Here is a 144,179-nt window from a genome sequence, read left to right on the forward strand (position 1 = left end):
TTGGTTCTTATTGCATTTTCCAATTAAAGGTTAAAAATAAAATGTCACATCACGCCATAAATGGCAGTGGATATGTCCCTGCAGCTTGAGCTGCCAGTAAAATTTGCAATCTAATCAGCACATAAAATTTTCAGACAGAAGCATTTTAGTCAATGGGTCCTTCACTACTGCATCCCGTTTTTTTGTTGTTGTTTGGGAAGCTGTGCAGAGGATATGCATGTAGACGGCAAACTTACAAAGGTGGAATTTAGGTTATTTAAAGAAGAAAACATGCACAACACAGCATCATACATAGATCACAAAAGAAAAGTAAAAATATTATAGTATAATTGTCATCATATCTCATTAAAAATACTACAAGACGTTTAAAAGAAATAACTGACAAACACTGAATCTTCGTGCAAGATTCTGAAATATCAATTTTGGGGGGAAAGGTCACAAATAATAATATTCTAATACTTTGCTAAGCCAAAACACACTTTAAGTGACAAAAGCTGGGATTTACACAAGAAGTAAGCGCACAAAGCAGCAGAGAAATGTGTGTTAAGTATTTAACCAGCATCAAACCAATATTAAACAATACATAAACCAAATCAGTTTAGCAAAAAGGAGAAAACCTAAATAAGAGAAATGACAAAAAATGATCAAAAACAGAATTAAGGAACCTGAGTTCAAAAGTCAAAAGGGCAAAGAAACATATTGTTAACTTGTAAATATTATGTTTAAAATAGCCACTGATGGATCCGCAGAACTGTCCACCTGCACCCTTGGTTAAATTGACAGCCTTGTATCATGCTATGTTGTTATTAAATTAATAAACCTTTTTTTTTTGTAAAGTACCAAGAAACAGCAAAGTGTCAGTGGTTGTAGTTCACAGGGGCCAAAGTGTAATTTCAGTTCAAATATGATGTGGGTTGTGGAGAGGTCAGATTAATCTAGTATGTTCCTTTGGCTAGGAGTTTTACCTTCTGTAAAAGTAGTTTATGCAAGACCAGGTCCTCTACCATAGCACAATGTCATTTATGAGATACTCTCATTACGGTTTCCGAGGTCCCACTGAAGCTTGGAGTCTTAAAGCCCAAAGCTACAAGTAGGACAAACTTGGAAAAAAGTAGCTGGTGAGGTCTTTTCCTCACTGAGATCCCCTTGCCTCTTTTTCCTGCTCTCTTATTTTACCTACTGACTTTTTGGGAGCTCAGAATTCTTCAGGAGGGCTAGACAAGATTCTGTGAACAAGAAGGGGTCCAGAACGATGGATACTTGTCCTCAATGGTCCTGCTTAAACCTTTAACCTCCTGGCAAAACACTTAGCCCCTCTTTAGGACTTTGGTGGACAGAAACGCACGTCCGCTGAAGCTGTGCAGTCAGAAAACCGCCAGTGCGGTGATCTGACCGCGAGGGCTATTAGGAGTTTCCTGCTGGGTCGCACCAGCCCAGCAGGAAACAGCCCACAACATTGACGCCAGCTCATAACAGATCTGCCGTCAATGTTGCGGTGCATTGGGTGCAGGAGGACCCGTTGCGCTTTTCACTGTCTGCTAAGCAGACCATGAAAAGCGTGACGGGGCTGGCCATGGGGGCCCCTCCACTGCCTATGCCAAGTGCAGGCCCCCGGCGCCCATCTCCGCTTACTTTTAGATGGCAGTGCTACCACCATGTAAAATCCAGTGGCACTGCCCTGGGGGATTGAGACTGGCAGCACCACCAGGCCAGCGAACGTGTGGTGGTGCCGGCAGTCCAACCGTGGTGCTTTTGTCACAGTCATAATGTGGAGGCCGGACTGCTGAATTGGTGGCGATTGGACCACCACCACGAGCCTGGAAGTCCTAGGACCACCAGACTCGTAATGAGGAGCTCAGAGTGGAATAAACCAGAATGCCTTGGCCACCAATGTTGTGGTGTCTTTGGGAAGCCTTGGCAAAAAGTCCAGATCCTTCAAAGGTTGTAAAGATGGCTACGTCCCCACTTTTGTAGATACAGGAAAACTTCTTGGTCACTTCTACAACCCTCTAAACAGCTGTGATATGCTCAGGCCAAAGTACAGCAGTTGACGTTGAGCTCATCCATTCAGTGCAGCAAGATTTCAAGTAAACCTCAGTCCAATCCCAACTGTTCAGCTAGATCCTCCACAGAGGAGCTCCTGTCTTGCCATATACACCCTCCTAGACAACTAGACAGAAGATCAAATACTTGAAAATCACATCCAGTTCCAAACTTCAAGGGACAGCAGATCCATGATCTCTCTTATTTCAGATAAATCCACAAGCAATGTTGTCCCCTTCGTTTCCTTCCAAGTTCAGTTGTGCTCTGAGGAGCTGGTGGTGGGAAACTTTTCGAATAGGGGTTTCTAGCCAGTGATTGGTGATAATTTCTAATGTAATTCCAAGAAAGATCTGTTAGTCCACCTAGCCCTCTTTAGCTGCACTTCCTCTCAACCTATTACAAATCTAGAAGGTTTCCCCAGCGTGATAGGAAGTCATGAACAGGACATAGAGTGTGCACAAAAGATGCAGTTTTGCATGAACAATCATCCGGCACAAATCCCTTCCAGTCTGTTAGGGCTCGCTCGTCCTGCACTTGTGTGGTGCATGAGCCATAGACATATGTCTATGTGAAGAGGCGTTGTTCTGGTGAATGAGCCCCTAGGCCTCCCACCGCTCCCTGGTATATGTGGTTTGTTTTTTTGGCCCTACCCCATATCTTTTTGGGTAGGATTCGGCCCCTTTCACGCCCAGTTTCTCCTGATGGATGCCAAGATCACGAGCAAGACCTTACAAGAGTACGTACTCACGTGTGATCTGGCAGCCATCTTGGACTCGTCACTGTCCAAATGCTGTGTCCTAGCCTGAAACCATGTTTGGCTTCAAGTCCAGTACCAGAAGTATTCGCTCCAGGCTATCTGTTTCCATTCCCAGCCCTCATTGCCCCACTCCTCCCATCCAGAGTCATACTTACCACAAGCTCAACCTTGGAGTTCCTTTCCTTCCTGACCGCTCTCTAATCGGCCCCACCTCCCTCTCTATCCATTGTCTGGACCTGTTTTTTTCTCCTGCATTGCATCTCCTACGTCAAACAGCACCCACAAGGAAACAACAAATTGCGGCTCCATCAAATAATACATTACTTTGTCTACAAAAAACGACACAAAACAGACACTATAAACAGGACTACCGAATGTTATGGATGTAATAACGAACTGTTGATGCAGCCTCTAAACCAAAACAACAAACTACGGACAAACAACCTTGTCATCTCTGGATTGCAATTTACTCGGAAATAACAGAATCATTTATTTCACCATAGTCCAGTGTTTCTACCGGAAGGGTGATGACTTCTGTGTTATACTCTTTTATTTCCATTGGTGAGTGATTGCTGAAAGGGGAAATCTGGTCCTAAGTTAAATGCATTATCTCCTGTTGCACAGACCCCTGATTGTGTTTCTGTATTTTATTTTAATAGGATGCTCCAGTCAGGGGAAGATCAGGTCTTCAGCCTAAGGTGCCCACCTGCTGTAGTGTCAGGTCTGAGTACAGTCTTCTCTTTCTCACCACCCTTTCAGTTTCCCAAACCCCTGTTTCCCTCGGGCACAACCTGGATATTTTATATATATATATATATATATATATATATATATATATATATAGAGAGAGAGAGAGAGAGAGAGAGAGAGAGAGAGAGAGAGAGAGAGAGAGAGAGAGAGAGAGAGAGAGAGAGAGAGAGAGAGAGAGAGAAATAGATATATATATACATACACTGGGTGTTGAGGATTGTTCCTAAGAAGTATTGGGAGGACTATCTTTGTTCATGCAGATCCTGGGTTTCAGGTGAGTGGGGTCTTGACACAGGCAATAAAATATTGCAATTGACCTCAGACTTAGATCAGATTTAATGTGTTCAGCTTTCTTGCACTGTACTGTTTCACAAGTCTTCCTGAAAGGTAGGATCCTTTTGTCTGTATACAAAGTGATGAATCTTCACATAGGGGGCAGAATCCTACATGGAAAAATAAATAAAGATGAGTTTAAAGTATAAATAGGGAGGGCTTCTGAAAGAAATAATTGAATAAGAAAATTGACATCAATGAAGAAAGGAATTTGCACTATCCAAAAAAAGGAAAACAACAGTGACCACAGTTTGTTTGTCAGATTTTCCTGCATGAAGTGCCAAAATAAAGCATGTGATTTTTTTTAAATGGTAATTTTTCCAAATAGAGACAGAATTTAAAGGAATAGTCCAAAAATATTTGTGTTGAGCTCTGATCATCATCCAGGAGGCAAGTGCTGAATACCCTCTCAGCTCCTTCCCTTCACAGTGACAGGGAAGATAGGCACCACGAGGACTGAGGCTCTGTACTGCCACCTGTGATGTGTTCGGGGGTAAAGACTTACAAGTACAATGTGAAACAACAGGTCATAATGAGGTATCAGAAGCATAGATTAGAAGCTGGGAACAGATGGAGAAAAACATGATTCTAACCCAACACCAGTTAGTTCTCCATCACACTTTGTAGTGAACACTGTGACAGTTCCAGCGTTTCTGTTTACTGGCACTAGATACTTTCAGACTGTTCTATCTCCTTTATAGAAAGAGTGAGGTTTTAAATACATATGTAGAACTATGTGCATTGTGTCGGTCTACTGTCTAAGATTACATGTATTATTGTTTATGATACTGGTTACTTATTATCATTATGATAATCGAGATGACAAATCTATCACCATGAGTTTTTGTCTTTTTTATGCTTTAGTGTCTGTGAGTGCTACGCTAGTTTTCATAATATATATAAGATATAATTGACAATCAGATACTATAGAAACTCAGGTATCTTACCATAAACACAGAGGGACTATCACACTGGAGGTCGTGTCAGTTTGCAGCACCAACCAGGCTCAGTCGGAAGTGACATCGTGTACAGCTTGAAGACGTCGCTGTTCATTTTCCAGCCCTGGGCATGCTGTGAAAGAAAATAGCTGAATTGCTGTTTCATAACGAAAACACAGATATGCTCTGTGATTCATCTTGAGGAACTCGAACAAAGATTGCTATTTACTGTTGTTGCTAGAATTAGCGTAGCGCTTAGAAATAGCTTGAAGAAGTTAGGATGTTAGGAATTCAGTAACCATGTTGGAAATGTTCCTGCTGTTCGTTCTGGTCATAACATGTGAAGTGCCATTTGATTTTACATTTTTTATGGTTACCATTCATCTTTTGAGCGCTTGGTTAGGATTTAAAAATAAACATGTTAAAATACTTACCTGATTTCTTCGTGCTATTTTGAGCATGTTGCTCATTTACTCAGGAGAGCTTGGTGTTCCAGTGTCTCTGAATTCATCTTGCGGGAGTCGTCAGTACGAGTAAACACTTCCTGCACGGTATTGTTCGGCGGGTTGTGGCGTCATGTTGACAGTATGCCTAGCAATGTCAGGGGTTTGGAAATGGTTGACGGTATCTGCGGTCGTGTGTTCACATGGGAATTCCAACTCTCAAAAGATCTGCAGTGAGAACACACATGGGTGGCTCTTTTGGGTGCAACTGAAGCATGACTTAGTATTTACGTCCTGCCCACCCATTGCTGTATGTCAGTTCTTGAGAGCCTCCAATGGGAGAAAATCCAGCCAGTTTTCCAACTTGAGCACTAGCTGCTCCTCTGACTATTAATCGCTCCTCATCTACTCTTATGACAGCTGAACCTCTATGTGTTCCTGTGTAGAATGTGCCAAAAAATACTTAATAAAGGTCACCACAGGAAGTGAGGACTGCAAAGACACTATCGGTGAATGTCAGGGTTGGGCTGGTGAACTGGGCAGTCTGGCATGGCCAGATGGGCCAGTCTGACAGATCAGTGTGTGAGAGAGTTTTGTGGCTCTGTGAGGGCTAGTTTGGAGTGTGGTGAGCCGCTTTTGTGAATATTTATACATATAACGACAAGGATGCTATAGCAGGAAGTTGTTTGTCAAAATATCCCATGAACAAATGTCATCTGATATAAATATTGTGTCATAAACCTGGTTTACAAAAATATGGTTCTGTTGCGTGTACATTTTTGTAATCAATGTTGAAGCCACAATATTTATGGCAGATGATACTCTGGCAAGAATACACTGTCCTCCCTAGCAAATTAATACCCAATCTTCAAATAATCTGGAACCTCCTGCTGATCTTCTGTTGTGCATGAGTTATGACCACATCATGCCTGCAATGAAAGCAATGCACTGACTCCTAAATGAAAAAGGAAATTCTAATGCAACTGTCTCATCTACAAAGATTTACAGGGCCAATCTCTAAATTATCTCTTAGTCGCAGATCCTCCCTCTAAACATTTCATCTCTTTCAATTTTACCTAACAGTCAATTCCTCATACTTGTTACACAAAATTCAGAGTAATGATCTTCGTTGTACAAGCTTCATTCAAGAGGAGCTCACTAGCCTGTCTCTAAACATGGAAGCTGAATTTCTCTAATTCAAGTAGATTGTCAATACCTCTTTTCTGCAAGCACGCTACTGCTGCGCCCCGCCCCAGTCTGTCTGTGTTCTTCTTCTTTCCAAAGGTCTGTTGGTGAGATACCTAAAACTGTTTTCCATCCTGCAGAATCTTCACCAATGCTGTATTCCATTCTACCAGTTAATGTGGTTGATCATTTCCTTCTGTTGATAATACTACTCCAAGAGAAGATAAGTTATTATCATCCAATCATTTTCAATCTTCTGGTTATGTGATTCATGGCACTCTGAAGCTACCCTGAGGTTTTTTGCATTGCTTTACAAAAAAAAAGAAAATGAATCAGGAGGTAAACTTAAATAGCATTCTAACACTGATGCCAATCAAATGAAGTAGGCAGTCAATGAGCCGCTTGTGGCTGACGGTGTTGCAATGCGTCTGAAATGTCTACTAAAGTCAAGATGCGGAGTGTGCTTTGGTGCCAGGTATATATTGAGTAGTTCTACCCTAACATTTATCAATGGTGACTCTATGCTTCCTGGGGAGGTCTGAATCCAGAGTGAAAGTCATTCAGAAGGTCATTTTATAACAGGTGTGATGAACGTTGATGGCTGACTAGTTTTGAATGCTTTGGAACACAGGACAACCCTGAGATGTCATAGGTATGTAGTTTTAAAGTTTGTCTTGGGTCACCAAAAGGTATTTCCAGTAGGGGTGATAATTCATGCTTGAGGTCTTGAATGAAAGGGACTATTGATTGGTCTGGTGGTGAAAGACAACAGCGCAGTGTAACCCAGTCTAATCACTTTTGCATTACAAATATCCATGAGAGGGAGGGCATATTTTGAAGAACATCAGGATTTCAGGAGTTGCCTGGTTCCTGTAGATTTTGGGTGCCACACTGGAGTGGGCCTTTCACCTGTTTTATTGGTTTTATGAGTTATAATCATTCTCACCTTTGTTTTAACTAAATGTAATTTACTAGTATCTTTGCCATCCGTCGGAGAGCCTGCGGGTGTCGAGACGGGGCCACTCACCTGAAAAGCAGGATGTCTGCAGGGGCGATGGTATGCCCCCCCCCCGACCTCCTGGATCACCTCTCGGCACTTCCTGGTTGACACAGAAACCCCTGCGGGTGTCCCAAAAGGAAAGGGGGAGTGGAAGAGAAAGAGACAAAACACTGCCACATCTTGCCGGTCCAGCCAGGCACCCTGTATCTTCGGGGGGCAGGTCTTTGTTGACAGAGCGATAGTGAGCTCAACTTCTTTGAAACTGAATCTCTCTTTCTGATATGGGCACGGGAGTGGTAGATGAACACCGGGATGCTCCAGCACTTTTCTTGGTTAATAATAACTGTTGGCACAATTACTAACACTGCATTACCAAAAACCCAAACTGAGTACCATAACAATAAGTACTGCGACACTAGGGCTGGCTTCACAGAGATTCACTGTTGCACACTACAATTGTAACTGTGGTTGCACTTATCAATCAATCAATCATTGGATTTATAAAGCGCACTACGTACCCGTGAGGGTTTCAAGGCGCTGGGGGTTGGGAGCTGTTGTTACTGGTCGAAGAGCCAGGTCTTGAGTAGTCTTCTGAAGGTGAGTAGGTCTTGAGTCTGTCGCAGGTTGGTGGGGAGGGTGTTCCGGGTTTTGGCGGCGAGGTATGAGAAGGATCTGCCGCTGAAGGTCTTTCTTCGGATGCGGGGGACGACGGCGAGGGCGAGGTTAGTGGAGCGGAGCTGACGGGTGGGGGTGTAGAAGCTGAGTCTGTTGTTTAGGTAGGCTGTTCCGGTGTCATGGAGCGCTTTGGGAGCATGGGTAAGAAGCTTGAAAGTGATCCTTTTGTCCATGGGGAGCCAGTGAAGGTTTCTCAGGTAGTGGGAGATGTGGCTGTGGCGGGGTACGTTGAGTATCAGCCGGGCGGAGGCGTTTTGGATGCGTTGGAGGTGTAGTAGGTCTTTTGCTGGGATGCCTGTGTAGAGTGCGTTGCCGTAGTCCAGCCTGCTGCTGACGAGGGCCTGTGTCATTGTTCTTCTTGTTTCTGTCGGGATCCACTTGTAGATTCTGCGGAGCATGCAGAGTGTGTTGTAGCAGGAGGAGGAGACTGCGTTGACCTGTTTAGACAAGGTGAGGGAGGAGTCGAGAATGAAGCCCAGGTTGCGAGCGTGGTCGGACGGTGTCGGTGGGGTTCCTAGAGCAGTGGGCCACCAGGAGTCGTCCCAGGCGGAGGGGGTGGGTCCGAGGATGAGGACCTCCGTCTTGTCCGAGTTCAGTTTCAGACGGCTGTTTCTCATCCATTCGGCGATGTATTTCATTCCCTCATGGAGGTTGGTTTTGGCGGTGCGCGGGTCTTTGGTGACTGAGAGGATGAGCTGGGTGTCATCGGCGTAGGTGAAAATGTTGAGGTTGTGTTGTCGGGCCACTTGTGCGAGGGGGGCCATGTAGATGTTGAACAGCGTCGGGCTGAGGGATGAGCCTTGGGGGATGCCGCAGATGATGTCAGTGGCTTCGGAGCGGGAGGGGGGGAGGCGGACTCTCTGGGTTCTACCAGAGAGGAATGAGACGATCCAGTCGAGGGCTTTTCCTTGAATTCCGGTTTCGTGGAGGCGTGATTTCAGAGTGCGGTGGCAGACTGTGTCGAAGGCGGCAGATAGGTCCAGGAGGATGAGGGCTGATGTTTCGCCATTGTCCATTTGGCGTCTGATGTCGTCTGTGGCGGTGAGAAGGGCAGTTTCGGTGCTGTGGTTTTGTCTGAAGCCGGACTGGGAGGGGTCTAGTATGCCGTTGTCTTCGAGGTGGCTGGTTAGTTGTGTGTTGACGATTTTTTCAATCACCTTTGCTGGGAAAGGGAGCAGGGAGATGGGTCGGAAGTTCTAGAAGTTGTTAGGGTCTGATTTGGGCTTCTTGAGGAGGGCGCGGATTTTGGCACGTTTCCATTTTTCAAGGAATGTCGCTGTTTCGAAGGAGATGTTGATGACCTTCCGTAGTAGGGGGGCGATGGTGGAGTCGGCTTTGTTGTATACGTGGTGGGGGCAAGGGTCTGACGGAGATCCTGAGTGGATGGAGTTCATGATCTTGCGTGTCTCTGTGTTGTTCACGTTGGTCCAAGAGGTCAGGTGGTTTGCACAGGTGGAGTGTTCAGGGGTGGGGTCTGGCGTGGGAGTGGCGTCGAAGCTGTCGTGGATGTCGGTGATCTTCCGGTGGAAGAAGGTGGACAGTGCGTTGCAGAGTTCTTGGGATGGAGGGATGTCGTTGACGTTGGCGCTGGGGTTGGAGAGTTCTTTCACGATGCTGAAGAACTCTTTGCTGTCATGTGCGTTGTTGTCCAGGCGGTCTTTGAAGTGGGATCGTTTGGCTTGTCTGATGAGTTGGTGGTGCTTGCGGGTGGCGTCCTTGTGGGCTGTGAGACTGTCAGGTGTGTGTTTGAGGAGCCATTCCTTTTTTAGCTTCCGGCAGTCGCGTTTGGAGTTTAGGAGCTCGTCAGTGAACCAGGTGGCTTTTCTTCTGGCTTGGTTGTCGGTGGGTTTTTTGAGTGGCACGAGGGTGTTGGCGCAGTCGTTGATCCACAGGGTGAGGTTGTGGGCGGCGGTGTCTGGGTCGGTGGAGTCGGGGGTGGGTTCTGGGCGAGGGTGTTGGTAAGCTGGTCTTCCGTAACTTTGCTCCAGCATCGGCGGGGTGGTTGTTGGGTGCGATGGTGCTCGGTATGTTTCTTGTAGGTGAAGTGGATGCAGTGGTGGTCGGTCCAGTGGAGTACGGTGGTATGGTTGAAGGTGACGTGGGCGCTTGAGGAGAAGATGGGATCAAGCGTGTGGCCGGCGATGTGGGTTAGTGTGTTGACGAGTTGTCTGAGGCCGTGGTTGGTGAGGTTGTCGATCAGAGTAGTGGAGTTGGTGTCGTTGTTGTTCTCCAGGTGGAAATGTAGGTCCCCGAGGAGGTTGTAATCCGTTGAGGTGAGTGCGTGGGGGCTGGTGAGGTCGGCGAGGGATTCGCTGAATGGTGCTCGTGGTCCGGGGGGCTGTAGATGAGCGTTCTTCTGAGAGTGGTGTTGGGATCGGTGTGGATGTGGAAGTGTATGTGTTTTTGCGGTCTTGAGGGAGTCGTCAGTGTCGGTGTCGACCTTGAGGGATGATTTGTGGGCGATGGCTATGCCTCCTCCGATTCTGTTGTTGCGGTCCCTATGGATGATCTTGTAGCAGTCCGGGATGGCTATTGCGATGTCGGGCGCCGAGGAGTCGTTCCACCAGGTTTTGGTCAGGAAGGCTACGTATGGGGCGGTGGAGTCGAGCAGGTCCCAGAGCTCGATGGCGTGCTTGCGTGCCGAGCGGGTGTTGAGGAGTATGCAGTGGAGGTGGTTAGTTTCGGTCTTTGTTGGTTTCGTTGTTCTGTCGCAGGTGAATTTGCAGGTGCGGCATGCGAAGGGTCCGTGGGTGTTCCGTGGTGAGGGCTGGTAGCATGCTGTGATGCGGCCGGGATTGAGGGCGTTGAGTTGGTCGGGCGTGTAGCGGCGTCTGGAGGTGCTGGGGTCTCGCGCCCCGGGGGTGGCGCTGGGTGCGGTCCAGGCGCGGACGGGCGCGGACGGGCGCAGACAGGCTTGCCTTAGCCCTAGCGGTGCAGCCGCACCGCAGCTGCCATAAGAGAAGGGCAGGGTGGGAGTGGCAGCAGGGAGGCGGAAGGGCTTGTCCTATGAGAGGTCTGGGGGTAGGGCCGCAGGGGACGCAGCGGCGGGAAAGGGAACGAGGAAAACAGTGAGAGAAGGAGGGGGAGGCGTGAGGGGCCGCAAGGGATGCAGCGGCGGAAAGGGAGCGAGAAAAACGGTGAGAGAAGGAGGGGGAGGTGGGAGGGGCCGCAAGGGACGCAGCAGCGGGAAGGGAGCGAGAAAAACGGTGAGAGAAGGATGGGGGAGGTGGGAGGGGCCGCAAGGGACGCAGCGACGGGAAGGGAGCGAGGAAAACGGTGAGAGAAGGAGGGGGGAGGCGGGAGGGTCCTCAAGGGACGCAGCTGCGGGAAGGGCATGAAAAAACGGTGAGAGAAGGAGGGGGGAGGTGGTAGGGGCCGCAAGGGACGCAGCGGCGGGAAGGGAGCGAGAAAAATGGTGAGAGAAGGAGGGGGGAGGTGGGAGGGGCCGCAAGGGATGCAGCGGTGCAAAGGGAGCGAGAAAAGCGGTGAGAGAAGGAGGGCGGAGGCGGGAGGGGCCGCAAGGGACGCAGTGGCGGGAAGGGAGTGAGAAAACGACGCAGTGGCGGGAAGGGAGCGAGAAAAACGGTGAGAGAAGGAGGGGGGAGGGGCCGCAAGGGATGCAGCGGTGGGGAAAAAAGCAGAGGGGGAATGTGCAAGGAGGTGGCGCGGAAGGTGGAGTGGAGAGCGACCTACTTGCAAGCAGGGTCAAAGGTTGCTCTTATCATGCACAAGAAAGACAAACTAGGGCATTAATTATATCACATATAACTTTCCTAGATGCATAGGGTTAAACTAAAAGGAACAAAAACAATCCAAGAAATACAAATGTCAAACAGTTAGGGTGGCACAGTTTGGTTTGGTTTCACTCTGTGTGTGAAAAACCCTTCAAAAAGCAAATTCCTCAAACCTGAAACACACGCATGAATGACACAATTTAAATCCAAGAGTTATGCTATTAGAGAAAGAAAAGTCACGCAAATGCTCTTTTAAAATTATACTGTCACTTTTTGTAGTACTTGAGTTTTCCTGAAGCACATTTAGGCAAGTAACTACAATAATAATGTAGAATGTTCAGAAATGCATTTGTCTCTTCAAGATAAGCCAAAATACGAGGTCTGAAATACATTAGCTGTTCTAGGAAAGCGACAGAACAAACTCCCTGAAGAATACTAGTCACTTAGCTGCAGTCTTTTCCGGTGTGCTGGAGGAATGCCTGGTGTCAGGTGGTACAGGAACGAAGAAAAGAATTGCCTCAAAAGTCCTGAATACAAGGATGACAGCAGGGGCTGGACTGCCAAGTCAGATGCTGAGATCAGGAAGCAAAACAAAGCCAAGCAGGGAGGCATGCTTGACTCTGCTATTTATAGCCAATCAGGAAAGCAGTTGAGATGAGTTACCAAGCCCAATTATAAGCACATGTCTACACCTGCTTACATTAGCAAACAAGCATTGGTAAAAACAAGCATTGATAAAACCAATTGTGAAACACAGCACATTATGTTTACTTAGAAACATGAAGTTTTAACCAAGAACAGAGATATGATTTAACCCTAATCCCTGGGGATGCTGACAGATAACTCAGGAGGCATCTTGGGGATTCCTGACAGTCCTCCCCACCAAGGACCCTCTCAAAGGGCGGGGCTTGGAAGGGTGCAGGAGATGGAATTTTTTAGTAAGACGTGGAGCATGAACTGTGGACGCGGGTTCCCAGGAATTGTCTGCAGACCCATAGCCTTTCCAAGCCAATAAATAGTGTAGAACACCACGGATGCACCTGGAGTCAAGAATTCTGGCCAGTTCCCATTGCCAGTGTACTTTTACCAGGGAAGGTGGTACCCTGAAATCATCTGGCAATGTCAGTACTACTACCACAGGATTGATGATTTTGGCAATGGTAAAGGGGCTTAGAAATCGGGGTTTAACTTTCTGGATCCTGCAAGATGGAGATTTTTTGATGAGAGCCACACCTGCTCTCCTATCTGATAAGAGGGAGCAGGTCTCCTTCTTTTGTCTGCTTGTTTTTTTACTTGAGCTTGGTAGAGTTTTAAATGGTGTTGGGCTTATTTTTTGAATCTCCTATAACTCTTTATGGTGTGTCTGTACTGATGGAACCCAGTTATAGGTAGCATTCTTGGGTGCAGACCAAACAAACAGTAAAATGGACATGTGGACACTGTTGTTATATACAAATTCAACAAGAGGTAAAGCCTTATCCCACTCAGTAGACCATGTGTCAATGTAACATATCAGTATTTGCTCCAGGGAGTGGTTGGCACGTTCCATCTGCCCATCCGTTTGTGGATGATATGCAGAGGACAAGCGGACGTCCATACCGACAAAGTAACAGAAGCTATGCCAAAACCGTGGTATAATTTGGGGGCCACGATCGGAAACAATTGTGGTGGGAAACCCAAGATGCCGAACAATGTGTTGGACAAACAAATCAGAGAGCTTAGAAGCCGTAGGGAGGCATTTTAATGGAACAAAATGAGCCATTTTAGTTAGGTCATCTACAACCACCCATTTGACAGTGTGTCCATTGGAATCTGGGAGATCAGAAATAAAATCCATACTTATGGTATGCCATGGGGCCATCGGAATTGGCATGGGAAGTAACAATCCTGTGGCTGGAGTATGTGGGGTTTAAGCCCGAACACAGGTGGAACAAGTCTGGACGTAGCTTCTGACATCCTTCACAAGTGTGGGCCACCAAAACCATCTTTGACAGAGATCTAACATTCTTTTCTCACCCGGGTGACCTGCGAGGACAGAATCATGTCCCCAATGTAACACTGTATCCCGTAATTCTTTGGTAGGTACGTACAACTGATCAGCATGGTATAGTAAACCCTCTTTTTCATGCACATCAGAGGAGAAACCCATCCTAAACAAAGTGTCTGCCTTTTGTTGTGTAGTACCAGGCCTATAGGTGATTACGAAGTCAAACTCATTAAAGAATAGAAGCCAGCGTAATTGACGAGGTGTCAGAGCCTTGGTCACTTCAAAAAACTGTAAATTACGGTGATCTGTGTAAATAGTTATGGTGTGTCTAGCTCCTAGTAGTTGATGACGCCGTTCCTGGAAGGCAAGCTTGATGGCCAGAAGTTCCCTCTCTGCCACTGTGTAATTTTGGCCTGCAGGTAGCGATTTCTTTGAGAAGTAAGCTTCTGGATGGAAATGCCCAGACTCAGGATCTCGTTGGGACAAGACACCACCCACTGCCATTTGGGAAGTGTCTGCTTCCACGAAAAATGGCTGAGCCGGGTCAGGATGATAGAGAATGGGTGCTTCAGTGGATGTGTTTTTAAGATGTTGGAAGGCTTTCTCAGCTTCTGCATCCCAGAGGAACTTAACCCCCTTTCATAGGAGCCGAGTTATGGAAGATACCACTGTAGAAAAGTGGGGTATAAATTTCCAATAAAAATTTGCGAAGCCCAAAAACTGTTGCACTTCCTTGATGGATCTTGGGGCTACCCAATCCAGGATGGCCGGTACCTTGGACCTATCCATGGAAATTCCATTGGGAGTGATCACATATCCCAGGAATTCTACAGTTGTAGCATGAAAAACACATTTTTCCAGCTTGGCAAAGAGATGATGCTCACGAACCCGATGTAAAACCGCTCTTACATGCCGTATATGTTCCGCAGTGGAAGGCAAATAGATCAAAATGTCGTCTATGGATACCATAACACAGATATCCAGAAACTCCTGAAGCACTTCATTGATTAAAAATTAAAATGCTGCAGGAGCGTTACACAACCCGAAGGGCATCACTGTGTATTCGAAGAGTCCGAATTTAGTTCAGAACGCCGTCTTCCACTCATCCCCCTCCATCCCTCGGATCAAGTGGTAGGCGCCCTGGAGGTCGAGTTTAGTATAAATGGTCAACTGGCGTACCTGATCTAAAAGTACTGGGATCAACAGAAGAGGATACTGATTTTTTATGGTCATTTTGTCACTGCGCGATAATCTATACAAGCGCACAGCTCGCAATTCTTCTTGGGCATGAAGAACAAAGACGACAATACTGGTGGCGCTGAATGACGAATGTAACCCTTAGCCAATCGATCATCCAGGTAGTCTCACAGGTATCAATTCTCAGACTCAGAAAGAGCATACACCCTACTACATGGTAGCGTTGCCCCTGGAATCAAGTCTATACGACAATCGTATGACCTATGTGGCAGCAGCTGGGTGGCCTTCTGTTCACTAAAGACATCATGGAAGTCTTTATATGGTGCAGGAATGGCCAGTGTGTTGTCTGGTTTGATAGCCATACTATGTATGGACCCACAATGCAAGTGTGTCACTAGTAATGGTTTGTCTTGGTAAGAGGAGTGCCAGCAATGTTTAGAGTCTAATGTCACTGTCCTTGCTGCCCAGTCAATTTTGGGATTGTGTAACTGAAGCCAGGGTATCCCCAAACTGGCTCCAAATACTGGGGTATGTATAAGGTCAAACTGAATTTGTTTTGTATGGTTGTTTGCACAACCATACAGAACAAGGGTGTTGTTTGATAAACGATAAGCCCGGAGGACAATTCTGAGCCATCCACAGTTCTGACTGGTTAAGGTACGTCTTTTCTGACAGTCGTAATATTTAGGGTTTTAGCCAAAACCAAGTCTAAAAAGTTCTGGTAGCCCCAGAGTCAAGCAATATGGGAATGACCTTAAGAACCTGAAGGGACAACACTAATGTCACAATAAGAGTTAGATGTTGAGGTACTGAACTGGTGGTATTAGCCAGAAGATGTGAGACCATATTGAAAGAAGCGCTTGATAAAATGATCTCAGAAGTTATCGAGCCAGTTCGTTTTCCGCCTGGTTAGGAAGAGAGAATTCATGCCCTGTTACCGCTCTGATAGCTTTCTTTGGAGCACTAAGCTTGTTAGGACATTCCCAAGCAAAATGCCCTGCCTTACCGTGGTATAATCACAGTTTAAATGTTTTCCTATGTTCTTTCTCTTCCCTAGATAGTGGGCCCGCACACTGCCAATTTGCATGGGCTCAGGTGTATCATGAGTGGGAATGGTGGACTCCTTTTTCTCAGTTTTGAGCACCACTAAGCGTGTGCCACCCTGGGAGTCAGAAGTTCAGTTGGACCCCCCTTACTTTTTCTCTTACTTTCCATTATTAATAATGGAGCATTTGACTAAGCTCCTCTTATTAGCTAATTCAGGGTCCCCCAGGGACCCTTGCCCTGCAATGGTGATTCACAAGAGAGCAATATCACAAAATAAAATGATAGACAGAGTGTTGAAACTTTTCACTCACCCCCAGTCACAGATGTGGGTTTAATCCATTGTTATTTTGCTTACCACGTCACCCTGGTTCAGGCCCAGCTATATGCAAATCAGTCTTGACCCTTCTCCCCATCGGAGCACTCCAGTCCAAACTGCCAAGCCAGGGCCTTCCTGGACAGGATTAAAGCATCCTGGGACCAGTTTCAGGGGATCACCCTTCATCAGCCAGACTAGCTTGAATCCAATGGCACAGCAAGCAATGGATCACGTCTGGGCATACCCTAGCCACTTAGGGCGCACATGACAATATCACAAAATAAAATGATGGAAGGAGTGTTGAAACTTTCACAAACACTCACCTGTCACATATCTGGGTTTAATCCATCATCATTTTGCTTGCCACATCACCCCAGTTCAAACACAGCTATATGCAAATCAGTACTGACCCTGCTCCCAACAGGAGCAATCCAGCCCAAACTATCAAGCCAGGTCCTCCCTGGACAAGATTCAAGCATCCTGGACCGGTTTCAGGGTATCACTCTTCAACAGCCAGACTAGCTTGAATCCAATGTCACAGCAAGCAAGGGACCACGTCTGGGCATGCCCTAACCACTTAGGGCGCAGAAGGCAATATCACAAAATAAAATGATGGACGGAGTGTTGAAACTTTTCAAGCACTCACCTCCAGTCATAGATCTGGATTTGATCCATTTTTATTTTGCTTGCCACTTCACCCCTGTTCGGACTCAGCTATATGCAAATCAGTCTTAGTCCCAGGATGCTTGTTTCCAGTCCAGGGAGGACCTGGCCTGCCAGTTCAGGCTGGACTGTTCCCATGAGGAATAGGGTCAACACTGATTTGCATATGGCTGGGTCCAAACTGGGATGGCATGGTGAGCAAAAGAACGATGGATTAAACCCAGTTCTGTGACTGGGGGTGAGTGTTTGCAGTGCTCAGCACTCAGTCCATCATCCGTTTGTGTTGCTCAAGTTGCTCTCAGAGGGAAAGATATGGGTCCCAGACGTGGGTCCCATGGGACCCAGACGTGGGTCCCATGCTCACTGTGCCACTGGATTTAAAGTAGCATGGCTGATAAAGGGTGAGATCCTGAAACAGGTCCCAGGATGCTTGTTTTTGGTCCAGGGAGGATCTGGCCTGGTAGTTTGGGCTGGACTGTTTCCATGAGGAACAGGGTCAAGACTGGTTTGCATATGGTTGTGTCTAAACAGGGGTGGCGTGGTGAGCAAAAGAATGATGGATTAAACCCAGATCTGTGACTGGGGGTGAGTTTTTGCAGTGTTCAGGACTCCGTCCATTATCCTTTTGTGTTGCTAAAGTTGCCCTAAGTGGGAAGGGTGTGCCCAGACGTGGGTCCCGTGCTCACTGTGCCACTGGATTCAAGCTAGCCTAGCTGATGAAGGGTGATACCCTGAAACAGGTCCCAGGGTGCTTGTTTTCGGGCCAGGAAAGACCTGGCCTGGCAATTCAGGGTGGACTGTTCCCATGAGGAACAGGGTCAAGACTAATTTTCATATGGCTGGGTCCAAACTGGGGTGGCATGATGAGCAAAAGAACGATGGATTGCAGATTTGTGACTCAGGTGAGTGTTTGCAGTGTTCAGCACTCCATCCATCATCCTTTTGTGTTGCTACAATAGATTCATAAGAGAGTCCATATCATTGACCCCTCACTAATGCCCAGATTTATACCCTGTTTGCGCCAAATTTGTATAATTTTTTTATCCAAATTCAGCACAAACCTAACTCCATACTTAAACTTTGGCGATAGACCCGTCTAGCGCCAAAATTATGGAGTTAAAGTCATTTTTGCTTGCAGGAAACTACCTTGCATCAATGAGATGCAAGGTAGGCATTCCCGTGCAAAACATGACCTTATGGCCTAAGCAGCATATTTATCCCCCATGCTAAAATCAAGCATGGGGGCCTTAAATAATGGCGCTAAGCCTGCTTAGCGCCATTATTTAATGCCTGGGTCACAGCAGGTGTTAGGGGACCTGTGGGCCTATTTCCATGGTTAGAGACCATGGAATGGCACCACAGGTACCCTTCCCTAGCCCCATGGACACCCCCACCCACACCAGAGGGACGCCAGAGGATAGGGGGACCCCATCCCAGGTAAGTATGGTAAGTACAGGTGAGTATTTACATTTATTTTTAAAGTGCCATGGGGGGGCCTAACTTGGGCCCCTCTACATGGCACTGGGTCCAGTGGCCCTGCTCAGGGGACATATGTCTCCTGGGCAGGGCCATTGAGGTCATGGGCATGACTCCTGTCTTTACTAAGGCAGGAGTCATGTCCATGGGGGTTGTGCGACATAGGATGATGCTAGTCTGGTTAGAGGCATCTTTATGCGTTAGCGCAGTTTTGCGTGAAAAAGTATAAATCAGGGCCTAACTCTCTTGTTTTATAATATCTTGAGAAATTACATTTTCCCTTTGAGTGAAAACGAGCTTGCATCCTCCCTCTACTAAAGAAATCTACCTTAGACCCTCAGGAAGACAAGCACTGCCAACCTAATTCTCAGCTCCCGCTGCTAGTCAAAGTTCTGGAGAGGCATTTAAACATTTCTCTCTCAGAATATTTGGACCAGAATGAAATTTTGAATGCCACACAATTCAGTTGCCTTAAGGTCCACAGCATGGAGACAGCCCTGCTGGCAGTCACTAAGTAGGTTGGGGACATTCCTGATAAGGAAGAAAAGGGTGCTGTGTTCCTTTTGGACCTGTCCGCGGCCATGTGATACTAAAACACTAGCTAGAAGAGATTGGTATCCGAGGCGGTGCTTTGGACTTACTCTGCTCATTTCTGGATTAAAGGGTACAATCAGTTGCTACGGATTACTTTACTTCCAAGACCTTCTCACTTCCCTGCGGTGTTCCGCAGGGATCTTCATTAAGCCCTACATTGTTTAATATATACATGACACCTCTGCTGAACTTGATAAGACCTTTTGGCTTTCAAACAGTTTCTTATGCAGATGATACCCAAATTGTGGTACCCATATTTAATTAAATAGAAGAGGTGACTGATCAGTTTAAGAGATGCTTGTCTGCTATAGTCACCTGGATGAGTTCATATTTTCTGAAGCTTAACTCTGAAAAGACTGAAGTACTGCTTTTTGGTCTGGGTATCTCTTTTAGGACCACCACATATTCCTGTGCCTATGGTGAGGAATCTATTTTATTTGACAATAATCTTGCCTTTTCTGAACAGTTGAATCACCTGGCGTCATCTTGCTTTTTTATCATTAATACAATAAAAGAGTCCTTCCCTTCACAACTATAGAGATGCAAAAAACAGTAGTGCATCTCTGGTGCACTCTAAGCTAGACTACTGTAATGTTTTATATGCTGGAGCCCAGGTAGGTGTCCTAAACAAACTTCAAAGACTTGCGCATTTGTGCGCTTTATAAATACCAAAATCAAATCAAATCAAATGTATTCCTGAGGAATGAAAGGTTAAGGTTGCAGCAACAAAAATTGAACCTATCACCCCAGGGTTGACCTCAGTTAAACACAATGGGAAAATTCACCACCAGGGAATCTTACCACCTAAGCGTATCTACTGGTAAATTGGCTTAGGGGGTAAGGCACCTGCTGAGGGGATTAAGGTACCTGGTGATCTATGTGCATCCAGTACCTACTGATATAATGCTTTCAATATGTTACTCAAGTTGTTAATGCACTTGCTAAAGAGATCTGTGCAATACAGGTTCGGACTAACACAAAAATAGCCTAGGCACCAAAATAAAAGTGCCCCCATTAGTGAGTGAGATAGCTAAAAAAAAGTGGCCTACATTTGAAAACTTGGGCAGTTTTTAACTTTCGAAGACATGTGTAAATGTTTTGCAAGGTATGGAAAACTGTATGAATTTGAGCTTGCTGCAGGCGATGTTTATTTTAATATCCGGGAAACTAACATTGATAAAAAACTGGCCTACGGTACCACAGGCAGGCCCACAAACAAACACAAAACCAGTCCACATATAACTTGCCAGTCCAGCCTGTCGGACACTGCCTGATTGCCCTTTAGGACAGTCCAACCCTGGTGCCATAGTCTATGGCCCGCAAGTTTGAATAATCATAAAACATCTTGGGGGAGGGTCACTCTGCTTACTGCAAAACACTGTGTGTAACTAGTCAAACAGTTTCAAACCCTGAAAATGATTGGGCAGTCACCTAAAGCACTGAGGAGGACAGTGAAAGTGAAACAGAGAGTCCAAGAGGAAAGAAAGGAGGGGACAAGATTGAGGGAAAGAGAAAGGTGCATTCTTGATGCTACTGTCTCATTGAAGGTAGTGTTAATGGACCAATAGCACTCTGTGGGTAAAATAGCAGGGATGTGCTAATGTTTTTATCTTTTTGATAGTGGACGTATATATATTGTCTACAACAACCAAAAGTGTATTTAGTTTCCGACTCCTTGGAAACGACCTAGACAGCTGGTCTTAAAAGTTTCAGATCTTCTTGATTTATAAATGTAGGCCAATTTTTTGCTACCTAGTTCACAAATGGGGCCACTTTTATTTTGTTGCCCAGGACTATTTTCTACCCCAGTTCTACCCTGGTGAATTTGCTTGAGTAGTGTTAATCGACAGCCAGATAGATGGCCATTTCACAGCATGCAAACACACAGTGGCCGCAGAGCCTAACTATGTATTGGATGGTGTGACAGCTGACGCACACAGGTATGAAGGGGGCATGTGTATAAGCGAGTGTAATCAGTCATCATAGTTCCTAGTCTTACCTTGTTTTCACCCTCCATGAAGTGCACAGTGGAGCTCACAACTAACTTGCCCTGGATCTGTCTTTTGCATCAGAACCCCATTTCCTATATCATTTGCTATCTGGCTCTGAGCACTTTTCTCAGTTTATGTTATCAAAGGGGGTGTTGTGTTGTTCCCGTAAAGGCCAAGAAAACATTTAGGTTAGTATATATTTGTGTGTTTCACTATTGGAATGATTTAAAGTTTAATGAAGCGGGTGAATCACCCTAAGTTGGCATTTTACCTGCTTCATCAAACTTACAGTTTTCCCCTCTCTATTTAGAGGTAAGGAACAGAGGGGCCACATGTACAAATGTGAGGTTTTGCGACTCACAATTTGCGAGTCACAATACCTGACTTACAACAGTGTCTCAGACACTGTTAGCGATTCCCAAATGGATCCAAGGGAACCTGATTCATTAAAATTCATGAAGCAGGTTGCAATTTGCGACCCATTGGGAATGGCCGGCACTCACAGGAATGGTGGCCTGCTGGGGTCAGCAGGCAGCCACGCCTGTGACAGATTTTTAACTAAAGCAGTTTTTTTAATGCATCCTGTTTTCCTTAAAGGAAAACAAGATGCATTTCAAAAATAAAAATGAAAAGTTTCCTTTTCATTTTTTCTGAAAAAATGTCGGTGCCCCCATTCACAAAGGGGATGGGATTCTGTGGGGACCCCTTTCCGAATGGCTTACCAAAGGGATGCTCAGAACACACCCCTTCCTAATACCAAATCGCAAAACCCAAATTGCGATTCGATAACAAGTTACTGAATTGCAAACTGCGAATCGGCCCGTTTACGTCTAAGAAAATGCTTTGTACATGTGGCCCCATGTGATTACCACTGGCAGAGCCTCAGCTAGCCCCATCAATAGGAATCATTGTCTTGGCAACCAATCTGCCATAGGACTACCAAGCAACAGTGACATTCGCACTGCCCTATTTAGAGTGTGGCCACCATCATTCATGCTGCATGCCTGTGATTGCATTGAGATGTATGTCAGTGCTGGGCATGGAAATCAATGAATGCCCCCAAAGCACAGGGAGAGAACCCAAAGTGCATCAGGGCCATTGTTTCTTTGTGTATTTTTAAACAAACTCCTGCTTTAAGAGTTTGTTTTTGAAGCACAAACAGAAGTGCTGAGCATGCCCTGAACAACTCACTACCTGCTTTGTATTTCCCTCAGCCTACAGTGGAGGACCATCACAATAGCTTCACTGTAGGCTTACAGATCGCCACTGATAACGCGTCCCTCTATGTCAATTTATACACATTAGGACTCGTTTTAGGCCGATGAATCTTTTGACCCAGTGGTGAGACACCGTAGAACGAGATAACTGATCAATATGTCAAGCAATATATCAATAATATTATCAACATATATCACCACAATATATTTTACTTTAGACATTGATTAAACTGCCGGCACAACCATGACCTTTCAGTCATGAATAACCACACCCTTATTGAGGTTTGTGAATTTTATTCCCTATTGATTACAATCTAGTAGCAATCTCAAAACCAAGAAGTAGAAGAACATAGTCACAATATGTCAATTGAAGTAAGATTTTGACAGTGCAAAGATGATGAACAATAAAACACCAATATAAGATATACACAGATCAGAGTACATAGAATATCATATGCGTCTCAGTTCAGCATAACATAATGTCAGTCAAGTCCGTTTGCGTCAGTCAAGTGATCGCCTAGTCTACCCACTAATTAGCATTAGCATGTTGGGCTTCATGCAAAACAATTTTGGAACACCAATTTGGAAACATCTAACTAAGGTCTCTATTTAAAAATACAGCAGTTGGTACCTAGAAAGGAAAAGCATGTAGACACATTACAGAAGCAATTGTCATAATTACCCTCCTCGGAATGAGTCAGCGTACAGGATCAGTCTTCGTCTTCAGGACATCAGTTAGATCGCCGTCAATCTATTTTGTCTTAAGAACAGGGGACACTTCCCTCATAAGGAGGAAAAGTGTAATGGGGCAGTCTATGGATGAGGATGGTTTTAAGTCACCAAACAGAGTGACAGAGTTTGTGGATGCAATTGAAATCATTCTCTACCTAGCTCCCCGAGTCTCCTGTGTCATGGGTTTTTATCCCTTTTTCACAATACATTCCCCCAAAATTCTATTGGATAGTCGCTACACCCCACCATCTTTAGCCTATCAAATTATACATTAAGTAATGCACTTGTCACCCCATGATAATTTATAACACTTTGATTGGTCTTCATAATTGACGTCTTCGTAGGTGGCACATCCGGGGTTACTTCATTTTCTGGCACGTTCTTCGGGTCAAAAGTTCTCTTTTCCATGGTCGAATGTCCTTGAATGTTTCGAATATTGTTGCAAAAACTTATAAAACTTATACTAAAACAACTAGCATGCGAGTGAGAAAGATCTTCACTTTCAACATGAAACAAAGAAAAGAACACATGCTGGGTCATGGCCTTTTGTGAATCAGCACACTGGAGAAACAGAAAAATATTCTTTAATATGAGAGCTACACAGCTAAGTTTTCAGCTCACGCTAACTTAAGGCTTATGGATTCTAATAAATGCAATCTTCATAGGTGTTAACATATGCAATTAATCATAATGCAAGCAGTTATTTCTTATAGTTCACATTAGTATATGTGTATAATAATAACTTCACTCTTATAAGTATGTTTAGAATACATTCAATCAAATAATACTTTATATTTTGTTATTGCAGCATTGGTAAATATAAGCATTTCACATCTAATATGTAATATTTAAACTACGCTCTCTCACCACCAAACAGAGATCTTCAAATAAGGTTGGTGGTCCTTTACCAAGAGAGCAAAGGTCATAGCCTCTACTGACCTAATTAAAGCCTCACTTTTTCTACGTTTTATTACACGACAGATCTCTAGCTCAACCCTAGGATCTTCTCAGACGAGTTGGTTATTGTTTAGGCCAACATTATGTCCATGTTGTAAACAGCTGGGCAATGCTGAATGCGCACACGCATCACACACCTGCTACGCTGAGCATAACCTATTGGATAAGCATAGGGAATGTCTTCGACAACATAAGGGGCTGGGTCCAGCACACTTGGAAGTCTTGTTCTATGCTCCTTGCAGCTATGCACAGATTATCCCTGGAGTACTTGCCACCCTGCCTCCTCATTTTCGGCAACACAGCCACACAACTTGCCTCGCAACACACCATGCTTTTGCACATTGTACAGTGAAGGTCTAGCTCAACTGTACTTAATACCAGGGTTTCACGTAAGCAGGACACACTTAATGTTGAAAACTAATTGACACCTGTGGCACATGAATAGCTCTTCCTTCTGCGAGATGAACATCTTGACTTGTGTTACAAGTCATATTCAATAGTTGATCCTTTCATGCCAACTTTGATTATCTCTTTAGACCACTCACCCTTATTCTCGATTTTTTTCCACGTCTGTTCTCCTTACCACATGTGCACCGTTATTTATTTAGCCTCTCTGTCTGTTTTTCCAGGTTCCATAGCAACGGTCTACTGAATACTATCTGATCTCTTCCAGGGTGGTACTTATTGTGCACTCATAGATCAAAGACATGCAGCAACCAATTTTATTTAAGTAGAAGGCCGTGCAACACCGAACGCAGATCCGGCTGCAAACCTTACCACATGGCTGTCCACAAAGGACAAGGGTCTGCTTTTTTTCTGCAAACCTTCATAGGGCGAAAGCCGGTTTTGTTTGGGTAGTAGTTAGAGTGGGTGGAAGGAAGCATTTGGTCCATCCAGCTATATTTAACATGGAGTTTCCCAAAACTCGTGGTACTTATCTAGATCAGAGGAAGATACATGCAGGAATTCTCCTACATGTAGCAAACGCGGGTAAACGGTGGACGAGCGAAACTCGGAAATGGCACGCGCATGGGAAACTAGTGGGTATCCATGACCTCAGCTACCTAACAGCAGCTTGCACTAAGCACATTAACATTTACTGTGACTGTTACCTCGTAACTTCTTCTTCTACATAGAATCAGGCCTCTCCCACGCCAGGAGAGCAGAGCAACAAGTGTCCTGTGTGTTTTTTTGTTTCTGCTCGATGTTCTGCATCTAGCTACATGTTTACCAATGGTCCTTTTTGCATGTCTTAGGCAGTCTCGAGTGAGAAATTGTCTTGGAAAATGACCTGCGCAGTCCCCTGGGCCTACCAGGTTGTGATTAACAGACACCTAGAATGGATGCCACAGGCCTCTCAGTGTATATGAGCAACTCTGGGGCACTTATTAGATTTGATGAGTGGTTTGGCCTTCAGATAAGTTGCCTGTGCCTCATTACACAGGATGCCCCACCACAACAGATGGCGACCCCCTCCCCATTGCCGAATGTGTTTAGAGGTTTTCCAGCTAGTACAGTTCTCAGCCCATTCTCAAAAGTAAAAGGGTGCTTGGAGGTCACATGACTTCTTGTGCTGGGAGTTTCTCCATTATGTGGTGGTACTGCTAATCAGATCTTTCACTATGGAATTCCGATTTATTGTGCATTGATTTCCAAAATAAAGAATAGCAGCTTGCCCAAAACACCCTGATTAAATTTCATTTTGGAAAAAAAATAAAACTACAAGATACATTTTCCACATATATATGTGTCTTTGTAAAACTTAAATGTGTGTTCTAAAGGCGACCATGATAAAAAGATAAGAAAGGAAAAGGAGTGGGTTCACAGAAGGGGGCAGAATGAATGGCGACGGGTGAGTAGCAAGGGTTTGATAAAGGGGCTAAAGTAGACTAGGGGGTACGGGACATGAAAAAAGAGAGCGAAGGGGGGTGGGGAATAAATGGTTCGAAAAAAAAAGTAAAAAGTAAAGTGGGAGATGGAGCAAGGGATTTGAAAAGGGGAGTAAAGCGGGAGGGTAAATAAGGGGCTGGTGACACAAAATTGAAGTAAGGAGTTCGAAAAAGGGTAGCAAAACAGGAATGGTATCAAGGGATGTATTCCAAAAGTAAGTAAAGCAGGGGAAAGTAAGGGGTTTGTTAAAAAAAAGCGAGTCAAAGCTGTTGTGGGGGTAAGAGGTTTATAAAAATGGGAGTAAAGCGCAAGAGGGAGTAAAGGGTTTACAAAAGGAGGAAAGTGAGAGTAAGGGGGTCTGTAAAAATAAGGACAAAGACGCAATGGAAGTAAGGGGTTTGTACAAAAACAGAGTAAATCTGAAGGTAAGTAGTGGGTTTATAAAAAATCGAGTAAAGTAAAAGTGAGAGTATGGGGTTTAAAGAAATGAAGAAAAGCGGGTGGGCAAGACAGCTTTGTAAAAAAAGAAGGAGCAGAGCTGGAGGGTGTGTCAGTGGTTCGGAAAAGTAATAAAGTGGCAGTAATACACTGTATGCTTCCTTCCAGCACTCAAGACATGTAGCAGGCCTGGAGTTTATAAAGCAAGGCCCCTGCTGCAATTGTCAAATATTAAAACACACTTTGATTAGGGGTGGGTGGAACTCACAGTTTCACTCCACGGAATTCCGAGAAGTTACAGAAGTTACAGAAAAACACAGCGAGATTCTGTGAAGTTCTGAAGAAAATCTACTCAGAGGACAGCAAATCCACTCATGAAACAACTACCTGACTGTGACCGCTCGTGACTGCACATGTGACTGCACAATAGGGGATGCCAAATCTTGCTCACACTCGCCAGCTCGTATTCCTGGACCCTCACAGGAAAAAAAGTCCACCACATGCCATTTGTCGCAATTTGGCCAGAAATCTGCATTGCAAAAGTAACACAGAGTCCATAAATTCTGCCAATCCTCTGGGCGGAATGAAGCATTCCATCCCCCCTAACTTTGATACACTCCTGAAAAGTGAGCATACAAAAATTAGTCCAGCGTTCAGCTGACGTCATTGTACATTGTTCCTTATACAAGACAATAAACATGACTGAAAACACTATGGCAAATGTTCAAATTATATGTCACTTACTTTAATCTACCCCATCTCACTCTTTACTTCTGAAGCCTCTGACAATGTCAGATTCCTAATATCTTGGATTTGACTTCTAATTAGATGTTTCTGAAAGTTAAAGTCTCCCAGGTCCTCAAAGTGAGGGGAAAAACATTTTTGAAGATGATTGCCCAGTCGCAAATTAAAGTCAATTTTAGGAAAGAGGGGCACAAATTGGGCCACAGATAAAAGTGCTGGGGTCATGTACATATATGGTTTTGTTAATTTAAAAGAATAATTTTAACTGACATTTGACATTTTCACCTAAGTATAACTGAGTTTTAATATAAAGTAAGATATTGTTACAATTCCTAACTATAACATCACTTTAACTGTTGTTTTTTCCAGTAGATTTCTATTTTTTTAGTGTAAAGTAAAATTTCCATCACTGTGTATGGTGCTGAGTTGGGCGCAGGGCCTGCACCCAACCTCCCCTGGGCACCCACCCTTCCCACAGAGGCCCATCCCCTTGGGCACTCATACTCTATGGGAACTTAATACCTGTGGGCTCCCATCCCCTGTTGCACACAACCATCTGCATGCATGTCATTGGGTTGGGTGCAGGGCCCAGTGAAGCCTGTTGCTATGCATGGCTGACCTTCCCATGTAACATTATGAAGGGAATCATTTTAACTAAGGCAGACCTACTGAATTTGTCAAAGAACCAGAACATGAAAATATAAAAAGCAGGCCTATTGGCTTTATAAAGGAGAAAGCACATCAACATATACAAAGCAAATCCGTTTCCTTTGTATGAAAGTCAGGGATAACTATAAACAAATGCATACTTTACAAATTCACACATTGCAACGTTTAAGAAAAGTGACTGTCACAAGTTATGGTTGACAATGCTTTTAAAAAAAAAAAAAGTCTTCGAGTGCTTTCTAAACCTTTTTTAATGTCACAAAATGTAGCCGTGGAACCAACCACAATGGATCCCACTCCAAATGAAGAGCGTTCAGCTCCACCTCAGAGTGCTTAAAAAATTACGAAAAGCACTATTGAGGTTATGAATTCAACAATACAGGAGATTTACTGCAATCTATTTTAAATGTTGTTAAGGGGCAGCTGTGCTCCCTGCAGCCTCCTCCAGCATTTTATAAAAAGCTGGCCTGCGCCCCTGTCCCTTCTAGGGGTACTGCCAGCAGCAAAAATATTTTTTAGAAACCTTTGCAAGACATTATGGGCACTACCCAGTTGGAACAGTGAATGTGAAATGAGTAGCTACTCCCCTCATTTCACATTCACTGCTTGATATTTTGTATGTATATATTTATTAGGGGAGGGAGTCCTATCACTTTTCAAATGGGAGGGGCATGCAGACCTCCTACCCGAGTGTTGTCAAGGCCCCAGGGAACCCATACACCATGGCTGATATCTTTTTGATAACAAGGTGGTGTGTGACCTCCGTCCCTGATTCTTCTAAAGGGCCCTTGGCAACCCATCCCCCAGGGGTGTATATTTTATTTTGGAGAGGCTGCACAAGACCACCCTCTTTGGGTCTTGGCCAAAGATTGTTTTTTAGGTGGGAGGTCTTGGACATGGAAGGGCCCCAGAGACACTATCTCCTGGGGTTTAAATATTTTTTGATGGGGAGGGGTGTATTGGTCCTCTTTCCTGAGCTATCCATTAGCCTCTCAGACCCCATCCTTTGGTGCCCAATAGCAGCAGTGTCCTGGGAATCTCATTCTCTGGGACTCTGCTGTTCACTTCCCATAAGAGCTAAGGTACATCTTCAACTCCCTGCCCCTCTGCGACTTCCACCCACATAACGCCTAGGGAGCAGGGTATATGTGTGTTCTTTATATTTTTTAAAGGCTAGGGGTCTGGGTTCCAGAGTCCTAAAGTGACTGCCAGATTTTTGTTTATGTGGTGGCAGCCAGTAAGATATTTTGATTTGTTGTGTCTGTGGGATCTGCAGACACCTAAATTTTAACCTTAAATTCTCAAAACCTACCGGACACCAACTAGCATTTGCAATGCAATAGGTATCGCTTTTCCTTGAGTTAGCGCTATTAGTATTGTAAATTAAGAACTGGACTTTTCTTGCCACAAAAATTGGTCAACTCTAACTCATAACTTTGTCTTTTCCTGCCATGTTTTGGTGGTCACTGGCGACCACTGACATCAGAAGTCACAAGCCCTTGAGGAGAGACAAGAAGATTACTGCACTACCTTGTGTTGTGTAAAAGCCGGAAATTAAGGCTGGAAAAGTATTTTATTTTTATTTTTTGTCATTTTAACAAAATAAAAATTCATGCAAGCATTCTTGCCTCACATTTCAATGAGCAGGGCTGCCTGAGAAGATTTATGGCCCCAATAAAGGAGATAAGCAATGCCCTGCGTGCGATGTTGTGAGTGCTGGGAGGGAAGGACCCTAGACAGAGAGACTCGAGATGTGATGCAATGCGAGGCTAAGCAAGTTTTACATCATTGCTTCTAGGTTTGGCTACATTCTACCAGAAAGGGCATATTGTGGCTTTTGTGAGTGAGCTAAACGACCGGGTGTTTCTTTTGTAAAATAAGCTTATTTTAGGAGCCAGAGGTAGACAAAGACAGCACTGGAATAAAGCCAAAACAAGTGTCAGTGACATGGGAGGAGATGGCAGGAACACAATGCTGCAATAAAACACAGGCAGCTGCCAGCCTCAAATACCCACAGCTAAAGGGGAGCACCAAAGAAATAACAAAAATAGTATGTCACAGCAGCAGATAAAGAAACCAAAGTGGAATAATACAGTAGTTGGTCACTGCTCTGAAACAGAAAAAGGAGGGAGAAAAAGGCAGAGCTGACCACTAGCAAGCAAAACTTTTTAAAGTACACTGCAACCAACAAATAAAATTGCTTAGCCATAAGAAGTATACTAAATGTATACACGAGGTTGAACGCTTACTCTCGACCTAAAAAGCACATTTTGTGGAACAAGATATAGCTTTCTGCTAAATTAGAATTACCTTAGGGCACGAGCTATAGTTACTTGAGGTAACTATAACTATAACTGGTAAATTTCTATGGTTTTCTACGTTTAAAATGTGACCCTAACTATAACTCCCCCCTAACTGCTGTTTTTTAAGTGAATATATATATATATATATATATATATATATATATATATATATATATATATATATGATCCCTGGGGCAGTGGGAGGGGGTTGGGTGCCCCCCGCACTTAAGTAATGCTCCCGGGACTTGGCCCACCTGGGGGCTTCAAAATGACAAAGCGTAGGAACCAGCGCTTTTTTTTTTTGCAGATTCATGACCCCTGTTGCGATTCTGCAGCAAAAAAAGTTTTTAAAATGTTTTTTAAGCCCAGGGGGCAGGCAGTTCCCCCTGGGACCCTACCACCAGAGCTAACGGGTCACGGTGTCCCTACCATGGCCCTTTTTTTTATTTTTTATAATTTTTGTGGGGCTCTGCTAAAGCTGAGTCCCAACATGGTTGACAACACTTCCTTGTTGAAGTGTTGTGAGCCAATCAGATCGCAGCACGAGATCAGGAGGGGGCATGGATCCTTTGCATCCCTATTTATACAAATTTGGATTTCCTTTAATTTCTCGAACACTACTGAATGGATTTACACCAAATAACACAAAGGGCTCTTTCTGGACCACAGGCTACCTTTCTGCCAAATTTGGTGTAATTCTGTCCAGTGGTTTTGGTGCTATCACTGTTCAAAATCCTTAGGGAAAATGAAGGGGGAAAATGTGTTTCGGGCCCCCCTGTTTCTTAAATCCCGCTTGACAGATCACCCCAAAACTTGCCAGACAGCAGCTGAAGTAAGCGTTGTATTTTCTTAGAACTTTTTGTGAAGATTCATCAAACAGCGCCAAAGTTATTAGCAAAAAAAAACACTCTTTCTATAGAAACTTAGTCCTAACTATAACTACCTAGTGGCGACCGCCACGAGGTTAAAAAAAAATGTATATATATATATATATATATATATATGTGTATGTATCCATATAGGTGTGTATTTGTTTGTATATTTATTTATATATATGTCTATGCTTTACATATGTGTGAATAAATATCTTTATATGTATATATTGATTTATGTACATACATATAAAAGTTATAATTAAACATTTTGAGCTAAACAACACTGATTTACAATGAAAGATATGTAGACAAATTAATGTGTGTTACAAGGTGCAGTTTCTGTTTTTCTGTGCCACCTCCGGGCACACAGAACAGCTGCTGTAATGGGGCCAACGGGGGGAGGGGCAGAAGAAATAGAGCTAGGTCCCCTCTATAGATGTCACTGTAGTTGTCTAAATTATGTGCTCAAATTGCAGCTGCATTGGACACCATTGATGAATACTGCTTTATTAGCGTTCTTTTTATTGTATTCAGTGACCTATCTTTTATAGGTGTAGGCTGGGCATATTGAATCCTGAATGTCGACAGGACACAAGATAGATAGATAGGTAGATAGATAGATAGATAGATAGATAGATAGATAGATCTGTATATATGTGTGTGTGTATGTGTGTGTGAAACAGTTTTGACTTAAGAGGCAGCACTCGACAATTTATTGCGGGCGGCAGCAAAAACAAAGGTGAACGCATTTCGCCAGATGCCTCTAGATCAGTGGTTCCCAACCTGTGGTCTGGGGACTCCTGGGGGTCCGTGAAGCCTTCTCAGGGTTCCGCGACTGCTTAGAAAATTAAATAATCCTAACAGATTAGGTCCCCAGCTTTAAGTAATGACTCAGTGGGGGATCCCTGGATTCTAATAATGAGTCAGTGGGGGTCCCCAGGTTCCAGTAATGATAATTTTGGGGTCCACAGAAGTCAAAAGGTTGGGAACCACTGTTCTAGATTATTTTACACATCAAGGGCCAGATGTAGCAATTTCCGATTTAGCGAATCGGAAATTGCGATTCGATGCGACTCGCAATTTCCGATTCGCAAAATCGGATGCAGTACGGTGTCTCAGACACCGACTGCGAGTCGCTATGGGGTCGCAAAGACCCACCTCATTAATATTAATGAAGTGGGTCGCATTTTGCGACTCCATAGCGAGTCCCTGCACTCACAGGGATGGTGGCCTGCTGAAGTCAGCAGACGTCCATGTCTGTGACTGCTTTTTAAATAAAGCAGTTTTTTATTTTTTATTTTGCAGCCCGTTTTCCTTAAAGGAAAACGAGTTGCAAAATAAAAAAAATAACGAAACCTTTTGGTTTAGGTTTTTCTGAGTTTTCTCTGAAAAACCCTTATTGGCAACATTCACAAAGGGGGAGGGGTCCCATGGGGACCCCTTCCCTTTTGCGAATGGGTTACCACCAGTGTGACACTGGTGGTAACTGCGAATTGCTTTACGACCGCATTCGCGGTCACAAAGCAATTTAGCATAGCGATGCGAGTCGCAAATAGGAAGGGAACACCCCTTCCTATTTGCGAGTTGCATTCACAATTTGCGAGTCGGTAACGACTCGCAAATTGTGAATGTGCATCCCAAAAGGCATTTTGCATGGCGCAAACTGCAATTTTCGCAGTTTGCACCATGCAAAATGCTTTCTACATCTGGCCCTAAATTACTATATAATGCAAAGTCAGGAAAAAATAGTTAAAATAGTTCGAGGCTTCAACCCCTTCTTAAATGGGATGATGAACAGTGAAGAAGATTAAACTCAAGCCACTGCCACACCTGGCATTGCAGGCTAGAGGACAGCAAGAGCCAGTTTCTGCCTTATTTCACAAAGAAATATGAATGTGAATTGTCCACCAAGATTAAAGCCGTCATATACTTTTCTAAAGAGATAAGAGGTGTCCCGATATTAAACATCCAAGAAATATCATGTATGAAATATGAGAATCAATACATCTTTAAAAAATGCTAGGCACACAAACATTTCGCACTAATTTTGCTTAATGTGTTTCTGTCTCCAAGGACCACGAAACAGGAAAGTGAGGTCATCGTGAAATTACAAACAGAACACACATTATGACAAACCCAGGGGAGATAAGAATGTTATTAGCTAATTACTTCAGCAAGAAAATAAGAGCAAAGGTGAAACTTAGTGAAGGTTCAAACGCTGAGGATGAAATGTGGGGCTTTCAGGGCCATAACACGTTAAACATCAGAAATGACCCAGAAGGCACACATTTGAATCATCCACTGAATAATAATAACCTTTGCCACAGAGCACATGCTGGCTCAAACTCAAACCGAAATTTCCAAAATAAGTTAAAAGAGCAGTCATTTAATTAAAAGAAAATAATTTCCCACACTGTCACCCCGTGTAACTGCAGGAACAAAATGGTGCGTTTTCTCTGATTTGAGACTCAAGAACCAATACAGAGACTGGAAACCCAGCATACCCTCTGGCAGTAACGCATGCACAACGAACACAAAATGGAGTCTGGCCTCTTGAAGAGATATTTCATCGCACTGGTAAAATGGGCAATTGTGCAGGGCCCCCACAATTAAAGGAGCCCCTCCGCAAAGTGAGCTTTCTCGCTATTAAATCTCTATTTTATTTCCCCCCTCTAAGCCCCTCTCTCTCGCTGACTACATGTACATCTTACGCTCTCTCTCTCGACCCAGGGTCATTTTAAGGATTTTTGGAATGTCAGCCAAGACATATTTCAACTGTTTTTGCGACCCTGTAACGGTTTATATATAATTCAGTACGGGCACTGTGCGGGCTTGATTTACCAGGGAATAGGGAATTAACTTCAAATGTGTTTCGTGCAGGGGCTCCCAAAATGTGTCTTAACAGGGCCCTCAACATCTTTAGCATGACACTGGCCTCCCAGGGTGTCCTGCCAAGCTGAGTGTGGGCCACAAATAAGAGACTCGGGCCTTATGTACTTATAGGCAGTTCACAAATAATGGGTCTAAATTGCACGCCTCCTTTTTGTACTCTGCCTGTAATTTTGTGATGCAACCTTTGTACTAAAATATTGCCTGTAAACGCAAGGATGCAGGCTTGCAAAGGAGAGCAGACCTGTTCCTGCATTCGCGTTCCCTAATGGGGAGCATTCTTTTTTTAAGTAGCACATGTTCTTTAAAAGCACATGTGATGTTTTTTTAAAAGAAAGGTTTCCCATTACTGGAATCATGGGAGAGAGCAAGTAGTAGTCCTCTACCTGATCCATCCCCAGGCTGCAGACATGATTCCCTAAAGGGGAAGCTGTATTCCTGGGGGACAACTTCCCCTTTATGAATAATTACGACCCCCCAACTCAGGGATCAATAACTAAACAATGATGATGAGACAATGGTGACCACATACAACTGATACATACCTTTCTCAATAGCAAGTAGGAGCCAGTGCAAGCGTTCGCACTTTCTCCAATTTGGGATTTTGTAAAGGCTTGGAAAAAACATTTGATGAGTTGGAAACAATTTTTGACTCATAAAACAGCTTTTGTACATTTAAAAAAAAGTATTTTGTGGCTTGAAACCTTGTGGTGTGCCAATGCTTAATTTGTGCCGCTGTTTTCCGGTGCTCTACACTGGCAATTATTTGTAAACACTGGCACTAAGCTCACAGGTGGATTACTTAACTGTATAACATAGCTTAAAAAACATGATAAAACTAAAATTTAAACCTGAAGTTTAAAATTACATGTAGGTTGAGATAGCTGCAGTATACCCGTGTGAAATAAAATGGGCCCTGGCACTTACATGTTTTACAAATTAAGCACTGGGTTTTGCAAATCTCAGGATATGTGACGGAAAAGGGGCTTGGACATCAGGCTATAAAAGCACAATCAAAATCGGGCCGCTAAAGTCAGCTGCAAAATATATAACTGTGAATTTTAAACTGTGCAGGCTTCAGGGTTTGCATGCCTGCAATTTGCACTAAATGTCACGAGAAGGGGGGAGAACATGCAGCTATAGTTTATTACTTCTCATTTTTGCATGTGCAAAGGTGCATTCTCTCTATTTGCTTTTGAATAAGGTTGCCAGAGCTGTAAATCATGGGAGCAAATTCCCACGATTTGCCCACTTATATAAATAATACCGTGCTTGATTAAAACGGGAGGTTACACTTTAGTGGTATTCATGGCCTGATTATGGTCAGGTCATAAGGCGTGAATTACAACCTTAATTCGTAGTTGTTTTTCAGGTGTAAAGCTGCAAACTCGCAAGTCAGGCAGATATTTGTCCATGCAGTAATTTGCACATATTGTGCCTTCCCATTTGAAATCTGCCTACAAATCCTGGTGAAACACTTGTTGGCAAATAGGGTGAAATTCCATTTGCACTCCCTGAGACGAGCGTGGTAGTTCCAAGGTGCAAACTGGTACATCTGTACGCGTTCCAGGGTGCGAAAATTGGAATTTTGCACTATGCCAAAATAACTCTAGCCAAATGTTACCTGATGAAAACCGTGGGCAAATACCCAGAGATATGGAGTTTACACATGGGCAAACTGGACACCTACAATTAGCCCCCGGGCGAATGCTGGCCAAATTGGGATTTAGTAGCTGAAACAAAATTAGCACCATGGTTTTAATTAGGACCGAAAAATAACTTTAGCAAATAAAGGGGAAACATAATAAATACGTTCCAAACCTGCAAAGCAGTGTACAAATACAAGTGAGGGTGCAGTGATGCAACACATATATAGCTTATGGGGTTCTCTTTTTCTGGCAGGGGTTGAAGATTTTGGATCTGAAAACCAGACAATGGTCATGTGTATGGACCGAGGTATAGAAAGGAATGCCAGACATTGGGCACGAGTGCAGCTTTAGGTGCAAGAATCAGCTACGGTCTTCAGGGCTTAGAAGCCAGTCTTTTACTCAGCCTTCATTGACCCTTCTGCACTATATGTTCTTTAGGAGTGGTGTGTCCAGGAGGGCAGTGGAAATGGCCGCTGGCAGGCTACTGAAATATGACAACAGTGAGAGATGGGAAAGATGGGGGCGTGTAGACTGATGACCACTGTTCAATAGTCAGCGTTCAGCCCAAGATAAAAGGTTAATATTTGTCAATGAATCTGGGTAATCACGAGTGAGACAGGTATTATGTAGTCAGAGCATCTTCTTGCAATTGCCTGTAGGGAAAAACTTGATCTTAGAAACCGTCTGGGAAAGATCATGGGATTTATAGCAAGAGGAAATCCAACCTGAGAACTTATCTGGGTCTGCTGGTCACTATGTTGGACCTATAGATGAGGTGCCCAGCATGTCCTGCATGCCTCAGACAGCCATCACCAGGCTCCTAAAGGACAGTGTCACACTTGTTGAGGGAGACATGGATCTGTGTATGTATGGAGTAAATGTGCTGCATAACAAGCCGTGCAGAACAGGCATAACCTCAACTCAATTTTTTGTTTCAATTGCGAGTTTGAGTACTTCGAATGGAAAGCAAAAGGGAGAGTGCATTCTCGTCAAAGATATGGTTTGGGAGAATGAGTGGAAGGAGGTGATTGCAACCCTCTAACATGGAGTGGCAGCCTTCTACTCACCTACTAACCGTGCCAGCTAGTCTCGGCCACACGTGCACTTTCTATCCTGCCCACAGTGCTTCCCTTGGATTCCCATTTACCACACTTAAGTGATCTCACCAATCTAGGATTGGGAGCACTAACCCAGTGACCTCCTCTTCCACCTCGTGCTGGCTCTGAGCCGACCCAGGATACTTCTTTTTGCCGGCATGCTGCAGCATTTCCACTGGCACTCCCTGGCCGTGGGCTGCCGGCACGCTGCATACTGTGGGGATCCCTCTCTTACCTCAGCAGGTGTAAGCTGATGTCTGCTGCTCTGCGGTGCGGTCGTGCTTCAAGGTATGCAAGGGTGCCACTTAGCAATGGTTCCTGGGGAGCTAGTTGCACTGTTGAGAAACTCCTCCCACACTTCTGTCCTGCCTCCTCTTTGCAAGATCTGTGCACTAGGGGACTTTACTGCTTTGTTTGTTGAAATGCTTAGGTTGTGTACTCGCCTGTATCACTATGAATGAAATATAGGGAAAAAGGGATGGATTCTAAAATGTAGGTTCATGCATTAGTGACATTTTGTGGAAGGACATATTCTTTGATGACCATGTTGCCTGAGGTGAGGGTGACAGGGCCCCTCCTAACCCATTAACAAGCAGAGCAGGAGATTTTGTATGCAGTAGTGAGTATGGCTATAGCAAGGTCTACATGTGTACATTGTTGCTTGCATTTTGGAACAGTGGCTTAACATATGCTGACTGGACATATTTTTATTTATCTATTTTTTCATTCGCTGCAAAATAAATTATCGTACAAAACGTATAGATCTATCAGTATAATAATATAGTCATCTTGCGTCACTTTTTCCATGTTGATCCCCCTCTCTGTGTCAAGAAAAATGACAAAAAAACAACATTGTAAGCCTTTACCCCTTTAGTGCATTTCCCTACTTAGCTTCCGCCATAACATGTAAACAATTTCCCCATAATTTCTCCATTTTGATTAGGAGTCATTCCTTTTGTGGAATCATATCTTAACCAAAGCAGTTCCCATACTTCCCCTGCACCATTCATGATTGGTGGGATGTTTCTGCATTTCTTGAGCCCCTGGAAACCCCAGAAGTATTACAGAGTCTACCTATGCTCATATGGGTTGATATAGTGCAGGCAAGCTCAATAACAAGTTTTAGTTGTTTAACAGTATCTCACAACAACCTACTTTAGCCAGATAATGAGAAAAACGTTGCGACTTAATCCCAACGTAGGGCAATCTACTGTAATAACTTCCCAAGTCGCCACACTCCCTCTGCGGTGCCAGCAGGTCTCTTTAGATTTGGTGAACCGTTGATCTATTTTGTCTGGCATCATTTGGAGCCTAAAGTTTGTGAAATAAATAAAACATTTTAGATTGGAATCTCCCTTTAGCATATATTTGCATAAACTCTCATTCTGGTATGCCCATATAGCACCATTTCTAATGCCATCCCTCAAGTATCTCCCTGAATTTTTTAAAGAATGTTATATACCTGTGCCAGCATATCTTCTTTTGGTATTATATTTACAAAATCACCCAAAATCTGTCTATTTCATCCCTATTAGCACAGACCCAAGCTCACCGCTAGAGATACGAAAATAAACCTTTCAGGCCAAAAGAGAAAATAAATAACATCTTGAGGTGGAGGGGGGAATCTAGGGACAGCAATCCATACTAAAGTAGACTGGTGGGCATTGGAGATCAATCAAGCAGGGGCATGCAAGGGGAAGTCTATGTTCCATGCTTGTTTCAGAGTTCTTCACCCAATCATGGATGTAGCCATGTCAAGAAACAGCACCTTAGCGTAGATGGTGTGCCATGCCATTGGTTACCCAAGAAAGGGTAGAAGTGTTTTGATTCTCCCTACTTGTGAACCTGTTTTATTAGTTTTAGGTGGAACTTTCCTGAAGAGAGAAACTTGAGGAAGTCAGTCTGTCTGCTGCTATTCTCTGGCATAGGTGTAGGGCCCTGTCGTAGAAGCCGCAGATAGAATGCTGCCTGAAAATGAGAGCTGCATGCATGTTTGCATTTCCAAAACTCAGGTTATACAATATGGCTTTTAAAATGAAATAGATGTTTCAGTGGGATACGCATGTGATTTTCTTTCTAATGGGTGCATGCACCCCAATACCCTTTCTACTAGTCTGTCTTCACTAAAATGGATCTGCACAATTATGTCTGGGAAATGTTACAAGCTAAACCCAGGGCTTCTCTTGGTTGTCGATCCAAAAAAAAGTTGCATAGATGTTCTGCAAAGGTCCTGGACCGTTGCAGCAGAGTAGTAATAATGTTACAGTGGGTGGGTGGGAACAGAATGAAGACAGGCAGCACTACGCATTTTGTGAATTAAACAGGTCAACTTCTAGTTATGTGTATTTGCCCTTGAGCCTTGCAATCTGTGCTGTTATGTACTTTCTTCCATTTGTGATTTATTGTAGCCTAGAGAAGGACATTCATTCTCAACTGGCAGAAGCTTTCACATACTTCTGGTTAATTAATAACATTCACATACTATGCTGTCTCTGATGGGATCTTGTTTATGCAGCACAAAGAGTAGACATGTTCAAGAACTGATGCAAATCACTAGGTGGGGACATGTTCGGTGCCACAGCCTTGTTGACCTACGTATCTCCTTTGTAGGACCTAAGCTTAGATTCTGTCCTCTAGGTATACCCCAGTTTTCAAAAATGTTTGTTGTACAATTGAACCACAAATACATAGTGGTTTAAAAAAAATGTTGTTTGATTTTCCATATCTTGAATATCTAGGCTATTAGTTTAGGTGTTATTAGCTTTAATTCGATTCAAGACTGGGGATGCAGAGGGCACCAACTCTTGTTCCATTTCTTGACTGTAAGCCTACTGCCGAACTGCCATCCCCCCCCCCCCCAAATGAACTATATTAATTTTTTCTGGATCCTGTTTTGTGCACATGGAGAGGTGCCCTAAACTTCATATCATCCTGGGGAGATTATATTTCTCCTGGTAGAGGAGGGGGACTTCGGTGGAATCTCCATAACCTTATTAGCAGCACCCAATTCTCAAAGACATGCAGGGTGTTCCCACATAAGACTGGTAGGCCTCTGGTGTCAGCCACCAGATGGAGTTTGTATGAAGTCTCTGAGGGAACAAACCAGACCTGACAATTTTGGTTGTACTGTTCCTATTGGAATAAGACGAAGACTGCCTTGCATATGGCAGATCTCTGCCTAGAGAACCACAGTGGGTGAAAAAACAGATCGAAATTCACCCCCAAGCGTTTGCCAATATTTGAGATTAATAAAAGCATTGCACCCATCTCTTGTTGTTTGTTGCACGTGATTTCCTAAGTGCAAAGGGTATGCCTAAACGTGAGTCCATGCTCACTGTGCATAAGGATTCAAGCTCAAATTCACTGAGGAGGCCTAAGTATTCCGAAACCGGTCTAGGGTTGCATGTGTTTCCATCTCAAGGAGACCTGTCCTTGTAGCTCAGCCTGGACTGTTCTTCTCAGAGCAGGACCAAGACTGGTTTGCATATTGCAGGTCTCTGTGTAAAATGGCATGGTGGAAGAAAAACGATGGACGTGAATGCAACTTAAACTTTATTCAAGCATTCAATTCATCCGTTTGTTATATGCTGTAGTTTTGGAGGTAGACAAAATCTTTATTTCTTCCCAGAATGCTTGCAAGGGGGTGGACAGACAGTGGGCTCATCCCTTGAAGTGATAGACAGGTAGGAAGGTATGGTGTGAGATCAATGGGCTGTGTAGGCAACTCCCAGATTCTAAAACTCTCAACTTCCATTTTAAACGCCTGTAAAGGGAAGAAGGTTTGAGAAGAAAAGGTGCAAGACAGGATGAACCAGCATGTCCTAAAAAACCCTGTCTTGAGTCTGGGAACCCCATTCTGGACTTTTATTCCTGGACTTTTATGGACTCTTTCTCCAGGGAAGTTGGCACTAGCACTCTGACTCCCTCTCATGACCAGTAGAAAGCAGACTTTTGGAAGTCCTTAAGGAAGGAGGTCCCTTTGCACTTCTCTGGACCGATCCTGTTTTCTGGGTACCCCATAAATGAGTACCACAGGCTCCTGTTGGACACACAGACACCATGCAGGTATTTTAGGGCCTGGTTGCTTGGGGAGTACAGGCAGGTAGAGTGGTCTGCCATGGAGGAACTTGGAGTACTGCTGCTAGAAAGTCTGCATGTGAGGAGACCACTGGGGCTTGACAGGGAAGCAGGCCAAGTCTCCAACATCCAGTTGCTGGTAAAGAGGAGGAAGAAGAAATGTTAGAGGCTTGAATCCTATGCAACCATCAAAGGTCAGTCTTATTTAAAAGCACCCTTTGGAGAGCGAGCGATCCAGAGCATTCTGCAGGTGCACCTCTTAACCCTACCTGTCTGGGATTAATGACGCCAGTAGAAGATGGCACAGGGGCAGTCGCAGGAATGCACTCTGTGTAAATATCATACTGAATCTATAACACACCTTGTATGCTGCTGCCCATGTTTGGCTTCAGAAAGACGGCAACTTTTAAAACCCCTGTTCTTGAAACACGGGGTGAGAACATGTAATGAAGCCTTAAGACTTATATTCACTGCAGTGGTCCGCATGGAACTTGCCTGCTTTGGGATTTTTTTTTACAAACTGAGTCTCGCCCTATGTCACGCATGGGGCCAAATTAGTGTGGGTATTCACAGAAGGGGGAGGCCTACAAAGAAATGGCTTTGACGAAGTGGCTCCTGCCACCCAAGTTATCCCACATTTCAGTTTAATGGCTCTGGGTGCTAGAATGATGTGCTGTGAGAGGTTACCCACTCATAGCAGCTTCGGGCTCATGGTCGCTGGCATCTGGACTCCTTCAGTACGAACCTACGCGGCCTAGTGAAGTCATCACTGTTTTCTATATTAGCTTGATATAGCTCATCGACCTGAGACTTTAGTAGCTCTATGGCAAGCTCTACTGAGTCTGGCAAGGCTCTGTGGTATGTACGTTGGGCTCACGGAATTTATTATTTTGTACTCCTATCCCTAAGAGATGAGTCAACCAGCAGGCCTTGGGGAACATTGGTTACGGTACTGGGTGAATGATTGAATAATCAGTAAGTGCTCGTCCAGGGAGGGACAATGGGTGCTTACTTTGTGCGACAGTTTGAATTTTAGGCGATTGCATGATTGGATTATTTTATTTTTATTTTATTGTATTCAGTCAGGAGGATACATGATTTATGCACCCTCGTAGGATCTATATGGGATTATGTTGGTTAAGAGCTTTGGTATATTAAGGGTGCTCTTTTCCTTTATTGAAATTTGCTGCAACAATTTTAATTAATCATAAAGATTTTCAATAGAGGCTTCAAGGATGCATCAGCAAATACTCACACAAACTATGGGGAGTCTGGAAGCCCCGCAAGAGAACTCTTAGTAACTGAAATGCACCACCTGTACAATAATGCAAAAAAACTCAATTGAATTTGGTCAGTCCGGGACAGTGATAATAACAAGAGAAGAAGCTCTTCCTGTGTGGCATTTATCATGCTGCAGCACTTGCACTGAAAGGATGGCCACCCGCCATGGTTGCAAAATCTGCAACTGGGTCAAGCGAATCACTCCAGGAGAGCCCATGCGGAGTTGGGCCCTGAGGAACCTTGGGCACAGTGCATATTCAAAATAATCATCCTCTTTTGTAGAGGTGGGTGTCTGCCAGCATCATCTCTGCCACAGCAGCCCCCAGCTCCATGGCTTCATGAGCGCATTTACACTTGCTTTCCCTGCCCAGAGGCTCCTGAGCAGGCAAGAAGGAGATCTCAGGCATTTAGCTACCCTGCCTTGCATGAAGAGGAGCAGTGGTACTTGTAGGTGCACTTTAGAAGGTGTCTGGTTGCCCTGGAGTGGCCTGCCCTAGAATGCCCTGGGACATGTGAGCGTGCTCCGTAAAGTGTAGTGAGCACATCAAAACAACATGAAACACCTAAGTGTCTTTCTTATAAAAGGAAAAATAAATATTCCACAGCCTGCTAGCCGCCTGTTTGAAATTGACAATGCCTCAGGTATACATGTTTCCCATTCCCACACCCAGACCCTTTGGTCGGGTATGCAAAGGATTATTTTTTAGCCTTTACCTAATAAACTGTTTTATAGGTTCTTCTGACAGAATCAATATACCCTTAATATTATATATACCCATATTCTGAAGATTACGGGGTGTAGGACGTATATTTATACCCGATCCACAAAATGTAGCATTGCTAATGTAAAAAGAGCACATGCATGGTAAAACTTGATTTTGCTTTAGGCTCCAAACAATCATTTACCCAGAATCGTGTTTCCCGTCATTGTAAGGCAATTTTTGTTATTGTATGTTTGAGCAATTCCTCGGCCTCTCGGGAGCCTCGCGAGTGGGATGTGAACTATTTTCTGCGTGTTGTTGGTTTGCCAATTAAGAGTGTTGCATGGGGTGCTAATGAAATTGTCCATGTGTCTATCTGTTATCAGTCTATCTCAGAGGTCTTCAAACTGGGGGGCGGGCCCCCATAGGAGGGCCTCAAGTGATCGGGGAGGGGGCGGGGGCGTCAAACTCTGGCCAAAAGAAATATTATACAGATAAAATGCCTTTGTTTTAAGCAGAAGCATGTTGTTGCAGTTTTAAAAAGGTACAGTACTTAACTGCAATGTTTAAATAATTTTAGACATATTTAAACATTGCCATCTTTCTGAAAGAATTGAGAAAAATTCTGAGGGGGGGGGCAATGATTTTTATTTTTCAACTGGAAGGCACGGCATTAAAAAGTTTGAAGACCGCTGGTCTATCTGTACTGACAGCGAGTAGCCCCAGTGATTACACTGCAAACTGGGGGAAATGGGTCGTGCGGTTTCCTTTGAACCCTTGTGGGTGATCAGAAAGTCTGTGGGTAGAGGGTGGCCCAATAGAGGGCCCCCTAAAGGGGAAAATGTGTTTATCCGTCATTCTGAAGACAAATATGAGTAAGCCCGGATGCGATCCACTTACAACTAGCAGAAGAAAATAACTGAGCTCCATGGAGTAGTGAACTACCCGTCCATAAAGTGCTTCAAGGCCTCGTCAGAAGCAGTTAACTCTGTATAAATCGACAACAGAACAGCTTCTTCAACAATCTCAGTAGGTAGCAAGGATGCAAAGGACAAGAAAAGTGGCTGCCATCCCACGATTTAGTAGTGAAAAACAGTTACGATAGTGTCCCCTAGCCACGGTACCACAGCACATTGTGCGGAACTGGAAATCCTCCATCAAGAGAAGGCTTGACAATGGCCCCTCGTCTTCTTTCTCACAATCTCACAAACCAGCCTGCCCCCAGAAGATGTGCCCATTTCCTCTGCCCTCCTGTGTCACAGCCCTGACACGGCTATGGCCTGATTTAAATTAAAAATGGCAAAACACGGACACTGAAAGTAACTAAGACGGGGAGGTTGGGAAGAAGGCAGCGCAGACAGAGGCGCTTTTGTACCCCGAGCCTCTCATGGGGTGCCGTGAGTCGGCGGTCGGTCTCTTGAAATTAAACCGGGTCACGGGGAGCAGCCGGGTCACAGGAAGCAAAAGCGGGACTTTCAGTAGCCGCTTTTGTACAACTGTTGGGTTTAATCTTGAAAAAAATCCGAGCTAATGTGCCAAAGAATTCGGCCTCTTTTTTGCCTCCATTGTTCCGAGGGGATAAAATCGATGTTGCACTCGGCGCTCGCTCCTCGGTTTGTGTGACAGGGGCAGGGTGGGGGTTGGGCAGCGGGGAGGGGCTCGCCCGGGCCGGCCCCAGTGGCGGGGACTTATGCAAACGAGGCCGGGGAGCCGCGGCCGCGGGGCGGACCCTGAGCTCAGACAGGAGGCGGGCGTGTTGTGTGCAGGGTCCCTTGCTGGACGGGTAGCAGTGCAGACGGCCAGGATTTGGTTGAGACGCTCGGAGGCTGATCGCCGCCCGGACTCCATGTGCAGCAACGGGGTGTAGCTTCTCCTCAGGCAGCCACCTCCACCCGAGCCCTTCATGATGAAGTATAAGGTGAGCAATGGCGCCGCTTCCTGGGAGGTACCTCGTATGCGGCGCTGCCTACGTGGGCCTTCAGTGTAGGACGAGGAAGAGCTCCGGGGGACTGGAACGGCTTCTCAAGAAGAAGCGCCTTGATGCAGTCTGGATTCTTAGGTGGCCTGCGTAGGGTGACGAAGAGCGCTGAATGGTTTGAATCCCCTGGTGTGCCTATCCCTTCTTTCAAGAAGAAGCGCCTTGAGGCGGTTTGAATTCATGGGTTGGCTCGGTAGGTGACGAAGGGCGCTGGATGGTCTGAAACCCAAGTGTGCATATCCCCCCTGTCAAGAAGCGCCTTGAGGCAGTTCGGATCTCAGTGCTACACTGTTCGGACCTACTGGTTTATTCGATACCACGGGGCCGTGATTGACTTTCTTGTGAGAGAAAAGGTGTCTTCTTTGGTGACTAAAAGATCATTGCCCAGTGTTTGTCGTGTTTTTTTGCGTTCCCTGGCAGCGTTCGGTTGCCCTACTGTCTGATTCTCTCAATTCTCCTGCAATGGAATGTGTGCCCGCGAGACAGACACATCTCAGCTAAACACTGCATTCCTATGTAGTGTGTCTTCCTAGTCGCAGCCGCTGCTGCCAGGAAGACTACAGTGACGTGTAGAGTGCAGTTTCGTCTTTTTTTCCTAAAGCTATGTTAACTATTCTTAAATACTCTGCGTGCGTGTTAAAATTGTTTTGAAATGCCCTGCAAGCAATGCTTTCCAAGCCTATTACTGTGTCCTCGTCCTGCACACTGGTATGTCGCTGTAGAACCGTTAAGAGGTACTTGCCACAAGATCCACTTTTTCCATTTCTTATACTCTCCCTGACTGGTGTCCTCTGTTGCTGCTGATTTTGTAACCGTAAATCCGACTGTAATAGCCATTATATAACGTATGTCCAAAAATGAACCTTGAAAAGCCACCACTAACTCCCGGAAATTGGTTAAAAAACGCACGAATGTATTGGGCGTCTAGAATACGTAGTTGGTAACAAGTCTGTACTATTCTAAATTCAGATTCCTTACCGCGGGTGGCTGTGACAGAATAATTCTGGGTGAAGGCAAAGCGATGTATGTGTAGGTTTGTGGAGGCTGCACAGCTGCTCCTTGATGCACCAGTAGGGCGCGGGTGCTCATGGGTTAACCTGCATTTCCGTGTTGTTGAATTACATTCTTCTGAGTCGAAGTGGGTCTTAGAAGCTCGGCTGCTGGAGATGGGGGAGGGTGGGGAACAGTGTACATTAGTGCCCCGTACAGAAGACAGAATAAAAGCCCAGAGGCAGGCCAGTATCTCCCAGTTAATGCTGGAAGTATCGCGGCAGGTTTTATTGTCTGTTCTTGCTACGGAATTGAATTAAATGTTTTTTTGCAGTTGAGTACATCATGTAATCAGATCTAAAAATAAAAATTTTATTTAAGTTTGACGCAGGGCTGCTGCCGATTGGGTGGTCGTCCAGTCTGTGTGAACAATCACGAATGTGGAATGTTTTACCCCTTGCCACCCCACCCTCCCACTAATAATTGATTGCACGTTTCCCCCTTGCCTTCTCTACGCTGGGATGTCCTCATTTTGCATGTTATTAGGGAGGGAGGGAGTGGTGGGTGGTAGTGGGCTGAGAAAGGTCTGTTTCAAAAGATACATGAAGGGCCCGGTCGATTCTTTCCGATCTAGTTTGGTAAATAGTTTAACAGCAGCACTGGTGTTTGGACGCATTATTTCTCAAACTAGTTGACTTTTCTAGGAAAACAGTAAGCGTCGAGGCCCGGCTGTCCACTTTCACATCGTCCTGAAACACAACTTGACACTATTTGATCTTCTGGAAAAGCTGCCGTGACATGTGTGGTCCCTCCTGTCTGCCCGGCCCCTTTTCCGAAGACTGTCTACCATTCATGACCATTTTAGTTTTTGTTCAAGGGCTGTGCACTTTCGGATACATAAAAGAGATGTAGAGCTTTTTTTTGCATAAACCGAAGATCACCAATCCTGGAAGAAAAAAAGTTTATTTCGGAAGTTTTTTTCCAGACGTCTTTTTAATAAATACGCTATTTGTATAGGTAGATGGGTTAAATGTAGAGATAGACCCTTAGCTAAACATATGTATGCATTCAGTTATTTCTTTAATGCAGACTAATGCGTACACTAATCTGTTAAATGGTCTCGGCCACGGGGCACTGTACAAGAACATGCTCTGAGACACCAAGTTCGTAGCTCGGTGTCTGCCCAGAGCTCTGACATCCCCGAGCAGTGCTATACTTGTAAAGCCATCTCCAGTAAGCTCCCTCTCCCATCCCCACGCCATGGAATTCCTCGCTCAGGGTGCCTCGAGCCGCAGGGGGAGTCCTGGGGGAATTTGCAACCTCCACGGTCACTTCCCGCAGCCATGCCTGATTGGAATGTCACTGAGACAAAAAAAGCCAGGGGGACAGTTGGCACTTTCCTTCCCCGAGAGACTGGCATAACTTTTAAAACTGTCGCTACCCGAGTCATGCTAGACGTGTTTCACCCTCTTTGTCTGTTTGCTTCACGTGCCAGGGCCGTTTCCGAGGAGTGCAAAGTACACGTTCTTAATTTTAATATATGTAATCACTTTAGTTCCTGTATACCCAGACTTTGTGCTTCTCACAGCGCCGAACATGGAGCAAAGTCTTTGTGTTACACAACTCAGTCGGGTTCATTCTGTCGACCTTTCAAGGATGAATTGCTAGTCGTGCATTTGAAGCAGTATCTTACAACCGACGCACATACCCCCCGACCAGGTCCCAACTCCGCTCCACTACCTAACTCACGGATTTGGATTGAGTGGATGACTGCAATGAAAACACACTGTCTGCCCTTGGAAGTAGAGTCGTTCCTAACTGTACCAGCAGAGCAGTTCTTTAAACAGTGGCAGGAAGATGAATTCACGCGTTTAGAGGGGGGTTTGGATAGGCTGACCTGGGCGACGCCAATGCTAAGTCTGGAAATAGTGAGTAACATATGGGGCTCGTTTGCCAACCTGCAGAAGCCACGATGTTATCCAACTACAACAGATTCTTAAGCTGCTGCCTGGTGAGCACCCGGTACAGTGTTACCACAGTCAGTGGCCAGGCGCAGCACAGTGTTACTTCAGTGTTAGTGGCCAGCGTTAATACACTGTTACCACAGTGTTAGTGGACAGGGCCAGTGCAGTGTTACTTCAGTGTTAGTGGCCAGGGCCAGTACAGTGTTACCACAGTTAGTGGCCAGGCCCAGTATAGTGTTACCACAGTGCTAGGGGCTTGGCCCAGTACAGTGTTACCACAGTGCTAGGGGCTTGGCCCAGTACAGTGTTACCACAGTGCCAGGGGTTTGGTCCAGTATAGTGTTACCACAGTGCTAGGGGCTTGGCCCAGTATAGTGTTACCACAGTGCTAGGGGCTTGGCCCAGTACAGTGTTACCACAGTGCCAGGGGATTAGTCCAGTACAGTGTTACCACAGTGCTAGGGGCTTGGCCCAGTACAGTGTTACCACAGTGCCAGGGGATTGGTCCAGTATAGTGTTACCACAGTGCTAGGGGCTTGGCCCAGTACAGTGTTACCACAGTGCCAGGGGATTGGTCCAGTACAGTGTTATTGGACAGGTCCAGTGTTGCCACCGTTTGAATTAATTATAATAATAGCCGCATTGGTGTAACGTTGTTACTGTCCTCGTTTCAAGGCGCTGTAGGAAGTGAGCAGCAGCTGTTATCCAACTTACTTGGTACCTATTTGTCAACTTTTGGCACAGTTATATGAACCTGTGGCCTGCATCCACCGCACGTACTGAACACACTGTGCTATGTAGCAGTGCCAAGCTACGAATCTCAGTCATGGGTGTAGAGGTAACCCACATTTAAAGGAAAGCACCAGCCCTCTCCTCGGTACTGGAACAGGTACCTGAAGAGGATACATCTTGCGACTGTGAAGTCGTGCTTCCCGTTCAACGGTCACGCTTGGATTTTTCTCAAATTGCATAAAGTTGGGAATTCGTTTGAGACCCACGAATCTGTTTCTGAGGCATCGTAATCGTCAGCTCTTGAGGTGTAAGTATTAGATGTCCGCCTATTGCAGGCAGGGTGTGTTACATGCCGGAGAGCGCCATGTTTCCCGCGGGGCCTATGATTGGTTACTTATTTTCATGATGCCTTTTTGCTGCTTTCCACACCACGTGCAGCGTCTTTCTGATAGCTGCAGGAATGGGCAAGTGCATGTGTTTTTTTTAGCAGTGGTGCCATTATAGGGTAGGTCACGACAGCCCACACCTCACTCTTCCAGTGTACAAATCTTAAATGTTACATTTTGAAACACGCTTCACACCGTTGTTCGGAGTATTTCTATATTTTACACTTGCATTTTTTGCCTCGTCAATAAAATATATCTATATACTAATAATATATGTTCTTCGTGTTTTGGCAAAAGTGACAATTGAGTGAGGCTCAGGGAGACACATTTCCTTATACATTAGGCAATACTGTACCTTCTAGCCCTATCTGGTGCCACCTGAGTCAGACAGGAAGATGTCTGTAAACAGCAAGAAAGTGTCTGTGGGCTCTTGGGGCATGATACAAGGCACACGAGCCTACCTTGGAGAGGGCATGCTCAGATAGGTGAAATATTTAAGGTGATCTGAGTTGCATTATGTGCACTCCCCCGATGCCACGTTTGGCTCCATGCAGCGCTAGCGCTGTGCCTCTGAGTTAGCGCACAAGTGTCAGTTCACTGAGAGTTTTAGCTGTTTCACTGTACGTTTTATTTACTTTCCTCCGTTGGCACATATAGGTTGTAAATATGGCGGTGCACGTGTACTTTCACAGTTGGCCACAGTTAAAAGGGTCACGAGGCTGTGGCGTAGCGCTGTGCAACATCGTTGACGTGTGAGTGGCGGCTCTGGTTTGCGGGCGCATGTTTTATAACCACACATATAGATTTGACTCGATGGTGAACCCGTAACGTATGTACGCCTCTGGGTGCGCACAGTGGTGGCGGCATCATTGTCAGCATCTTGTGGGCGGTGTTCCTGTGAGTAGAGGTGCTAGTTGGTGGGCGTGTTTTAATAAGAGGATGCTTACTCAGTTTTTGTTAGTGGCTGTGTAGAGTTTTGTGATTCAGGCTTGTTCTCTTTGTTGCCCAACCCTCGTTTTCTCATTACAACTTAAGAAGGTCTGTCTACTTTGTGTGTGTGTGGTGCCTCAAGATGATGCTGGATCTTGGCTGATGCCCAAGGGCGTTTCTAGGCAACGGATGTCAATGAGTGACGGGAGGGGAGTATCCCCGAAGCCCTTGGTTTTTTGAAGGGCACATAGAGTAAAAGGAGTGATTTATTTGGTGGCGGCTAGGAACCGTGAAATTGGTTGAAGGATAAGATGTGGATCAACCGGTTCTTGGTCCTTGCCTAACACTTTTTTGTAAAGAAAGGAAGTGATACGCTGTTTATTTGAAGGAAGGGAACTTTGGGTGTATTGGGTGGGGAGTTTTTGTGTTTTTTAAAGATGTATTCGTCATGTGAATTGAGGACAAACAATGAAAATGGATTGCTGGTGCTTTGAATTTAGGTTTTGCATACATGTGGTTATGCCCTAACAGGACAAGTCAACAAATAACGGAAAACTAGAACACATAGCACACAGTATATAATGGTATGGTAGGTTCTTCAGGATTCAGGGTTGACTTAATTTGAAATGACATTTTCATTTACTGAAGTTAGTGTCTTCCCTTCATGTCTAAGCGGCGTGTATGTTGCTGGGATTAACAGTTAAAGGGTCAGGAGCTGGTTCAGTTGTGTGTATGCTCCATGTTGTCAGTCAGTGGCATGCTTATTTGTGAGTGTGTTCATAGCATGCTTTTCAAGATGTGAAGTTTTGTAGTTGTTGAATAGTGCAGAGTACTCTTTCGCTGTGGTTGTACGAGGGCTGGATCTGGAAGACAATGTGCAGCTTTGGCCTACCCTGAATAGTTGTGAGTCTCAGTGTAGACATTCACATGTTAATGTTTGGTGGCAGGAGTCTGCACATATCAGCGTAATGTTCCGCTTGTCTGGTGATAAAGACCATTGACGGATGATTGACAGGTTCATCCTAGGTGCGGCAAAGGGCCATGGGTTGAGTTGTGCCTTGTTTCCTGGGTCTGAGAAGGATGCCTTTGATATTATTTGGAGAAAATTGTATTTTTCCCGTGTTTGGTCGTTGTTTTGTAGGTGTGGCTTCTGTGCGTTTACTTTTATGAAGGGAGATGTGTATGTCCTGTAATGTGCACTATTCTGTTATGTGTGGTTGTTGTATCAGTGGATCGCCATGCACAGAGTAGAATAATGTACTATGGAGAGTGTTCCACAGGTGAGACCTAGAATACCTGTGCTCCTAGTACGTGGGCCAGAGTCTTTCTACTTAAGCGCCTGACAAGAGTAACTGTAGCAAATATTTTATATATTCATGTTGGTTGAGCCATCATTATGCTATGCATCATGAGAAAACAGTGTTTTTTCTTTTCTCTACCACAGAAGGAAGAAAGACTGAGCAAATAAAGTCGGCCCATGCCTACCGATTATAAGAGCTGTGCCATAACAGTTGTACACAATGGATGCTCAACCTAGCTTTGGCATCTACCTATCTCCCATCCCGAAAAGCGTCCAGACAACCCCGGGGTCATAGAGACCGGCCCTTCATGGGAACAGCAAAGCTGAAAAGGCACCCCCCTATTGTTCTAGGAAGGAGGCAGGGGTGACCTCATGTCCTCTTATATTTCAGCCAATTACTCTGAGGTAAAAGTGAACACAAAACTGGGTTTGTGGTCTGGGGCGGGGGTCTATTTATAGATCTTAAGCGAGCTTGAAAGAAGTCTAAACAAACAGACATAAAAAAAAACACGATTTGTACCGTGTCCGTGCACATTAAAGCCTAGGTTTGATGACGAGGCCTGCAGTCCTGGCAGTGAGTGCCGCCAAGGCAAGGCCTGCCTCTAAACCGACGGTCTGGAGAAAAGCTGCTTCTTACTAGGCAGTGCCAGGGCCGGAGCACGAAATAGGACTAACTGTACCCGGCAGACCAAAATCCTCCGCTTGACGTGCTTACAGCTCACATTCCTGGCTCTATCCTGCGGCAGCCTAGGTGAAAAAACTGCAGTCTCAAGAGTGCGGTAAAGGTTGACCTCAAATCACGTCACAGGCCCAAACTCCAGCCCTGTGGTAAGGACTCACAGGACGGGATTATACCTTAACGTGCCAGAGACAGGGTGTGTTTTTCAGCTAAACAGGCAATTTTGCTCCCCAAGGCCACATCTGTATGAGTCAGGTTCGCTCACCTACCCCAACGCTCCTTCCCCCCCCCCCCCCCGACTAGGCTTTTGACGAAATGCGTCATTAACCGAGATATGTGTAACAATGTAGAGGTAATGCAAGAATTATGACTAGAAAATATATAAAACTTCCGAAGCTGGGTTTCATGAGCTAAGAGTATACCTGGTAGGACCGGCAAAGATCAGGGTGTTTTGTCTCAAAGCTTTTTGACTCGTTTTCCTGAGCCACATGGGGCAGTGCAGACAGTGGGTGACCTGGCACTGTACAGGTGAGTTCACTGCCAGAATGTCACAGGAATGTCATCTCTTCTTCAAGAGAGGAACAGTATGAGCCTCCTTTAGTTGTTTAGCAAAATACAGTGTAACGAAATATGATTCCTTAAAAGACACACTAACAGCAGTTATTGTTATCCAAGGGATATGCAGACATTTCTAGTTATTTGTTGTCAGAGAAGAAATGGAGAAGCTACACAATTCTGATTTATAGCTAATACCTTTCCATTGAACTACATTTACAGTGTGGCAATGCTTAGCATAGCTCCATTCTTTTGTCCCTGTCAAACCCAGGTTTTCTTTCTAGGTTTAGCCTGCAATTGGACAAGTATGAAAGTGCCTGCTGTGAAATAATTTCTACCTCAGACACCTGCAGAGTTCAAAATACATGGTGTTCAGAGGATTGCTGCACGATCTTCTCTGTTAGTTCATTTAGACAAAGCCGTCTGACATTAATGCACCACTCGCTCTGAGAATTGAGTGCCATGGTTTTTGTCTTCTCCAACGTCCCTCTGAAACTGGTAGGCTGATGCTCATAAGCGGTTTCTTACTGCACCTCCCCAAGACACTTTGTAAAACTGGCTCTCTATGCACTTTGTTGGATTCCAGTGCGCAGGCGTACCACAGTACTCTTTAAACACATGCCTAAGGAGACACAAGACAAATGATGGTATAAGGGCCATCAAACATGTCTGGCTGTAACTATGAAAATAATAAACATTGCTGTTGCCTATTTATTGTTCATCTGTCACTGTGGACTAACCTCCAGTTGCTTGGCCATGAAGTCTCCTAGATGAAAAATTATGGAGGCTCCCATTGTTCTAGTGTTTTCCTTAAAGGAATTGGCGCCCTAAACTTAACAAAAAAATATTCAGTGACCTGCAATCTGAGGAAGCACAGGTCTAGGAGCTATGGACTCTTTGTTTATTAAGTAGGATGGACTGTCGTAATCTCCAGAATGCTTTCTTTTGTGTTACACCTAGATAATTGTCAAATGACATGGAGATTTATTAGATGTATTTTTAATAACAAAACATGTACACGTTTCTTTAAAGGTGCAATAGTGCATGACAAATTTGAAAAATACACAAAGGTATGCTGAGCTGGATGGCTCTTGAGTTTTTTTTTTTATAGGAATTGCTAAATGGCCAAAGACAGGAGTTTTGGATGCTGGCACTTTGAGACCCATGTGAACTTGGGTTGGGGGGTTAAAATGAAAGAGTAATCAAGGAGCTTTTCTCGTCAATTCTCAATCAGAGTTGGAAATTGACATGTCCATGGTTCTGAATGGTCTGGATTGTGTATCCACGTGACATTTGGCTCTACCTTTAATAATACAAGCTTATTGCACAAAAGCTATCCTTTGGAGTGTGAGGTCGATAATATGTTCTTCAGTGATACAGTTCAGAGAAAAGCATTTTAGCCGTATTATTTGCGTCCTAATCTTTGCAGCCAGAGTGGTGTAGTTGTTGACTGGCTTCGTGTCATACCGGAGGCTTTTAGCCGTTCCTCATTTTATTCCTAGCCAACAACAATAAGCATGCTGGGATTTGTAGGGTCATAATTATCATGGGAAAAATGAATCCAGCAGCGTTAGTTCAGTTGGCTGGAGGGTCATGGTGTGGTTGTGGTCATCATTTTTAAAAGGGGACATTGGACAGCAGTTCACGCAGCGCTTTGCCAGTGCGCAGTTGGCTAGAGGCAGGGACTGACTGTAAAATTGGAAGGAGGTAGTGACTCAGTGGCAGCAATGTTAGCCAGACAAAGAAAACAAGAACGTGGACTTGTGTGTGTGAAGCATGTAGAAGACAATTACATGTTACATTGCCTAGAGGAACGGTGTTGTCTCAAAGAATTCTGTGTTCAAGGCCTTGTTGGGAGTGCAGAGGCAATGTGTAAACAAAGCAGACCCGGCGCTAACAGGCCATACTCAAAAATGCTTTTTTGGAAAGAAGTATGTTGGCAGAGAAAAGTTACAGTTTGCTTGTGAAGTGAATAAAAGATTCTATCTGTACCTCTCAGTATACAGCCGTTAGCAATTACCCCCCCCCCCCCCACTCCCAACCCCCGAGTGAAATGATGTTCACCAGCCTACAAACGAAAATCCAATTAGACTCCACCGACCTCACCTTCAGCATCTCCAGGTCATTCCGGTTAAAATGGGTTCCCTCCATTGACTTCAAACAGGTCACACTTCAAAAAGGTTTGGGTATATGGGTCGTGGTCACTTGAGATCATAGCCCAGAACTCGCAGATGCCTTCCTTATCCTCACATTGTTAAGAATTGTAAGACGTTTTCCTATTTTCCAGAAGAGTGCCAGAAAATGAGCCCGCAGTTGGAAGAGTATTCGGACGGAAACAACATGGGAAACGTGACTTTAAACCTCAGCATTGTGTTCTCCTTGTTAACTCCCACCTTCAAAAGACAACCAAGCCCTAGTGCATAGTACCAAGTGTTTGGGACATGTTTGCTAGAAATTGCTTTCCCGGCTGGAGGGTGTCGCCTGAAGTCAGAAATTTGCCTAAATCGAAAATAAGATTGGGCTAAGTTAGTAACCATGCTGGCTCCTGCGCCTCTTGGTCACTTGTTGATCCTTCACGTAAATGTAATTGGGAAGAGGATTACATAAGTCTTTGATGGCAAGTGGCTTGGGGTCAAGATGGAGGTGTGATGCACTCTGTGAGGTGCGAAGGCTGGAGCCGGGCAGGTAGAGCATCTGGTCAAAGGCAGAAAGTCCTTGTTGATACGTCTTCCTCTTTGTCCACCTCAAATAGCGTGACAAACTATGACCTTTCCTCGCAAATTATTGAATTATCCACAAGTAACAGGAATGTGAGCTATTACCCTTAAGGGACCTTCAGAGATTGTTGTTGACCAAGCACCTGTCCTTGAATCCTGTAAGCAGACTAATATAAGGTGTGTTTACCTCCAGTACACATTTAACATACAATATGCACGAAAGGTAACGTCTGTGCTCGAGAGCCGGGGGATCCTCATAGGCCTTTTTATTTTAATTTGAGTTCCCTAGATTGAGGTCGGTCCACGGAGGAGGGTGGGTGGGGGAGAATTGGATGAGGACCCTAGTGCCAGATGTATCAAAGGGTTTTACCCATTCTGTGTCTATGGGAAAATGCGTTGGTACATATGGCCCCTAGTTCCTAATCCGAGAAGGCCTTAGAAAGCACTTCACTGCCTCACCCAGGTGCCCACGATTGTGACTTGGTAAATGTGCAGTTTCAGCACTCACTTTATTTTTGTAAATCTGTCAATAGTTTATTAGTATTCTCGCCTTCTCATCCTGACATGCCTCTGGCCGTGCCCCGATTTACAGGGTGACACCACTGTAGTACTCCACGCACTCTCTCAGCAAGGAAAGGGTGTGTATCCATGGACCTGCAAAAACACATCAGACCGTTTTAAGCATGCCTGCACCCGCCCTCCTAAAATGGATGTCCCGAATGTAGTTTATTTGGATCACCCGAAGATGTGCACTTCCTGTTGGGTGCTGCACTTCCTGGTGGGTGCTGCACCGTCTGCAGGGCTCTCCCACCTTGCCCATTGCTCCACTCACACAGATAACGAGACCTTCAGTGTGGCTGAAAAGAGGTCTATCTATTTGGTGTGAACGTGCCAGACAGATAGGAAATAGAGTGCTGTCCCCTGCAGCAGGGGGCATCCCTCTGGCAGATGGGACTGTCACCGAGCACAGTCACTTGAAATAGCTGCGAAGGTGCCCTTGGGATCAGTCGTGCGCCCTGCCCGCCAGGGTTGGGCTAAGATTAAAAAAGGGCCAGGCCGCTATTCAGACGCCTCGATTGATATCCACGGCAGGTGAGACACACCTGGTTGCCACGTCAATTCTAGCGCACACTTGGCTGGCTCAGTGTTTGCCTTGCTTCTCTGATCACAGTTGGCAATAATATCGATAAATCACTTTGCATCTAGCCGAAGTTAGTTGCAAATCATTTTTATATGTAATTTGCAACGTACCCCCTAGAACAGCTCCGCCGAATTTTCTAAAGAGGATTTTTATTGTTTAATTATATATTTTTCAGAATCACTTTTTCGTTGTTTGCTTTTATTTGCGTTGATCCCTCTGTCTGCCAGGAAACTGACAGATCACACAAGACTGTAGCCTGATAAACACCGGGGCGTGGTCTTAGATGTCGCCAAAATGTCATTGCCCACAATTGCTTCCCTCCCTTGGTATGGAGCCAACCTTTTGGCCTGTTTTACTTGGTACTGTTCATTGAGAGCCCTTCACTGTCCGGGCCGTGTCTGAAAAGGGCTGTGGGAGGAGGTGGGGTGAAAAGAATGAGTTAGTGGCATGAATGCAATCTGCACATCAGAGCCCCCTTCAAAATATGTGCCCATTTCAGAGGAAGGAGGTGGGGGCGAGGGGGGGCTGGGGCCTGGCATGCCAGCGCTGGCAGTTCTGACAATCGCCCATAGACAATGAGCGGTCCTGGAGGATGCTAACGTGCCTTGAGAATAAATCTCTGTTCGAAACCACTGACATTTTTCTGGGAAGGATGGGGGGATGGGAGTGTAGGCAATGCATCCTAGGATCCTCATTGTTTCCAAACTCAGAGTTTAAAATAAGGACCAGCTAGGGCCAGGGGCACAGAAGTGGCATTTAAATCGTGTAAGCGATTTCACAACATGAAGTTTCATACCTCGAGAATATACAACTCCTGTTCTTTGGAACATGGGTTAAAACATGAAAATGTTTTTTACAAACATATTAAAATTACGTTTCCCGCGACTGAAGCTGAAAAAAAAGTCGCTGGAATCATTGCTACTCACTTGCTAAGAGGCAGATATATTATATATGTGTGTGTGTATATATAAATATATAATATTCACTGAAAAACCGAAGGTCAAAGAGACGTTAAAGTTAGGAAATAAAATGTAAAAAACCTTCAAAAGTCAATGTTACAGGGATGTTATAGTTAGGTTCAGATTGTACACACACAAAACAGAGAAACTCAGCAGTTTTAGTTATAGTTGTCTCAATTAACTATAGCGCGTGCAGTAACATAACTCGCTCGCCCGCCACGCACAGTTTTTATGTCAATAATTTCCCTCCAAATGCTGCAGTGATATTATCAAAGATGTCATAGAATATGTCATAAGTGATGTAATATGTGGGGCAATTAGCAGTACATGGCAAGGGTGCAAGTTATGGTTACCTTAGGGCATGAGTTTTAGTTACTTGAGGTGGCTTTAGCCATTCCTATTGACTTTCTATGATTTTGTGTGTGTCAAATCTAAACCGAATTATAACGTCCCTGTAACCTTTGTTTTTTTCCAGTTAATTTGTAAGGTTTTTAAAATGTTATTTCCTAATGTCCGTCACTTTTGTTTTTTTTCCAATGAATTTCTCTGTTTCTTTAATGGCGTTTCTTAACTATAATGTCCCTGTAACCTCGGTGGGTGTGTGTGTGGTTGTGTGGGTGTGTTGTGGGTGTAGGACTGGCTGTGTGGGTCTGTGAGTGGATGTGGGAGAGGCTGTATGTATGTGTGAGTAACTATGTGAGTGGTTGTGTGGGTGTGTAAGTGAATATGTGAGTTGGTGTGTGGGTCTGTGAGTGCATGTGTTTTTTGTTTCTTTTTAATTGGGGTCTGGATCCACGGATCCATCTGAATCCATCTGGTGGATTTACGGATGCTCATAAGCTAAAAAAAAATGTATTGGAAATTTCTTGCCCAGGAGGGGTCCCTCACAAACCCCTCATCGATCCCAAAGGGCCAGGGTACCTTATCACTTTGAAATTTGGAGCCAAGTCCTGATGAATAAAATGGTGGGTACAACTTTTCTCTCAGTTTGCGCTCAGCCGATTACGGCATTGCTGTTGGCGCTTGGATCCACAGAGGATCTGCGGCGGATCAGCATCTCTAGATATACATAAATCTTTTTTCTTTAATAACTCCAAAACTACTAAACAGATTTACATCAAATTAGGAAAAGAGATCTTTCAGGACCATTCTGCCACATTTGGTGTCATTCCATCCCAGCAGTTCAGGCTTTAGTCGTTTCTAAAATTGCTATGGGAAAGTGCATGGGGAAAACACATTTTAGGACCCACCCATTTATCTCAGCCCCCGCTTGACGAATCACCCCAAAACTTTCCAGACAGCAGCTGAAGTGAGTGGCAAACTAGTTTTGAATATTTTGTGATAAACAGAGCCAAAGTTATTAGCAAACCAAAAAATACTTTTCCCATGGACACTACATCCTAACTATACCTAATAGGATTCATAGTGCTTTTGTTTTGCCATTGATGATCAGAGACTGTCCAGTTATAATATGAATCTGTGTTACCTGCAGGGAGACTCCTTGCTCCGCTGCCACAGAAAGTGCTCCTCTCAGCAGTGTTGCCAAGAGTATGTCTCAGTCCTCTCTTTAGGGTGCGACAGAATGTTTTGAATGCAAATGTTCATGTGGTCCGTGAATACCTGCAGCCACCAAATGAATCCCCCCACCCCTGTTGAAAACCTTCCTCCAAGAATAGAATGATGGTTGCTTAACTACACTGATTAACTTTTGCATAATGATAACATTTCCAGGATTGTTGTGCAAAATCTGTGTCCTTTCATCCATAAAGTGGCCATACTTGGCTTCTGCCAATACTAAGCAGTTGATGCACATAAGCCAATTACTATACAATTCATTTAAGTCACACATTCATCTTTATGTTGAAGAGAAAGAAGGGGAGTCACACTGTCAACACAAGGGAGTTTAGTGAATTGGACATATTAAATTTTTTGCCCACAATCAAGCCAATCTGCTTTTGGGTGAATAAGCATAACGGCTCCATATGTCTTTGACATTTGTGCTAGCACAGCTGTCAGCATAAAAACTATATTAAGAAATTCAAAAACGAAGCTAAAAAAATAATCTGTGAGCACCTCCGGTCGTCTTATAATGGTGAGTCTGTCAATGAACTCCTCAGACTTCGGTTTTATTGCATGTACGCTTATGCAGCTGAAGCTGGGCTGACAATGTCTCATTGCAATTATCCCATGCCAACTGGAGCCTCTTGGTCATGTGCAGAGCTACAGAATTGTGGGCACTGATTGCCACATTTCCAGTCCATCTACCATGTTCTTTAAGGTTATGTGATGAGCTGTGGGTATAGGTATCACTTGATGCTCCTCAGCAGCTGGGCCCATTGGTGGTGGCAGAGGTATTAGCCAAAAGGATAACACAAGATACCTTCGGCTGGACGAAACTGCTGCCCTGCCACATTTTTGGCTCAAGAATACCTCATTGTATTTCAGCACTGACTCATTGCAGGAGCAACGATGCACTTCTTTGCTTGCATTTTCAGTTTACCCAAATGAGAAAATAAATTAACCATTATGGTTACAGCCCAGTCAAACACTTGCTAAGTAATTTTTTTAACCACATGGAACTTTCTCCTTCCTCGGAAGGCCTTTAGGCATGTACAAACTCTCTTCAAAATTTCCGTGAGTAATTTAAGCTTGATTTGTCTATTGGTACAGGTCACTCTTTTCACTTATCAAGAGTGAGTATGTGTGTCAGTACCAACCCTCCCCAATTCGGTCCTACTCATCGTTCACTGATACTGGAGTATGATAGCTGACCCGCTATAAAACGGACAGCCATATTTAAGGACACTGAAGGGACTAAATGTAAGTCCGTGATTGAATACATTAAACAAATGAAGTATTTCCCGCCTACGTTTTTGGCGCTCTGAAACAAGCGCTCCGTCATTGGTTCCTGCAAGAAACAGCGGCATTGAAAGTGACTGAATTCACAGCAACTGATCAGCAACATTGCAGTGCGTTTGCAACATGTAAGAAAAAAACCAACAGCAACATGACCCCGTTAGTAATATACTTTGAGTGTAGAAGAGGAGAAACATCTCGTCCCCAAAAAACACAGTAAACACTCCCGTCCTCAATTTGATGAAAACCTGACATGCCACCACCTTAATGTGCCTCAAGTCAAGCCTATTTTCCACAGTCGACCCGCAGGGCTGGGTTTGTAATTAAGTGCTTAGTGGATGGAGACTTGATGTTTGTTGCTAAAGGCTATCCAAAGAAAAACATGATGGGCAAGTGCTGGCAGGTTCTGAGTAAAGGAAAAGGGCGGCAGGGCTGCAGTAATTTCCAAACAAGCATGGGCAGCGCCAAAAGGTCTGACGTTGGCTGCCATCCTTTTAGCTTTGTCTTTTTTTTTTTTTTGGTAGAACGTTATTGTTGGGGAGCTGCCATGCCCTTGCCAATATGTGTTCTTGTGTAAGAGCAGAATACTGTCTCCGTGAAAATAGCCAATAGGTACAGTGGCAGACCCCTCTCCCTATTCTGTAGCAGGCAGAAGAGAAGTGTGATAAAACAGACCAATGCAGAAAGGGGACTGCCTGAAAGCCTCTATAACTACGGTTATATGCATATTTATATGTTTTAGTAAAAGACTCATGCCAAACATAAGATTGCGCTTTTAGCAGGGCTGTTATACATTAACATGAACAATTACGTAATCACTCGATGGGCCTGCTGTTCTTTAATGGGACGTTACTAGTCTCAGCAGGAAGCACTAACTCCGGGTACACCTTCTTCCTAGTTCAAACACTTGAGGGCAGAAAGAAAGAGCTGATTTTTAGGAGACCAAAGGGTTTTCTGGGGCTGTAAGGCAACTCTTTGCGTGAAAGATGTGGTCGCAGGTGTTTTCAAATATAGTCTTGCCTTCTGGGCATTCATTCTTCAGGCATGTAATTAAGAACTGAGGCTTTGCCTACTGTCTTTATGATTAATAGCCATTCCTCTCTCCTCCCGCTTAAAAAAAACATGCTTTAGTTCCGGCCTTGTAGTGTTAAAGGTGGAGGCCGAAGCTTATTTCTATGTGCTGCCTCACCTCCTTGTACATTGAAAAGATATCCCATCACACAGACTTTATGGATGTTAGCTGTTACAATTATAATGGGGTTACTAGAAGTTTGGAAGGATGTGTTTGCAGGATATAGGGTCTACTTTCACGAAGGAAACGTTTACGTCTTCCTAGTATATTCCTGTATCATTCATTTAGGAGCGGTTATAACCCTTTCTTTCCATGTCACCCTTCCACCCTCTATAATATTTACTTCTTCTCGGATTTAGCTTGACTTTATCTGCTATGTCACCTGTGCTATATGTGCTGCAGTCTCTGAATAGCTGCTATGAACATTTATAACTTCATAGAATAATGCACTCCCAACTCTTTTTGGTTGGGATGAAAAATATACAGAGGCAATCCATAACTTTATGAGAAGGGAGATCACAAGCTTTGTAAGACATACACAAAATTCTCGATTGTTAATCGTAAATCTGTAAATTTCAGCCTGCCTTCCATTTTGTTCCACAAAACATAATTTCATTTTCTAGTGTCGGTATTCTCTGGATCACCCACATTTCCTCCACTCACTCAAGTAAATTGCTGCATTTTTTGTTTTGGTGTAGCTATTTGTGTTTGGTATGAGATGATTATTCGGAAATGTACAATGAGATGGGTAATCTACATTAAATAGCATGTCTTCGTGTGTATGTTACAGTTTTCTGGTGTGCGAAAGAGTACATCAGGTATCCTGCACACCCATTTGTTTCTATGAAATCTCTTTGTGGTTGACAAATCGAAGGGTAATGTGAATATAGAGGTTCTTCAGGTATGATTGTGTCTGCTTGCACACTGCTTGTCTGCAAGGCTTCCACTTTTTGTGTAGGTTAGACAACAGTGCCACAGATGGATAAAAGGTGATGCTGTCCAGGATTACAAAGACCTTCCTTCTTCACAAATCTTTTCTAAGGAAAAGGTGCGACTTGCACCTGATTTGGATGCAACTGGCTTGTGAACTTCCAATGTAAAGTACACTTCTGCATGTGGGCAAATGAGTCCCTGACAACGTCCATAATATTTTTCAATTCTAGAGGCCGGGATTCAGGTCTCCAAGTTCCAACGTCAGCAGCGTGGCCCGGGATCTTTAGGTTAAAAAATTGGACTGTACATGGCCTTTATCTTGTCCAGTGATGACTGCCTTTCGACATCGCTGTTCATAAAATCGAAATAACCTGTCATAGATTGACAGATATACACCACTCTGCCCAGTCCGAAAAAAAGAGTTGCGATTCTGCATGTGTGGACTTTAGTACTTTCTAACATTGGTAAAGGGGTGGGGGCCTATTTCCTGCTCCAAGCTGCTAGTTAAACATTAGAGAACGTCATTGTTTAGGCCTTTTGAAGTGTATGACTCGCTCATAGGGACGAAAGGTTACACCCTACTGTGCTCGGAAACAAGCGTCGTTTCCTTAGCCCGACCGCCGTTGTAAACTCGCGTGTAGGCGGCGAGGCCCGGCCACACAGAGTCCACACTGAGTACGTGTGTGATCGCAGGCCTCTGCTCTCTCAGGGCGCGCGGGGGACGCTGCTGGGGCTCAGCGCGAACTCCGCCAGTCGCGCGGCAAACTCTGCCAATGGGCGGTGCGGCTCGCGCCTGAGGTGCCCGGCTTGGCTCGTGACGCAAACCCGTCACCTGCGTCACTGCCCCTGTTTATCCCACAGACGGCTGAGCCTCAGCTCCCGTCAGACGCGGGCAGTGACGCCAGCAGCAGCCGCCAGCCAAGGAAAACAGGTCACTGGAAGCTGCTTCTCCCTGCTCCCGGACCTAGGCGGGCTTCGTGGCCTTTTAATAATGTTGGATAATATATTGTCTACAATCCTGGCTGCGTGACTAATCTGAATGCGTGCCGTTTGCCCCGTTGCACACCAGTACCTGGGTATAAACCGTAATCAGCTGGAGAACAAACGTCCTTAAAAGAATTAAACAGTCTGTCCTGTGGCATCTTTCTTACTCATGCATTCCAATGTGCTTTGCAAACGGAAAGAACAGGGGGGTGTATATCATTCTTAAGACCTTGAGCTCACGATTGAAAGAGGTTCCAGAAGGTTCGAGCAGTGTTTAGGCTGTCACAGATTAAAGCTGGGACGATAAACTTTTCCAAATATAACTCCATTATATATGTTCACCTTCTCTTCAGCCTTCCTGCTGGACGGGCATAAGTCAGAAGCACAGTCTGTTCTTTTCACTATTCTTCAGGAAAGAGTGCATAGGAGTGCAGTATTTGAGGGTTCGGAAGAAAACGTTATTCTTGCAGAGATGTTAGACGCTATTGTAAAGTCAATGAGGTCATTAGGGCGGCCAAGAATTGCAAAAGTGTTTCTCCGTGTGAAAGGCAGACCCCAGCGGCTATACTTAATGGGTTGCGAATATTTAAGTAAAACAATCCTGTTTTCGAGACCCCTATTAAGGCATCACTCTCTTTTTTAAATTAAAAAAAATCAGTTTCATGACATGATCTCTCAATCAAGTAAAATATATCAATTATTTTGAAAGGAAAGTTGAAGTTGAACTAGAATTCCGTAATTTACAACTTTGACATAATAGGAGCCACGAGGTCTGTTGCTTTGTCCCACATTTTGCAAGCCAGTCCACAACTATCAGCGTGTCTTGTGTTGTGCCAGAAAAGTGACACAATTTGCATATTTCTGATGAAGCAGGACCCCGCGCAGCAGGGCCCAGACATTCTTCATCTGTCAATCAAAAGTAGATGGCCCATCGAGAGGATGCTTGGGACATTCTAGTCCTTATCGGTATTCACAGCCGGTGTTTGTTTCAAAAGTGCCATCACATAACAGAGAGCAAATGCCCATTACTTGAACGCACATGCTTCTTTGGGCAGGTGTGCACCAAGATGGTGTGGTTATATTTTACATGACCATTTTCAGAAATATCGTTTGAAATAAATATTGTGTCCCAAGTAACGTTTGTAGATGTTCTTCTCTTGTTTGTAGATGTTCTCTTGTTAACTCCCGTAGGGTGATCATTAAGCTGACTCTAGCTAGGACATGATATTTATGTCAGACGAAATTCTGACAGTGAAATTCTGGTTCCATAGTACCTGTGGTTCTAGACACTAACTCTTGGGCGCATTCTTAGTTATGTACTCTATTTACGTAGGAATATAGCTGTTGTGCAATTGGGACCTGAACACCATACTTGTATGCCATTTCATGAGGCTGCTTTCTGGAGCAGCCAAGGATACCAGCTGCTGTGGTATAAATCGAGGGCAGAGGCCTGGATATTTATACCCAGAGGCAGCGCTTGTGGCAGACCCAGAAACACATTAACATGCATACATCCAGGTGGTTAGAAGGTCACTGGGGACTGAGATAATAGGACGCGTACGAATTGCTTTCACATGAGAAGTTTTATCTACTCTTGGGCCAGCCCAGTTTGGCGCTTTGTTCTTTTCCCGCAGACTGTTGTAAGGAAGAGATCTCTTTCAAGAGGCTGCCTGCTATCATTTTCTTTGTAGATGTTTGTTTACTGACCTGCCCTAGAGTCTCTGATTATACTGCGGCCCCATACGGTATCAGTAATGACGAATTAAAGCCTTCGGGAGAGATGATTGCCCCCAGAATAGGACAGAAAGGCGCTCAGAATTGCTATCAGCTGCCGAGCAGACCCCTCTATTTTTGTTTCTTTTATAATTTTCTACAACTTACATATTGTGCCTGTGCCAGTAGCTGTTAAAGCGGCTTACAGAGAACAGTTAAAGAGAAATATAGTTCCATTTAAACAGGAGGGGAGGATAAGAGAAGCATAAACGGACAAGGACCGCATAATAGGGAAGAAGGGTCAGTGTAAACCCCCCACGTCATTCCACCTCACCCCCCCCCCACCCGAATAGTTTAGCAGTTGTCTGAAGACGTGTGTTTCGATTTATCTTCTGAAGGCGGTAAGGGTAGTGTTTTAGTTCAGGCGACGAGACTTGCTCAAAGTGGCTTACCTTGAGAGAGATTGTTTTTGGGGAGAGGAAGGTCTAAGTTTTGGAACTTCCAGTTACTGTGAGTTACTGCCTCTAAGTCCTCTTGACCCTCCAGGGATGTTGAGTGTGTCTGCAGTGTTTGGCGGGCTGCTGCTGTGTAGAGCTTGGTGAACTAGAGAGCAGGTTTTAAATGTATCTTACTCATACATCTGAGAATTAATTAATTATCCGTGTTGAATTGTGTCGCAGAAGGTTTGAGTTGGTCTCCTTGACTTACCAAACGGTAAAACCCAGTCAGGATTTCATACTCGGATGTATGAAAATAAGCTCAGCTGAAATTGAATACTTATGAATGTTCTTCATAGGTATTCGTTTTAGACAACTTGAAAATCTGGGTGAATTGTACTGCTCAGGTCGGACTTGACTGGTGTACAATTTAGCCATACTTAAGTAAAATGCAAAACATTCCATCAAAGGGACTCAACTGTGAAATACTTCATGTATATGCCAATATGCCCTTGTAACGAAGAAACTATTGAATGAGGTAGCAACAGTTTTTTTTACACAATTGGGCATGGTTATGCCATGCCATAATAATTGCAAGGTACATTTTGAACCATAAAAACGAATGCCCAGTTGAGGGAATTGTTATGTTTAGTATTAATGTATGAATTAAGCAGTTTTGGCTTGAGCCTGTGTGCTAGGGGAGAAAAACACACACACACACACACTTGGATGAATCCTCATTGGGGATACACACAGTATTTTTCTGTGTTTCACTGTTTATCTATCACCTTTCTGTTTCCATACCAACATAGATTACATTTTGTTGCCTTTCAATTATCCTGGAAGTGGAAAAGGCACCACGGTCCAGATCACTAACACCTCTCTTGACCTGATAGGTATGTTTTGGTATTTCTAAAGCATGAACATAGCTAGCAATGGAGAGCGATGTACAGGAGTAAAACCCAGAGGGATAGGCGGGTGCCGGGGAGGGGACAGAGGGTGAAGAAGAGCTAGTGAAAGGAGTGAAGTCAGCATATCTATGTGCATGGCCCCAGTTAATGGAAAGTAACCTCCTTTTGCCACCCTACCCCCCCCCCCACAACTGTATGCCGAATTCTTCTTTCTAATTATAGGTCTACACTGTAATGTACCTGTCCCCTTGCTGTATAGTGATAAGTATAGATGTTTTGTTGTTTACTTGCAATTAAATATATGAGCTCTTTAATTCATATAGCATTGTAATTGAACCCGGTCAAATACATTTCTTAAGTTTATGTTCTGACTTGTGCATGGTTTTACAACTGTACATATTGTTTGCATGGAGAAGTACTATCACACCTACATGTTATTCAAAGTTCTAGCTGAGTAAAAAAACCTTTATTGTACAATCAAAATAATTGTTCCGTCTACAACATATGTTAATATTGTTGTAATAATCTGTTATATGCTAATAGTATAAGAATAGGTCATTCTGTGATAACTCTAATAAAGAGATTTAAAAAAAGAGAACTCGGCATATCCGAGGTAGTTTCTTTAAGAGGTGAGCATTCTTTCTTCATGAATTGTAGGAAGGCTGGTGCTGTTCTGATGTCGAAGGGATTGTTGTTCCAGATCTGGGGGCGTCGACAGAGAAGGCTTAGCTTTCCTTTCCTGGAGTGCTTAGTTTCTAATCCGGCAATGTCGAACTTCATTGTTTGGCGATGTTGGAGCTCCTCGTCTGATAGAAAACAATTGCTTGCTTCATCTACCAAACTGCCACTGACTCAGCAAGTCAAAGTTTGTCCCAAATGAATACTAGAGCAGTGAAATAAAATGACACCACATATAAAATCAAAATGTAAACAAGAATGTCAGTTTATCTCTAACTCTCATCTTTATTCCTTGTTTAGAATCTCATGGCCAGGGCCCTCTACGATAATGTACCAGAGAGTGCAGAGGAACTGGCCTTCCGGAAAGGAGACATTTTAACTGTGATTGAACAAAATACTGAAGGCTTAGAAGGATGGTGGCTCTGCTCCTTGCACGGTCGGCAAGGCATTGCTCCTGGCAACCGTTTGAAACTTCTGATTGGACCAGTGGATACATCGCCGAGCCACGAGGTGTCCAATGCAAGCTCAACGCCTACTGCGTTCCAGCAGCAGCAGGTCTACCAAGTGCCAAGCTCCCATCCTTCTTACCTTGATGGAGTTTACCAGGTTCCACTTGCCCAGCAGAACCATGGAATTTACCAGGTACCCAGAGGTCTGGTTCTACAGGGACAAGATACACTTCAGGGGCCAACCGTGGTGCCATCAAGTGCACGTGTTTTGGATGGCTCTCTCCTAAAATGCAAGGTGAGTGCTCAGCCTGAAGATTTTCTTAGTTTTTTCTATTTTTTGAATGGTGCTTTTTTTCATGGATTGTATCAAACCTATGAAAATAAAAGGATTGCGCAGAACTTAAGAAGCACCTTGAAAATGATTTGTACTGGGGTAAAGAGTTTCCTATTTTTATTTATAGTAAGGGTCGAAATTACGGAAAGCCTAAAGGATGTTAGTACAGAACTATATTTTAAATTCTTAATTCATTTTGCTGAATTTTAACGAGTCTCTGGAGAAGCTGACCTTGACTAGAATTTGTAATTGGCATCACGGCTTTCATTTTCTTAATTGGGAAATCTCTTGAGAGAACTTGCACCATTCTCGTCTGCCTTCCCTGGGATAGTTTGTTTCAGTTTTTGGTTCTGGGGAGAGGGCTAACAAAGTCCAAATTAAAAGCTAACACTGGATAGTGAGCTTCCATATTTGCCATTTAGAGGACCTCATGGATCCAGAGTGACATCTTTACAGGTAAGGTGGGGTGCCTGAATCAGTAATGAACCAAGTATACGCTGGATCAGATTAACTATAGAGAAGAGAAGCTTTCCCCAGTCAAGCTGTGCTAGGTTTTATTGATAAAACATCCATGTTACTGAAGCAAACACAATCGCAAACCATATCTTCAAATATTTGACTAGGATGTCCAATTCAGAGATGATGAGTTCACTGTGATTGCGGACAGACAAGATAATACTATTGGAAAGTGGTACATTTTCCAAATAATGGAAATATATTCCTCAAGCCTTTAAGCATTCATCTAAGAAACATAATATTCACATGCAGTGTTTTCATGCAAATCTTAACATTTTTGTTATAGGAATATTGACATTTACAGAGATCCCTGGATTATATACATCTTCCTAAAGAACCAGCTCTATTTTGTTCCTGTGGATTCCAAACAGCCCACCCTCTAAGATATAGCTGATTTGATGTGGCAAGCAAACTCAGACTTCAAAATGAAGACATCAAGTCGATGTATGGCTACTTGTAGAAATGGCAGAGTGTTAATGAGTTGTTCTCAAATACCAGGAGCCTATTTAATAGTCCAGCTATTTGCACCATGAAATGCATTTTTCATGTATGGTTTAACCAGTTTTGCGTACAACTTTATTGGACAGCTCACATTCTCTATCTTGAAATGTGATTTAATAGATGGCCTGGTTTGTACATGTTTAAAAGAAAGCCCTCATCCTTACATTTAAACTGATGTCTATTACTTCTTCCATTCATTTAGTGGCTTTGCCTTTCACCTTTTCTAATTAACTGCTGTACTCTTTAGGAATGGTCTGCAATTTTGCTGTAGCTGTCTCACCAGACTGCTGTAAAAAAATCTTACATAATATTAATCTATAGAGGAGCTTTTAGTCAGCAGGTTTCATCAGGTGGTCCATTAAATTGCCATTCACGCTTTGTTTCCTCCCACCACAATACACGTCATGGGGAAGGGGCTCAACCCACTTTACTCCCACCTCCCCCGTTCACTCTGAGTGACTGCACAAAGTGTGTGCACATTGTTCAAATCCAATTACAACCAGCCCATTTTAATTCGATGACAAATGTTTTAAAAGTGTGGCTTTTTAATAATGTTTTTATGTTACCTTTTAACAAGGGCTACTTCCCTTGCCTCCATCTCAGGTGCCCAGTTACTTACTATCTTCTTTTTAAAATTGTTTTTTAAAGTGCTTACGTGACATTGCATTGTTGTAGCTGCCTGAGTTTGAGTGCTTGGCCAGTTGATGATTACTTCTTATTGCTGTCACAAAAAAATAATAGAAAAAGGCACGGCAAAATTCATGTTTTTTCATTTGGTTGGGGACTCGTGCAGGAGAGGGGTGTAAATACTAATTAAAATAAAAAGAATAAAAACAAAAACACTTACCTCCTCCGTCGCCTACCACTCCTCTGTCCCTCATTGCTCATGCTGTAGGCACAGGCTCCCAGCCGGCCCTGTGGCCAATTCTGGGAGCGCCCAGCCACGACGGTCCCAGGCAGACTGAGAGTCTGTGCAGGCTCTCTCCAGCCCGGCAACTGTGTTGCTGGGCTTGAGAGAGTCTACTGCGCATGTGTGTTTGGCCGGCTCCAGACCAAACATGGCCAAACATACATGCGCAGTGAGGGGGAGTGCAGAGCACTACACATGGCTTTGTAGAGTGGTAGAACACCTCCTTGGGGGATTTATTTCCCTGATCCTTTAAATGCAGTATAAAGAGCTCTGACCATAACATGCTTTCACGTTCATCTTGTTACCTATGTGAGCTACCACATGTTCTTCCTGCTGTGAAGTAGCACACAGTGTAATGTTGTAACCCCAGTATATTATCAGGCTGAGAACCATTCCAGACTCTGCTCCTCTGCCCACGTTTCAAGGAATACTGTTATTTCAGTATGTCCTGGTGTGTACACACTAAACTGCTCTGAGCTGCTTCCTCAACAAGAGTTAAAATTGTGCCTCCCCACATTAGCAAGCGAATGTTAATGCATTTGACCCAATTCTTAATATTGTAGAGCTCAACCTCGAGTCTCCTGGCTCAGAGGCTGTGCCAGGTCTCCCACCCGTAGATCCGTTTTGATTACTTTTGAAATATATTTGTTCTGTAACTTAGTTCACCTCAATTTAAAATATCTTATTTCTTTCCTAGATTATTTTTTTTTGTTTAACTTGGCTAGTCAAGTAAACAGGTTTGTTTTTGTTTTAAGACCTATTATTTATGAACCGATGCTCATTGATGTTAATTAGCCTTTGCTTGCTCAGCTAATCAGCAGTATATTCCCCAATTTCCTTAATAGTGTATTAAATGATACATTCTAAAAAAAAGAGACTTTCTGATTTACAGTTGGCAGATTTTGACTTTTCTCACACTCTGATTAGTGTCTCATCTGCAAGCCACTATCCACCCGTTGGCACAACATCTCTGTTTGGCCAGAGCAGTTGGTCAACAAATAGGACATTTACTTTTAGGGGTAACTGGCATGCCTGTCTTGCCTGTTCGCTAACAAACCTTTAAGTATATCATTAAGTGATGAATTCCTACCTTTCACGGGAGCATTCGCTCTGGTGGAGATCTGCCATTAAAGCAGGCCTCACTGGGCTGGAGACTTGCCTTGCCGAGGCCGTAGATGGGTGACACACACAAAATTATGGTGGCAGAAGAAGAAAACGGCAGGTGCTCTTCACCTTTACCTTCCCTGGCCCAACCTTTGTTTTCTTCAAGGAAGCAAATCACCAAACAAATGTTGGTGCAATGTTTGAATGAGGCTCTTGAAGTGCTAACCAATGATTCACTGTGGCACCAGATAAAAAAGCCAGTGGTCATGCTAGAAAAGTGATCCTCCACACAAGACGTGGCGCACTCAGCCCAGGCTCGCCTAATGGCAGGCTACATGACGAACATTGTAGCAAGTCGACCGTATGTATGACTGGGTCTGGGATCCACACCCAATAAGGCCTGCAAAGACGATCACTTCATCATGATCATCGCTATGAACAAACTTTGACAGGCCGCCTCAGTGGAAAATAATTAATTTGTTGAATAAACCGCAACTTTGTTCCCTAATGAGTGTTGTCAGTCTTTTGAATGGTGTGTTATCTGCTTATGTGAACAAAACATGAGTTTGGCTCAAGAGCGTGGGTTGCACCACGGCGCACTCAAATTCTGTTGTCAAATGTAAGCATGCAAATAGTGGTGGGCAATAAATTCTGCTCTGCTGGGGGAGATGGCAGAATTTTGGCCACTACTTTATGCTTATAATACAGAGTTCTGGCCAAATTCTGCCAGTTGCCGTGGCAGAGGTGTTTTTTCTTGTGCATGGTTCGCCAATGGTGAGTTGCAGAGAATGAGCGAGATTTGGAGCCCCATAGCACGATTTTCAGTCTCCAGGAGAGCAGCCGGTGATATTTTTGCAGTGCAGGCAGTCTCAACCATTCGTGGTCAAAAAGCTGCCACTGGTGTAGAAAATCTACTTGAGCAGCATCAAAACCATCTCAAGAAGCAAAGCTCTCAGTTGTGCCATGTAGTGCTGTTCTCATTGATTTTTCAGCACAGAATGAGCTACTAGCACTTATAATCAGCACGAGCAGCACAACATATTTATTTCCGCTCGTTCGCGGAATATCATGAACTTTTCATGTAACTCCGGGGACTTCCGAGGAGGGAAACTCTACAAGTTCTGCCCACCCCTACTCACAATTGGGATATTTTTGCAGTGCATTGAGGCACATGGTTTCTTTTAGTGTTTTAACCATGCTGTAGTTTGTATTGAGAATGGAGTTTGCAACCAAAACATCTAAGGAGTCTTCAGGGTTTGCTGCCGACTAATGATAGTGTTTCCATTAAAAAGTCACATCTTATTTCTCTATGAAAACCACCAGGGAGCGTTTCTTTCACGTTTGATTTAAATTACAGACGTGTTTCTCTTTCTGTCCTTGATGTTAGGGATGGATTCAAAGCTGCTTTCAGTGAAGACTTTAGCATCTTAGATATTTTGCTTTTTTCCTCATATTTTAAAGTGAGATTAGACATTGATTTTGGGCAGCAACCTCCCTGGACCCACCGTTTAAACGCAGGCTTGGTCTTGGTATTTATTTGCTCTTTTATGGGTCGGCAGTGCAGCATTAATTAACCGAGCAGAGGAGTGGAGCTCAGGAATGCGCCTCTCAGCATGGAAAAGTGCTGAGCGCTTCACCCGATGTGCATCAGCTGAAAAGTGCAGATAGAACGAGCCCTTTGGACCGCTCTTGCTGCATTCCTTGGGTTCATTGCTCTCCGACAGTGACTTTCCACAGGAGGGCTTGTGAGGGCAGAGGCTGGGAGGAGTCCGCATCAGAAAGGCCTGAGCAGGGGCTGAAGACTCACTTGCAACGTTCCTCCCAAGAAAGATCAAATTATAGACTCTTTAGCGTACCTTTTTCATACCTATCGTTCATCCGCTGCCATTGGACATTGAGTCACCAAATTACCATGGGTGGAGGAAGTGACATCGGACACATTTTGAGATCCTATAACATCCCAGATTTTGGATCATATCCCACCACTAGCTTCTCAAAAGAGCTCCTATGTTCTGCTGAGGGTTTGGGGGACAGCAAGGGTGAGTGGAAAAGTGCTATTTTCTCCTGCTGTTGCCTCCAGTACCGTGTGATAAGAGAGATCAAGTCAGTTTGTAGTAATTTACCTTGGGCACAGATAAGCCACTAATCCTCGAAGGTGGAAGGCTACATAAAGGGGTAAGGTGTGAACAAGGAACAATCAACGCATTTGCAGTTTATATAATGCCCATATGTCATTGCAATATACAAGGAACGTTCTACTTTCAGATATGAAACACTCTTTCGGTGTTTCAAACGTATGTAAAATATTTTCTGTAAAAGAATGCATCTGTTCTCTTCATCTGTTTTTCCACTTAAGTCTTGTACACACTATTTAGAAAATTGCATCACTTAAGAGGACTGCCTTGTTTTTCAGTGTTGGCCTTGTTCATGGAATTTACCGAGTCTGGATATTCAGAAGGGCAGCCTATACGTCTTTTGCCTTATTGGCCTTTTTGGCCCAAATCTTTTTCAAAACTGTTGATGAATTTGTTTCATAAAAATACGACTGACATGAATAGCCTGGTAATAGACATAATAAACAGAATATAATCACAAACTGCTACCAAGTGGTCACGCTTGTGGCAAAGGGCACTATTCTCCTAGGGCACGTGTCTAAGGCATAGTAGGGGTGTTATTTAGATGAGATCCAAATGATTGACTGTGTAGGGACAAAAGTCATTAGATTGGACTAACCAGGTACTACAAGGTTATTCACCTTGATATGGTCATGTCAGTCTTCTAGGCTAATGGTAGATGGTAGGTAGTAAGTCAGGACTCCGTGCCGAGTCCGAGACTATAATGTGGCTATAATGTCCGAGACTATAATGTGGCATACCTCTGGGCTCAGTATGCTTAATCCATGTAATTAGAGGCACTGCGGTCTGGGTTGGTGGGCTCATGTTAGCTAAGCAAGTGGACCAGAAGCACTTCACCAGAACAGAACGCTCCTGAATTCGTTACCTATAAAGCACCTAACCACAACATTTTCAGCAGAAATGTTTAACCAAAGGGCGGTAACGGTTCGTATCTGGCGGTTGACTTTTCCAAAGTGAGTGAGTGATGTAAGGCACACAGGTGCTGTTAAGAGACAGCTTGTCACCAAAACAGTAAATCCTAACGATAAAGAAAGATAAAATGCACATATTTACAACATGCCTACATAAGGCTGAAGTCTATTACATACAGCTGAGAGGGGATAAGGGACGATATGTTGACCTGGATATAGGAAGAACAAGGGGAAAAGTAAGAATGCCAGTCAGATGAAAAGTCTGTGCCATTTGTGCTGGTGCACAGTGCTGATGGATGGGCTTTCTCATATTTGCTCTGTCCAACTTTTTCCATCCTATTTGTCACTTAACCCCTAGGTTCTGTGCTTCACTCCCAGCGACAGGAGTTAGTAGTGTCCAACACATTACAAGTTCTCTGGATGGCTCTGGAATTTCTGAATATCATCTCTCAAAGTTATCCACACAATTGCCAGGAACCATTTGATCAGATTTGTCACACACTGGTGTTCATCACTTAAAAGGAATAACATTGCTGAATCTGGGCTTATTGTCTTTTCTTGTTTCAGCGGGTGATGATGTCCTTTGTCCTCATCAATTTGTTGTGTGGTCAAAACAGTAGAAAAGTGTGGCGTATTTCCATGTGATTGTGTTGGCAGTGTCATCGATACTCGTTAGACTTCCTGCATTTCTGCTTTCCTGCTGTTTTTTTGGTTTAAGGAATGGCATCGCAATAGGCCATAATTCTGCTTTTTTGAGGACCTGAGCACAAGTGTTGTCCTGGGAAAAGAAATAGCCAGGCGGTAGCTACTCTGGAAGTGCTTTTAGATGCCTCTGCAATGTGTCGACTTCAGTCACCTAGGCTTTTCAACCAATAGCACTCAGAATGAAAAGGCAAAGCTTCACGCCCGATGCCTAAGAATGGGCGTAGAAGTCCAAGTACTCAAAAGCTCTTGGCTAAAAAGCGAGAAGTACCTCGAAGTGTCGTAAATATCAAGGTTCCATTTGGCGGCTGCAAATGTGACAGACTAGACCAAATGGCTAAAATCCAGATGTGGATACTTATTTTGTGCTGGTGGTTGCAGGTGGTATATACAGGGATTCATTTTTGGGGAACAGAACTTATTTTTCATAATGTCTTCGACCTAATGCTAAAGAGAGAAATTCAGACAAGGGAGAAAGAGGAAGCGAAACATTGAAAATCAGTAACAACGGGAGACAGCAAGAAACAGGAAGGACTGGTGATGCGATGAAGAGGCATGAGCTGAAGGGAAGCCTAACAGCCTTGGAATTGTTCAACCCCAACATACGACAGACCAGGTGATGAGCGCTAAGAAGAGCTTAGGACCTGACACCTTTTATAAATGGATCACTTGTTGAGTAGTGAGTTGTGGGAAACTGTGCAAAGTCCAGCAACTGGGTGTGTGGGGGTGGGGAGAGGAGGGTCACAGAATGAAAGTAGCTGGTTGCATTTGTAAAACTACAGTAAGAATGGCAGGGCTGTTGCCAGCAACAAATCGACCCAACCTCCCTTTGAGAATTGGAGACACGATGTGGTGGGGGAATGTCCCTGGAACATATGGTTATTGGCCCCCGGTTCCTGGAAAACAATCCCTGGTCTGTTGAACAAGGAACTGCAGGGCCTGTGGTCTTTACTTGCCCTTGCAAAGGAATGCACCTACTGACCTGGGCATGTGTTTGTCATCATCACTCATCCTTGGCAGCTTGGGAAGAGGGAACAGATCACAATTTAGAGGTTCTTCCAATCCGGGCGAGAGAACAGGAATACTAATAAAAGGCACACTTAGCTTAATGCCATGCATGTTGAGCTCTATATACAACACTAAATACAGTAAAAAGGACGATTAGTCCATGTGTACGAGATAACCTCTTCGGGCGAAAGTAAAAAGTCATTTCTGTGGAAGTGCAGCCTCCAGGTCATTTTAGCACTCTGCAAACCAATCTCTTTTCCTGCCATGGGGGCGGCGGGTGTTATTGTGAAAGATATCCTTTTTACTTCACAGTATCGGACTGATTGCCCTCTTGTTTGTGCAACACAAAACGCTGAAATAGGTTGGTATTTATTTTCTCTGCGCTTCAATATTTTCTTTGCATGCCCAAGATTCATTCTCTCTCTGTCTCTCTCTCTCTCTCCCCCTCCTCCCCCCTCCCCTCCTCCTCGTTGGTGTTTGGTCTACAGTTACAACTAAATATTCACTTATAGATTTTGACAGTATTTTGAGCTTTTGCTCCGGGTCAGAAGCTAAAAAAGTGGGCGTTTTTTATTTCGATTTTAGCCACAAATAGGAGACTAGAAACATCAATTTCTCATTTCACAGCTGACTCCATAAGTAAATTCTTTAAACAGCTACCTACAAAGCAAATGTAGATTACTTTTTGAGAAAAGCGATCAATCAACACCTGCTGTTCTAATGTGGGGATGGCAAAACGAAAATACGTGTGAAGGGATGCATATAAGTAATAAAACAAATATTGATGGTGAAGATAAGGATGGTCATGAAAGAATGATCAATATTTGGAATTACGGGCATGTAATAGCACTGTGTGGGGATTCAGCTCCGGCTACATCTTCAAGAAGTAGGATTGATGGGGCGGATGTGTATTCCTAAATGGACAGAAAAAAATTGCACAGGAGTCCCATCTCACTATTGCAGAGTTACTGTTGCCACACTAGAGTTTAATAAGTAGGAAACAATTTGACTTACAATCATACGTATTCATTTAGGCTCGGGAGGCCTTGTTCACCTAAAATAGGTAAGAATTTTTCCTGTGTACTGTTCCCTAACCCTGTTTCTTGTTCACCTAGGGAGGTGGAAGACTTGTGTCTATAAGCCAGACCCATCCTACTTGCCTATGGTGCAATATCATTTTCAGGGAAGCACCTGGGGTAAACTTAATTTGGGGATTTGGAACACCCAATAGAACATTTTGAGTGGAAATAGGGACAGAGTTCCATAACACCCCTCAACCATGTGGATATGTCTTTTCAGTATTTTTAGCTATCGCTTACAAGACAACACAAGCTGTGTGGTTGTGAAAGGCCTATTGTAAACTTACAGTGCACTTACAGCTCGCCCTTTGAGTACTGTTGTTTGACTTTACTTGCTTCTTATTAGCTGGATTTTCTTCTTGTGTTTGTTCCTTCCCTACAGCATAGCCTTTTTAAGATCCTTTTGATTGGCTGGCTTGTATCTTTTATCTTTTATCTTTCCCATTGAGCGCTGCATGAGAGAGCATGTTTTAAAGATCTCTACCTCGTCTGCTGCTTCTCCCCTCAAATACCCATCTTTCGCTGTGTTGTGTCCCCTCCACACCATCCCCTCAACTGATCTGTAAATGCAAAGCAACTGGGTTACATTTACTGGAGTATGACTAGGAGCAGGCTTTAAAGGGTGTTTTTATGTCCTGCATTCCATGTATTTCATGAAAGCACAAACTTTTGCACACTAAGGCATCTATGGTGCTGGGAAAAGGGCCATTTGCTTCACCCACTTATCCAGAGACAGAAGGTGAACTTAGCATGGCAATTCTACTGGAAATTCATGAATCTGCTCCCTGGGCTACTCCAGAGGACCACATCTCTAAATTCTGTGGAAAGTAAATTAGGCCCTGGTAAGAATGCCCCTTTACATCGCATCCTGACATGCCCTTATTCTTTTTAAATTCTGAAAAGTGAAAACGATTTGAAAAATAAGCAATACAATTTATAAAGATTGAAACCATTGAATTAAATGTACAGTTTTGCCAAACCATAAAAAGTGTTTTCTTTTCCTCCAATATTTTGAAATGTTTTTTCTTTTAATTAAAAAACACCATACAGACAAACATTGGCAAAGCCAGCAGCTCTACGGTCATATTATAAAGGTGAGACCTGTTCGCTTTGCCAATGTTTGTTGTTCTAAGTAGAGCATTCGGCAGATGTTGTTGCAGGTGCACTTTGGCCAGTACAGCCTCAGTCATTGATCAGAGGGGATAGGTGGCCACTGGCTGGAAATCTTGTGTAGTAGTCTATGATTGCGGTCTGCGTTCTTTTAGAGTTGGGAGTATTTGAGGAACTGTCAACATTCAGTCATCCAGGATCTAAAACTGTTCCAGTCTTTACTTCTGTCTAATAGTTAAGATTCGTCTTTGTGGGGTTGAGCGTGCACAAGTGCTGTGGCCATGTTGTAATCTCTTTGTGGGCTTTTAAACACACCCACTGCACGGCCATGAGTTTGATTGGCTTGTGGGCTTGCCTTTTCAAATTAGCTTGATTTAATTAGTGGAAGGCATGCATTCGTCATGCCTTTTACGGTGTTTAGCCCTCCTCGACAGCACCGGTAAATTACTGAAAACATATTGGGCTCCATGTTTTCCGTATGGTTTCTGGACTACTTTTTTCTATTTATTTCCCAGGCAGTGGGATCTCTCTGGGCAGTAGTTGAGCACTTTGCATGACATCGACTGAGTTATATGGATAATTGCATTTTTGCCAATACGTTTGACTGTGAGCGAACTTCTGTTTTGATTTTTATTTTCAATTTATGTGGCAAGAAAAAAAACAGCTCTTACTCAAGCAAACGCAATTCCCATTGCATTGCAAATGCTTGTTTTAAGTGGGGGGGGGTGCCAATGGAAGCCTTCAACATTTGCCTTCATTCTAGATGAAATCCCACTCAGAGGGGAGGGGCTAAGTGGCATGTAGATAAGAACAAAATACTTACCAGTGACAAACACTCAGAGTAGGAAGCTAGCGATACCTTTTGAAGTGCCTTCACACCACCAGTGACTATTGCTAGTCCTGTAAGATCAGCCGATTCCCACAGTCCACTAAAGCCTGTTTCCTCTTGACACTAGGGAGAGCTGTACCAGATAGCCCTTCAACACTGAGTTCCATGCACATCAGGTTTAGCTAAGGACCGGTTTTTCCATGTTGAGAAATGTTCTTTATTTAAAAAAAAAAAAATGTAAGTGGGTTTATTATGGATAAATTGTGCTTTTCTCTGCTCCAGTTTCTCATTAATGTTGAGCTTGAAGACAGACCCCTGCACGGTTTTGGTCTTAGCCCAGGCCACACGACTGGTGTTTGGGGACCTCCTGTTGAAAGCACACTGACACACAAGCCACATTATCTGCTTTCTGTCAAAACGCAGCAGCCATTTTGCTGAGGTAGCGTGTTGGCCCACTAAAATTACATAGCCGAGTAGGAAGGCTCGCTTAAGCGGCCTGCAGGTAATTGTGGCCAAAGCAGTCATTCCTGAGCTGCGAGGACATTGCTGTGTCGGCTTTTCTTCCCATTACAAAATACCAGTTTAGGGGAGGAATTGGGTTTAAGTTGCTTTCAACCATTTCACAGCTGAGTGAAAATAGCATTACCAGGTTATGGGACGTGGAGTTTGGCGTGAGGGATATTGAGCAAAAGCCATCCATCCTGAGAGCAGCAGCCACTCAGTCTGCTTGTATAAAGCCTGCAAACTTTGAGCAGTTCCATAACTGCATCTTCTGACGTAGGTTTCATGAGCTTTGCCACATGTTGCATGTCCTGCTGTAGTACAGGTCATCCATTTTGTAGCAGTTTTCTGCTCGCAACAAAGCAGCAAACATTTTCTGTTTTTAGGCGTCTTCTATAAGTGGCATCAATGCAGATGAAACAAGAACTGGCAAAGCCAAAAGGTCTGGCCTTAGGCAGTTGGTGCACTTTATATTTTATTAATTGTTTTTGTGGGAAGTACGTGTCCAAGAAATTAAAAGAAAAAAATGCTGTCACTATAATGTGGCTGCCATATATTTGCAATAAAAATTTGAAATGGAAGCAATGATTCTCTGATGTGGCCGTTTGACTAGTGATGTTTTTACAATGGCAAGTCTTTCAGTTGTGTGCTGCATATTATTATTATTATTATTTATGATGGAGACAAGAATAAAGACCTAACCACGCACTCAATTCCCGGGCACCTACAATGTTATAGTGTCACTTGCACATTTTATAATTGCACCTTTAAAAAGGAGATGGAAAATAATTTGCCATATAACTGAGCACCCAAGGTGCAGGCAAACTATATAGCAGGTTTTTAAATATTAAACAAGTGCATTTTCATCCATCTGTGTTACTGAGGAGAAATGAACTATTTTATGGAAGCTGTGAATAATGTGCACAGGCTTTGTGCAGTCACTGAAAATAAAGAGAGCTAATGGGTAAAATGGGTTGACTCATTGCTCCATGCTGTAGGCTGTGGTGGGTGGAAGCAAAATGTGAATGACAATTTAACTGACCAATAGATAAATCCAGCTGACCCAAAGCTCCTGTAGGCACCCATATATGTTATTGGAACATTAATAATGTGGCGAGAGTCTTGAGGGCCAGACCTAAAGAGGCGCAGCATTCTACTTTATACCCACCTAGTCCTCACTTGAATCACTCAGTATCAAAGACCTTTGACTTTCGTTTGCTGCTGTCCCTTCCCTCTGCAAAAAATCTGAAGTCAGGCTCTCTACCAGTAAGCTCTGCTTACGTTTTGGGAGTAGAGTGGTAATTATTTATTTTTAATGGTTAATGGTGCATACAAGTCCGAAGAGCATCGAATCACTTTACATAGCTATGAGCAGTAACAATACTAAACAGTAAAAGTAAATAAGTGAACTAGAGCAGTATATTCCACATGTGCTGCGCATTGTGGTCAGGAAGCAAGCAGTGGCTGGGTACCCTCAAAATCTCTGTGTGAATGTAGTAGCCTGGTTTCATGAGATAGAAGTAACTATCTCCCGGTGCAATATGTTTCATGGCATCATAAAATCCCTGTGCACTGACCGAGCCATAGTTTGTAACCAAGCCGGTTTCAGGCATAGGTGAGGGTCAATAGAAACCTGGAAGATGAGGTGTGTCTATAGTGTGCACGACAACAAGGATAAGTTGAGAAGTGTTTTGATTTCTCTTTAATAGTGGTCAGAGAGAAGGTAGTGCAGTTCGTTGGAGGGAGTGAATGCCAAAACCTTGAGCACACATTTAGAGAAGGTTTGATTTAAGGTATATTTTCTAAAGCCAGTAATTCCAGTGTTGGAGAATCAGAGCTGAGGAGATGACAGGAACCACCAGAGATGTTCATTTCTCTGTCAGATAAGGAGAGTTGCTGACATAGCTGCGTTTGTGAACAATACGTACAGTCTTAAGTTGCAGGTTGTGGGAAGCAGAGATCCATCGGGCTTGGTGTAGGACTTATTCAGTTGACTGGACAAGAGGGGGTTTGAAATGCACAATTCCTGCTGTTCCTTTGATACTGAGCTCATGTTAAAAAACACTTGTGCCATGATTGGTGAATTATCCAGTAAGGGGTTGGTGTATCTTAGTTGATAGCAAAGATTGCTACTAAAGTACAGTGGATCTATTTACCTTTTATTTGTATGACCTTTGTAGATATTTCTCGATTACCCTGACGATCCAAAATTATTGTGAATATTCAGGAACTGAATTCCACCATCTATAATGAGCTCTTCTCCCTTAGTGGCACGTTATTTATTGGCTTAGAAGTACACAAATGGAATATATGGGTTCTGCCTACTTCCATTTAATTGAATTTGATGGGCAAGCGGGGATAATCATTGACTGCCATACAGCCAGCACGTCATTGAGGAAGTCTGGATTAGTGATTATCGAGCGAATGACAGTCACAGATAAGTTCTATTTCTGAATTTCCATTTAAAATGTGCAGATATGCTAGGAGATGGAAGAGGTGATTTACCTCAGCTAACCTTAAAAATCATGTTCACCCCTTTTGAAACAGTCCATCAGATAACGTTTAATTTCTCTATCCATCTAAATCAGGAACTTTGCATTTGTGTTCTTCAAGACGTGCCCTTGCGGTCTCGCTATCGGAGATCAATTTTTTTCCCGGTCTGGTAGCATCACTAGCCTAACATACTTGGCCCAGACTCTAGCATCATGCGCCAGCTGAGTCGAGTCACAACACCTTCCCATCTCTCCCTTTCAAACCACAATACTTCCCTGTGCAAAATAATTTGGATGACTTTCAGTCCCAAATACCCCTGCTTATTTGTCACTGTTGGCTTTAAGGAAAATGTCGTAATAGCTTGGCCTCTGGTGGTAATAATTAAATGTGGCGTGGAATGCTTTGATACCGCAGACTGAGGTCTTTACTAGGCCTGTGATTTGAGGTAAGTTGAAGCACATCATGACGGCTCAATAGGAGCGAGACAGCTCAGTTAAATCTGTGTTTTCTATTGCCCTTATCACAACGGTTCCAGGTTACAAACCCACTCCAGCACCATTTTATTTTTGCCCGGAGCTTCCTCCACTACCAACCTCTATGGGGTCTTTCATTTTTTTGTTCAACTTCCGGGATGGAGTGTGGGTTCTTAAGTGATCAGTTGCGTTGGTAAATTTGTAGGGCTTAGGAGGTTGTAATACTAAAAGAGCTACAATATTTGAATGCTATTCTTTTTGCACTAAGTGAAACTTGCTGTCTTCTGCTACACTTAGTAAAAAAGAAGTACTCCTATTCCTGAAGGGTTTTAATGGGCCAAGCCAACCCAGCACCTGTTCAGACCCCGATAGATTTGCACACACGTTAGTCAGGTGTATTTGTGTAGTTGGCTAGACTAGAGTACTGGGTCAAGCTATGTGGTACCACATGAGTGTAACAATGGGAAAATCTGTGTTTGAGATGGATTTGTGCATCCATAAACTGGTTATTGTCTCTTATCAACACTTACTGGAGTGCAGCTGTGATAAAAACCTGCAGCAGTGCTCCAGTCAGGGCGCTCCTCCATTAGGCCGGAGGGGCGTCGTCCCCCTGTCAGCAGCGGCAGCAGCAAACCTTTTACTAAAAAAAAAAAAAGCCAAACATACATGCGCACAGGGCTCTCTCCAGCCCAGCAATACAGTTTCCATGCTCGAGAGAGCCTGCTCAGGCTCCCAGTCAATCCTGCCGCTGCTCAGAGCCACTTAGTGTGCCGCGAGCCACCACTGGCTCCAGTAAATGCAGTTTAGTGGCCTGTAGCATAAAATATTTAAAAGACTGTCACTGTTGAGGGTTGGCAGCTCCACCTGCATGAGTCCTACACACCCAGTTAACTGACACTGCCTGTTCTTCAAAACCAGGCTGACGCTCCCTGGTTTTGTTGTGCTAAAGGAATGCAAGACTTATTTGTTTATCACTCTCTGCTCCATTTGATTGGCACTCCATCCATAAAATGATCCCCTACTACTTTCATATCGTCCCAAAAGTTGGCTTGATTTAAAGTCCTTTTGAATAAAACGTCTGGATTTGCCGAAATTCTATGCAGTAAGTTGTTGAAAGAACTGAGGTGTCTCCTGGGTGAGGGTGTGGGTGTGTGGGTTTATGTGTGTGTGATCTGCTCATGCATTTTTTCATCAGTAGTATTAGTTGTTGGAAATGTGCCTGAATTTAGGCTGTATTACTGGATTCTGTGTTAGTAGCCTTCACTGTGCTGTATTGCAGCAATTGTGAAAAGATCCGATTTCACAATATTTCATTTTTTCTGCCCTGTGTTGGCCCTCAAAACCGATCGAGAATAGAATTTCTATTAAACGAACCTCGCCCTATTAGGATTCCTGGAGGCAAAAAAGAAATCCCCCGACATTTTAGGTGGAAAAGCATGATTATTCCCATTTGGAACGTCCTCTCGAGTTTAGAATTCCAGGGAATTCAATAAAATGGTCATACGAGATAGAAAGTGTTGTGCCTAAACCTAGTCAGAAATCAATGAATTCAAGTATAATGTCTCCTTGTAGTAGCTGTTCGCTTGTGAGGAAAGATAGATATTGTAAAGTCTGAGATACCTGGTAATAAAAACCAGAAGCTGAATAGTTTCCTATGTTGGAGTATGGATGTACATGTAAAAATCAAGCAATTGCCACATTTTCGATCTGCAAGCATGGGTACCAAAGACCTATCAAAAGACTCCCAGCAAAGGGAGGAGCAAGTGAAGGGGAGAACAGCATTTCAGCTCAAGTGGCATGATTGTGCCCCTACACAAAGATATTGACCCCAGAGCTGGTTTAGAACTTATTTAAGAAGCTATTATTTTTGCTCCATCATTCCAGGAACTCCACAGCAGATGTAGGATCTCTATTAGAGTGAAGACCAAACAACCATCTAGGCCCTGAACAGATAGGGATTTGAGGAGTTGACTTATCGCGGGAATGTATCCAGACATTCACTGCACAATTAAGACAGTCATATATAAGGAGAACAACATGATGTTTACAAATATTTGACCCACACTTATTTAACGGAATAGTGGGTGGAGTGGTAGCGATAAAAAATTAGTTGAGTTCCAGTTGCCACAAAGAGGTGGACCATCGTGCTAACCCTTGCCACTAGGGAATGTAGAAGTAACACTTATTTTGTTCACAGAGAGAGTAAGTGAGTGTGGGTGTGTTTGTGTGTGCCTTACTCTGTATCTTTCGTTGTCGTGTAAGGAGCACCCAAATATAGGAAGTGCATCAAATATATTTTTAACCCCAGAGAATATTCCTGGTTACAATTAGGTTGTTGCACTAGCAAAGCATAGCTTCTGTCATGTAGACAACTCACTCCACACACCAGGGCAGTCAAGCGAGCTGTTTGATCCAGGGCATCAGGCAGGCACATTAGAAGAAGTTTTTAGACCCTTGCAGGACTACTTTGGGGGAGGGGAGACCTTGGAGGTTACTCATTGTGATATAAAGTTTGCTCACTGAGTCGACTGGGGCGATTACAAAGGGAGGTTCATGCTGTGCTACAATTCCACAAATGGCTGACTCGTTGCACACAGCACTGACCGCAGGCAGTAATTCGGAGCAAATCTGTTCCCTTCTTTGCTCAAAAAGAGGAGCAGCACCAACCCAGGGATTATACCAGTAAGTGGAAGGGGCGCCTGCCGCAGCGGGAAGGGCAGTTTAGGGGTTAATACACTGGAAACAGATGTCAGTGCCCTGTTTTTTTGTTTGTTTTATTTTTTAAGTATCTTTTTGGAGGGAAAAGGGGTCGTTTGAAAGGTGCATGCACGGGTTTACACAAATAACTGTTCATATTCAGGGACGCCCTAATAAATTGAGCTTTCTGGCTCTGTGTATCACTAGAAGGTGAGAGCACACAAGAGCAAGCAATGAGAAATTCGACTGTGTCCGTGTGTGTGACCCGGGGAGTAGCAGGGGGCGTTTACAGATAGAAAGACAAATCCTTGTGGCTCGTAAGATTCAAACCGGAAATATCAGTGCTGACCCCGTTCCTTGAGCTGGCTGGCTGAATCCCCAAGTGCTTCAGCAATGTACTCTGCCATCTGCCAGAAAGAGAAGAGCTGGCTTGCAAATGAGACAGAAATAGACTGGCAACTTTCAAAAGCACAAGACCAATTGCTTTTCATCATTATTGCTATATTTATTTTAAATTGACTGCTCGTATAGGAGTGATTTTTTCCATATATTTTAGCTGGAAACGGTTTTAGTACCAGAGAGCCGTTTTCAGACTGCTGATCAGTTAATCCACGCCCTTCATTACTTGTCATTGCACGAGGTAACCGCTGCTAAGGCACGCGTCCGTCACAGAAGGATGCCCACCTCAGGCACCTCAAACTCGTCACAGACACAGAAACACCTCGGGCACAGACACAATGACACCCCGGGTACCTCACATCTCAGGCACAAACACATTCACACTTCAGGCACAAACACATGCACACCTCAGGCACATCACACCCCAGGTACACCCCAGGTACCTTACAGGCACAAGAACACCTCAGGCACAGCACACCTCAGGCAGCTACAAGAACACCTCAGGCAGAAACAAACACCTCAGGCACAGCACACCTCAGGCACAAACACAAGGACATCTCAGGCACAGCACACCTCAGGCAGATACAAGAACACCTGAGGCAGAAACAAAAACACCTCAGGCACAGCACACCTCAGGCACAAACACAAGGACATCTCAGGCACAGCACACCTCAAACAAACACAGGAACACCTCAGGCAGACACAAGGACACCTCAGGCACAAACAGATGCACACCTCGGCACAGACAAGGACACCTCAGGCACACGCACACCTCAGGTACGGATACACGCACACCTCAGGGACAGCACACTTCAGGAACAGACAGACGAACACCCGGGCACAGCACACTTCAGGCACAGACACACGCACACCCCAGACTCAAAACATCTCAGGGACAGACACTCGCACACTTAAGGCACACTACACCTCAGGCACAGACACGCTCACCTCAGGCTCGCACACAGACTCACCGTGGTCGCAGACACAAGCGGGCAGCGCTTCGGAGATGGCTGAACCTGGAAGTGATTTGGAAGCGTACCGTTTTAGCTCAAAGCCCTCTATTTCGTCAGACTATTGCTATTTGCGTAAATAAATGACTTCAGCACTGACACTGCCCATGTCTACACGTTCTTTTTTTAGAAAGAATACATTCTGCCTAGACAGCGTGGGCTCACCTAACAGTGATTCACTTGTATTTGTGGTCATACCGGAGAAAGCGTCTGCCAGCCAAAGACAAGTTCCAAAAGATGGAGTGAAAACAGATGTGCGAATAATTCAGAAGTTGTATTATGGGGATTTGGAGCAGCTTTCAAGTCAACATGTTCACTCTGGAAAAAAAGCTCCAAATGACAAACTGCGATTTCGGTCGAGCAACCGGATACCTGAAGGAGAAGTCTAATAGTGCCACTGTCTAATTTGCATCGTATCCACATTTTATCCCAAAGCACTGGCAGACTTTGTTGATGCCGCTCAGGGTTCTATGCCATATCGACATGACCAATTCATATTGTGTAAAAAGCCTGCCTTGACTTATAGGAAAAAAACAAGTACATATGAACTAAATTAACTGTGGAATTGATTTACATTCTACCAAACCTAAAATGACAAATCACCTACTTCCACTCTTAGAAAATGACTGCCCTTGTTGGTCTAGTAAACATATCCCATGCCACCTTGCTGTTTCCTATTTACTAGGTCGAAAGGAATAGTTCCAAGCTGAACACTCCTAAATGGCCTGTCCTTTTCAATTTCAATTTGGATGCTTCTGCCCTCTAAGTTTCCATCTTCATCACACATAACATGTACTGAACTTTGTGTGTTTTGTTTCCATCCAATCCATGACCAGGAGGAACACCAGCATGGATACCCAAACTGACTGCTCGGAGAGTCCCATCAGAGTACAGACATTGTGGGGTAAAGACCTACTAACTGCTGACAGATCGTAAACGAGGTATTTGTCAGCAATCTTCTCCACTGAACAATATAGGAAACCAACATGTAATGAAAACAATCCCACCGGTTTTGGTGGTACTCCCACCTTTCGAGGGGAGGGAGAACATACTCGGAGCAGAACCTTTTTATTTTAGTTAAGTGGCATGACTGAATCGTCTTTTCTTAGACTCGCTTACCTAGTTTTGGCAGGGGGGGCATCTGTTATTTTGTGTTGCACCACTGGACAAGCCACACACCATCATCAGCACATCAGTGCTGCTGGACACTTGATGCCACGTCCCTTCCATGTCTTGGTCAGGATGGGGCATGACCGCAACATATTTATTTTTCTCATTCAGGTTTCCTATTTTATTCAAAGGCACCGGGCAAATTACCTGATCGACTTTTTTAAGTAGGAACCTCATTTTTTTCTTTATTGCACTGATTACATGTAGGCGGGTAATCTGATTGAAGGAGCACTGGGTGTTTGCACCGGAAATTTTGGCAGGTAAAATCTGGAACAAATCACTGAGCAAATAGTGCAAAATCGTCGTTGTGCAGTCTGGACTGTTTAAAAACTCGTATGATTCCCCATGCAGAAATGTGCAAATCAGAATCTGTCGCAGAATGCGCAACCCCACATTTATCGTGTGCCGCACAACTGCGAATTAGCAGGTGCACACTTTTCTGTTGCGATTGCTGGTCATTTTCAATATATAGTCCTTAATGGAAGCCGGTTTAAGTTTTTGTGAGAAGTGCAATATTTATCTTGCACTCTTTTCTCGCACACCCATATTCACTGGTTCGTTTAAATTGGCTATAGCAATGTCAAAGGGGAGATATTTCCTGATTTTTTCCTCTCAAGATTATTTGGGGCAGTCCGCATACAAACTCAGTGGTGTGCGTGCAGTGTAGATCTTAGGTTGGAAACGAGGCCTAGGGTGGAGTGGGGAGAATGCTCGGAAGGGAGGTCGTAGGGGGATTTTCTTATACTTCAAAGCTCCTAGCGAGGCGAGGTCCACCTGCCTCTGCCTATAACGGGGGTGTAAAGGGAGGCGGAGGCCGCGCAGGTTCTTTGCTGACTGCTCAACGCCACTCTGTCCAGGAAGAGTTACAGGGTGGGAAGAAAGGATTTGTTTTATGCAACTTTTCTCACGTTGCGTTCCCTTTGCCCCACAGCCTCCCTCTTTCAAGAGAAAGAACAAGCATTTACAATGCAACGGGTCTCGCGTTTGCTCATGTTAGAGCTGATCGCGTTGTAAACTCTTAACCCGACTTTTCACCTATCGGGCAAAAGTGCATTTATGTACATAACCCAAAAAAGTGAAATCAAGTATGTAAAGCGCTCGACTTCTGCCAAGCGAGATCGCGCTGGGAAATTAGAGAAAAAAAAATCCACGAGCCCGATGGAAAACAGCAAGCCTCGCTTGTTTTCTGTACCTGGTCGCTGTGCTCGAGGAGGGCTAGCCACCGTAAAAGGCATGACCTATGCGTGCCTTCGACTAATGAAAGCAAGCAGATTTTATTAGGGAAGCCAACGAACCAATAAAAAACACTGACGTGATGTTGACAGGGCTCAGAGCCCTTTTCTAAATACAAAAGAGTCTCGCTGCGATACGCATGCGCGAGCACATGCAAGCAGGCTCGACCCTAAAAAGAGCCCCATGTGGCACCCAGGATGTAATCTTCAAAAGAGACCTGGGGTGGGAAGAGGACAGTTTGTAGTAGAACTAGGTAAGATCAAAGCCTGGTCAGATGCCAGTAGGTGTTTATTTTCACTGCGGTAATGATGTTGAAGTTTTGACAAACGCCGAGAATTCAAGGCAGAAAGATGCATTGCACGCCAGCCACTAGTGGCCACGTCTCACATTTTCTTCATGAAATTCAAGGGCGATGTTTATTTAACATCTTGAGGGCACTGTAAGACAGAACAAGAGAATTTATTTGATATCCACGTGAAGGACTTCTTCCTCAGCACGTACTATGCTCATTAACGGATGCCACGCGTTACCATATGTGCCAGCTCTCCCTCAGTTAACTTTCCCTTTTTATATGCATTATTTCTAGATCAGTGGCGAAAATTCAGCTTTTGCTTTGCTTGTACAAATGTGACTAGCTGTGTTTTCTGTACGAGACACATTTTAATTACATGTGAGCACAACATGTATTCTTTAATGCATTGTTGCAAAACAGTAGAAACAACTAAACAAGTAAACACATGCAGGAAATTGGGAAGAACGTGCTTTATAAGACTGTGCTGTACAGTTACACATTTAGGGAATTACTGTTTGCCTTCCTGTTAGGTGCCTGTTTTTTGTGTGTCCGTCTGTGGTGATTTGTTTGCACTTGATTCATGTATGAATGCAGTGTAAATGTTCTGTGTGAGTGTATCTCGATGCTGTATGGCAGTTGGCACGTTCTCTATGGTCTTTGTATATTTGGTGATTTTGTGATGAGTGTGTGGTGGGGAAAGCATGCTTGTTTGTTGAATATTCAGGTCCACGTACATTATTTACCCATTTGAGCAGAACAGATCAGTTTGGCCTTAGAAGTGTGTGATTAATGTTTGGCAATTTTATAGCTGTACTCCCAGATTTTTGTAATCTAACCAAACAAATGAAGTTATACTTGTAAAGTTGTGAGACAGTCATAGTGTGTTTTTACTTCTGACTCACCGGCCTTTCCCCAACTCAGCGAACCTCCCCATCCGCTTTGTAGCAGCGCACTTTGAAGAGTGGAGGTGGAGCCCTCTGAGAAACTGAGACAGGATGAATCACTGCACTGCATGCTTTGAAGCTGACAAACTCTTCCACCGTCCCTTCTCCTAAACTGGACACAGTCTTGTGAAACAGATCCAGACGGGCATGTGATGCCACTCGAAAGCATTTTTCATGATATACAACACAAAAATCATTTGTGTGCTCTTATTGCAAGATGTTGTTAAGGGAAAGAAACATCCTAACTCAAGCATGTAAGTGTAAGCATGGACAATGTGGGACGTACCAAAGGCTCAGTGATCTGTAGGATAGCTGAACCATCACTCGCTACACGAACTATCTCTAGGCATTGATCTCCTTCTATCAGTATGGAAAGCTCCTAGAGTGCCCACCCTAGTAACAGAAGAGCGTAGCTCCCTCAGTTTTATTCTCCTTCACGGGCATTGCCAGAATGTTTATAGAGGTCAATTAAAGATGACGTGAGGATTAAAGAGAAGATGTGTTCCGACATCTATTTTGGGGTCATTGGAAGAAGGGAAGTGTGAAGTTATGTGTTTCTTACAAACTTTAGTTAATCCATTGTAAATTCTAGGATTGCATTACATTTAGGGGGTCAGTTCAGGGTTTAGAGTTGAAGCGGAATCCCATATTTCAAACAGGAGGTGTCCATTGATTGCGTGATTAATTTGTCGGACACACAGATCGGATATCCATGCACTATGTGGCTGTCAGCATCCCAAGTGAAGCCTTTTCTTTTGAAAGGGAAAGTTGAGCAGGGAGCTGCTCTCTTAAATACTCCAAGCCCCCACCGCCTTCTTTATGCCATATTTTTATGGTAACCAGAAACAATGATGATGGTTTGTACAATGCAGCACACTTGGTGGGCTTCATTTGATCTTATACCGCTGCCGGAAGTGAAGCCTATGAGTCACTGTAGATAAAATAAAAGGGCGAACGTCGAACACCAGTGCAAACCCTATTAAATATCCTGTTTTCCATTCTATGATCTTTGTTTTGTTAAGCAACGAGTAGATCGGCGTAACGCCAATGCCTCGTGCATACAACTGAAAGGTGCTGGGGACTGTGTGATGGCCCAAGTAGTAGACAGCAGAAGGCTTTCTTTGATGAGCTGACCCTACAGAGACCACAGTATCATTGTAGTTGTTAATGCACACTGCCAGCCTTGCTTTGTCAGGGCCCTACACTGCATGCTTGAAATACACCAAAACCAGCAATGGCCAGTTTAATGGATGGAAGTCAAGAGTGTATATATGAAGGTAAACCTCTTTCTGGACAACTTGTGGGAGTCAACTGACTGTAAGCTCAGTAACTACTCTTCTTTCCAGTTCTTTCCTCAATTGCGGTACTGAGCAAGTGTTGTGTGTTAACATTTCTGGGTTAGATGAAGCTTCCTTTTTTTCGAAATGCACTATGAGCAAACGGATGTCCTTGCAGGACCCTAGGAATGAACTCCATGCGCTTGGACTGCCAAACACTTGATCTTGTTTCAGTTGCCGTATGCTGAATTTCTCTCAGCAAGGGCTTCAGCACACAGGTTACATTTTTGCCACTTAGTGAAAAGTCCTAAAGTATCTTTTCAGGGCTTTATTAATGTTTTCGCCTGTATTCCGCTACCGAGACATTCTGCAACAAGTCATGTCTCAGTGAGACTCCTGTGGAGCAGATTGTCTATGTGCATCAAGAGACTTGTGTGCACAGTTGAGATCGCAGGTTTTGTCTTGTAGTCTGTGAATCTCTCAGAGGAAGTGCAGACCTGTGCTAGTGCTGGATGCCCTCTCATGTGCCAGTTTTTCCAGTTTATTTATTGTCACTGTTGTGCATTTCATTGTCAAACTGAACACCACAGGAATGTTCTATTTTGGCAGTGACCCTTCCTTCCTTAACCATGCCTGGTTCCCAATTGTCTACTGTAGCACTAGAAGTATCATGCTAAATGATGCTTTACATTCGCCACAAAATTTGACAAGGGGATGTTGAAGTGCCACGCCCAACTTAACATATTGAGTACTCAGCCCACTTGGAAGATATTAAATCTTCTAGGCCCTATTGGATGGTGGCCACACCTTTCAGCACGTTGTGCAATTCTGAGGCAGCATCATCCTCCCACGTAATCAGTAAAGAGATGAAAGCTTGACCTATTCACTAGTAATGTAATAAAATTTAGTCAATCCTGCTGCATATTTGTTTCATCCATTCCAGCACAACCCCAGTGGCACTGCCTATACTACACCCTGCAAAGTACAATGTAACTTCTAACTATCCAGGTGTCCTCCTCATGTCAGTGTTTAAAGTTTTGGAATCGAAAAAGTTGTATACATGCATTCCAGTAGAAACTTGATAAATGGGATCTGCACAGTTGGGAGTCCCTCCGTCGGCTCAGACAAAAAGTGAGCCCTCCGTTCTGTGAAGATTTTTTTAGTCGTAACCCAACACTAGCCCCTTCAGATGCTCCATCTGACCTTAGCAGAAGAGTCCAAAAACGAACAGCTGGCAATTCTATCAGGGAAGCCCACTGCATTAAGCATATGCCGTGTCCTAGGCTCGCAGCACGGCCCGCGCAGACTTGTAAACCTTGCGGTTGTTGTTTGATGATAATTTAGGGATTCATTGTAATTTCCCTGCTTAGAAAAGGACAAAGGTGGTGCAAAGAAAAAAGTAAAACATTTTAGAATCCCTTTGACAACACCATGTGGTACCATCAGAGATGAGCTCCCAGCTGCCCTTCCTGTGTGCAACAGAAATGTTCAAGCAGCGGACTTCTCACCAGCAGAACCTGATATAAGATATGGTCAGGGGCGTAGCTGGGGAGGCTGGGGTGCTACACCCTCATAATAAATCTATCTTTCTGTACTCCAGTAAAGAGTTGGGTGCAGTTGTTTTCAGTCCGGTATGGTGAGGAGTCTGTGGATTCCTCATAGGCTTTTTAAATTCTCTTTTTCTTTCGCTTTCTCTTTTGAAAGTCATTAAAAAGTCGGTTATTTGGTGTATTTTAACAAGCGCCCGCATAGTCGTTGGAAAACCTGAAGCCCACCTGAAGTGGCTTTTTTGCATTGAAAGGTAGTTGGGTATAATAATCGTGTAGCAAGTCGGGTTTGTTTCCTGTGGCATTCAGCTGCTGTGGTGGTGGGGTCTCGGTGGCAGGCTAAATGGAGCTGGGACACGGGCCCATCTGGCCGCTCTGCAAAGACGCCACCGCTTTTGCCTCTTCACAACCACAGCGTCTCAACTGGAGCACATCCTAAATGCTTGGGTCGCAATACTTGCATAGTGGTGTCTCTCCACAACAAAGCGAAGACGCTGGCTCGCTCCCGCAATTTCACTGTTAGAGGTATCACCGGTCAAACGGACGGTCTTTGCGCTGCATATGCCACTTGCAGTGTTAAAGCCGACTAAAACCAGTTATTTGGAATCTGTCTGTTGGAGCAAATACCAGACAGAAAGTCAATGGAAAAATGCACTATAACCATGCTGTGACTGAGCCAGGAACTGCAACAAAAAAAACGAAACACTCACTCAGCAAGAAACTTCAAATGTGTTTTCAGAAATCAAATGGAATGGTGTGTGCTTTCATTGTGGTTGATACAAAGGGTTGGGGCTCTGTCGGGTTTAATGGTTTCAATTGAGCACATTTTCGAGGTCTGCTTGGCTGGAAAAAAGTACACAATTTGCACACTAACCGAGATCCGTATTTGGTCTCATCCGGTTTGCAACTGAATCAAGTTTAAGTAACATGAAATTATTGAGTACATATGGAGGTAATAGAATTAGGATAACACAATTCCCTTTAGGGCACTGGGAATGCGACCCAAAGCACTCAGATACAACAACAACAAAAAACCGAAACAGGCGGGTGTTGTCCTTGTTGACTCAAACGGCCCTTCTCCAGCAGCCAGCAGAGAGCTTCTAGTGGGCCGAGTGTATGAAGTCTGTCTTTGGCCGGGTTCCAAGCCCCTTCCCTTCTAGTGCGAGGAAACTTTTTTCCCTCATTGTTTTCCGAGAAGCCAGACACCGCCCTCTTTTACTTCAAAGATGGGAGTCGACGCTGATGTGTGCCCTGGGAACGGGGTCTGTGTCTGGTTCTTGAAGGGCCATTCGATACTTTATGCTGCTGTGTTCTCTTTTCATACAGCTATTTGTTTTTTTTGGTAATGTTAAGTTACTATTTTAACGGCCGTTTGTAAGCCTAGTCGTCACAATAGATCACGGCATAAAATCACAATGTCAAAAATAAAATGCATGGATTGTGTGTACATCAGTACGTGATTAATTAGCTTTCTACAGAAATTGAAGTTGGCATGATACCCGAGCTAGAAGTAATTGATACGTGACTCAAACGAAAATATAACCCAAACAGCAATACTTCTAAGCTGCGGTAGCTCGCCATATAGGAGACACCCATAATTAATTTAGTATATAGTGCTGCTGCTCACATTAACTAAGTGGACACTGTGAACAGGGAATTGGAGCCCAGGGAAAAAAGAATTAAAAAAGCACAGTAAACAAGAAATCAGAAAAGTGAGAACAGAAAATAAGGAGAGTGAGAAGTCGCAGATGGCGAATAATCGCATTAAAAGAGGCAGGAAATCAGACACAGATGGGACAAGAAGTTATTATATCTTGATTAGAACTTGGAGCCCAAGGAGCAAGATTAGAAACTTCAAAGTAGGTAATCTGTGAGGAAAGGCTCCCAGAGGACGTATAGTTTAAACAGGGTGGTAGGATGCTAATAAAGCAAGATAGAAGTCCATCGCCCATTAGATCACACCTGTTGCATAATGCCAAGTTGCTAACAACGGTTTAAAAGGGGCTATTTTTACCAGTCCTCTGAGGCTTCATTGGCATTTCTGATGTCTGATTTGCCCAACCACATTCCTTCTTCTTTCAATTACGTCTGCACTCCATCCAATCTCACACTGTGGCAGAAAAGAGATTCTTCTGATTGCCAAACCATGCCGAACCTAGATGTCTCTTTCTATGGATTAATTATCTCTTATTCTATCTTTCATTCTCTGTCTCTCTGTCTGTCTCTCTTCCGCCATCTCACTTGTCCACATCATTTATAATTCTTTCGACTTTTCTGTGTGGTGCCCTCACAAAAGCTAACCAGTGAAAATGGCTCTTAATGCAAACAGTAATATTGAGGCACCAAACGGGTCATCCTTTGGGTCTCAGGTGAAAGGGGATAACCCTGAGAGCTTGATCCTTTCTGTTGCTTCACTGATCCCACCAATCAGCAAATAACCACCCCGTTTCTCTGTCTCACCTCACACTGCACAGAAGAATTAAAGTAACCTTGCATCGTTTTCCCGGAAACTCTACAGTGTGTTATTGTTGCCTAACTACAAAGAGTTGCATGAATAGACTTGCAGAATTTTACCCAGAGTATCATTAGCGGTTCTACTGATTCAAATGAAGCATTTTCTGCTGTCCTGATTCATTACCCTATGCGCCAGCAAAAACTAAGTTGGTGCCAAGAACATTACATAGCACTTTCTTGAATATATGCTCTAAGGGTCAGCAGTTATCATGGCTTTGCTAGATGCTTCTCTAACTTTACCACTGACATCGCACATATCACATAAATAGCAAGATAACACCGACTTAAATGTTTCTGGAATAGTCTGTATATCTTTTCTCCATAACTGGTTTAAAAAGACAGTTTCTTTAAAGGGATTTTATAAGGGTTCATACTGGACCCATTAGTTGGGTAGTAATGTACCACATGTTCAAATTGGATCCATTTGTGGATGGTGTGTCCAAGCTGTGCAGTATAGCTATCAGTCAGCGTAATTTAGCCCCCATGTTGTAGTAAATTAGTCCCATATGGCAGGGAGGTGCTGGCCAAATATAGTGGTATCACAAACCTCATTCCCACTGGGCACTGCTTACCACAGGAATCCTGTGCCTCTCATGCAGATTTCCATCATCTTCCATATCGGCAAATTGACTGCCACATAATTGTCTCTGGCAAAGTCTCTGTGTCTTTTTTTTCCCCCAAGGCAGGTTTGAACAGGCTGGAGGGAAAAAAATCATGTGTTAGTATTTGACCTGTCCTTGTGAGGGCACCCCAGCTGCGAAGCACAAGAGCAGATGCAGATCTCATTGTGGTAAATTATCCCCAGAAGACAGGAAAGTGTTGACACGTATCTTGTCCTCACTGTATGCTGTTCTACCAGAAAAATACTCTGCACCAGGAATAGCAAGTTACCTCCCACTTAAACAACTGTGGTGTAATCCATGTCTATTTATTACTAGAAATGGTTGAAGCGGTCATTCACTGGTAACATCACTGAAGGTCAGTTTAGATCCAAGCATGCCAGCTATCAGCACACATCCTGTAGACCAGAGGCACAAGCCCATATGTTGAAGAACGTATCTGCCTGGATGGAGGACAACTGCCTGAAGCTCAACACAGACAAAACAGAGGTTCTGATCTTCAGCAGACACTCAACCCTTGTGAACGACTCCTCGTGGCCAGCAGAGCTCAGACCCACCGCCACACCAAAAGATCACGCCTGCAACCTCTGCATCATTCTCAACAGCAAACTCTCCATGAAATCCCTGGTCAATGCCCTTTCCTCAGCCTGCTTCCACATGCTCCGCAAGATCTTAAAGTGGCTCCCCATCAGCACGAGGAAGACAGTGACGCAGACCCTCATCACCAGCCTACTGGTCTATGGCAACGCACTCTACGCAGGCACCACCACTGAAGTCATGCAAAGACTCCAGACGATGCAGAACGCAGCAGCCAGATTGATCCTCAACCTGCCAAAGAGAACCCACACCACCCAGCACCTGAAGGACCTCTGTTGGCTCCCGATCCAGAAAAGATGCCACCTCAAGTTCCTGACCCGTGCTTACAAATCCCTCCACAAGTAAGGAACTGCCTACCTGAACCACCGCCTTCACATCCACCAACTGACTAGCAATATTCGCTTGGCACACATTGCCCTGCAAAGATACCATGCATAGGCCGCTGCCACGCTGGAGGACACTTTTTCTCCCACCTCACCTACAAAGCCTAGAATCCCCTCCACCTCTGCACCACACCCTCACTGACCCACTTCAGAAAGGGACTGAAAACCTGGCTTTTTGAATAAACACCTGCAACAAGCGGCTGGGTACCCACACAGGCCACAAGGTACGCTATACAAATAACACCTGATTGATTGATGTTGAAAGAACCAAAAAAAAGGTGCTGGCAAGAAATAATTAAGGACCAACAGATATCCCAACATTACTCTGCTGCGCTGGTGTATCGCAGGAATCGTGTCCCTCTGTTGCCAATTTCTGTCTCATCCCATAACAGAAAGTTTACGTCAACTTTAACGCCTTTGGGTAGCTTTTACTTCAGAACTGAACTGGTTTAAATGGACTTTTTCTGGGAAGAAATGTAATGATGGTTCCTATTGGACCCATTTGTCATGGTGTGGCCCATTTGTGAGCTGTCAGTGAATGTCCTGTCCGTCGAAGAAGCAAGGCTCGTTGTTGTGGTAAATTATCCTCTGCAAGGCAGTATTGTGCTGGCACTCCTGAATTTACTGAAGTGTCCGAAAGAAGTCTACTTATTGCTACCATGCCAGGCACCAATATCGCCTACACAACAGAAGACTAGCTCCTCTAAGCATTTATGAGTGTGCATTAGTTCACCATGATCACGAGTATGGCTCCCTCACTGCAGCATTGCTCCGTTAGTGCGCCATGCAGACGAGTTTCTTCCATCGCTGGCCTGGTAGAATACTCAGTTTAGTACAAAGGGACCTTTTTGTCTCCAGCGGTTCTTGAGGCTTCTGCTTGTTGTGAGTATGTAGTGTCGGACGCTGCATTCTTGGCATACATGTCAGGGCCCTGTTGAATGTCGCATTGTGAGCCAGCCACCACAGGAATGCGTCTCAGTGCTTCCAGGGGCAGGTGGAGGAGGGTTCTAAATGTCAAGAATAGACCTTCTTTATAACACCTCTAGCTGCATCTTTTGGATCACCTTCTCAACCCTGTGTAGGAACAGCAACGGAACTGCAGCTGCTTTGGCTTTTCTGCTGGACTCTGATTAGGACACCTCCTGTCTTCCCTTCTCCATTGGCTTAAGTGCCCTTAGACTTGTGTGGCCACCCAGGCACGAGGCAGCCTGATTCCCAGCCCCTTCACTTGCTTCTCCAGAGTTATTATTCCCTGTTCACTTCGGGATGGTCCCTCTAATACAACTTCCGTGGGGTCTTACCAATGCAGGCAGCTTACATACATCCTCACCAACCACACTCCTAGTGTGGGCTGCCACCATGACTGTTTCAGGACATACTGGCTGGTTCCTCCATTCTGCTTATTAGCTGCTAGCTGGAGTGTGCTCAACTCTGTTCAGAAACAGGCAGTAAGTCGATGCCAATGTAACTGTTGAGTGGCAGAACACCCAGCATTGGCACCAGAGCCCAATGTGATACCGTTCTGAAACTGATTTGCGAGTACTGTGGCGTGGCATTTTGAGAGGTCAGTGTTCATGAGATTGCAAGGTCAAACACTGGGGAAACTGTGCGAACTGTAGTGCAAACCAGTGAGAACCAACTGGCATAGGACTCTTGGCGCCAGCCACTACGTCATGCGCCTGTTACACAATCAGTGGACAGTTCTAACTTCACCGCCAGGAGCCGGCAGAACAGAGCCTGGCCCCAGAGTAAGACACATACTGAAACGGGGGCTCCCACCCAAAGTCACCTTTACTCCAACCCTCCTCTCCACCCCCCAGCAGGCCTTTGCCTCATACCCTCCTAGGACCTTCGAGGTGCCATGAGGGAGTCTGTTACGGGAACACATCAAAGAGAGAAAATGGGGGAGTAGACAGCAGGTGCATGCCTGCCACCCTCCCAGGTGTTTGTATGCAGGGGTTGCCGGAGGAACATACAACCGACCACGCCCCTTCATTATAATCTGCAGATGCAGCAAAGAGAGCCAAGGGTGCGGGGAGGGGGGAGCAAGTTCTTTCTTTATGCATAGTTAAGCAATGTTCCCTTACCCGGAGTCTAAACCATTAAAAACAATTCAATGGAGGTCGCGCAGAGGTCGGGATAAGGTGGGTTGGTGCAAAATAAAGGGTGAACATTCGCCTTCGTTGGTGCAGGTGGCCAATGAATTGTATAAGCCAACAGATTTCTAAACCTGAACCATAAATTGCAATCTGATGTATAGTGACTGATGACCGAATGCTACCTGTATGTGTATTTTGTTCCTTTTATAACTGAGAGATGTGTATTCAAAATAGAAAAGCGTCCCAGCGCTGAAATGCAAATAACGATTCCCTACTTTGTTTTTTTCACTTGGAACATGCAGGTGGTGACTCCTATTCGGGTAGGCCAAGGTTATACCTACGACTTCCCCTCCAAGCACCCGACGGACACGTATGACGTCCCTCCCACTCGAATTCAGCAGGTACGTAAAACGTAAGGAGATCTGGTGTAGTAAAGGCCAGTGGCCGTTTTATTGACTTCTAAAGTCAGCGCTTGATTTTAAGAAAGCAGCATTTTCCCACCAAAGTGCTCATTGTGTTTTTAACATTTGTGTCTCTTGATTCCTGTACAAAATGTGTTAATTATTCCCATAATCTAAACACTTGATTCTTGGGTGCTAAGATGAAGTTAAAGGCATGCACACACTTGCATTTTTCCTAATTCATATAGTTGGATTGTTTTAACGACCTGTTTATTGGGTTTTACAACAACAGTCAAAAATACAATAACAGCAATAAGGCACATGAAAACAATACCATACAGTAATTCCTATATTTCCATCACGTCCATGCTCTGAGATCTGATCCGGCTCTCTCTGACCCAACTTTTGAGCCACAAGCCTAGTGACCCATCCTGGTGGGATTGTTCTTGCCTACGCTGTTCACTTTTCCTCATCATTCGGTGTCTCTCATTCTGAGCTATCATCTGCCGCTTTCCAGGGGCTCCAAACTTTTCAAACTTACGTGGGCACTCTCTAGCTCCTTAAACCACCTCTTCCGCTTTCATTGTAGATTAAAGGTCCATTCAGACACAGTTAGAATGTTTGTCCCTGCCCAATATTGCTCTATATCTCTTCTTGCTATCAGTGCCACATTCCAGAAGAGCAGTGTGTTCCTGCCCCATGTCTGCTCTCCCAAAAGCCCAATGCCACCATTTATGGTGTGATCATGAGGGAGCATTCAGTGACTGAGTATATCCTGCCTCTTACCAAGTCCCAATATCACCAGATTCTTGGACAATCACACATATTGTGAATTAGTGCCCCCTTTTGTTTAGGCAGCGGTTGTTGTCCATTTCCCCTTTTTGTGCAGACAGGTTCTTGTATAGTATGGCCTATGAACAATCTTGAGCTGGACCAGCTTTATTTCCGCCTGGATGGCCACCTCCCAGGTGTATCTTCAGGCCTCCCCCCATGCATCATCTTCCAGTCTCCTCAGATTATTCTTCCATTTACTTTGTAGGAAATCAAGTGGTAGCACACTAATTGTAGGCAAAGGTAAATAGATTTGCGACACCACATTTATAGCTAGCGAGGCTCCCAGTTTGTGGTACTCCAAATGTGTCTCCACCTCAATGTCGCGGTGGTGCTCACCATAACCTTGTAGGATAACTTTTACCTGCTTGTAGCTACAGAATTGACTCCCCGTCAATTCGAATTGTGGTCGAGTTCCGGGACAGGAATCACCTCTCCCTCTCTCTAGATATTCCCCACTTTCAGAATGCCCAGCGAGTCCTATTTCCTGTGACCCTTCATGTGCTTTAGGCATGCCAGCAATGTGGACTCCCGGAGCGGTATTTCAAGCATCAGTTGGCCATTCCATCCCTGGGCTCATCTTCCCTGTTTATAAATTGCGGCAATTGAATATGTGCTTCTCAACATGACAAATGCGAAGTATCTGGGGACTTTTAAAGCCACCTAATCATTGACTTTTGGGAGGCCGGAATTGTTGCATGCCAGGTCCTTAGATGAACACCAATTCTTTAACATGTAACGCATTGAATCTCCCTGACAAACTACGATTTCTCCACCATATCTATATCACAAATATTTAATGTTTGATAGTGTTACTACGGCCTAGTTCGCAAATGTGATTTTCTCTAAAATAGATACAACAAAAAACGTGGTGGTAACGGGAGTGTTTATCTGATTGCAGGAGGTCTACGATATCCCACCAGTTCAGGGCTCCCGGTATTCTGGTCCAGTGGATGAATCAACAGCACAAGGTGTCTATGACATCCCTCCTTCTCAACAAGGCGTGTACGACATCCCTCCTTCTCAAGGTGTATACGATATTCCTCCTTCTCAGGGCGTGTATGACATCCCTCCCTCTCAAGAGCTTTATGACGTCCCTCCTTCACAAGGGGTAAGTCCTGTGCAGCCACATTATTTTTCATTCTTTTTAAGAACTTTTTTGTTTATCCCCATGTATAAGCAACATTTAAAAGCTTTTAGTGATGATATTGATGTGCAGGTTATGGCTATGGTGGCTATAGGTACGGCCTAGATATCACCAAGGAGAGGAACAAAATTGAATTCCAGTGTGTGGGTTGCTAAAGTGGTGGAGGCTGTCTTGTCTTCCCCAGTTTTGGTGGGCACAGATACTCTAATGTAAGGGTGACCACATTACCTTGGAGCGTCACTCTCTAGGTTGCCTCCATTTCTCTTTAAGATCTCAAAACTGGTGTTTGTGGAGGATCTTGCATCTTAACGAAAGCTCCAGTTGCCAGTTGCTGCATATTGTTGGGTCTTATAGACACAGAGGTCACAGTTACTGCTATCTACCTCGGTCTTCTCCGCGCTACCCCAGGATGAATGATGCATGTACTTGACAGAAATTGCTGACTTGCACGAAGGGGTTCCCTGTGCAATCATAGAGTGAAAAAAACATGCTGCAACGGTATGGGCTGTCAGAATATCGAAGATGTGTTAGTGTCTTGCTTAAGGCTGTAAAATAACCCCTCACGTATTGTATGACCAGGTGCAGTTAGTGATCTAAGGCCCTCATTATCAGTGGCCGAGTAGTTGGTGTGATATCTATTGCACCCGGTAATATTTGACTCTGAGTCGCTCTGAATTTATTGGTTGTGATAAATACCACCTATTCTGTGTTTGTGAGGAATTGGGGCTTAACGAGCGCATTGGAGAGTATGAATTTTGTGGTGGATTTAAGTGCAAGTCAACATTTGTGCGAGGAGATCATTGTGTGTTTGAGAAGGTTTTGTAGTTAATGTTTATGCTGTCTGTGCTTTGACTTGATACTCTTAGGATCCCGTCCTCACCGCGAGGGGTCTTTAAAAGGGTGCTTCGAGGAGCATGGTACATTATGTTCTAGTAAACAAAAACTCGAGGATTATTATTATTTTTTTTTTTAAAAAGGAACGAAAAGGGCAAGCTAGATCGCACACCCAGACGTCCATCCCGGAGTTAGCCATCGGATACTGTGATGTGGGGTTGAGCCATCTTTGTACTGGTGTCGATGAGCGATAAGCAGATGCAGGTTGCTTCAGGGTCTCAGTTTCACCTTTCCAGTCTGTTACTGAGTACGTCTGCAGAAGGGGAATCAGATACTCCTCGGCAGCTCAGATTTTAGGAAAGCATGCCATGAAAATGACTGGTTATGCCTTGTAGCTTTTGCGGATAAGGTGCAAAGTGCAGCAGTGGAACAATATGACCTGCACCCTTCGTTCATTTATTTATGTATTTGTTTATTATTTAGCTATTTATTTTTTTAAACTTTTTAAAAACAAACGGTGATCACCCCAATTAGAAAAAAAGGAGAAATACATTGATGTGTTATTTCAAAATATATTTGAGCTCCATCTGTGTCATAGGACGAGACCCGCTATAGGTCATGTGGTTAATAAAACACATGTTGGTTCCACTCACACATGAGAAAGGAAAGTGCGCTAGAGGCTATTTTGCGGTTGTTTTAGAGTATCAAAATGCAAAAAAGGGGAGGGAGAATTTCAAAATGGGCATGGCTTGATTTAAAAATGGTTATATTGTGGATGGCAGAACAGAAAGCGAGTCAGCCTGGGGGGGTTAATTTATTTCCTTTTCCCCTTCAGAGTTATATGTTTCGAAATGACACTGTATCCTTCCTTACATTATTTGGCATGATACAGCACCTGCTCTTCCATATCTCTCTTTCCGGAATGAACATACATGTTCTTTAGACCACATTCACAAGTGCCCTTCTTTGTGTTTATATTATTGTGTGCCATTTGATCTTTTGTAGATGTATGCCGCCCCACCGCCTGCATTCAGAGATGATGCAGGGGTTAAAGGAGAGACCTATGACTTTCTGCCTTCAATGGCCCAAAGGTTCGAAGAAGCTCAGAACACTCCTCCTTCCTCCAATAAAGGGCTTGGGACAGACAAAAACCAAAGAACGAACAGTGACATAAGAGGAGCAGCCGACTGGGCATCTCGAAAACAACTGTATGAGCAAGACCTGTCTCTCCAGAAGGATGTATATGATATTCCTCGAGGGGCACCACTTCCTGGACAGCAAAGTGGTGCTAGTGGAAGACTGACACCAGATAGAGATGATGGGGTGTACGACGTACCACAGCAGATCTTTCAAGGCAAGGGAGCCCTCCAGGATGTGACCGATGGGATGAACAGATTGTCTTTCTCCAGTACAGGGAGCAGTCGGAGCAATATGTCAACTTCGTCTACAACTTCAAAAGAGTCCTCTGTGTCGGCTTCACTCTCACTAGACAGGATGCTGTTGCTTGACCCTGACACAGCCTTAGTGAGACTTTATGCACTCCAGCAGACAGTGGAGGCCTCAATCGCCAGGCTCATTGCCTTTGTAAACTCCGAATGGCGATCCTATGTATACATGGAAAAACATGTAAACGAGATCCATGCAGCACTGGACAAGGTGGAGCAATCTCTCACTGACTATATCCATTTTGCAAAAGCAGCAACGGTGAATGCCTGCAGCCTGTCCGATTCCAGCCTCCACAACAAAATGAGGCGGGAACTTCAGAGGCTGGAGGACTCGCACCAAATTCTGACTCAGACCAATCAGGAGCTGACCTCTCGCAACTGGTCCCTCAATGTGTTGGTCGCCACCAATACTCAGAAAAAAAGTGACAATTTGGATCGCTCTGTCATGGTGGCGAGGACTGTCCCAGATGATGCTAAGCAGTTAACTACCACAATAGCTGCAAATTCTGAACTGTTGTTCAAACGAACCCAAGAAAGCTCGGGGTTAAAGAACACATTGGAAAACACCACAGGTTCAGTTGACTATATTTACAACAGCCCTCAAACCCCACTAATAAATGCAGACTCATCTCATAGCCAGTTCAGGACATCAAATAAGTTTCAGCATCCTAATGGCAACAATAGCGACAGCTCGAAGTCAAGCTGGATGGATGATTATGACTATGTCCATTTGCAGGTAAGCCAGCATTGCATAGGTGTACATCTGAGGGCATGTTGTAAAATAAGGAATTTATTCTTTGAATTTTGTATTTATGAAATACTTTTGTTCACCCCTTCATTGTATGAGAAAGATATCCAAAGGTTATCTCATCTGTTCCCTTACTACAACTTGATGGCAGTAGCAATGTCACCAGCAGGAGCCTTTGGAGCTGCAATAATGCTCATGCAAGCTCTTACCCATGGGTTTTGTTTTCTTTGTGAATGAATTGTGATTAAGTTGCCGGTACCCATGTTGCTGCATGTTTTTCTTCCATGTGTTACCAGCAACCTCTTTATAGTGCTAGCTGGCCGTGGAATTTCTGTGAGGTTATTAATATAAACTAGATCACTCAAATCTATTGTTGAAGTTTTCAGAAATATAGTTGTCTACAGTGGGACTCCTAAAATAACTGTTCATGCCTCTGTCCTTCCCCTGTGTTACAGATTGGAAGCGCTTGTAAACTGACTGAATGTCAGTATTTCGGAGTGTATATAAAATAGTGTGCATTTCTATTCCGAGAAATGCATGTAATAAAACCAGTGCTTAATTTGTGGAGGCAGCTGTGGGTGGTGTGCACCGACATTCATTTTTGTTTTTATTATCATCAGAATTTGACCAGGAGCAAGCGAGAGAGAGAAAGACAGAAAAGAGCGAAAGGAGGAGTAAGAGAAAGATAGGAAAACAATAAAAAGGGAGAAGCTGTTGAAAGGAGAGTCTCAACTGCAAGCTAATACGTGTAGACTGGTGGAAATAAAGAGGCGTCTCGTGAAGTCAAGGCTGGCAGACTTGGTATTGGGTGGCCCCAAGCGGTTGCACCGCGGCAAGCTCTTTAGAGCAACTTTAAGGCACTGCGATTGTTTTTTCCCGTCAAGCGCTGATGAAGTCAGTTTGATTTAGTCATCCAGGCCAAATTGTTATAGAATAAGTATTTGTCAAATATCTTACTCTTTCAGTAAATCTATCCCCTTCACCAACCCACCCAAGTTGACTGTCATGAATAATATACATGCAGTGCACTTACGTTAGAGGCTGGAACCAAAGTACACATGTACTCTTCTCTGCAGTCATTTACCTCTGTTGTGATGTGGTTGGCGCTCTTTCAGTTACATACCAGGCACCTTCACAGAGGTAGCCAGTAGCCTCCGTGCTTCCACATGAAAAGGGTCTGTGCTGGAGACCTAAGTTACCACTATTTACATGTGAACAATGTGGAGCTAAGAAGTATGAGACAGTCCATGAAAACAGACGACAGACTATAAGAATGTTCTGTTATGTCAGCACTTGTCACATTTTTGGACAATGCATGTATGCAAACGTGTTTAGGGAAAGCTTTGATTTTAAAATGTCAGAATTGTAGCTGGATGTCATGTGGATACCATCCACAGTTGTTTGCCATCTCTCATCGCTGTATCACATTGATGGCCATATTTATACTTTTTGCATCAAAAAGTTTTGCACTGGCCTGCACCATTCTTGAGTGCCAGCCGGGCACCATATTTATGGAATGGTGCAAGCCGGTGCAAAGGGTAGGCTAGCATTTTTTTTTTTTTACTTTAGCAGGGTGGGGGTGGCGGTATGGGAGAAAGGGCTTTTGCACCAAAAAATGACATTAGGCAGGTCAGATAAAAAATGAAAAAAAGACTCTAACCAGTCTAGCGTCATTTTCTGATTCAAACCCATCCATACCACATGACTCGTGTCTTAAAGACAGGAGTCATGCCCACCACCCAAATGGCCCGCACAAGAGACCAGGGTCTCCTGGGCATGGCCACTGCACCCAGTGCCATGTAATGGCACTTAAGAAAAAATAATAAAAAACTTAAAAGACTTACCTGTACTTACCTATACTTTCCTGGGATGGGGTCCCCCATCCTCCGCTGTCCCTTTGGTATGGGTCGGGGTGTCCCTGGGGCCTGGGGAGGATACGTGTGGGCTTATTCCATGGTGTTCCACCAGGGAAATAGGCCCAGAGATCCCCTAACGCCTGCCCTGACCGAGGCGTTAAATAATGCTGCAAAGCAAGCTTTGCACCGTTATTTTACCCCTCCTGTGCGTGATTTTAGCACGGGGGATAAATATGGCGCTAAGGCCATAGTCATTTTTTGGACGGGAACGCCTACTCTGCATCTCATTGACACAAGGTAGGATTCAACGTCCAAAAAATGACTAACTCCATAAATTTGGTGCTAGACAGGTCTAGTGGCAAACTATAAATATGGAGTTAGTTTTGCACCAAATTTGTGTAAAACAAATTATGTAAATTTGGCGCAAAACAAGTATAAATATGCCACTGAGTATCAACGATAGGAAATGCTGCAATGCAAGTTGGTAAACTTTCAGTCTGGTGGGAAGTTGGTCTCTGCTTTGAATTGCACCTTGCTTGCAAGTCTATGCTCTCTTTCCCAGAGGGAATGCAATGGCTCAGCTCAGCCCACGCTCCCTCCCAAAGAAAATATTGGGGTAGGGGTGCTTGTGTGCCTGTATATGTGCGCCACCCACCCAACTGAGGCCCTCAGTTTATTAGCAGTTACAGACTGCGGTGGTGGCGCCATCCCTGAAATATTATTTCAGTTTCTTCTGTTTTGTGGACAGCTGTCTCTGAGGAATGTGTGAGTTAGTACATTCAACCTCAGATCATTTTTTACTCCGTCATTCACACTTATAAATAATTTCTTGACAGATGTGCACATTGAAGTCCTAGACTGTCTGATTATGCTTTGCTGATTTGCCTTTTTGGTGTTATGCGCACAGGGTAAAGAAGAATTTGAAAGACAACAGAAAGAGCTCTTAGAAAAGGAAAATCTTGTCAAACAGAACAAGGCCCTATTGGAGCAGCATCAGGTAAGCATACTCAACCGATTCCCACAAGGACGTATTGCAGGTCTCAGACCACTCAACAATCTTGAGTTGTGTAGTCAGGCTTCGTGTTATTTGTGCATGGTTAGCAGCGCAGTTCATCTCACAGGCTTAAAAACACTATTGCTATGAAGTTAGATGAAAAAGGGCGTGGGTAGACTTAAAAATGTGTGCAGCCAAAGAAACATATCTTGGAATCCAGTACAAAAAGTGTTGCCTCTAGTTATGGGCGTGGCCTAAAACATGTGAATTAGAATCCTGTGCCTCTCTACCTGTGTTTTATGTTAGCGCCTTTAGATACCTCACACAACAACCAAATGCACCTAAAACAAAGTAGTCCTATCAGCATTGTACAGGTTGATTAGCACTGATTTTTATTTAGTATCACTTGCTTGAATAACAGTTCATACTCTTTCCCTTACATACTTTCCTCTGCAATCTCGTTCTCAGCGTTAGTCACAGCTTTTTTTCACTGTACATCTTTCTGAAATCTGAACCAGTTAGAGCACACTGCCTCACACTCCAGCATGTAGTTTGCCCCACCTCATTATAGTAAATGCAGTTCAAATTCATGCGTACTTCATCTGTACGCTGTCCTTTTTCACCTTAGCGGTGCAGCTAGGGCTGTATATCTCTAGACTCGTGTTTCTGGGTTTAGCCCTTCATCAGTAGAGAGCAGCAGGCTTTTTTCCGGGGTTGCTGGAAATGCTGCCTAAGTCCTCTCAGGTCTCAGTACCACTCACTGACACACAGTTTCATCAACCAAAGCTTGTTAGCTTGCTGGCTCAAGGTAGCCTTTTTAAACAGGAAACAGTTAGGGGCACACTGACTCACACTCCAGCACGCAAATTTGGGCTTACTTCATCTGTAGTCTGCACTAGAAATGAAGTAAGTACAATTTTGAAATGCATTTACCATAATGCAATGTGGCAACCTGCATGCTGAAGTGTGAGACAGTGTGCGCCCAACTGTTTCCTGTTTAAAAAGGCTCCATTGAGCCAGCAAGCTGACAAGGTTTGGTTGATGCAACTGTGTGCCAGTGAGTGGTGCTGAGATCTGAGAGGACATTAAAAGCATTTCCAGGACCCCAGAAAAAAGCCTGCAGCTCTCTACTGATGAAGGGCTAAACTCAGAAACATGTGTCTAGAGATATACAACACTAGCTGCACCCACTAAGGTGAAAAACTATAGAGAACAGATGAAGAAAGCATGAATTTAAACAGCATTTACCATAATGCAATGGAGCAAACTGCATGTTGGACTGTGAGGCAGTGTGCTCCCAACTGGTTCCTTTTCATCTTTCTGAAATCCTTCCAGCTACATATCTAATCGACACTCACGGTCTTCTCCTGCACTGTATTTTCACTCTTCTGCATCAATTTCCTTTTATCTCCTCCACTTCACATCCCTCCCACAGACAGATGCTGCGTTTTCTTTTCCTTTGCCAATGTCCATCTTTCTACAGCAGTGTGCCTCTTTCATACTCTTTCTCACAGCTTTACAGTTACAATTGGCACAAATGGGTCCAGTTTGCTCTGCAGTGAGGCTAGTGATTCAATGCCCATGTGGCCAGAGCACCGATATAGTAACAGGATCTATCGGACCCTTGCATCACCTCTAACCTCAACTTCAGAGTTTTCAGTTGTGCCCCCTCACGAACTCCTGTCTACCTCATGCCCTTACTCCCACATCTAGGGGCAGCTCAGTATGCGCAACACTGGACTTGCATGTTGCATTAAATACAAACCTACAGAAACTTTGAGACGAAAGAAATAAGGGCACATAACATGATTTATAATTTGAAATGTAACAATGACTGCGTCGCAGGCTTGTTGTATACACTGTTGTTTTCAAAGTTAACGACATGATAAGAAACCAGGCAGGGCCTTTCTCAATGCTCTTTCCTAATCAGCACCAGCGGGCCCCGTCCCATTTAAAGCCCTGGAGTTACTGCATAGTCTCTATGAATGTGCACTGGCGCAATCTTCTAGTCTGACCCCTAAGGCAACCAAATGTACTGCAGTCGGCATTCTGTGCCTTCGGTGTCATCAGATAGCACTGCAAGATGCTCTCACCTGATTGCCGTGTAATATATGTAATATACATATAAATGATCGCATCTCCTTTTATCCATGGGCTACCCTTGAGCCACGTGGACTTGCCAAAAAAGCTTTGCACCGATGCGCTTGCCACCGACATCGCGAAAGTAAAATAAACAAGCATTTACAATGCAACGGTCTCGCATTTCTCCGAGTTAGAGCTATTAGCAGTTGTAAACTCCCAACCAGACTTTTCTTGCCTTATTAAATGGAAAAAAAATGAGATGATCGCCCTGCTAAAAAATGGAAATAGAAACTGTCTTAGGGTCGATGTCATGCAAAGAGCTCGACTTCTGCCAAGCAAGATCGCGCTGCGAAAAAAAAGAAAAAGTAATCCACAAACCAGATGGAAAACAGCGAGCCTCGTATGTTTTCAGTACTTGGTCGCTGGGCTCGAGGAGGGCTAACCACCGGAAAAGGCATGACGTATGCATGCCTTCCACTAATGAAAGCAAGCAGATTTTAAAAGGCAAGCCCACAAACCAATAAAAGGCACTGATGTGACATGGGCGGGGCTCCGAACCCTTTTCTAACTACTACAGCGTCTCGCAAGCGATAAGCATGCGCAGGCTTGACCCTAATAAATCAGGACGTTCTACAGTATGGATTGCTCTAAATAGCATGCTTCTGCCATCTCGTGGCTATTTGGAAAATTGTCTTGTATACATTTTAAAGTTTTTTAATTGACATCATTGACAATTTGTTTGTTATTGTCTCTGCTATGAGACCTCCTTTATGACACCCACCAGAGCTCCGCAATGCTCCCAGTACCATATTTAGACTTCATTATGGTCAAGGGGCAGTCACAGATGGCCAATTCTTCGGAACATCTTCGGTGTAGATGAAGAGAGGCCAGAATTCAGAGTTGTGACTCAAGACCTTTTAACTAACAAGGTATTATGAGAATCACAGCTCGTCCCAGAAGCAGAAAATGGTTGCCGAAGGCATTAAGCTGCAACTTGTGAGAGGCACACAGATGGTAACTGAATCAAGACACTGCAAGGTTGTGCAGGTGAGGTTTATATCAAACGTTGAATTGTGTGAAGAACAGCAGAAAAACGAACTTCGAAAACTGTACATTCGGGATTCATAGGACGGCTATAGAACATTACTGTGGATAGCTAGTTCAAGATATTTTCAAATGCTTTTCCCCCCTATCCTCTTTCATAATCTGTCATTCAGAAAATATAGACATCCACGGTTGCATGAATTTTTACCATCCCACGAAGACTTGGTTCACATATACAGTGGAGATGTTGTTTACACAGAAAGTTGCAAATGCCGTATGAAATTTTCACTTTGAAGGAAAGAATAAAGGGCCAGACTACTAAGCCCTTTTGTGGTCGCAGACTGTGATTCACAAAATCACAGGTTTTCTAATGGCAAAAGAGCCATTTTTAATGTACAAAGCTTTTCTGACTTATAAAATGAGTTCTGCGACGCCTACAAAATTGCAGTTTGGTAGGGGTGTTTCTTTCAAATTGTGAGTTTGAAAGTACACTCCCAAATTGATACATACTTTACCAGTCTAATACTATTAAACAATCACCGGCTCCCAAGTAGGGGTGGTAACTGATTTGGGCAGAGGTCCCCTTTTTGACTCAGAGTGGCAGCTTTGGTGAGAGTTGATAGTAGTCCAGGGCACCATTGCCTGCTTATCCTGAACATTTATGGTGATCTGCTGTCTCTTGCAACCCACCCTACCTGTGATTGAGTCGAAAGTTGCAACCTGCCTAATGAATATTAATGAGGCAGGTCTTTCTACAACCCCCCCCACCCTGATCTCCTATTTTTCTATCCAGTCTTATAGTAAATTGGTTGGGGTTGGTTCACTAAAGCTGAGTCGATTCACAAAGTCAGTGCACGTTTTGTAGCAACCTTTTAGGAATCAAGGGCCATATATCCCATAGACACAAAATGGGCAAAACTGTTTGATACATCTGGCCCCAAATCTCTTATCTGTAGTGAAATGCTTCTAACAACCGAATAGAATATGGGCACCACAACCTATCTGACGGATTGATGGCGGAACGTTGAGACAGTACAGTGCACTGAAGTGGAAACGCTTCGTGTTATAGCAAATAATTTATCATCAAGGAATCTTCCAGTGAATAATTGAGGATATCTGTGCTATTTTTTTTTTAGCAGATATGAATCTGATATATGCTTCTTAAAGTCTATTTCTTTGTGGTAGCAATTTATAGACAAAACATAATGGATAATTTTCCAAAAATCCACTTATCAAGACTTTCTTGAAAGATAAGTAATGAAAAACCTAGTGTCTTCATGAGATTAAGTACTTTTGAGCTAATGCCTAAGTGTGCTTTGGGTCATCTGTGAAGGAGGGTGATTTTTCCCGTTGCAAGTGTTAGGTTAGGTGTAGGTGGCCAATTCCTTCACATACAAAAGGGAAAGATAAAACTATGCACAGATCCCAGATTCACATTGTAGGTTAGTCCTTATTAAGTGTTAATCACGTCTAGTTATTTTTTAATTTTCCAACAAAGGAAGTGAGGAATTGCCACATTGTAGATGTCTACAGAGTGGTTGTATATCATCTACGAACAAGGGTCAGGCATCACAGGACAAACCTTGGACACCCTCTTATCGATCTACCAGCTTATTAATAATAACCTTTATATCAAACATTCCACAAATATTTATCTGTAAGGGAACAACTTGAAGTTTGACACATACATTTGCCAAAAATACTAAACAGGGCACACAGGAAGGACAAACAGTATTAACTTATTTCCTAGCGCTTCCACCTCACACCCCTCTTCAACAGAAATACTACTTGCATCCCAATATGAATAACATTATTCTATGCAAAATAGAAGCCGCAAAAGAGAGCAGATCTTTGCCTGCAACTGCAGTTTTTGCAGCAAGCACAGCCTAAAATGACACAGACAGATAAGGATCTTGGAGCTCTGGTCAATGTCAACGGAGAAGTCACATGTAGACACGGCACAAGGTGGCTATAACATCTTCAAGCCCCAGAACTTTCGTTGCAGGAAACTATTTGTTCTACCAGTGTACATGTCTTCCACACACTAAGAAGTAAAAGAGAAAAGATTTGCAACGGGTTGCTTGCAAATCACTTTCTTCTTCACTCCCTTTCTGTTGCCTCCTTGCTCAATCTCTTTCATACAATGGAGGTCTGACCTGTGACCTTGCGGGCTTGCAAACAATGAGTCTACAGTCTCTAGCCTTTGAATACATAAACGTCACTATAAGTAGTTCAACTTAACATAAAAGCACTGCCCTGCGTTTGATTTCCAACATAGAAACTAACTCGATTGAATAATTGAAACCTGAATTACAAAAACATCCACCCATCAGTTTCACATGGAGTGCCATGCATGGAAAAAAATCTAAGAAGAACTTATAGATTTAAAATATGTTCTTGGTGAAATGGACTGTATTTTATCAATGCAAAAGCTCAAATGTTAAATGCATGTGACGTCTTCCTGCTCGTCGTGCATGATATTTTGGTAATACCTTTTCAGAATGCAAGTACCAGAGCAGAGTACATTAGAAATGTGCTGATGTATTTATGCTTTTCACGAGAATGTTGTCTTGCTGTGAAATGCCTTCTAAACCCATTCAGTCACAGCTTCATTCGTCCCTTGTGAATTCTTGTGGCACTAGCTTGGTTGTCCCGCATCCCTGCAGTCCGTTTTTTGTGCAAGCAAGGAAAAGAAACGCAGTTAGTTCCTCACTATGACAAATGTAAGATAGATGGGCCGAGGGAAGGCTGATAGCGACTTCCTATTGGTGACATCAGAACCATCTAAGCAAATTATATTCTTCCAAGGAACTCAAATTTGAAGAAAGGTCCAGACCAGAGCAACATTCTAGAAAGGGGAAGGAATGGAGTGTTTACTGTTGGATTTCCCCATTAAATGGTACATTGAAAGTGAACAGAGAAAAGTTTAAATACAAGAAAGCCATACCTTACCGATAAAATAAAACTCGGCATAGCATAAAAATAGACATTTTTTTCTGGCCAATTTCCTCTCCACCTTTGATCAACATCACTCTAGAACAGCAATGTTTTTTCCAAATTTTAGGGGCAGATTCACTTCTTTCTCCCATTACGATATGGCTTTCTGCGCTTTTGGTTTGACCACCGCCGCATGCTTCGAGATTTTACTTATTAAATAGAAACAAACACCTTGTTTTTTTCACTCCTTTTCCCCATTCGGACTAAACCCTATTCTGGTGTATTTTGCTTTCTATTGTTTCATAATTTCTGGAGCTTGGAGTTTGTCTTGGACAGCTAGCTGTCTTCGCCAGAAAGCAGGAACCCGGCCACCCTGTTGCTGGGTAACCGTAGACCTCTTGCTAAATTGCAGAGTGATTTTCATTAGTGAAGGGCATTTGCATGGTTTCACAGGCTGCACACATTGAAAAATTACCATAGGCACAAAGTTCTCGCCGAAACCGCTTCTAAAAGCACTGCGAATCCGTGAAGCTGTTTTGTCTCCGTCTGTGGCATTGCTGTAACGCGTGGAATGTAAATGCTGCTGACAGTGCTTGGAAATGGCTGAGTGGAGTGCAGGAATCCTGAGCACAGTGCCCTTCTATCAGTGAACACAGTACCGCAACAGAGAACTTAGTGATAAAAGAAGGGCTCTCTGCCAGCAGGTTTTTCTCAAACCCGCATTGTGTAAAGAAATCTCAAGCGATTGTTTTGTCTCTCTTTCAGGTCAGCCAGATCCAGCAGCTGGAGAAGGAAATCATCACACCAGTTGAACATATCTCAAAATGGGAGACTCCAGAGAGCTTGCACCCTGCCAACAGCAGCGCTCTAGCCTCCCAGGACAAGCAGCTGCTCTCCTTTTACTCGAACCAGTGTGAAACTCACTTCATTTGCCTCCTGAACGCCATTGACGCTTTTTTCAACTGTGTCCGCGCGTCGCAGCCTCCCAGGATCTTTGTTGCTCACAGCAAGTTTGTCATTTTAAGTGCCCACAAACTGGTGTTCATCGGGGACACTCTGTCGAGGCAGGTGGTCACCCAAGACATTCGCAACCGGGTTATGAACTCGAGCAATCAACTCTGTGAACTACTCAAGACTATTGTGGCTGCTACCAAAATGGCTGCCTTGCATTATCCCAGCACAGTAGCGTCGCAGGAAATGGTGGATAGAGTGACTGAACTATCCAATCACGCGCAGTTGTTCAAACTCTCCTTGGTACAGATGGCATCTTTATGAACAAAAAAAAATCAGAGCAAGCAAAACAGGCTAGGTTGAAAGAACACTTGTAAAAACAAAAACTGCCGATATTTTATTGTGTGTAAATTGTATAATATATTTTTGTACATATGCTATATGGATTATTTTTATTACATTTTTATCAATTACGGAATAATATAGACGTCCGAGAAAATAAATAGGATGGGGGAAATGTTACCTTAATATATAAATATATATCTACAGCCTATGTAGTACAGTAACATTCCATAGCGGCACCCACTAATAATAAGCACCTTAAAACATATGCATCCTGAAACAGAGTAAGCAATGCATGTCAGTCTTATACATGCTGTTGCTTACATAATCATGTACTGTCGGCCAAGTATGCCTTACCATAAGGGAAAGTAATTTTATTTTCAATATATGCTGAGCTCAAGGATTATTGTCCCATGTGTAGCTTTTAAGGGGCAAGGATTCTGCTTCCACAGACCTCATTCGTATTCATACTTCCTGTTTGTGTGCATGTTGTCTTCCTTAACCGTCATTTGTCTTTTTATTGAGACAAGCACAAATGAATGGAATAAATCACCGAGGTAAACGGGTCCCACATTTAATTTGCACCCTTCACTGTGTAGTACCTGCAGCGACAAGTCCTACAATCGAGGACTGTGTAATCCTGCAGCAAATTAGTACCCGTGTTTGGAATGGGTTAAGAGAAAGTCTGCTACATGTTGCGACTTGATTTTGCACCACTTTTACAGCCTTCATAAGCATCGATTGCCATTTGTCTGTTTTTTTTTTTTAATTTCATATTTCTATTGATTGTTTAAGAATGTTTTCGTATTTAGAAACATACTTGTTGGCTTTCCTCTGTTCGCAGTGGGATTATGATAATTTGCATATATTTTGGGGGTAAAGTTTAACAGTTACAAAGAAACGTTTGATTACTACTATTTGAAGGTAATCACGTTTACCCCCCCCCATGTGTACTTTAGTCTTCTTGGGATTCTTTACCTTGTTTTATCATTCACTTCTAATCCTCTCCAACCCCTCTCAGTTTCGTTGACAACATTTGCGTTGCTTTCTTTTCTTTTAGGGTGGTGGGGAAACATCAGTTTGCCTGTGAGTGTATATCAAGTAGGAATTTGAGCAGACCTAGCCAGGCCCTCTGGTGTTTGTGCTCTTACATGAATTGAAGGAGAGCTTACTCCTTTACTACAAAAATAAAGACAACTACTACTTTTTTTGACTTTGCTGAGGCATATTATTCACACTTTTTTAGGCTCTGGCAATTTTAAAATGCTTCTTCAAAACAGGTTGGTGCTGAGCAGAGGCACGTAGGTAGAACCTCACCTTCATAGCCAGACCCCGTTCAAACCTCACCAGGGCGATATGGTAAGGACTGTGTATATTCCGGAGGACACTTAGGTTGGCACCTCCCAAACCCCATACAGCTTCAAAACATACCTATTGTTGAAGCTGATGGCAAGTCATTGATTTCAGAAGATTTCTTTTGCTGAGGTTGGTGTTTGTGTTTCGTGCATTTTAAATGGAAACATTCTAGTTATTGTGCTTGTGAAATGTTTAAGCCGAATGGTTTCCCAGACGCATTTCAGTTAATGCTACACTCAAGTTCTAGTAGAACAAATTGGCGGTGGATTCTTAACACTCAAAGCATGCAATTTTCTTCCTCGTTTTATTAGTTGAGAAAGCTCTGTTATACACATTCAAATGTTATACCCTGCATGGAAATATGACATCGATCCACATAATATGGAGTGCGGCAGAACCACGAGGTCATGGCTATGTCATGTCTTCTCCTTTTACTGACTGCTCTTGGTACTTTCAAGAGCCTAGATAAAGCACGGTACATGCAGAATTAAGTATAATCCCACTGGGCAGGCGTTGTCCCCTCAGATGCATCAGATATGGCTGTAAAATTGGGGCCTGCTATCTTTGTAGTTCAACATGTTTCGTAATTATGAAATAGATTATCGGATGGCAGGTTGTATTTAGGGATTTTAGGAATCATTCTTTGTTCCTTAGATTAAGACTGAATTGTGTTTCACATGCTTGTATTTAAAACTGGAAACAGTGCCCTACTACTCTGTTGTATGATTGAGAGTTGTACTGTGGTGTAGGTTGATTTAATGTTACCTGACTCCTGTACCTCCTTGTCCATGTGGTAAATGTCAAAAAGCTGAAGACACAAGGGGATAGATTTACAAGGCCCTAGCGCCTCCTTGCGTCACACTAGGGTAATTTTTATTTACTAATGTGGCTCAAGCAGGCAATTTTCACTGCGCCATATTTACCAAGTGGTGCAATGCATGAATTGCACCACTTTGCGACCCCTTGCGCCACATTATGCCTCCATCTGACATACTGTTTGCAAGGAGGGCGTTCTGGCATTAGGTGGCCCGCAAAAATGGCGCAGTGAAATCTAAGAGATTTCACTGCGCCATTTTTGGCATAATTTTTAATGCCTGTTCTGAGCAGGCATTAAAATGGCGCACCCATATTAACCTATAGGCCTCCTTGGACTTTGCTCCACTAGCGTCAAAATGTTTGACGCTAATGGAGCAAAACGCCACAATAGCATCAAACATTCTGATGCTGTTGGTCTAACAACCGCCATGGTGCGCCGCATTTTAAATACAGCACACACATGGTGTCATTAGGTGAGGCAGGGGTGACGCAAGCAAACTTTTGCATCAGAACTGATGCCCCTATTTGTTGTAAATTTGGCAGACAAAGGTCTGTTGTTTTCTTCTCTCTACCTGAAAGCATTTCAGGCAGAGGGCAGGTCCTGGTTTCATATGTCTTGTATTGTTTTAGTACTTATATAGTGCTTTCTATACCTCTAGCTAGGCCTAAAGTATATCGCCTGCTTGGAGGAAGTATAAACCGTTGGTAAGCAGCAAGGTATAAATAAATGACTTTGGGGATAGCCTACTTTTAAAGCGAGATTGTTAATCCCGTCCTAAAGACTAACATACAGTCATCCCGGGCCACTTTGGGAGAGTGCTACACAACCTTGATTCAATGCCTGTGCATTACGGCCCACCAAGGTCCAAGTGAAACGGTGAACTTTAAGCTAGCTTCCAGACTGGATCTGATCTCATCACATTTCCCACACACTCACTGGCTGGACCAGTGGGGCAGCCGCTGTGTGTGACCTTTTGAGGTAACACTACTAAAAATGTGGTTTGTGAAGCACCAGTTTTTTTAGGCAGGCAATATTTTAAAGGATATAAAGCTAACTTATTGTCATACTTTGTGATGTTTATAACATACATTTGCAATCATATTATGTGCTATTGGCAAAACTGTTTGACTTCAGATATGTGGTGTTAACACTTAGATTGGTTAGCAAAAGCTATTGCGTTATTACTGCATCATGAAGCCAGTGAAGAGGCTGACTACGGGTCTTTGGGTCTGCTTACTGTTGTACTGTAGCTACAAAAGAAGTGACCCGAACAGAAAAATTGTCTCTACCCAATACAACTTAACTGGTTGTTCAATTTTATTGCTTGAAGAGGTGTAATATTCCTGACAGCAGAAGATCTTTTTTCAACTAGAGTTTTGCTTGCTACGCATTCTTTGAGCTCCCGGTACCAAAGGTGGTGCTGATACAACAGTCTCAGTCATGTTTGGCCTACCAGTTCTTGCACATGATAGTTCTTTTGTGTTCTGCTCTAAAGTGGACATTTTTACATCCCTTATACACCTCAGTTCCATAGAAGAACACCCCACTGTAACTTCTCTTTCAGACCCATTTTCAAAATGAAGAAGTGGTATATTCACAGTAATGTGCTTTTAATTTTTTGTGTTTTCGTGCCAAAGCATTTCTAGTAGCAGATAGTCTGCAACAGTGCAAGCCACCTGCAGAAACCGAAAAGCGCGCGTCATGACACTGGCCCAATGACGTGACAGTGCTTTGCCTGCTGTGAGATTGTAGTTTCAATTTCACCAAAGCATTTACAAATCCCCTTGTGATGTGTACCACAATCTAATGTGTATGCACGTAAATTTGAGAGGTGTCAATGTGCTCTGCTGTCTTGTGCGTTTAAGGTTGTTACCTTTAGTATAATACCAGTGTTGTGGTATTATGCTTGTGTTGTTTCTTTCCCAAAAATATTTATTGTAACAGTCGCAAAAAATGAAATTGTTGTAAATCTCCGATGCTGTCTGTAATAAGGTTGTCGTACCCTCTTAGGGTGAGGGCTGATTTCTCGTTCGTACCAACATTTGGAGGAATGGATTAGCAGAAACCCTAAATATGCTGTTAGATTCCTACGCCAGCTTGAACGTTTTTTGATTTTGGTATCGACTAGTCCAAAATACAACGATCCTGTGAGACAAAACATGCACACAGTCCAAGACCAGCTTCTATTCATCATTATCTTTTTCCAAGCCGACCTGAGCTTGAAATGAGAAATTAAAGAACATACACTGTGCTTTAAAAAAAAATTCTTACACATGTACATAACTTGTACTTGTGAAATATTTATGCCTACCAGTTTACCCAGACGTACAAAACTTTACTTTGGATCCTTATAAAGGAGTTCTCTTTCTTCCTATGTCCATACAGCTTTGTGGACTTTTTAAAAATTCTTTCAGGGTGCCATTGTTTGTTTTAAAGTTTAGAAATTCTATATTGTAGATATGTTTCAATATTTCAAAGGGAAATGTGTAATGTATAGTGAAATTCCAGTTGTACGCCTGTCCCCTCGTAGAGAGTATTTTTAAATCAATAAATCAACAAAGCTGTTAACATTTTTTGACTGCATTGCTTCTTTGTCCACAAAGGCAGAGGTTGGAGTGATGGTTTGCCAGAAATGTTTATTTTGTTTTGAATAGCATTCCTCCCTTACAATAGGATGTGCTGTGTTTTTTAATTTTATTTGTTTAACTTTGCTGTCAATGTCTAACATTTATACTCATAAAGGCAAAAAAATGCTAAAGTTGCATGAGGCGTGAGGAAATGTAAATGCAATGAGTATGCACTGTGGTGTCCAGAAGGTACTGAATAAGGAATAACTGATAAAAAAAAGTGCAACAAATGGCCTTGGAACAAAAATCCCTCTGCCACATGCATCAACAAATGTGTTGCAGCATTCTACATTTGTTATAACTTTGAGTTGGGTGAAAACCATACCCAGGTGAAAGATATTTTCGTGGGCTCACCACCACCTACACCTACCCCCTGATTCAAACACAAAGCAAGCACTCCAACACGAAAATCTCAACCCCAAACTTCTTCATGTATCACTGTATTTATAGGATGTCTTCTCAATCTATAAAAAGACAGCCTATCATATAGATTTTACGACACTAACCTGACCCCCACCCTGCCTTACTGTCAACAATGGAACTTGGAGCTGTCCTAAAGACACTTCAACAGCTCCTCCTTTCCATATAATTCACTGACTTTTCTGATACACCTCTCAACATGCAAAAAGGGTGGAAGAGTAGGATTCCTCAATAACAGCCTCTCTGTCATCATTCTTTGATTACAACTCTTCTACTTCTGTTGCCCCCTTCATCGCTCAAATTGTGGTCACATACCAGTCACCTGGAACTTTGTCTCCTTCAAGGACCTGGATGATGATAACATTTCTTACGCCATCTACGCAACTCATTACTCTTGAAGAAATTAACTCAAACAACCACCAGCATGCATACCTGCTTAATAAATTTCTCTTTGACCACTCACTGAAGAACACTCACCCCTCTCTTACACAATTGCGTATCAATCAAGTTAATGTACTTCTATTATCCAAAACACTCACTCCAGGCCCATCATTAGCCCACCCCCTCAGAGCATGCCATTGTACACAATAGCCACCGCTGCCTCCCCAGTTCTCCCACTAAAGATTCAATCATCAAATGACCCCATCCCGACTCAACTTCCCTGAAATCATTCCTGAATCAGGTTACAGCGACTTTGCATTTATATTGAATGCACAATCTTGTTAAAGCCAGGCAAGTGATGCACCATATAGGATGGGGGTAAATCCCTTAATTGTGAAGAGGAAGCATCACTGGATGTGGAAAGAGGTCAAACACAACAGTCAGGTCAGGGGAGAGATTAGTAAACATAGTACTATGTCTACAGTTGCGATTGGCAGACAGACAATCAGTCGACTTGCAGAGCATGACTTGTCACTTGTGTGGGCATACCAGCGATGACAGGGTCCAGTGTCTAAGTCGAAGAGCTAGGTTTTCAGCATCCTGCTGACCTCCTGTAGAGTAGGGGAGGTCCTGAGGTGCAGGAGAAAACCATTCTAGGACTTTGGCTGCGAGGTAGGAGAAGGAGCGTCCTCCTGCTGTCCTGCATTGTATGTGGGGGGTGTATGCGCCAGAGTGATGGAAGTGGAAAAAAGGCATCTGGAGGGTTTGTTGAGTCTCATGCATTGGTTGATGTAGGCAGGTCAGAAGTCGTGTAGGGCCTTGAAGGTGTGGGTGTGAAGCTTAAACTAGTATCTCTTCTATATGGGGAGCAAGTGGAGTTTTTTGAGGTGGGGGTGATGTAGGTGTGATGAACGTGATCCAGGATGAGTCTTGCTACAGTGTTTTGGATAGTCTTTAGTCTTTGAATTGGGTGGGCCTCCTGTCCATTTGGTGTAGAACATGACTCACTTCGCTGACTCTGTCCTCCACACAACTAATGACCCAGTCAGTGCAGCAGCGGTTTCCCCATCGCTCGCACAGGAAGTCCACTCAACAGAGCTTCCCACTGGGACCTCGCTCCCTCCAACACTCTCTTCTTCCTCAAAAGGCACACTGGTTTTGGAAAAAAGGCAGGCCCTGGTGCTCCAAGACAGATGGTCTTGGTTTCCATGGATAATGTCCCCTCATTCAGCAGGGATACTAGCAGGCCTTGGCCCTGCCATCTTGGTCACAGACAGACGTTTCCCCACCTCACAAGAACTGTCTGGCTGCTTAGGCTATGACATTTCTGGGGGTCTCCAACTCCCCTCCTTATAGTCCATTTCCAGACACCAAATGTGATTGAGGGTTGGAGTCCTTGAAGTTTTATGTTGGGGTTCTGCTTCTTGTAAAGTGCCCATTCCTCCTCACCCTCTGTCTCTTGAAAAGCAGTCTGTCACAGCAGGAGTGACCCCAAAGCTGATAGACTAATAAGACAGGCCATTGGAGTGACTGGAGTTGCACTTGGATGTTAGTCACAATGATATGTGCTTCATAAAGTTAGTCCAGGGCTCTAGCCCTATTCTTTATGTTTCTCAAATCCATCCCATCTCTTTCCTGAGATATGCCCAGGCCCCTTCCTGGTGACTTCTCGCTGAATTAAAGGGCATCCTTTGAAGCGCATTAGGGAAGCCTGTTTTTTCCCTCTCAAATGTGTGTCCCACCCGTGCAGAAACCTGTCTAGGGATTTCTCTACCTCCTCTCCAAGTTTCATCATGCAGGCTTGGGTGTCCCAAAATGGAACCAATGGCCCTCTATGTATTATACCATCCGCAGACACACATACACCCAGTGCATATATACAGCATACATGCACTGCACATCACTGTATCCTCCATGTACTGTACCTCTCATAGGCACACATACATCCAGCACCTGCATTAATATGCATGCACTGCACCCTTCATGTATTGCACCACTCCCATGTATGCATACACCTTGCACATGCATTTATTCTGTACGCACTGCACTACATCCTTCATGTATTGTACCTGCCATAAAAACACATACACCCAGCCCATGCATTTAACTTGTACGCACTGCACAGTGCTGCAGTATCCCTGTATTGTACCCTTTCAAGGCACACATACACCCAGTGCAGATACACCACTAATGCACTGCACAGCACTTCATCCCAAACTGATATAGGCCAAGAGTGAGTTATTCTCTAGGCCTCAGCCCAGTGACACAGGTTAAAAAGGACCTCTTTACTCCTGCTGATTACTAGACGGTATGCTGCCACCATCGCGCTCATGCTTCTTAACTCAGGGTGACAGTAGTAGCCTTCCACCACTATGAGAGTAGCACTTTGTGTACATCTCTTGATCCAACAAGACCCCAATCCGTGAAACAGGTCTATATCATGGCACACACAAATGATCTGTTTGCCTATGACAAAAAAATAAGGAATAAGGATCAAGATATCAGTAAAGTTGGGCATTCAAGGCAGGGTGCATGGTATTCTAGTAAATATGGTGTATCCCTGCGTTTTAGAAGTGACGTGGCGCTGCAAATTTTGGTCCAGCCCACGCTGCGCCACTTTATCATAAATATACTTCATAATTTGTATGTGAGGAAACATGCCATTTCAGGATCAAGAGAATAAAGCAGTAGTTGGATGGATGGGCCACCATTGTCGCATTGGCTCTCACTATACCAAAGAGGCTAATGGATTTGGGTGGTAGCATCACCTGAATAGTGGGGAACTGAGTTCAAACCCACACCATGTGACAACTGTTGGGCTTTTTGTTTCCAGCCAGCTAGCAACACCTCACCGCTGTCCAAAAGTAAGGGTGATTTTTGGCAACTGGGCGCATGACATTAAGGGGCATATTTATACTCTGTTTGCACCGGATTTGTGTCATTTTTTTTACGCAAATCCGCACAAACTTAACTCCATATTTATATTTTGACGCTAGACCCATCTAGCGTCAAAATATTGGAGTTAATGTCATTTTTCTACCGTGAAAACCTACCTTGTGTCAAAGAGATGCAAGGTAGGTGTTCCTGGGCAAAAAATGACTCTAAGGCCTTAGCACCTTATTTATCCTCCCGTGCAAAAATCACGCACAGGAGGAGGAGGGCCTTAAATAATGGCGCTAACCTTGCCTAGCGCCATCATTTAATGCCTGGGTCAGGGTAGCTGTTACGGGACCTGTGGGCTCATTTCCATGGTCAGAGACCATGGAACCAGCCGAGAGGTGCCCTTCCCTGCCCCCAGGGACACCCCACCCACCTTACCCACACCTGGAGGACATCTAAGGATGGGGGGGACCCATTCCAGGTAAAACATTTTTTTGTTTTAAGTGCCATGGGGGGCCTGACTTGGGCCCTCCTACATTGCACTGTGCCCAATGGCCATGCCCAGGGGACCTAAGTCCCCTGGGCATGGCCATTGGGCAGGGGGGTATGACTCCTGTCTTTACTAAGACAGGAGTCATGTTAATGGGGGTTGTAAGTAAAAAAATGACGCTAGTCAGGTTAGCAGCGTTTTTTTTAATTCTAACCTGACTAGCTCCATTCTTTGACGCACAGCCTCCTGTTTCCCCTACGCCTCCCCCACCTGGTTAGCATCGTTTATTTTGACGCTAATTGGGCCTTACTGCTGCCTAGCGTCATTCCTTAAATATGACGCCAGGCTGGCGTCCAGGAATGGCACTGGCCTACAGTAAACTTTTGGCGCAAACCTGCGCTAACGCAGGTTTGCATCAAAAAGTACAAATCAGGGAAATTGTGGTGGATCAGACCTCATCCTTTTATCTCAGTTACATTCATCTCACACATGCAAAGACAAACAGAAGCAGAGAATGTTTCAATAAGATTTATTGAATCAGCTACATCTTAGATAAAATAATATGAAATGCAATAATTAGGATGATGAAACATACTAGAAGCAAAATGGTGACAAGAAAAGTGAAAAAAGAAAAATCCCACCATAGTGTCACTATGCAAGATGTGTAATTTCTACCTACGCTACTAATGTTCTGTGTTAGAGTACAGCAGGATAAGCCCTAATCCCCCAACAAGACCCCTCCCGGGAAGACATCATCCCCCATACCTGAGTATGACTAGTGAAGGAGCCTGTCTTCGAGTGAGGCACCATCCCCATATAGGCCAGGGAACCGGTGGCACAACAAGCAGCTGTAATGAAGTCAGACAGCATGCGATAGCAGTCATCTGGCTGGAACCTCCCTCTAAAATGCAGGGGACACAGAGATGCTTTTATAAGAAAACAGGTAGTGTTCTAAGAAAAGTGTCCCCACATAAAAATACATATGTTTCTGTGAAATGTTAGAGACGAGGTGTATCACTTGTGCCAGTGATCCTATCTCGCTGCAGTTTTGGAGAAAGCACAGTGTGAAAGAATGTCGTGCTAAGAAATGTAAATGTTTCCTTAGGTGAAAGGACAGCAAGATAAGGGAAAATAAAACTTCACCACAAATGTGGTTGTTTCTAAAACAATAAAATAAAATGAAACGTTACTAGGCTAAAGGGCACAGGCAGCCTAGTTGCTAAAATAACGTACCCATAAGCATCACTAAAATGGCTCCACAATACCTTCTCCTTGTTGGTTCAGAAGTAGTAGAGCAGCCTAGTTCCTAAGCTAAAAGCAACTAAAATGCCATACTTTAACACATATATGTGTAAATGTAAACTAAGGCAAGTCCAAACATATTTGAGTTGGTATGTTGGTAAAAATTGAAATGGACATTTTAAAATCTTGGAAGTGGCACCAGTGAAGCCAAATTTAAAAGTCAGTGTAATTTTGAAAATCCCCAATTACAGCCAGAACAAATGACTCAAGGAAATGTTCCACTTCGGTAGGTGGTAATGTGACCAATACGGTGCCAAGGAAAACCAAAGAGCATGCATGTTCCAAAGCCTGAGCTCCAGCTGAGGCAGCAACATTTCATGTTGTGTAAGAGCAACATGATCCACAAAGGGCAGCTCATAAATGGCTTCATGTAGCAAATGCAACCTTAACGTGCATGTCTGGTAATGAGCTCTCAACGAGAACATCAACAGATCAGCGTCCACTGATAGAAAGACAAACATTTAGTGCATATTTGAAAAGGGATCTGAGGCATCGAAACTACAGGCTGCACACAATCTAAAACTGGCCTGAATGACAGAGACCAGTTACACTCCAGTTCTTCTAGGAGTATAGCTCCAAACTACTGCATCATGCGTTCAGGACACAGTTGTGCTGATGGCAGCGCCATCAGTCCTCCTTGTTGTGATGGGACAGCCATTGCATATAAAAACCAGCAGCAGCAAGATGCCACCTATATTAGCCAAAGTAATTGGAAATCCCCCCCAAAAACTTGAAAATATCGAGTGTATGGCTGAAGGTATAGTGCCAAATATAGAGGTGAAAGTGCTGACGAAACCAGAACCAACAGCCTTAAAGAAATATACAATCTCTATAGTACTGGACGTGCTCACAATTCATACCACGGGTTCACCAAAGTGTCTAGGAAAATTTGTATTTAGAAGGGACTGTATCTCAGCAGATGACCGAGCCACGTGGAGCACATTTTTCTTGTGTGCAGTTGTCACTGCTACATGTTTTTGGAACAATAAAGCTTTTGGTACGCTTAAATTGTCAAATTTCACATTTGAAATAGCAATGTGAGGCCAAATATCTGCTACTATTGTCTGTTGCCTGGGTGGGGGGTAGAAGATTACAGCAACAGGGACAAAACTACATATGCAATTCCGGCTCACATTCTGCCACAGCTCTCACTATTAAGAAGCACGTAGCTCCCATTAGAGAGCACCTGGAATGCTGGTCTAATGAAGAGGACTGGAACTCCCTTCAGATAGCAAGCTGGCAAGCTAACTTTGCTGCTGAAGTGCTGCACGCCCCATGCAAGGACAGCTGTTTACAAACCATCAAATGGCTAACAGAAGTCTTGTGTTCGCAGCAGCTAAGAAAGACCTATTTCATGGCATTGTGACATTTGTGGGAAAAGGGTAGCCGCCACACCTCATGAATGTAACTATCTACAAGCCTTTCATATCTGCCCATTGGAATGTGTTTTAAACAGGATGTGAATTGCAATGTTGAAATAGGCAGATTGATAACCCCATATATTAATCGTACTCCAGCCACAGTAAAAGGTGACTTTTCTAACTTTGCAATGTTTGTCATAACATAAGTTGCTTCCTTTTTAGCCATTATTTATTGCTGACGCCTCAATTTAAATACTGAAAAGATGTCCCTTGCTCTAACGTGCTGCCAGATTTTAATGTTTGTAGTGTTCATCCTAACTGGATAATGGACCTAAGCTGGCTCTGTCCATGTTGTAAAAATGACATGTCACTCTGTACATTGTCTATTGCAGATGAAATGATGTTCTTCAAAGTGTATATGCGGTTGGACAAGGTGTTAATCTCATTGGCTACAAAAGCTAGTGCTTTCTGTAAGTTTGCCTGATCTATTTACCTTAACCAGGCAGCAGTTTCCAAATGTCATTATAAACTGCATATAAGAAGCGCTTTTTGTGTTGACTTCTCGGCCTAACAGGAAATCCTTCAACTCTGTGTTGTTAGACAGGAGATTGAGGTGTTCCTTAACAGCATCCAGTGAGGAACTTTATACCCATTGCTGGTATAATTTCCTTAAACTGCATGTTGTTACTATACCCAAATACTCTGATGTCACATAGCAAGGGTCTGGTCTGCTTGTTCTAAAACCCCCTGTGGAGTTTACATAACGCGTGTGACAACCACTTGTGTTCACTGGTCACAATATCCACCTGCCAATATGTGAAACTGATGTGTTGAATGTTCCATTTTGGACTCACACATCGAGCTGATCTTCAGATACACTCATGTATTTTTGCCATTTATAGAATTTAGCAGGGGCAGGGATACTGGGAGCAATCAATTCCCTAATTTTTGCCAAGCCTAAACAACTTGTTTGTTTTTAAGTTTCATGTAGGAATATCATTTAAACAGGTATCAGGCATGCTCTTAACAAAGCTTCCTTTCCCCTCACTTGCCAATTTTTAGTCCCCCATACAGTCTTTAAGTCAATCGACTTCAGTCAATATTCATAAGCTTCTATAGCCAACCAGGAAAAAAAAGAAATCAAAACAAATTAATTTTCTAATAGTCAATACAATATTGTGCATTTCCATTATAAGCAATTTAAAATATTATGACTCAGCATTTTTAACATTGTGCCCAGAAAAATATGTAACCTTTGTGTACGTTTTAGAACTCCCCACTGACGGAGTTGGACAATATTCCCATTCTGTGTAATTAAAATATTCTTTGGGGTACTTGCTCTACGAATTAAATGATGTCCATAATAATTGTAACAGAACATATCTCAATAATTTTATTTTGATTGATAAACATCTTCACTTTCAAATACAGTTAAATATTCTAGTTCAGACAACATCTAATCAACTGTTTTACATCCCCATCATCAGAAACAAATCCAGGTGCTATTACATAATTCGTTGAAAGTTTAAATGCATATGGAATTCGAATAACCTATGTTGGGCCATCTAAATCAAAAGATACTTTATCCCAAACAATCCCTTCAGGAATTGGTATAGCTGAAATGTTCACTACGCTCATGTGTCTGCAGACCTAATGGAAGAAGAAATTAGGGTTTAGGACTAAATCCACTAGTTCAACTGTAGAGTGTTTGGGAAGGTAATGAGCATATATTAATAAGAAAAAGACGATGACAAACCCTATCCAAAGAAGGAAGGCAAGTACACTTAATAAGAGCCTCAGATAGTTCCATAGAAGAGTGAACTAGTTAAATTTGAGCCAATTTATCAGCTTACTTGCTCTTGACAGTCTTGTTGCAGAAGATGTAGATGAGTCGGTGAAAAAGTCGTTGCTATCAGCAAAATATCCAGAAGCAGTATATGCAAACATTGGAGCCGTGTTTCAAAGGAAAGAAATTGCAAAATTCTCCCTTGGCTGTTCATAGTAAGTTATTCCATGGGTTTGAGTTGAATTTGAGAATAATTGCTCATTGTGGTGGACGTTGCTTGTCACAGAAGACAAGAGGGTGGGTCATTTTCCACCCTCCCAAAGCTCGGAGAGGACAGGGTTGCTGTGCAGAACCTGTAGAGGAACATCCTGGTCTGTAGTGAGAGGGAGTCAGTTACTAGCCAGGAGTCCTCTAGGTCTGCTGTGTAGGTCGAAACTCCTTTTTCACAGTAATCTTTTCATGAACTAGATCCCCCAACTTTTGGATTTCACCTAGTTGGTGTTAGTGGTGCATCCCTTATTCCCAAGGAGGCGGCACTGGCAGATGCGTTGTCACAGGACTCTTGTAAGTCCTGCAAGACAGTGACACATTAATTTATCTTAGAAGGTGTATCTGCCGCCTCCGCTTCAGGACCATCAAGTTCTATAACATACATTTGTGTTCAAACAGAACTTCATATGGGGAATCCCATCCCAGGGACTTACTGGGCAGATTATTAAGTGCTCTCTGGACTCCATACAGGTGATTAAACCAACTATGCCCCATGCCTATTACTTTTGCTGTTAAGGATTGCTCTAAGTCTCTGGTTCTTTGCTCCGCAACATCATTTCCCTCAGGATGATACAGAGTCAAATAATACAATTTGACCCCTAATGAAGCCATTGTGTCCCTGAATGCCCCTGAGGCGAAAGCAGATTCCTGGTCCGAGTGGAAAGCCGCAACTGCATAAGTCTCAAAATAGACTTAAAATCTTTAATAACAGTTGAAGCATCAGCTGTGCATTGTGGCCATACCCATAGTAATTTGGAGAACGAGTCTAGAGTGACTAAGATGTATCTGTATGCAGCATTAGGGGTCAAGGTACCACAGTGGTCCAGGTACACAAATTGTAGAGGTTTGAGGAAATTTGGAGGGTTGTCTGCGGTGGGCGTTTGATGGTGGACTAATTATTTGCTGACAAATGTCACATTAAAGGACATACTGTTTGGTCTGTTTATATAGACCTGGCCACCAAAAATTGTTTGTAATAGTGAAATAGTAGCCACCACACCAGCGTGGGCAGAAGCAACTACCTCATGTGCTGCTTTAATCAACTCAGGTCTTTGATCTTGGTTGGGGATCACATGATCATCCACCCATCACATTGTTACTAGGGCAGTATTTAGGCTAGATATTTGGCAGGAGATGCCTTTGGCATGGGCTTGCTTTCAGCAAAAGGCTTCACAGCAGCAAATGTATCCTCATTCAACCTCGCCATGAACCAGTTATTGCAGCAACAGAAGCCATATCTCCTGCTGATTTTGTCTTTTCATCAGCCAAAGTATTGCCTGAAACGTGCATTCCAACAAGTTGATGACTCATTGCATAAACTACAGTAGCGTTTCCTTCAGATCTATTACTTTCCCCCACAATAGTCTGTGTGTGATGGTGTTGCCTTAGGAATCTCTGAACCCATTCTGGCACCAGTAATGCAGGTATTCATTGAAGGACTGGACACAATAACACTAATGACAGATAATTATTAACTGTCCTGGATCCGTGTGTTCCACTGCCATCAACAGAGCTTTGACCTCTGCTAATTGTGCAGTGCTGTCCCCTAAGATCTGCTTGTAAGTATGTTATCAATGGAATTCACCAGCCTTCATGTAGTCACTCACAACCGCACAGACTGTGGAGTATTGATGTTTAGTGCCTATTGCTGGTTGGGCTGAACCAGCAGTGTAAATGATTGTATGATATTGTTCATTGGGTAAGGCCCAGATTTAAGAGGGCCTAGTGCCACTTTTGTGTCACCTTAGCGACATTTTTCTTATGCTAAGGCTGGCTAAGATGGCCTTTTCCCTGCGCAATATTTACAACCCTTTACGCTACATTATGTCTACACCAGGCATAATGTATGTAAAGGGGGAATTCCCCCACTGGGGGGGGGATGAAAAAAATGTTGCAAAGAAATCTAAGAGATTTCTTTGCGTCATTTTTTTTGGCCCTTTTTACGCCTGCTCAGAGCAGGCGTTAATAGGGGGCACACCATTGTTTACAATGGGCCTCTATGTACTATTCAGGGTTAGTACAAAAACTTTGGCACTAACCCTGTACAGTACATCAATAGCATCAAAAATGTTGATGCTATTGCCCCCTATCCTGTGCTATGGTGCACTGTATCTTAGGTACAGCACACTAATAATGGCAGTAGAGGGCACTAAGGGACGTAAGGAAAGTGGTGCTGCATCCTTAAATCTGCCCCAAAGTGTTTGCTGAAACTGGGTATTCTAGTTCATATTGGAGAAATATTTGAGTTTGTAATTTGGGGTCGAAAACATAATAAACATCATTGGCCATCAGAGACACTGCTCATTGAATCCAACGTGGATTTAGCGCCTTTGCTTTAGGAATGCTGGAATCAGAGAAATGACAATAATGTGTTTCCCCTGGGCCAGATCTCTCTCTTTAATGACAGCCATCTGGACAGCAGTTCATTTTTTTCTATGGGAGTAAAGCATTGTTCACCTGTGGAATACAGATGTGATTAGTATGCTATAGGGATGGTATCACCTTCATTGAACGTTTGATAGGTGAAACCAATGCCACCAACAATTACTCTGATGACCAAATATGTTTTATTGTCTCTAATTGTCTAATTAAGAGATCAGGAGTGTCTCATCTCCATACTGTCTCCCTGACACAAGAATCAACAACACAACAACAAGGTTGAGTCCGCCCAGGTGGTATCATCCTACCTGGGTGGGGATAAGTGGTCAAATGATGAAGCATGACACTATAATGTGTGTGAGACCACCTATTCCATAAGGGGAACACCCCCATCCTTTATAGAACACACAGCCACCACAACACCCCATGCCGATAATTAATTATTGTGTTGTTTATTCTTGTGTCAGGGAGACAGTATGGGGATTAGACACTCCCAGATCTCTCTTTTTTGTGTAATACGTGTTTAGGACAGCAGCTAGCTGTGAGAGCAAGATAGTAGGTATCTGGACTGTCTGGCATATTCTGGCAGCAACGGGAGGTAGCACCAGTGTAGGGAGATCCAGATCCGAATCATGCCAGAAGGGATTGCATATGATGAGGAGGAAGTCCTGGCTATTTTGTGGGCACCTTGCCTCTTAGGAGATCCTACATTATCCAAAACCATGTCTCAACTGGGAGACTAGGACACCTTGGTTGAATTAAAACGGACACAGGTAAAAACAATCCTTCACAAGACCTTAGGGACCGAATATCTGTGTAACAATGCAGCACCCAACAGACTCATTGTTACTAATGAACCTCGTATCTTCTTAGAAGATCGGGAATTCAGGAAAGACTGGTCCATGATAGCATGGAAATGCTTGTGTGATTGGCTAGTCTTGAATATTAAAACAACAACAAAACTTTAGGAGACCCTGTTAATCCAGATAAAGGCCAGTGAAAATAATCTAAAAACTGGGCTAACCACAATTTCTTAAAAAAAAAAAAGTTAGAAGAAACAAATAAAACTATCAAAGAATTTAAAGAGTACTTAACAAAACGAAAAATCTCTAAGTTTCAGAAGAATCTACAAAAATTCACACATGAGAAAGTGTATTTTTACACCAGAGAAGATTGCATCCTAAAACCTAATAACCTCTCTGACATAGCCTCAAGAGAAAATACGAGTTCCAACTCCGATAACGACTCTGTCCAGGGTACACAACAGAGACCGGGATGGCGTGGTTCCCAAAGGACTAGATGGAACCAGCCACAAATGATGACCCCCTTTTCTGCAATGAGCATTCAGCCCTGGGGGTGTACCCTCCATTTTGGGCCTCTTTCCCATTTTCAGACACCAACGTATCCTCCCCACCCTACACCCTGGGCATACACTAATGTTCTTTTTTTAGAAAGAGGTCAGGGAAGAGGGAGAGGAAGAAAGAAGGCAGTCAATTGGAGACTAACAGAAGGGACGTCAGAACCTGAGATGCAGAAAGAGAGCACTCCCAGCACAAGTATGCTATGACTGGCAAATGCAGCACTGTCATAAACCTGAGTGAGAGGAACCTAGATGAACTAGAAAAAAGAGCACTAGACAAGGGATCAGGTTTTGGTCCAACTCCAAAACTAGATATTTTCAAACTAAGAACTGAACTTGCTGAGTTTTTCCGCAAAGTTCGACTTAAGATCTTTTTCTGGAAACACCCCACCCCTAATGCTGAAGCAAACACGAACACTGGCCTACGTCCGAAGTCTAAGTTTCTTCCTCCGAGTAGTCAAATGCCACCAGAAGTTCTAGCCTTTGAAAAATCAGTTAGCCACAAGATTGATAATCTGCGACTGACACCCACTCAGATATTTCATAACATCAGTACTCAAGAATTGATTGCATGACAAAGTCTCACTTCATAGTAATCAAACCAGCAGACAAGAGTGGAGCTATTGTGATAATGCCAACAACCATGTATAAGGAAGAATGTCTCTGTCTACTAGGGAACATGCAACACTATAAAAAACTATCCAAAGACCCCACCCTTGAGATCCAGGAAGAAATAGCCTTCTTGGTGTCCAAAGGATTGGACAATGAGTGGGTGACTAAACACGAGGCAGCTTTAATGACTCAAGCAAATCCAAAATACCATACTTTTACATCCTTCCTAAAATACACAAAAACAAATATCCAGCCCCCGGTATACCCATTGTCTCTGGGATAGGGTCAGTTCTAGAGCCTCTCTCACAATTTTGTGATACCTTCTTGCAACCCCTTGTCAAAAGAATACCTACATATTTAAAAGACATTAAAGATGTCCGGAATTTACTTGAAGGGATGCAGTTTGATAGAGAAACCTAGCTTTTGATTATTTTGGATATAGACTTTCTGTACACCAATATACTTCAGGAGGCAAACCTAGAAGTAATTAGTGAACTGCTTGACAGCACCACATGGGAATCAATAACCCCTCCAGAGTTCATACTAGACCTAGCCCATCTAGCACTGACTAGGAATTACTTTGAATTTGACAACACTCATTCCTTTTAAGTGCACGGGACATCAATGGGCAGTACATTTGCCTCAAGCCTAGTCTGTCTATATGTTGACTCATTTGAAAGTCAATATGTCTTTCATGAAGATAACCCATTCCAAGAACATATTAGATTATGGAAGTGCTATATTGATGATGTCCTCCTGATCTGGACATGGACAACAAAAGAAGCCTTATCATTTGCTGAATGGCTAAATGCCCTGAACCCCTACCTGAGATTTGCCATATCCATAGGAGACACAGAGCTACCCTATCTAGACCTCCATATTTACGAGAATTTTTTTTCCTGGCAACTGAAGTATATTATAAACCCACAGATCGGAACAATTTCCTCCAGATCCAGTGCTTTCACCCACGTTCTCTGAGAGAGAACCTACCAGTAGGACAATTCCCCCCTACTGAGACAGAATTGCTCAAATATTACAGATTATATGAAACATGCCAAGAGACTTACCAATAAACTTATTTCAAAAGATTACCCTGCCCATCTCATCAGAAGAGCTGATAGAAGGGCACATCATAACCATAGGGACCAGTTGTTAGAACGTTCCCAACGTACCAAGAATGAAGATAAATTAATCTACGTGACTACTTTTAACCTGCTATCCAACAGGGTAAAAAAATAATAAGGGAGGACTGGAAAATGTTAACTTCATGAGGACTGCCTCTTCATCAACCACTTAATGCATTCAAAAGATCCAGGAGCATTCAGGATATGATTGTTCACACGCCCGAGCCAGGACACCAATGAATAAACAAACAACCCTGTGGCATGTGCCACCACCGCCAGGGCATCACCCTTGTGGTAATAGCAGTGTGTTTAAGTTCACAAAAAAAAATACTAAATTGGATCTAGGTTTACAAACCCCTTGGGAACTAAGAACACTTTCAAATTGTAACAGCAAGAATATTATTTATATGATCATATGCCCATGCCAACTTAAGTACATTGTTATGAAAACAAGAAGAGATGGTACGTGCAGCACAGAAGTACCATCTGTTGTAGGCATGATGCTACCAAACTCACAGGCCATTGTATCAGTAATAACCATTCCTCTGATGAGATGGAATGGTTCGTCATGGACAAACTGGCTGAAACTACGAGTTCATGAAACAAAAACTCCTACGATACGAACAAAGATGGGTCTGGAGATTGCGAACAGATACTGCAGTACTTAACAATTAAATCCAATGGGCAATGCTATACAACTAAAGAGACCAGAACAGAGGACTATACCACAAGATTCACTTTTAATTCCTTCGGAAACTGAGTCCACCTTTTTTTTTCTTCTTAATCCTCGCCTTCCTCGACTTCTTTCTGTTCCAGGAGCCCCTTTTCCCCCTCACATCTTTCTTTTCCCCTTTTTCTTCCTATACTTTCTTTGTTTTTCCTCCTCTCCTTTTACCTATCACATTTTTCTCTTTCCCCCTCTAAATACACTCTCCCTCCTTCCTTTGCCATTCTTTCCTCCTCTTCTCCTTTCGCCTCTCGTCCTTTCTCTCTATTTCAAACGTTCTTCTTATTTCCCCTGTTCTTCCCTTCCCCTCTCTGCTTTCTTATCCTCTTTCTTTCTCTCCCTTCATGAGTAGTCCTCTCCTGTCCTCACTCTCTAGTTGCCACCTTTTTCCTCCCCCCCCCCCGTTTTCTTCTTCCCCTCCCCTCCTTCCGCTCTCTTTCCCTCTTTCTTGCTCTCCCCTCTTTTTCCCCCATCCCTTCCTCCTCCCCCACTGCGCCTCAGCCCCCAATCACCCTTTCCACTGTTCCTCACCAACCACTTCAACCTCTCTCTCTCTCTTCCCCGCCCCTCCCGTCCTCTTTTTCCACACTCGGAGTGCATTAGACTCATGGGACTACTTTTCCCATGAGTCTCATTTCAACACGCGTTTCTCTGTTCATACAGAGGGCGACCGGGTTAATGGGACAACATTTCCCATGAGCCTGGACCTCAAGAATAGGCAATCGGGACACGAGCGCGTGAGACATGCTGCTTGCTAGATGCGCCCCTGTGTTCACCGATCATTACATTCGAACAGCTATATTTGGATCCTCCTTGTCCCGGCCCACTTGTGCAAGCGGCTGGGACAGGGACCCTTCTATGTTGCTAAACGGATTGCCACCTTTGGAGTAGTAAGTCCTCTTGCCTCAGCACGGGGTGGCACGTCAAGCAGACGCTCTGGGACCTCGTCCTACCACCAGATAAGATTTATGTTGTTTATTATGTTTTCCATGTAATCTGTTACTCGTCTCTGTAGTCTTATGGTTTTCACTTTTTGTACTTTTGAGTTCTGGGCAGTTCCCTATGTCTCCTTTCTCCGGTGTTGACTTATGCTGATATTGGCTATAACTAGTTGTCTATGACATCTATATGGTAGCAGATTTTCTTTTGTTTTTTGTGCCTCATTTAAAGTACTGCATTTTTGGCCTAATGTTATGATACCCTACTAGAATTCCTTTCTGATTCGGATCTTCATTCCTTCACAGAGTGTGACTACAAGGGTCAACCCCCACCCTTTCCCAGATGAGGAGCTATGTGTCCTTCCCTTAGAGGGTAAGATATCTTGCCCTTTGTGTGTTATTTAGGGCCCTAACATGAGCTGTGTACAGCATTACCAATACAGCAATATTTGCATGGTTGTCTGTATCACCCTTAGCATGGTTTTTCACATTTGTGTGTAGTGGCTTGCAGTGATTACCCACACACACACCGTGTGCACGCCGCTTTCTTAATTCATTCCACTATTTTCTTTCCCTTATAGGCCTTCCTTACTGATTTTCCCTCAGGTAGGCCCAGTGTGCATTTTTAATGTTTTTGCTCACTTACCAGATTAGCCAGCTACCCCCGTATATAGGAGGGATCCTAGGCCCTGACGAATGCCCCAGACCATTTTGGCTATAGGGGAGGGCAGAAACATGTTGGCCATATAGACTTAGATGACACCTTTAACCATTATATTCAAGAGTGACCCAATTGTTTTTAATCTTACCAACAAACACTGTCTTTAAAAGAATAGGATACACTGGTGATTTGTTAGGTAATTTTGGTTTATATTCTCACTCAACTGGATCCCCACTTTATTCAGAACGATACATTTCAGCACGCCCTCAGAGTTCTTTTAACAACGAGGTTGAGTCCGCCCAGGTGGTGTCATCCTCCCGGGGTGGGGATAGGTGGTCAAATGATGAAGCATGACACTGTAATGTGTGTGAGACCACCTATTCCGTAAGGGGAACACCCCCACCCTCTATAGAGCACACAGCCGCCACCACCACAGGGTAGTGCATGCATTGCGCCACTCTGTAAACATGGCGCAGGGATTTCGGGCTCGTTGAGCCACATTAACGTAAAAATTATGTTAATGTGGCGCAAGGTGGTGCTAGGGCATTATAAATATGCCCCTGAATTCACTGATTTTTTTTATTATGATCTCTAAATAAAAGTATGATTAGATCATTGAAAAGAAAGTATTGCAACCAAGTAGAATTAAACCTCATGCTTCAGTGGACATAAGATGCATCTTCAAGGTGTCTTTGTAGCCACCCTAAGTTTTAAAGGTAGTACAATCAAGGCTAAAATACACATTGTTAACCATGGAGTCATTATCCTAGGATGGTGTGAAGAAGAGGACCTTTTTTTAACATAAATCTATGCAAAACTTTGTAGGTATTTGCTGTCATTGACACAAATCCTGATGTAATTCATCAAAAATGTTACCTGTTTTTCAGGAAAAGTTCAGACAATTGAAAGAATTACCACACCATATCAAACACAAAGCAAATTCCATTTCCACCTAACAAAAGGTCCACAATCTACTACTTTCTATATGGAAGGAAGTTGAAGATATTCTGAACATATGGTTGACAGAAGGTGTAATCGAATCTGTGCCTGCATATTCATAGTTAGCCCTAGTGGTTACTGTGAAAAACGTCTGGCGAAGTCAGAATTTTTATCAAAGTATGTCTACTTAAGTGCCAAATGGTTGTCAAAAGCCTGCCTCTGCCCCAGATACATAAAATGATGGCAACACTGGGTAATGCCAAAGTATTTTCTAAACCTGATTTCACAGCTGTTTATCACCAGATATTGCTACACAAAGATTCCCATGACCTGAACTCCTTCATAACTCCCATGAGTTCTTACAAATTTTCCTGCATACCATTTTGCCTCAATTCTGCTTCCTCTGTATTCCAAAACGTAATGAATAAACTGTTTTAGGGGGATGAGCAGTGTTAGAGCTTCTCAAGACAATCTAATGGTTCTCTCCAATGATTATGAAAGTCATCAACATATTTTAAGGGACGTTCTCAGAAGAATACAAGCAAGGAGACTAACTCTTAGAAGGGAAACATTTACATTTTTGAAGGATGAAGTATCACATCTGGGTCATGTCATCAGTGCAGATGGAGCGAACCCTAAACCAAGGCTAGTTTCAGCAATCGTTAACTCACCTCGCCTCACTAACAAGAATGAGCCAAGGTCTTTTTTGGGCTTATGTGAGTTTTATTTAAAATTCATCCAAAATCTTTCAGACAAGTTGGAACCAATGCGTCTTCCAATGAAAAAAGATGGAATTTCTTTAGAATGAAAATTGTGAAAAAAAACTTTGTGAAAACTAAAGGAAGAACTACAGACGGCCCCTTCTGTGGAATCTTTTGAGAATTGTTCTGGTCCATTGTAACAGTGGAAGCTAGCCAGGTCGGACTTGGAGCAGTGTTACGTCAAGACATTGCATTTGCTTCATGCAAGTTAAGAGGACTGGAATGTGAATACTCTGTAATTAAGTGAGAACTATTGGCATGTGAATGGGCTGTAGCTAAATTTAAAAGTTTTTTTTATGGGCTAGGCCACTTCTCATTGGGACAAATCATAAGCCACTTGTAAGTATATTGACTAATTGTAAGTCTGATAAGGTATCACCCCACATCACTAAACCTGCATGCAAACTGATGAATACGTAATTGATGTAGAATATTTGTCTGGCAAATCCAACAATGTAGTTGGTTTTTTTTATCACGTAAACCATGTGATGATAAATAAGGTGCAATGGGAGACTGCCATTCTGCATGGCTTAGAGTATTCCATGATTTCTGATTTTATTGTGAAGGGCAGGTCAAAAGAAAAACAATTAAATACCAATTAAAGATGGGCTATCAATTATAGAGGATGTCATTTTGAAAAGTGATACATTATTGGTTATTTATTTATAGTGTTTTATATAGCACAAACAATGAGCACCAAGGTATCCGAACTCCGTCAAAGAAACTGATAAGGGTTGTATTAGAGTAGAGCACCAAATAAATATGATATGATGTACATAGCAGTCGAAGAGCATGGTACAAAACAATAAGATAGAAAATGAAATAGGGTGAAAGACGTTATAAAATGTTCTCCTCAGACACATGTTTTTCTAGTAGTAAGGCTTTAACTTCCTTCTTGAAGAACCTGAAAGAGGTAATTGCTCTTGTTGAGGGTGGTAGGGAATTCCATATATTTGGAGCAGATCCAGCAAAGAGAGCCAGTGTGTTTTCCTTTTAAAAAAAATCTGACTGGTTCTTGTATGAGGTTCTTCTAAAATCCCTTCCACCTCCTGATAGTTTGATCCTATTTGTCACGTATTTAGGATCAGAATTGTGTAGAGCTTTATGTGTAATGCATGCAACCTTTAGTTGGATCCTAGCTTCCACTGGGCACTAGTTTAGGGCTCTGAATAATGGAGAAGTGCAATCATAATGCCATGTGACTGTTATGAGTCTTGCTGCTGCATTTTTTGTTGCCTTCATTGAGGCTAGGCTGGCTTTAGGAATACCTGTGAAAGTGGCAGCCCAGTCTTGACAGCACTAGAGATCCTATTTCACTTAGACCAAACATTCTTGCGTTGGGGTCACAAAGGCCATCCAGGTATGACTGGCCTTAAAAAGAACTTTATATTAGAATACTGGTGGCCATCTATGGACCTTTATGTGAATAGGTTTGTGCAAGAGTGTTGCTTGTACAATAATGCAGACAAAACTATGACTATATGTCCATGTTTAGTTTAGTTTAGTTTAATGGATTTTTAGAGCTCATGGCTACCCGAAGGCTTCCCAGAGCAGAAAGTAGACCACCAAACTCAGGGATACCTTTGCTGCGAATAGAAATGTCTTTAGTTTCTTACAAAAAGAAGATTCCAACTGCTCTTGTCAGAGTTCCAAAGGGAGTGAGTTCTAAAGGTATGCAGCTTTGACTGAAAAAGAACTACCTCCCCATATTGCTTTCCTGAAACAGGGCGTGTTGACCAACAAGGCGGTGGAATATCTAAGAGCCCTCTGAGGGGTATATGGTGTTATACATTGCCTGAGAAGCTGCAGGCCCTTATTATAGAGGGATTTGTGTGTCATGCAAATAGTCTTAAAATTGACACGTTGTTCTATGGGAAGCCAATGAAGCCAGGCCAGTAATGGTTTGGCAGACAAGTGTCTGGGTGTCTTCATAAGCAGACATGTGGCGGCATTTTGCACAACCTGCAATCTCTTTTTTACGTAGCCAGGAGAGCCAAGGAAAAGAGAGTTACCATAGTCTAAACGAGACAGTAACAGGGCCTGAATGATGAGTTCCCTAGCCAAGAAAGGTAGGACTTTGAGAATTTTTCTGTTGGTTCTTAGTAAGCCAAAACAAGTTGGGGCCAACTTTTGAGATTGGCAGTCCATCGTGAGACGGTAATCTTACCAGGAACCTAAACTCTTTATGTTTTATTTGGGTGGAGGAAAATCTTTATGATCTTCCAATACCAGGGCTGGAGACTTAAGGAGAGCTTGGTTACCTACTATCATTACTTCCGATTTATCCTCATTGAGTTTGAGTTTAGAATTAGCCATAGCTACATCTGCGAGACAAGAAGATAGACTGGTTTGTACAATAATACTGGTACTGGAAAGAGAAACTACCAGCTGAGTATCGTTGGCATATGATACCAAGGAAAGACCGTGAGGTTTAACAATTTTCGCTATGTCCTCTTACTCCTCTTCCATTACCTGAAGGGCCATTGCAAAAGGTACAAATAGATTTGATTGTACCATTGACCAAACCGCCTATTGATATGGGACATGCTATTGTCATTATTGACTATTAAAGCAAATGGATTGAACTAAAGTTCATGGATTGGCTCACAACCAAAAATGTATTAGGTGTCTTGAAGGAAGTTTTCCTATTATCCATTGTGAGTAACAATGAGTTGCAATTTGTTTCTCCCGGAATGTCTTCAGATTTCAAAGAATCAGGTATTAACAGTTGCACGTCATCCTAATATTATCCCAAGCAATAGGCAAGCTGAGTGTGCCAATCGCCTTATTAAAAAACCTATTCAATTGGCATTCCAAGACAAAATACTTGTAAGGAAATTGTTACTATCCCACCTGTGGGCATACTGTACTAATCTCCATAATGTAACTGGTACGATGCCATTTGAATTACCGAGGGACAGACCTCATTTGACAAAACTACATCCCTATTGATTCACAGGGAAGGCAAGGATTGTTAATGACAATCTTTCTGAGAAAACAGATGTTTTGTGGGATACTGTAAAAGAAAAATAATCCAAAATGAAACAGTATTATAACCATAGAAAGGCAACGTCAAGAACAGCATGTTTGTTAGTGATGTTGTGAAAATTAGGGCCCATATTTATACTATTTTAGTGCTGCATTTGCATCATTTTTTGATGCAAAAGTGGCATAAACTTACAAACTACAGTTGTATTTTGTATGTTTGCGCTGATTTTACGTCAAACAATGACGCAAATGTGGTGCTAAAAAAGTATAAATATGGGCCTAGATGTCCACTTTCTAAATTGGAAGGGTGCAAATTCGATAACCCCATATGGATAGTTAAAACTGCAGGATCTGCCATTAAATTGGAAAATGGTGGGTGGTGGGATGTCTCACGTGCTGTGCAAGTAACACCTTCCAGGGAATTCTAAGACCTTTTCCTCTAGTTTCACTAATAGTGGAAATGAGGAAGGAGGGGAAATTGAAGGAGAAGCAGGTTCTACATCACAGATGTCTACTTTTTAACCTTCCAAAGTGTTACCTCCACAGGATTGTCCTGAGATTCTCCGAGTGGTTCAGGCTGATGCCAAGGATATGTCAAACAGAAGATCTTCATGCAATGTAAGCATGCCTACCAGATTTAAGGATAATGTTATGTATTAACTTTTTTCAAAGGAGACAAGACGTAATATCTATTGCTCTTTTATGCTGAATAATCTTTCATCAATGTATTGCTTTATAGGGTTATGGATGTTTTTGGATCTTGTCCTTTCCTTCCTCCCATCCTACCTCCCTTACTAAGCTGAGACTGAGCTGTTTATTGAATGTTGGATTTTGACAGTTGGGGCTGGGGGTGGGAGGAGTGGCATTCTGAGGGACATGTTGTATTCAACGAGTTGAATAAATGTGTGCTCCCCTGAGGTTCTTATGGAGAGCTCTTTCTGAGGTGGCGCGCTGACAAGAAAGCAGAGCGTGCAGCTGCCGACAACACAAGCTTGGAACAGCCTTTCGAATGCAGATGAAGTCTGTAGAGACTGCACAAACATGCTTTTGAGAAAGTGTCTGCAGTTCCACTCACCTAGTGGTATTGTTGTCAGAGAGCATTCATCAGATTTAATTCCATCCCCAAAGGCACTAAGGTAGTGCTTAATTTGAGCTGGTGGTTTCCAGTGCCTGGCACCGGCAATTAATTGTCAACATCATCACTTATGACGGTCTGCCACATGGTGACACTGTTTGTCTAATTTACAGAAGAGCACAACTACAGTTATTAATTAACTATTAATTAAAATGACTAATACCTGCTGTCCAAGCCATTCTTGTAGCTTTAGGGGCAAGGAATAGTCTGAATTGTCACACTTGTAGGAGTGTGATGGTCAGTAGCTGTGTTGGTACTGTCATTGGCAGCATTGGCAGGGGCAATGGGTGGTTCACGCTGCAGTAGCCTCCTGATGAGGGCCCTGACACTTCTTCTTACAGATTAAGCACTGCGCCAAGGATATATGCGAGGCTTGTGGCGTGCAACCGTTAGCCTGACACAGCACTAGGGATCTCATTGCCATTGTTAAAAAACAAAAGTACCAAAAGCAGATCCAAGAAGCAGTCATTAAGGGCCAGATGTAGGAAAGGAACATTTTGCGACTTGCAAATTGCGAGTCTGACCGACTCGCAAATTGCAACTCGCAAAATGGGATGCAGAAAGGTGTCTCAAACATCTTCTGCGATTCGCTATGGGGTCGCAAAGACCCACCTCAATAATATTCATGAGGTGGGTCGCAATTTGCTTCCCCATAGCGAGTCCCGGCACTCACAGGGATGGTGGCCTGCTGTAGTCAGCAGACCTCCATGTCTGTGACTGCTTTTTAAATAAAGCAGTTTTTTTTCTTTTTGCAGCCCGTTTTCCTTAAAGGAAAACGAGTTGCAAAAAGAAAAAACTTCCGAAACCATTTGGTTTCATTTTTTTCGGCATTCGGCTTTTGCGAATGAGTTACCACCAGTGTGACACTGGTGGTAACTGCGAGTTGGTTTGCGACCGCATTCGCGATCACAAAGCAACTCAGCATGGCGATGCGCTCGCAAATAGGAAGGGAACAACCCTTCCTATTTGCGAGTCGCATCCTCAAATTGCGAGTCGGTACCGACTCGCAATTTGAGGATGAGCATCGCGTTCGGCCTTTTGCATGCCGCAAACTGCGTTTTTCGCAGTTTGCAACATGCAAAAGGCTTCCTACATCTGGCCCTAAATGTATTATAAAAACACCACCATACTGTCAGCAGAGGTAAAACACAACTGTCAACAGTTGTTGCTTCTGAGAAGAAAGCCAACATTCCATTCTTGGGCACTTTAAGGCTTTACCAGTTGACACAAAGGACCGCCATGTTGGCAGTGGCGGTCAAACCACCAACAGGCTGGCGAAGAAGACCGCCAAATTATGACCATTGCAGTACTTCCAACAGAATACAGCCAAACTACCGGCAACACCGCCAATGCGGTCAGGCCGCTACGGATGATGGTAGCCACGTGCAGGCCGGCAGAGACCATGTTTCTGATGGACAGATTATGAGTTTGTGCACCACCAAGGTTTCCACTGCAGTCGCACCACTATGAAAACCCAGATGGAAACCAACTATATAAAAGGAGACACTCACCTACAGGAAGCCATACTTGTCCAGAGCTGCCATGGAACGAGAACTACATGTCCTCCCGCTGCTCCTGCTTGCCCAATGACTTCATACCCAGCGACGATGACAGCAACCATTAATACACACACTTACTTGTCACTGTTGTAAATTGTCAAAGTACCTATGCACACGCAACATACAATTCAGGAGCGGGTGGCGAGGGCGACACACGTAACCCCACACCGACACGCACACTCACACACAGCTACATGCACACCTGCACATACATGGTACACACCATACAGCCATCACACACACACGTCTAAAACACACACCAACCCCTAGAGATACACAGCACCGGCACTGTCACACACAACACACAACACCACCAAACGACATACCTATACCACAAAAGCTACATTATCAAAGCATTGTCAAGGACACACAATAGAGAATACCCCTTGACAAATCATACATACAACACCCAGTACCAGCTCCAGGGAATGAACAGACGCAACCACACACCCAAAAAATGCAGCACACGACATACCACGCAAACAGACTACAACGTATCTGACATACGATTCTGCACACACACTATGCACATAGTCCAAGCACTCAAAGGCACACAACACTGCAATAAACACATGTCAACACAAACATCACACAATACCAACACTACAACATGTCCACAACATATACATGCCCATCACACAACACACCCATCACTCGTGGACAAATGCAATGCACACAACCACACATGCTGCCCAAACAGAACAGGTAGCACAACTGCCACTGACACACAAATGCTCACACAGAAACAATGTCAGCCAAGACCAAAACTGTCATAAGGAAAGAAATGCAGGACAAAGATATGAGGTGTAAACCAACAACAGGTTGGTCCAACTACATATTATGAGTAAAATTAAAAGATCAATGTCCAAGGCCAGAGGCCAGTTCAACAAATATGTGTGCAACATGCACACAAAACACATGTTTGTGTCCCCAACTAGACCTCTGACTGCCAGGTAACCTCCACAGGTAGGGGCATCAAGGAGGCAGGTAGACACCTCAGGGATTAAGGGGGGCAAGAGGGGGTGATTTGGGCTTTGGATTGGGAGAGGTACCTCTGGGTTTAGGTTTGGGAGAGGGGGCTTAGGTAAAGGCTTTAGGGAGGCTTGGGAGCGGTTGACTTCTTGGCAGGGAGAGGGATATGGGTACTAAGTGTGACACAGTGGTTAGAGAGGCAGACCCTGATGCAGAGATCTAGCCCGGGACCAGGGTTCAATTCCCGCCTCAGCGGTTGTTGGGCTCAATTTCCCTGGACAGGATATTTCTCGCCTCAGTGCCTAATCTAATTCATGGGTCTCAC

General features: G+C 43.7%; 1 protein-coding gene across 2 annotated transcripts; it reads left to right on the forward strand.

The window, feature by feature from the left end:
• The first annotated feature begins 44,313 nt into the window (after nt 1–44,313).
• NEDD9 (neural precursor cell expressed, developmentally down-regulated 9) lies at nt 44,314–118,752 on the forward strand. 2 transcript variants are annotated; one of them, XM_069219413.1, is made up of 7 exons: nt 44,314–44,563; nt 66,861–67,304; nt 98,700–98,798; nt 100,531–100,740; nt 102,616–103,791; nt 106,567–106,656; nt 113,482–118,752. In XM_069219413.1, the coding sequence occupies exons 1-7, from the start codon at nt 44,549–44,551 to the stop codon at nt 113,989–113,991; spliced, it is 2,544 nt and encodes an 847-aa protein (XP_069075514.1). In that variant the 5' UTR covers nt 44,314–44,548; the 3' UTR covers nt 113,992–118,752. The 2 variants fall into 2 exon arrangements, with proteins under 2 accessions (XP_069075514.1, XP_069075516.1); XM_069219415.1 differs by lacking the exon at nt 44,314–44,563 and adding an exon at nt 44,728–44,816.
• Nucleotides 118,753–144,179: the final 25,427 nt, after the last annotated feature.

This window comes from Pleurodeles waltl, chromosome 2_2, assembly GCF_031143425.1.
Source record: "Pleurodeles waltl isolate 20211129_DDA chromosome 2_2, aPleWal1.hap1.20221129, whole genome shotgun sequence".
NCBI classification, from domain to species: domain Eukaryota; kingdom Metazoa; phylum Chordata; class Amphibia; order Caudata; family Salamandridae; genus Pleurodeles; species Pleurodeles waltl.

Bases quoted from the DNA above. Each gene is read 5' to 3' on its own strand.
- NEDD9 (XM_069219413.1), top strand. The intron at 67,305-98,699 runs GTGAGTGCTCAG...TGGAACATGCAG, and splicing joins GCTCTCTCCTAAAATGCAAG to GTGGTGACTCCTATTCGGGT. The intron at 106,657-113,481 runs GTAAGCATACTC...TCTCTCTTTCAG, and splicing joins CCCTATTGGAGCAGCATCAG to GTCAGCCAGATCCAGCAGCT.